The 144179-nt window shown below is 36.1% G+C and overlaps 1 protein-coding gene and 1 non-coding gene across 7 annotated transcripts; both read left to right on the top strand.

The window, feature by feature from the left end:
- Nucleotides 1-32257: 32257 nt before the first annotated feature.
- Nucleotides 32258-139182, top strand: DDX60 (DExD/H-box helicase 60). 6 transcript variants are annotated; one of them, XR_013555104.2, is made up of 39 exons: nt 32258-32416; nt 39743-39852; nt 39985-40054; nt 40962-41151; nt 42217-42558; nt 44565-44681; nt 46971-47132; nt 49390-49551; nt 56761-56902; nt 57863-58018; nt 61194-61299; nt 62246-62361; nt 63852-64012; nt 68182-68434; nt 69994-70160; nt 70705-70863; nt 72637-72786; nt 75299-75418; nt 76565-76660; nt 78245-78360; nt 79084-79214; nt 79301-79410; nt 86215-86319; nt 86883-87011; nt 88351-88475; nt 92764-92922; nt 96047-96194; nt 98366-98518; nt 100674-100778; nt 105917-106117; nt 111598-111702; nt 112000-112141; nt 113750-113871; nt 121354-121501; nt 122821-122963; nt 127363-127514; nt 130441-130583; nt 135151-135213; nt 138447-138493. XR_013555104.2 is itself a non-coding variant. In XM_078445626.2 (39 exons), exons 3-39 carry the CDS (start codon nt 39849-39851, stop codon nt 138544-138546), a joined length of 5130 nt encoding a protein of 1709 aa, XP_078301752.1. In that variant the 5' UTR covers nt 32259-32416; nt 38773-38894; nt 39743-39848; the 3' UTR covers nt 138547-139182. The 6 variants fall into 6 exon arrangements, 4 of the variants coding, with proteins under 4 accessions (XP_078301754.1, XP_078301752.1, XP_078301751.1 ...); XM_078445626.2 differs by lacking the exon at nt 130441-130583 and adding an exon at nt 38773-38894 and having other exon boundaries at nt 32259-32416; nt 138447-139182; XM_078445625.2 differs by lacking the exon at nt 130441-130583 and having other exon boundaries at nt 32259-32416; nt 138447-139182.
- Nucleotides 139183-140233: 1051 nt separating this feature from the next.
- LOC132675816 (U6 spliceosomal RNA) lies at nt 140234-140335 on the top strand. The gene has a single exon (XR_009608870.3). It is a non-coding gene; the product is annotated as a U6 spliceosomal RNA (small nuclear RNA).
- The last annotated feature ends 3844 nt before the right edge of the window (nt 140336-144179 follow it).

The following is a 144179-nucleotide window of genomic DNA, read 5'->3' as shown; positions in this document are numbered from 1 at the left end:
GGGTTTCCTTTTTCTCCATATTCTCTGAAACACTTGTTTCTTTTGTTTTTGATTTTTAGCCATTCTGACAGGCGTGAGATGATATCTTATTGTACCTTTGATTTGTATTTCCCTGATTATGAGTGATGATGAAGTCTTTTCATGTGTCTGTTGGCTACCTGTATGTTTTTGAGTAATCTCTATGCCCAACGTGGGGCTCAGACTCACAATCCCAAGGTCAAGAGTCACATGCTCTACTGGTTGAGCAGCAGGTGCCCCTGTTATGTCTTCTTTGAAGAAATGTCTATTCGTGTAACCTGCCCATTTTTAATTGCGTTGTTTTTTGGGTATTGGGTTTTATAAGTTGTTTATATATTTTGGATACCAACCTTGATCAGATTTATCATTTGCAAATATCTTCTCCCATTCTATAGGTTACCTTTTAGTTTTGTTGATTGTTTCCTTAGCTGTGCAGAAGCTTTGTATTTTGATGTAGCCCCAATAATTTATTTTTGCTTTTATTTCTCTTGCCCTAGGAGACATATCTAGAAAAAGTTGCTATGGCCATTGTCAGAGAGTTACTGCCTGTGCTCCCTTATGGATTTTTATAGTTTCAGGTCTCACGTTTAGGCCTTTAGTGTTTTTCCTTAATTGTAAAGTTCAGAAAGCGTAGTCTTTTTGTGTTGTATATAAGGCTCTTCATGAGTTGGTCCTTGCTTTCCTCTGTGTCATTTCCTGCTACCCTATCTGGTAAGATTCAATCTTTTTTCAACGTTTATTTATTTTTGGGACAGAGAGAGACAGAGCATGAACGGGGGAGGGACAGAGAGAGAGGGAGACACAGAATCGGAAACAGGCTCCAGGCTCTGAGCCATCAGCCCAGAGCCTGACGCGGGGCTCGAACTCACGGACCGTGAGATCGTGACCTGGCTGAAGTCGGACGCTTAACCGACTGCGCCACCCAGGCGCCCCAAGATTCAATCTTTTTTGTTCCCCATGTATGACATACTCTCTCCCACCTGAATCTGTGTATCTGAGGGGTCTTCCTTTCTGTTGGCTCATCCATCTTATACTCAGGATTAGCAGAACTGCATATAAGAATCAGTAGACAAAGAAGGGACTTGGGAAGTCTGAGTCTTCTTGTGCTGGCTGAATGTGAACATTTATTACTTAAAAGTTTATTTATTTATTTAAGTAAGAGCATTGGAAAAGAGTAGGAAAAGGCCAGAAGGTTGAAAATAAAACTAACATATGCAGCTGAATATATTAATTTCTTGAAGAATCGGAAAAAGATTCTGGAGATCCCTGAAAACTGCTTATATGCTGATGTCAGTGTGCTCTATTCTGTGATCGGGACGGAGACTGGCTCATTATGGTATCTTTGAATTATATTATCTCTGTATGTAATTTTGTTTGCTTTGCAATAATTATCTATATTTCATGTGCTAAATTTCTATAGGTGATGTCTTCTTGCTTAGTCGTTTGCCTGTGAGAGTGTCAGTCTCTTCTTTTATTTCACTTTGCTATCCTGGATTACTGTATGGCCTGATTCTAGAATTGAGTCCCATATGGTATATTTTAATGCTCATCATATTTGGGTATGTGTGGTAAAATATATTTTAAGCAATATCTTCAGAATGTCTCAGTCTCAGAGACCTTCTGTATGACATCCACTACATTAAATAGATATTGAAATATCCAGAGATGGTATGGCATTTAAATAATTTTTTTTATTATGCAAGTACGTTATGTTTACAGCAGAAATAGAAATAGCAAGAATAAAAACAATGTCACAGCTCACAGATATTCACTGTCCTCATAGATTTTCTTCCTGTGGAAACATACAAAAAACCCCATACCCATATAGACATTCCATATCTTTATTTATTAATAAAATAGTATCATATTATATAAATCAGTCCGTAATCTGCTTTCCTCACCTGTTCATTTTTCTCAGTAACAATAGAACTACATCATTATTTTAATAACCTTATAGGGTGTATTGAGACGGGTGGTAATTTCTTTAACTAGTCTTCTTATCCTCAGCTGCATAGGTTATTTTCATAATTTTTTTCTTGTTCTTATAAGCAGTGTTACCTTTGATATTTTTGCCACTCACTGGATTTTCTCCCTAGGATAAATTCCTAGAATGAGGATTAAAAGTGTATAGACATTTTTAGAGCTTTGGATATAAGTTGTGAGTGATTCACAGTAAGTTCTCTAATCATCTAGGTTAAGGTCCATGCTCTGCTTTCTTGAAGCAGAGTTCTTCCTGCCTGGGAAGAACTCTTAAGTTTTCAGGAGAGAACTGATCTCTCTCTACAGCAGCAGGTCGGAACTTGCCCTGTCTGTGGCATCTTGTTTACTGCCTTAACAGCACCTTTCTCTCTTTGGTTTATGAGAATCTCTTCTCTGAGACAGTTTGTTCCAAAAACTGGGAAGATTGCTTCTGTAGTCACAAAATGTTCTTACTTACATAGCTTTAATGTAAAAGAACAGCCTTACTTTGTGCAAGGTACAAACACTGCGTTCATGCAAATAGCCTTTGATTCTGTTTGAAATCAAAATGAGTTAAAATAAATTATCAATTTTCCTACAATTTCTTTCTCATAGACTTTGAAGGTGGTGTTTAAACAAGTACAATTTAAAAAAGGCGAAGAACTGACGGCTTTAGCATAAAGGGGTGTTAGATATTGTCACAACTCTAAGTATTTTAAAGAAAAGGTGTCAGTTCAGATACTCTTTGTAAAAGGATTTTTCAGGGTAGATAGTTTTTATTTGTTTGTTTGTTTTTTACATTAAAAAATAAAGTTAGGCATAGTATTGAATGTCAGTGAAAAGTGAAAAATTATGCCAAATGTTTATTTCACCTAACCAAAGTGTCATTTCATTATAACTCATGTTAGGGAAAAATCTGTTATTAGATGACAGGACTGATAAGGGAATTCCAGTCCTTGCCAGAAGGCTCCCATTTTGGGATTTCCTTCCTACCCCCCTGCCTCAGGTGCCAAATTACTACTAATGAGGGAGGCTGAAGTAACAGACTATAAATTGTCCCCTCTGTTGAGGCTCTGGGCTCAGATCTCTGGAGAATCATCTCTGGGCCCACCAGTGTAAAATAAACCTTCTTCCTTCCAAGATCTCTGAGTGCCCCTTGGTTCTTCTGTCAGGTGATTCCAGACCAGTTTGCATAACACTCATTTGACCTCTTTTCTGCCTATTCCACTCATTAGGAGAGTTTAAAATTATTTCTATACTGAAAAAAATATCTATAATGAAATATTATAGCTATGGTAATTAGGCATACTCCTCTTTCTTTTCTTTCTTTCTTTCTTTTTTTTTTAAACACATAGTGCCTAGGACATAGTTTTATTTTGTCCTACAGATTTCCTGAGGATAATTGAGATATACTTTGGGTCAGACCTTTTTCTAATGACATAGTCCCAACTAAGAGGAAGGTATCTCTCTTCCAGGAATGGAAAAAAACTTGTCCTAGACTTCTGGAAAGGGCCAGCGACCTCTGTGGGGAAGTGCTAAGTAAGAGAGGAAAAGGTATGGGGGTCAACTTTCACAGACGAAGATCCCATATGCCTCACTCATATTTTCCTTTATTGCAGAGTCAGGCCAATTACAAATCTCGATTTGCTGTGCACAGGGCTTACAACATTTCACACATGCAAAAACAAAGTGTGCATCACTTAAAGGTGGACAATCACAAGAGACTAATTAAATCAGAGATATACCGCAAGGGTCTAAGTGTCCTATTGTTTTGCTCCACTTTGTATACAATGTATAGATCAGGGAGTGGAGTTCCGGAGGAGTTCTGAGCTCTGGGAGGATTGCAGAAACACCTGGGAGGGTGCTGCCCCAGGGTTTCAGCAGTCAGGGCAGTTACACAGGCCTGCAACCTAACAAGAGACCCACGCCCCACCCAAGTTTAACTGCAATCCACCGGTAATCTGTAATCTCCTGTGACATTTGAGCTAGCCAACCATTGTGTATAATCTCATCATCCTCGTAATAACCCCACCCCTACAGTAACAGTTTCTAGGCAGAGTTAATAGGTGTGGTACCTTTTTTTTCATAGTAAATTTTTTTTTTTTAATTTTTTTTTTTTTCAACGTTTTTTTATTTATTTTTGGGACAGAGAGAGACAGAGCATGAACGGGGGAGGGGCAGAGAGAGAGGGAGACACAGAATCGGAAACAGGCTCCAGGCTCCGAGCCGTCAGCACAGAGCCTGACGCGGGGCTCGAACTCACGGACCGCGAGATCGTGACCTGGCTGAAGTCGGACGCTTAACCGACTGCGCCACCCAGGCGCCCCCATAGTAAATTTTTAAAGAATGTTTATTTGTTTTTGAGAGGGAGAGGCAGAGCGCTAGAGGGGAGGGACAGAAAGAGAGGAAGACACACAATCCTAAACAGCCTCCAGGCTGAGGGCTGTCAGCACAGTGCCCAGGCAGGGATCAAACCCAAGAACCTTGAAATCATGACCTGAGCCAAAGTCTGACACTTAACTGACTGAACCATCCAGGCGCCTCTAGGTGCGGTACCTTTAAATGAACTTGAAAAGAGTAGGATAATCTTGTATGGTTTACAAGCAAATACTAATAGGGAAAAATCTGTTATAAAATGGCCGACAGGACTGGAAGGGGAATTCCAGTCCCTGCACGAAGACTCCCCTTCCGGGTTTTTCTTCCCACTCCACTTGCCAGGAATGCAGAAGTAACAGATTATAAATTTTCCCCTCTGCTTACGTTTTGGACTCAGACCTCTGGGCTGTGATTTTCCCTGAGTCACCCCCCCTGTGAAATCTACCTCCTGCCTTTCAAGATCTTCCAGTGCCGCTTGGTTCTTCCGCCAGGTGATCCAGACCAGGTTCCGTAACAATACTTCTTAACTTCTTGAATAGTGTGTCTCAGAAGAATGCAATATTCTATTTCTAGGTGAGCATAGGCTCCATAAATTCACCAAGGATATTCATAAAATTACTTTCGTAGTTTTCCTTTTGAGTGATTTATAAAAATAGGCACTAGCTTTATCCTTTTCATGCACATGCACACGTGTGTATGTGAAAGGTTGTGTAGAAAGGCAGTCATACTGCCATTCAAGATGTTTATTTTTGTGATCTCAAGAAAACTGAAGAGTATAAGTGTAAATAAAGGTTATTACTTGGCATTTATCAGAAAAAAAATACCATGAACAACTCTGCTTAGTTTTCCTTTTAGTGTGGTGTATGTGCATGTATGCAATATACAATTTATACAATATATAAAAACATAAGTTGGTCATTTAAAAGGGAAAGAACCAGAGAAAAGAGTTTGTATAAAGATTACTGGGGCACCTGGGTGGCTCAGTCAGCTAAGTGTCTGACTTGGGCTCAGGTCATGATCTCACAGTTTGTGAGTTCAAGCCCCGCATCAGGCTCTGGGCTGACAGCTCAGAGCCTGGAGCCTGCTTTGGATTCTGTGTCTCCCTCTCTCTCCTCCCTTCCTCTACTCGCACATTAAAAAAAACAAAAACAAAACAAAAAGATTATTAACTGAGGCCAAGGGCCATACTCATTTTGTTCTTCACACCCACTATTGGAGAACTTGTCACATGGTTGTTGCTCAGTAAAAGTTAAAGTGTGAGTGAATGAACAGATGAATGAATGAATGAATGAATGACCAGACTGTTACAAAAGGGTTATTCTGAAATGGTGATTCCTATGGAAGCAAATGAAAATGAAAATCCAAATGCTTTGGAATGCAACGAAGGCAGTCCTGAGAGGAAAATACATTGCAATCCAGGCCTATCTCAAGAAACAAGAAAAATCCCAAATACAAAATCTAACAGAACACCTAAAGGAAATAGAAGCAGAACAGCAAAGACAGCCTAAACCCAGCAGAAGAAGAGAAATAATAAAGATCAGAGCAGAGATAAACAATATAGAATCTAAAAAAACTGTAGAGCAGGTCAATGAAACCAAGAGTTGGTTTTTTGAAAAATAAACAAAATTGATAAACCTCTAGCCAGGCTTCTCAAAAAGAAAAGGGAGATGACCCAAATAGATAAAATCATGAATGAAAATGGAATTATTACAACCAATCCCTCAGAGATACAAACAATTATCAGGGAATACTATGAAAAATTATATGCCAACAAACTGGACAACCTGGAAGAAATGGACAAATTCCTAAACACCCACACACTTCCAAAACTCAATCAGGAGGAAATAGAAAGCTTGAACAGACCCATAACCAGTAAAGAAATTGAATCAGTTATCAAAAATCTCCCAACAAATAAGAGTCCAGGACCAGATGGCTTCCCAGGGGAGTTCTACAGGATGTCTAAAGCAGAGATAATACCTATCCTTCTCAAGCTATTCCAAGAAATAGAAAGGGAAGGAAAACTTCCAGACTCATTCTATGAAGCCAGTATTACTTTGATTCCTAAACCAGAGACCCAGTAAAAAAAGAGAACTACAGGCCAATATCCCTGATGAATATGGATGCAAAAATTCTCAATAAGATACTAGCAAATCAAATTCAACAGCATATAAAAAGAATTACTCACCATGATCAAGTGGGATTCATTCCTGGGCTGCAGGGCTGGTTCAACATTCGCAAATCAATCAATGTGATACATCACATTAATAAAAGAAAAGATAAGAACCATATGATCCTGTCAATCGATGCAGAAAAAGCACTTGACAAAATTCAGCATCCTTTCTTAATGAAATGGTGATTCCTTTGCTTCACAGAAGTTTTAAATACAGTACTCACAGTTAAATTCTAAATTTTAGTGATGTGAGTCTGTCTTTTTTCTTCCTAATGCACTTTTTGAGGTGACCAAATAATGGGTTGAATTTAGATGGGTCTGTGAATATCATTTAGAAAGTATTTTTACTTTCTCTATCATTAAATGATTAAAATAATTATGGCATGGATTACTATCAGTGCATTTGAGAGGAAGAGAGGGCAATTATATGTACCCTGTATTAAATGGATGAGTGGGTTCCTAGCTGATGTTAGGAAAGTAAGGGAAAAAATTTAACTTTATTATGTTCAGTTACTTGGATCAGTTATTTGTATAAATTAAACCTTCATAAGCAAAGCATGAGGATAGGATAAGGTGATTGTCTAGAGTATGTAAGGAAAAGTATTATTTTAAGGAAGGTTGTATGCTGTTTTTTAATTCATTCATTCATGTATGTATACATAGTTATTGCACATCTACTGTGTGCTAAATACTCTTCCAGGTACTGGGGATGCAGCAGTGAATAAGACAAATTGATGTCACTGTCCTCATGATCCTTAAGGTCTAGAACGGACAGGTGAACATGGTTAGCTTGGAAACTGTGGTCCTGGAAGTCCTTTTCGACATTTATATAGAGATCAGAAAGAGCCTACAAATGCAGATTTGAGAGAAACCATTTTAGGCTAAGCAAACAGAAGTTAGACCCTGCAGTTGGAGTATATTTGTTTATACTCAGGAACTAGAAAGAAGAACCATGTGGCTGATATGTTGACATCAAGAGCCTGTGGGTTAAAGTTAAGCGTTTTTCAGTGCCTGAAGCAGAAAATAGATCCTGTGTCTTTACAAACGTGCTATACTTTGAATTAACTCTTATTCTTTCTGTAGGTAATCACAGCTGCTAGAATACTTGTCTTAGGAATCTACAAGCCACGTTAGTCTATTATTTTTGTTCAATACTCCGTCTACCCAGGTGTTTTATAGATAGGTCATCTCTACTTTCACTGCTGAACGATGAGTGTGAAATAACGAGTCATGTGACACTTTCATCTACAAACAGGCTACAGTTTGTGTTTTTCCCTTTACTTCCTATGTGGGCTAGCAATTTTGACCACAGTTGCCTTATATCTTCTTGCTTCATGCCGTGTGATTTGTCCGCATCACTCCTTTCTCACAATTAGCATTAAATGGCTTAATAATGTTAGTGTAGTTATCATTATGTTCCTGATCCTTCATGGTGCCCCTTTATTTTTCATGGGAATATAGAAAATATTTTGACATTTCTTGCATCTTGTATTTCCTTTCATTCATCTTTTTTCTGTGTGTGGCACTTGGTATCGTCAGTTCCTGGGTCTCGAGAATTCTGCCATCAGGTGAATTTTGACTTCCTTATTGCAAGTTTAGTATTGACTATTTGGGGATCATTTACCTTCTACTTTACGAATTCCAAAATTAAAAAAAAATTTTAATGTTTATTTATTTTTGAGACAGAGAAAGAGCATGAATGAGGGAGGGTCAGAGAGAGGGAGACACAGAATCCGAATCTGTGCTGGCAGCTCAGAGCCCGATGCAGGGCTTGAACCCATGGAGTGTGAGATCATGACCTGAGCTGAAGTCGGACGCCCAACCAACTAAGCCACCCAGGTGCCCCTAAATTCCAAAATTTTATTGCCATTCACCCTGTTGCTGTGAGTTTGTGCTTTTAAAAAAGAAAGCTTATTATAATTTTTTAGTGGAATTTTTGGAGGGAAGGATGTTGCCCGGAGATTCCCAAGTAACTTTTTAAAAATCAAGAATAGGGGCGCCTGGGTGGCTCAGTCGGTTGAGCATCCGACTTCGGCTCAGGTCATGATCTCAGCTCAGGTCGAGCCCCGCGTCAGGCTCTGTGCTGACAGCTCAGAGCCTGGAGCCTGTTTCGGATTCTGTGTCTCCCTCTTTCTCTGACCCTCCCCTGTTCATGCTCTCTCTGTCTCAAAAATAAATAAAATTTAAAAAAAAAATTAAAAAAAATCAAGAATAAAAACTGTATTCTGGGTGATGGGCCTTGAGGAGGGCACCTGTTGGAATGAGCACTGGGTGTTGTATGGAAACCAATTTGACAATAAATTATTAAAAAACAAACAAAAAACCACACCGTATTCTGTACTATCAGGCAAGGGAGGAAAGAGAGATAAGCAGAAGAAAAACAGGAGTGAGAGTGAGAGAGAAAAATGAGAACAGGCCTATAGCAGACATTGAGAGACAAAGACAAAGATGAGGTCTTGCAGCATCTGGTCATTTACTGTATGGCACAGAATGTGAAAACACGTATACAAGTCAGAGGGAAAGAAAAACTTCCACTTCTCCACACACTGCAAAAAAAAAAAAAAAATTTACGAAGTCTTAAAATATAAATTTTAGTATTTTGCTTATTCTTAACCATTTCCTCTTTTCTCATTTAAATATTGATCATGTTAATTCTCTCAGAATTGGGATGTGGAGGTTGTAATTTTATAGATAAAAGGAGTTTATCTCTATTTCATGATCTTTTAGGATATTGCTGTTTTTTTTTTTTTTTTTTTCAACGTTTTTTTTTTTTTTTATTTATTTTTGGGACAGAGAGAGACAGAGCATGAACGGGGGAGGGGCAGAGAGAGAGGGAGACACAGAATCGGAAACAGGCTCCAGGCTCCGAGCCATCAGCCCAGAGCCTGACGCGGGGCTCGAACTCACAGACCGCGAGATCGTGACCTGGCTGAAGTCGGACGCTTAACCGACTGCGCCACCCAGGCGCCCCTGGATATTGCTGTTTAAACTTTAAAAGACATGTAGCCTTTTTCTCAGGCAAGGGAATTGTCCCAGAGCCATCAAGCTCAGTGGTCAAGAAAGAATTCTTGAGAGGTTTTATGATGCAACTTTGTAAGTTTATTTAAGTAGCGCCGGGATGGGATCTGTGGATGGAAAGAGCTGCACTTTTTGCTGTGTGAGGCTCATGGTTAATATGCTTAGTGCTCAAGAAGGGGGGCGGGGCATGCAGCCGGTATAGGATCATAAATGTTTCTTCGAATTTATACTCCTAAAGCTACTTCCACAAGATTTCTCTTGCTTGCCATTTAGTTCAATATTAACTATTAATGAGATATGAGACCCTTTAAGGATGTAGCAACCAGCATGTATTTGATCCTTATTGAAACTATGCAGGCTGTAGTCAGCCTCCTGGATGTACATTTTTCTGTGTCCGTCCCTCATCAGTATGAACCAGATCACCTTTGGGCTGAAAAAACCCCTAGGTTGGAACTTCTCGGTCTTACTGTTTCCGTGCAGCGGATGACGTTTCTCTTTAAGGGACTCCTGATTCTCTTTAACATTCGAGTCCCCTTTTCTTCTCCTTAAAATCTCATTCTTGGAAGAAATTTAGTATCATTCTTTTACTATGGACCTTAAATGTGAATGATTATTCATTATCACATTATTTTGTTATCCTACCCTGATGACTTGGCATTTTCTTTTCAGGGAGGGAAAATATCTTTTCTCCCTTTGGATTTTACTTGTTTCTAGAGAGACGGGTGGCAGACCTTTCTGGGAACTTAAACCTTGAGCTTAAACACATCTGAATAACTGTCTAGTCTTCCCAAATGTGAGGTAGCCTGTGTTTGGAGAAATTCAGTTAAAGCAGAAAACTTTAATAACATTTCTAAGTTTTAAAAAATGTTTATTTATTTTTGAGAGCGAGAGAGCGTGAGCAGGGAAGGTGCAGAGAGAGAGGCGCACAGAGTATCTGAATTGGGCTCCTGATAGCTGAAAGCCTCATGCGGGGCTTGAACTCAGGAGCCATGAGATCACAACCTGGGCTGAATTCGAATGCTCAACCAACTGAGCCCCCCAGGCGCCCCTCTCTATATTTTTTAAAAGGCCATGTCATGTATTGAGAATGAGAAAATGTTAATTCTCTTCCTAACATGTGAGAGCACTTACCATTAATTATACCAAAAATATTTTAAATACTTCAATTTTATCATAATCCCATATCTACAGTCTTAGTTGAACTTAGTTGTCCTAAACTTTCACTGTATTATTTTTATGTATGTGTGTATGTATGTATTTATAAGTTTTTATTTAAATTCCCATATATATATATATATATATATATATATATATATATATATGCTACATCTTCTTTATCCATTCAGCAGTCAATGGATACTTGGGCTATTTCCATAATTTGGCTATTGTAGATAATGCTGCTGTAAACATCGGGATAACTGTGTCCCTTTGAATTAGTATTTTCGTATTCTTTGGGTAAATACCTAGTAGTGCAATTGCTGGGTCATAGGGTAGTTCTATTTTTAACTTTTTGAGGAAACTCCACACTGTTTTCCAGAGTGGTTGCACCAGTTTGCATTCCCACAAACAGTGCAAGAGGATTCCTCTGTCTCCATATCCTTGCCAACGCCAGTTGTTTCTTGTGTTGTTAATTTTAGCCATTCTGACAGGTGTGAAGTAGTAACTCATTGTAGTTTTGATTTTCATTTCCATGGTGATCAGTGATGTTGGACATCTTTTCATGTGTCTTTTGGCCATCTGGATGTCTTCTTTGGAGAAATGTCTTCTGTCCATTTTTTAATTGAATGATTTGATTTTTGTGTGTTCAGTTTTATAAGTACTTTATATATTTTGAATAGTTAACGCTTTATTGGATATGTCATTTGCAAACATCTTCTCCCATTCCATAGGTTGCCTTTTAGTTTTGTTGATTGTTTTCTTTGCTATGCAGAAGCTTTTTAATTTGATGAAGTCCCAATAGTTTATTTTTGCTTTTGTTTCTCTTGCCTCAGGAGACACATGTAGGAAGAGGTTGCTGTGGCTGATGTCTAAGAAGTTACTGCCTGTGAATTCTTATGGGATTTTTATGGTTTCAGGTCTCACATTTAGGTCTTTCATCCATTTTGAGTTTACTTTTATGTATGATGTAGAAAAGTAGCCCAGTTTCATTCTTTGCATGTTGCTGTCCAGTTTTCCCAACACCATTTGTTGAAGACACTGTCTTTTTCCCATTGGATATTCTCTCCTGCTTTGTTAATTGACCATATAGTTGTAGGTTCATTTCTGGGTACTCTACTCTGTTCTGTTAATCTATGTGTCTGGTTTTTGTGCCAGTATCATACTGTTTCGATTACTACAGGTTTGTAATTTAACTTGACATCTGGAATTACGATGCCTTAAGCTTTGCTTTTCTTTTTCAAGGTGGTTTTGGCTATTCAGGGTCTTTTGTGGTTCCATACAACTTTAGTATTGTTTGTTCTAGCTCTATTAAAAATGCTAGTGGTATTTTTATAGGGATTGCATTGAATATGTAGATTGCTTTGGGTAGTATAGGCATTTTAACAATATTTGCTCTTCCAATCCATGAGCACGGAATGTCTTTCCATTTCTTTATGTCATCTTCAATCTCTTTCATCAGTGTTTTATAATTTTCAAAGTATAGGTCATTCACCTCTTTGGTTAGGTTTATTCCTAGATATCTTTTTGGTGCAGTTGTAAATGAGATTGATTTCTTAATTTCTCTTTCTGCTGCTTCATTATTGCTATATAGAAATGCGAGAGATTTCCTCACATTGATTTTGTATCCTGTGACTTTACTGAATTTATTGATCCGTTCCAGCTGTTTTTTTGGTGGTGTTTTGGGCTTTCTTTGTACAGTATAATATCATCTGCAAATAGTGAAAGTTTTACTTCTTCCTTACCAATTTGGGTGCCTTTTATTTCTTTGTATGGTCTGATTGCTGTGGCTAAGACTCCCAGTATTATGTTAAATGGCAGTGGTTAGAGTGGCCATCCCTGTCTTATTCCTGACCATAGAGGAAAAGCTGTCAGTTTTTCCCCATTGAGGATGATATTAGCTGTGGGTTTTTTGTGTGTGCTTTATTATGTAGAGGTATGTTCCCTCTAAACCTACTTTGTTGAGGGTTTTTATCATGAATATTGTACTTTGTCAAATGCTTTTTTTGCATTTATTTAAATGATCATATGGTTCTTATCCTTTCTCTTATTGGTGTGGTATATCACATTGATTGATTTGTGAAGGTTGAACCACCCTTGCAACCCAGGAATATATTCCACTCGACTGTGGTGAATTATTTTTTTAATGTATTGCTGGATTTGGCTTTATAATATTTTATTGAGAATTTTTGCATCCGTGTTTATCAGGGATATTGGCCTTTAATTCTCTTTTTTAGTAGAGTCTTTGTCTAGTTTTGGTATCAGGGTAATGCTGGCCTCATAGAATGAATTTGGAAGTTTTCCTTCCATTTCTACTTTTTGGAATAGCTTGAAATGAATAGGTATTAAGTTCCCTTAAAGTTTGGTAGAATATGCCTGTGAAGCCATCCAGTCTTGGACTTTTGTTTGTTGAGAGTTTCTTGATTATTGATTCAATTTCTTTGTTGTTTCAACTTCTTTGCTGGTTATTGATCTGTTTAAGTTTTCTCTTCCCATTTCAGTTTTGGTAGTTTATATGTTTCTAGGAATTTATCTATTTCTTCCAGATTGTTCAGTTTGTGGCATATAGTTTTTCATAATATTCTCTTTTAAGTATTTGTATTTCTGTAGTATTGGTTGTTATTTCTCCTCTCTCACTTTTGATTTTGTTTGAGTCCTTTCTCTTTTCTTTTTGATAAGTCTGGCTACAGGTTTATCAATTTTGTTAAGTTTTTCAAAGAGCCAGCTGCTGGTTTCATTGACCTGTTCTATTGTTTTCTTAGTTTCTATATAATTTATTTCTGCTCTAATCTTCATTATTTCCTTCCTTCTGCTGGCTGTAGGTTTAGTTTTCTTGTTCTTTTTCTAGCCCCTTTGGGTGTAAGGTTAGGTTGTTTATTTGAGATTTTTCTTGCTTCTTTAAGTAGGCCTGTAATGCTATATAGTTCCCTCTCAGGACTGCTTTTGATGCTTTTCAAAGGTTTTGGACCATTGTGTTTTCATTTTCATTTGTTTCCATGTAGTTTTGATTTCCTTTTTGGTTTCTTGGTTAGTCCATTCATCGTTTAGTAGCATGCTATGTAACCTCTATGTATTTGTGCTCTTTCCAGATTTTTTCATGTGGTTGGTTTCTAGCTTCATAGCGTTGTTATCAGAAAGGATGCATAGTATGACATCAATGTTTCTGAATTTGTTGAGACTTGATTTGTGGTCTAATGTGTGATCTATTCTGGAGAATGTTCCATATGCATTTGAAAAGAATATTCTGCTTTGTTAGGATGGAATGTTCTGAATATATCTGTTAGATCCATCTGGTCCAATGTATCATTCAGAGCCATTGTTTTCCAGTATGGAGGTTCCTCAAAAAATTAAAAATAGAACTACCTTACAACCCAGAAATTGCACTACTTGGTATTTATCCAAAGGATACGGGAGTGCTGATTCGAAGGGGTACATGCACCCCAATGTTGTTTATAGCAGCACTATTGACAAGAGCCAAAATATGGAAAGAACCCAAATGTCCATCGACTGATGAATGGATAAAGAAGATGTGGTATACACACACACACACACACACACACACACACACACACTGGAATATTACTCAGTGATCACAAGGAATAAAATCTTGCCATTTGCAACAGTGTAGATGGACCTCAAGTGTATTATGCTAAGTGAAATAAGTAGTCAGAGAAAGACAAATATATGATTTCACTTATATGTGAAATATAGGATACAAAGCAGATGAACATAAGGGAAGGGAAGGGAAGGGAAGGGAAAACAAGATAAAAACAGAGAGGGAGACAAACATAAGAGACTCTTAAATACAGAGAACAAACTGAGGTTGCTGGTGGAGTATTGGGTTTGGGGGCTAAAGGGATGAAGGGCATTAAAAAGGACACTTGTTGGGAGGAGTACTGGGTGTTATATGTAAGTGATGAATCACTGAATTCTATTCCTGAAATTATTATTATACTATATGTTAACTAACTTGGATTTAAATTAAAAAATATATAAATAAAATTAACAAAAACCACAAAACTATTGCTTTCTTGTTGATTTCCTATTTGGGTGATATGTCCAGTGATGTGAATGGGATGTTAAAGTCCTGTACTTTTATTGTATTATTATCAATGAGTTCCTTTATGTTTATTATCAATTGTTTTATATATTTGGGTGCTCCCATATATGTGAATATTGCTAACCAGATGTGTGACTTAGGGTGGTATATCCAAACTGCTGGGTCCTCCTTTCCCATTTTCAGAATGGAAGTTATAGTCCCTACCCCACAGTATTTGTAAGGATTAAATGAAGTAGGAAAGAAACACATTGAAATTACTTGATAAACATTTCCTTATCCTTTGACTGTACACACTTTACCACTCCGGAGTTGCCTTTGATGCTTCCTTTTCCTTTTGCTCTTGATAGTCATTCTGTTATAAAGACCATCAATTACTTTCCTATAGTGATCTCTCAGATTCCTGACTCAGAATTTCTGTAGGCAGTTCCTATCCTTCATCTCCTAGAATTTTTGCAGCCAGGATCCATCCTTCATTCTTTTCCCTGGGTTATTCTAACAGTCCCCGTGATTCTCATTTGCTCATATCCTGTTCTGTTCTGAAAATGACTGACACCCTAGTTTTTTTTTTTTTATCTAATTTTCCTGCTTAGAAATATTTGGTGACTTATTCTATCCTTGGATCAAATTTCCAAGTATCAGCCAGTATTCGAGCTCTTTATCAACAAGTTCTCCTTCTCTTTCTACCAGTCTAAATTCCTACCTTCTTACTCTCACAACCCTAACCAAGTTAGTCTTTTTACTCTTTACTAGTCTCTGTCTTCTTGCCTTCTTCTGTGTGATTTTTCTTTGCCTGAATTATTTACTGTGTGATGTTCACGACTCTCCTCTTTAGAATTCTGGAGGCAGGCTAATATGGACCTGGGGAACACACATGTGGTAATCAACATGTCAGGGATTGAATCTTGCTATTTCTGAGTTGATGTACTGTGGATAAGTTATTTAGGTTTTCTGTGCTGTTTCCTCTTCTTTAGTTTGGGTGGCAATGCTATCTACCTCAAAGGGTTGTTATAAGGACTGTCTAAAATAACTTGCATAAAGGCCCTAGCACATATTAAGCATTCAATAAATGTCTGTTAATTCTTCTTTAAAGGATGGGTTATTGACATACTTCTTCCAAGAAGCTTTTCATAACATCATAGTGAGTTTACTTGATTTGTGTCTCCAAGAGCTTAGGCACATTGATTTTATTTCATTAATTTTAACTCTACTTGTAGTTTCTACTTCTGTTCATTCTTTCTCTCTCTGTCTCTGTGTTTCTTTCTCTATAGCTCTCTCTTTGTGTGGGTGGGTGGTAAGAGAAATGGCAGGGGACAGAAAATGCACTGTAAATTTCTTGAGTGTGGGAGGGTCCATGTTTTGAATTCTTTTGCATAGCATCTTATAATGCCAGGTACAGATATCTGTATGATATGTTAAATATAACTGCTTGTCCCGCCCACTGAATTTCCTAAGTACCATGTTAGCATAGAGTAATTTCAGGTCTTCATGCACAACTAACTTAAGCCAATCTAGGATAACAAGTATAGTCTTAGCTCTTTTATCTTATTCATAGGAAATTATTTAGACAAGTTTTATTTTGTGATTCTCTTCTGGTTTTAAATGTCTGGATGTATTAGACGATGAGGTCAAGACCTGCTGGAAGATTTATGCCTTTGCTATCCCGTTGCCCAAAATATAAAAACTCATGAAATCCAGTGTTTCTGTGCTGAGGGCATAGTTCCTTCTCAGCATAATCCTGGTTCTTAGATTCATGCTTCTGGCTTCCAAGGGAGATGACCCAGAGGATGCTAAGGCAAAGGATGCCCTCCTTGACATTGTGTGAGTTTGAGTTGTTATTACTAGCCTATGTATTAGTCGGGTCTCCTGTTCTTTTGAAGTCTATAGCTATAACTCTTCGTTTCATCGATCCTTTAATAATTTATGTTTTCTGGCACGTTATAAGTTTATTAAGGACGGGAAAATGGAATAATTATTTTAATAACTCAATTAATTATAATTAGTTATATAATAATAATTAAAATAATAGTTGTTTTGTTTCACCACCAAAGATAGCATTTAGGACAATAAGAGTTACCTGGCATTGTTTTAGTGTGTGAGAAACACTAAAGGGGGGTTTAGTTTAGAAACTAGAAAAGGGGGTTAAAGCTTAGAAACACTAAACTTGATAAGACTTATCAAGGTCTGGAATAGATCCTGGGTTCAACAGTTTACTGACTAACTTTAGGGAAGGCACTTAGTTTCTCTAAACCTCAGAGTTTTCAGCTGTAAAATGAGAATAATCATGGCAACTATAGTATGTAGTAAGAAATAATTTAACTAATATAGGTCAAGGACTTCTTAGTGTTATGTTTGTTTCATAGTAAACACATATGTATCAGCTATCATCATCATTATGGTCTCAATTGTCAAGTTTTTTTATTGTTGTTGTTTGCTTGATTTTTGTTTTAGTCTTCTTTTTTTTATTAAAATGTTTTTTCAATGTTTATTTATTTTTGAGAGACAGAGACAGAGTGTGAGTGGGGGAGGGGCAAAGAGAGAGGGAGACACAGAATCTGAAGCAGGATCCAGGCCCTGAGCTGTCAGCACATAGTCTGAGTTGGGGCTTAAACTCATGAACCATGAGATCATGACCTGAGCTGAAATTGGATGCTTAACGGACTGAGTCACTCAGGCGCCCCGTGTTTTAGCCTTCTTTAAAGAGAAGAATGGGCAAACAATTTGCTGGTTTCTCCATCCTTTTTTTTTTTTTTAAAGTTTTTTATTTATTTAAGTAATACCCAGTGAGGGCTCTAACTCACAACCCTGAGATAAGAGTTGCATGCTCTTCTGAGTGAGGCAGCCTGATGCCCCAATTCTCCATCCTTTCTAAATGTTGTATTTTATGTTTCCTTTTTTAAAGGAGATCAAGTATAAGTTAGAACTGGTAACAGAACTTGGTTTGCGACTTTCTAGATTTGTTTTGTGGCATAGTTGATTTTCATATATCTTAAATGCTGTTACATTGTCAGCATTTGCCCTTAAATTAGTTCTTTAAGTTAAGAAATTTTTACATTTTAAAAATCGCTAAAAGATGTATAATTGAAATTAAAGATTGATCCTACTCTCAAAACATATCACTCTTCTAAATCATAGATAAGGATGAAGACTACAGTATTGCTATTATTAAAATAATATTTTAAAATAAAATAATCCATTTGTTAAGGAATATTTAGACAGCATAGAAAAGTTGAAAGAAGAAAAAAATTACCCATACCTAGTTCCAATACTCAAAGAAAACTTCATTAAACATGAATGGGTGATTGATTTTTAAATAATTGGCCCATTATTGATCTTTTTGATATCATCTCCTACTTTTCTTGTAACTCAAGACCTTCTATAACACTGTCTGGTTTCCTGTTCCTTAATGCCAGACATCCTCCAGTCTTTGATCCTTATTTTTAAATCTTCCTTCTATTAGGAATTTGTTAGAATAGGAGTGCCTGGATGGCTCAGTTGGTTAAGTGTCTGACTTCGGCTCAGGTCATGATCTCGAGCTTCATGAGTTCGAGCCCTACATGGGTTCTGTTCTGACAGCTCAGGGCCTGGAGCCTGCTTTGATTCTGTGTCACCCTCTCTCTGTCCCTCCCCCACTCACACTTGGTCTCTCTCTCAAAAATACATAAGCATTAAAAAAAAATTAAAAAAAAAAAGAATAGAGCCTGCTACATAGAAAGAATTTAGTAAAACTTGTTGAATTAATGGTAAGTTCTTAAGGTGATACTTTCTTTTGTGAAAAATTCATTTATAAACCCATGTTGATTTTTACCTTATTTGAACCTATTTCCTGTCTTTGACATACATCATAATTATCTAAATCTTACAGTTTGTCAAATGTATAGTGTATGGATTTCTTCAGGACTCATGTTTTGTTCACTTAGGATTTGTTCAAACATCTTTTACTATCTACATTTGGATAGTCGGTTGATAGACACTGCTTCTAGTCCAATTCTCAGTGTCTAGCAGGTTTTTCTTTTTTTCTTTTTTTCTTTTTTAAGTTTATTTATTTATGTTGAGAGGGACAGAGAGTGTATAAATGTGGGGGGGGGGGCACAGAGAGAGAGGGAGAATCCCAAGCAGACTCTGAGCTGTGTGCTGACAGCCTGAGGACATGAACTCATGAACCTGTGAAATCATGACCTGAACCTAAATCAAGAGTCAGCCGCTTGACCGACTGAGCCACCTAGGTGCCAGGTTTTTCTTCAGTATAGGTTTGCCATATCGAGAGTGACACTCTTCTACATCCATTTCCTGGGTCACTGAGTTGTTGATGATAAAGATGTCATTAATCACTGCAATATCGTGAATGTATTGCTCTGAAGATTTTTCTGTTTTAGCAACACTATTGTTATAGATCTATTTCTAAGGATGAAATACGCTTCCATGACTCCCTCACCCAATATTCTAGCCTATTGTTTTCTTATAGTTGCAGCCTCTGACTGAGAGTAAGGAGGGGACTTAAAGATGTGGGGAAGGGCATTTTGGCTTCTCCAGAAAAGGGGTGACTGCCTATTTTAAAGTCGATACAGACTTCCTCTCTTTCTCCTTCTTACCTTCCTTTTTTATCTATTGGCCTTATAGGAAGAGGAAATTCTTCCATAATTCTGAAATCTATCAGCCTAAAGACTGAAGCCTATCTTTTGAAGAAATTGGGAAGTTTTTGGTCATTTTTTGAGAATGCATGGATATTTTATTTAAAAAATTGAGATTACCATGGTGACCAGGTGGTTGCCATTTTCACTAGAAACCAAGCAATAGTTCTATTCTGTTGATTATAATCTATCTAGTTCTATCATTTTTGGTGGAATATCTCAGGATTCAGAACAATATAATTACACAGCTTGCCTAATGGCTTAAGGGAGCTAAAATTGTGAATTGGATTGGCTTTCATGCTTTATTTATTTATTTATTTTTAACGTTTATTTATTTTTGAGACAGAGAGAGACAGAGCATGAATGGGGGAGGAGCAGAGAGAGAGGGAGACACAGAATCGGAAGCAGGCTCCAGGCTCTGGGCCATCAGCCCAGAGCCTGACGCGGGGCTCGAACTCACGGACCGCGAGATTGTGACCTGAGCTGAAGTTGGACGCTTAACCGACTGAGCCACCCAGGCGCCCCTCATGCTTTATTTTTAAGCTCACTTTTGGTCACCACTATTCCAGAGAATTACCAGATTTCTTGCCAATATGTGTTATTTCTAGCAATTCTGCTTTATATGACCTATTTTATTTAAGAAGCATATATTATGTAAAAGCACATTCAAAGAAATAATATAAAATCAAGTGAAATTACTTTCACATAAGATATATCCTAAGAACATTATATATTATCTATATTGTTTGTATATATAATATGTATCACTTACCATTATTTACAAGTACTGGATAAATTAAAGTACTCCTCTTTATGAGTGCTGTCAATGCTAAAGCATTCATAGCTGTGCTTTAATCGACCCAGAGCCCTGGAAATTTGGAAACTTTACCTTTTGCTTGAAAGGTATGATTGTCCTTTGGCTTTTTGTTCTCTGTGATTAATACTTTGTGGATTTCTTACCATGCCAAACCACTTGAAGTCTTTATAAGCAGCATGCAGTGATTAATGTTACTTACCATTGACGTAATTATCAAATGAGGTCAAGTGTTAATCAATCACTCATACTGGTATTAAATGATATTTAAATGCCTGGTAAATTGAATTAAACCACACATTTCTTTTTTTCTATTTTTTGCAGGGATATTTAGGTTGAGAAGGTAATCTGCTGAGATTTGAAGCATTTTCATCACATTTACATGGTCACGAAACTTCAAATTTTTTGTGTCAGTTTTCTTATGAGAGTCTTTTGCATAATCTCTGTAAGCCAATCACAAAAGGTGAGCTTCAGATTTTATATATGTAGTCCAAAGACAACAACGTATTAAAAATTTTTTTAATGTTTATTTATTTTTGAGAGAGAGAGGGAGACAGAGTGTGAACAGGGGAGGGGCAGAAAGAGACAGAGCCTGCCTAAGCAGGCTCTAGTCTCTGAGCTGTCAGCACAAAGCCTGATGTGGGGTTCAAACTCAGGAGTTATGAGATCATGACCTCAGCCAAAGTTGGACGCTTAACCTACTGAGCCACCTAGGTGCCCCAACAACCTATTTATAAAATAGCCCAAGCCTCAGAAATGTTTTCTTTCTTCTTTTTCTTCTCCTTATCCTACCCTTTCTTCTCTTTCTTCTCCTTCTGTTCTACAAAGAAATGTTAAATGTTCAGATTTACAGATGCCCTCAAAATTAGATACTGACAGTGAATTTGTTTTTATTACATGTAATAATAACAAACATTAGGGAAATATTTAGGTATCATTTAACTAATTAAGAATATTTGCAGAAGAGGCAACTGAGATAGACACATTGAGGTTGAATAACTTTGCCATGGTCACATGGTCTGGTTAATTAAACCTAGCCACCTCTTGACAAGTATGGTTTAGTGCTCAGGTTTTATGAGGAATGGAGAGTAAGAAAAGATGACCAGAATCTAGATCCAGTGTTGGGAAGTATCAATAGGTAAGGCTGGGAGCTTAGTTTTAGGCTGGATTTTGAAACACTAAGCGGCAGTTCAAGGAACCTGCAATTTTTTGCTGTTGTTTTAATTAGGCATTGAAACTTCATTAGAGATTTTGGAGTAGAGGAGAGCCATGATCATAATGCTTTGGGAAGTTTGATCATTCTCAAGGATGGCCTCAAGTGAGGAGAGTCCAGATCAGGAAACTAGTTGATAGGTGTTTTGTTGGTGGAACTAGGGTGAAGGTAGCAAGAATTAAAAGGAAGCACAGAATATAAAACTGCCTGCCTTTACTAAAAATAAATGCACACATAGCATAGCAGATATGGTCATTTTCTGAGGTGTATATTTACCAGAAAAATTTGTCCTTCACAAAAGGAAATGTATCATAAAAACAAACTTAGGGAAGGAATCCATGGAATCAACATTTTTTCTTATTTACCATAATATCTATCCTTTATTTGCTTAAGCTTGCAACAATTTTCTTAGGATGTGATGGAAAAACTCATGTTAGTGTTGGCAAATTTGTTTGGAAGAAAATATATTCCAGCAAAATTCCAAGATGTGAATTTAGGTTTTCAACAAAAGGTGAGATTTGTGATACTTATAATGATACAATACTGATAGTCATTAAATGTATGCTATTATAAAGGATTCAATACCTGTAGGGTTGAATTAATATAAGATATTCCATTTGTTTTTATAATGTTAAGTTGATTTTTCTATAATCAAAATCTATTTAAATTATTATTATTATTATTTTTTACACTTGCAACAATTCTGAAACTTTACCATTGAAAATTTTGCAATATTAGTTCATAGGTAAAAATGAAAAAAATGATCCTTGTTAAGCTGCTTACTTGAACATTGTTATGCCTGTGGCCCAGTTAATGATGCATGTTGTGAACAAGAGTTGCTAAAAAGAGAGGTGTGTGGTTTCTGAAATGCTCCCTGACCTCTGTGGGTGCAAGATATTTATTTAATTGTAAGAACAACTCTCATTACTGTTGCAAATGTTACTCACTTTTGTTGTTGGTAAAATTCTCCAATTTTGTTTAGATTTGACTTAATTAAAAACATTTTTTTAATGTTTATTTATGTTTTGAGAGAGCGAGAGAGACAGATAGAAAGAGAGAGAGCGAGAGAGAGCTGGGTGGGGGCAGAGAGAGAGGGAGACACAGAATCTGAAGCAGGCTCCAGGCTGTGAGCTGTCAGCACAGAGCCTGACATGGGGCTTGAACTCACAAACAGAGAGATCATAACCTGAGCCAATGCTGAATGCTTAACCGACTGAGCCACCCAGGCACCCCAGATTTAACTTAATTTTTAATTCAAACATCTTTCCCTAACAATCTAACAAACAATATCTAAAATTTTGCATTTCTTGGAACAAATCAGAGCATTCAGTGGCAATAGAGAAGATGTAGACAAACAGTCATTTAAATAAAATGACAACTCGACTGCTGAACCTTTGAGATTGTTTTACATCTAGGACTGGGAGTGCAGGAAGGGGAATTAGACCAAGAGCTTGATGTCCTCTTGAGAGGATATTGAGTTGGTCACCTAAGAAAGAGTACCCTAACTCAAGGTCTGTTGAAAAGAGTAAAAGCAGGAAAATAATTCAGAAAATTATTTATTTGCAATAATAAATTTATTTATAACATTTTCCTTGTTCCCAATTTCTTATTAAAAATAAACTATAAGAAAAACAATAGTCAACAAATCAAGAAAACCTCCATAGAATCTGACAATGTAGAAGCTTGTTTCTATCAGATAACCCTGATGAATAGATTTAAAAAAAGGAGACTAGCACTAATTTATGTTCTCTAACCTCATAGTATACCTCTGGATATACCTCCAGACCACTGAAACTATAATTTTTTCTTAAATAGACCCATTTTTATAGTATTTCAAAAGGAAACTTCATATATACTGAACTGTAAGTGGATAGCCAAGATCTCTGATTTCTGATCTTAAAACTTAAGATAACTATAAAAATAAATATAATTATCATGGCTTTCAGCTGAAGCTGCTTCTTACTAAAAAGAAAAAAAAAAGAGGCGATTAAGTTCTAGAGAGATATTAGAGGCCTACCACTTCCAGACTTTCTGGGATTAGCAGAAAGAAGTAAAGAGATTTGGAAAGGGGGTGGTTTTTATTTTTAAAAACTTCTTTAATATTATTTAGTGCTCCATCTGTGTGTCATGTTAAATTCTCTCACGTGCTTCTAATATTACACGTGCCACAATTTGGGAATAACTTTTGTATCTGTCAATTAACAAAGATTTGAGTAATAACTATGTGAAAACTGTGTAGAAAAATCAGAGTTAGAAGGTGTGATTCCTGCCTTCAAAGAGCTTACCTTCTAGCTTGTAATATATGGCTTGCACATCGGAGAAGATGGCTCACAATGCGAGGTTATACCTGGCAAGTAGCACACACACCCCTAGCACAGTGTTCAACACTGGCACAGAAGCAGGCAAATGGAAAGCACAACAGTCGGTTAAGCATCCAACTTCAGCTCAGGTCATGATCTCACAATTCGTGAGTTCGAGCCCCGCGTCAGGGTCTCTGCTGACAGCTCGGAACCTGGAGCCTGCTTCAGATTCTCCCTCTCTCTCTCCCCCAACCCCTGCTCATGCACTATCTCTCTTTCTCTCAAAAATAAATAAACATTAAAAAAAAAGCACAGCAGTAATATTTGTACAATACTGAGTGAAGACACATTAATGCATTACTTTGGCTCCTCTGCAGAATTAAATTTATTGCCCTTTTCTGTGGTCTTTGTTCATGCACACATACAGAGAATCAGATGAAAAAAAGCCCTGGGAGAATTGTCACATTGTCCATGTAAAGATTTGGCTGGAGGCTTTCTTCATCATATTCACGCAGTACTTTTTGTAAGAATCCACCAAGACGTCCTTATGTGGTTTTAGTGCTGAAATAACTATGTATGTCACGGACATTGTGAAATGTGTTTGTTAAGTGATGAGGTTTTCTTTTTACATTTGGTTGCTAGAAATCTTCGAGTATAATTTGTGGCCTGTTTTATGCTCTTTCCCTTGTTTTTCTTTTCTTTTACCACATTTTAATTTATATTACCTTGTGTTATCTTCATCCTTCTAACGTACCTTAATTCTTGAAATAGTACATGGTATGAATAAATTAAATGAAAGAAAAAACCAAGTGAATAATTAAAACAGTAGTTGTAGCAGAAGAAAACTAAGAGTATTTTTAATGTCACAGTTTTCCATTTATGCTATTTTAGTTACATAAAGAAACTTCCAGCTTTGATTCTGAAAGAATTCTTGCTTAGGTATAAAATTTAGAAGCTAATCTAGCTTATAGTACCAACAACAGCTACTTCTTTACTTACCCCCTTGTGTGACTTAGAGCAAGTTTACCTCTGTGAGGTTTAGTTCTCTTATCTATAAAATGTAGATCTAAATGCCAACCTCATAGGTTGTTCTAATAGATTAACTTGTATGAGGTAACAAACAGGTGCTTCACAAAGGGCAGCAAAGCATAATCAGAACTAAATAATGAATTTATACTGTTATCACTGTACTGACTTGTTACCTGTTCTCTAAATATGCCCCTAAAGTCTTTGAAATAGATACAAGTTTAAGATTAGCTTAGGGCATGCATCTTAGTAAATGGTGATTTTGATTAGATAGAGTCAAAGTAGATTTTTAAGAGGAAAGATACTTGAATTTATAGATGTTGGTTGAAACCAAATGGGATTTTACTTTAATTTCACAAATGAATAAAGTAAATGCTGACTTCAGTGAATGAACATTCATCTACAAAACTGTGATGCAGTCATTTTACCAAGCAGTTTAATTGTCTAAATAAAATCTTTCTGAGAAATATTTTTCCTGTAGGTGATCCTGGATGAACTCCTGAAGCATTTTAAGGCTGCTTTACATGTGCGTAACTGAAAAGTGTTAGGGAACTTTGCCTCCTTTGCCTGCTTCCAAGTTGGCAAACATGAGAAATGAATATCGACTTCCTTTGGCAAGAATCAGTAAGCAAAATTTAATTCCAGTTTGTAATAATGTAAATAAGTAACCTTGCCTAAGAAAGTCTCTGGATTTGGATGCTTCAAAACTGGTAGAAGAGGCTCATTGTAGAATAGCTTTATTACCTTGAGTATTTAAAGGTTTTTTTTTTTTTTTATGTTTCTTTTTGAGAGACAGAGACAGAGCATGAATGAGCGGGAGACACAGAATCGGAAGCAGGCTCCAGGCTCTTAGCTGTCAGCACAGAGCCTGATGTGGGGCTTGAACCCACAAACTGTGAGATCATGACCTGAGCCTAAGTCAGACACTTAACCGACTGAGCCACCCAGGCGCCCCTAAATGTTCCCACTTTTAAAAGTTCATATCCGGGGCGCCTGGGTGGTGCAGTCGGTTAAGCGTCCGACTTCAGCCAGGTCACGATCTCGCGGTCCGTGAGCTCGAGCCCCGCGTCAGGCTCTGGGCTGATGGCTCGGAGCCTGGAGCCTGTTTCCGATTCTGTGTCTCCCTCTCTCTCTGCCCCTCCCCCGTTCATGCTCTGTCTCTCTCTGTCCCAAAAATTAAAAAAAAAAAAAAAAAAAAAAAGTTCATATCCTTTGATTCATCCCATCCTACTCTACTTTGAAGACCTATATGATATCATGTTTATCCAGACATTTTTTATAATAGCAAAAAAATGGGTAACACCCTAAATCTCTAACTGATGAAATGGTTAAATAAACTCATGGATTTTTAAAGTGGTCATAGAAAGTGATGTTTATGTTGTGTTTATAGAAAAAAACTCATTATAGAATACTAATGGAAAGAAAAAGAAGAAAATCACTTGTACTTACAATATGAATGCATTATTAAAAAATGTAGACATCTTTTTAGGGCTGAAGATTTTAATGTTTTAAATTGAGTTGATACAGAGAAACAAAGGCTTGACTGGATGAGGCATTTTGATTTATTTATTTTATTTTATTTTTTTACCTCACCAGAGGGGAAAGGCAAATCTACCAAAGTAATTGGCTATTTAAAAATGGCTCTCAAACTTATTTGATCTAAATAAAAACTGAGAGCCATCTTTTTCTCTTAAAATTTGCATTTTACATGCCCTGTGAAGATATCATCAGGGAGATACCAAGGGAATATCAAACTTGCAAGTGGAGTCATCACTACCAGACGACTAGAGACAGCTGTATAACAATTTCTAAAGCTGTTTACCAAAGAAGTCTAATGTAGAAGGATGTGGCTGTCATTCCCTTGGAAAACAGAAAGGAAGGAGAAATATGGTAAAGGAGGAAATCAGCTGTTGGACCAAAGGAGGAGTTATATATTTAAAAAATTCCAATCGTTGAAGACACAGTTGCTCTATCACACAAAATTCTGAGGTCTGTTCAGTGTCTACTTCTGTTGGATTAACATTTTGCTCAGCACTATTTTGGGAAAGAATTTCTACAGAGCTGGCATGTCCAGCCCCCAGTGTTTCCTCTCACTGACTTATCAACAGGTGTTGAAAAGCCTATGGCAGAAATATCACAGACCCAGTAAACTCAACTTAATTTCGTACCTGTATCTCTGATTTTGTTGGAATGTTTTATTTCTGGAGGATAAAGAAGTAAATAAATTATTGTTGATGTGATTACTCTTCTATATGTATACATATGAATTTATCAATATCATATGTTTATTTATGATTTGTAAATTTAATATTGGGGGTATGATCACATAATTCAAATCTGAACACATTTAGTAGAGAATGCACTCTCTTTGTAATGAAATATGCTACCATTATGATTTTAAGAAAGCATGTAACAATCTGGACTTTAAAAAAATTTGTTACATCTGGAAAAATAATATTGAGATTCTTTACAAAGCCATGTCAGGTAAGCTTCAGAAACAACAATCAGATCATTATCAGAGAAAAAGTAAAAGACAAAACAATGTAGTATTAAATTGCTATACTCTTGACAAGTAATTTTCAGGAGTTTAAGCATAAGACAGAATTATATGTGACCTAATGAATGAAGGAAGGATCATCCTCACTGCTTCTCCATTTAGCAGCCTAATTTAGCATATTCTTAAACCTGAAAAGAATGAATGGCTTCTTACAGTGGATTACCACAGCCTAATGCTGTGGACCTCATAAAGGCCCTCATACCCAATAGTCAATGGTGTTAAAATTACTGGCTCCATCCAAACAGCAGCCACTAAATAATTTGGCATTGTAGAAATTGTTAATATGTTCTCATCAGTGCCTATTTCAACAGCCTCTTAGACATTATACACCTCTACCAGGCTACCCATGGGGTACCTCAGCAGTCTTTCCATTGCACACAGTCTTTGAAGGCAAGGTCTTATCTATGTCCAATTATGGGGAAATTAATTAATTCATTTGAAATGCTCATTCAGGACATGCAAATACCAACAAAGTGGCTTACAAAAAAGGGGATGGGCCATTGCTCCACACGTAGTGCAAGGTCCTGCCACTCAGATGAAATTCTTGAAAATTATGTGGTGAACTGTGCCATCTCAGGCAATGTCATGACCCAGCTATCATCCCTCTTAGCACTCAAAATATTAATACAAGTCCAACAACTTTTAGTTCTTTTGGGGTCTGGAGGCAGCATATTCTGCATTTCCTTATTTTTTTTAGTCTCACTGATACTTTAACTTGCAAGTCAGTCCACCTTAAATGGGGTCCCCTCCAACAAAATGTTATGAAATCTGTCTAAACTGAAATCAAGGGGCACCTTCATTAAGTATCCTCAGAGACTCTCTACTGTAGATGCTGTACTGACCTCCTTTTATGACTCCCAGAGTTTCTGGACCACCTATAATGTCCATAAGTTTCCAATGGACTTCCGATACACAATACTGCCCTTCTTCAATTCTGTGCTATACACTATTAGAGTGACATTTACTGGCCACATGCTGGGATCTCCTGGAAATAGAGACTTTTATAGACCCTGAACATATGACCTTGTGTACTCAATTGCCCATTATACTTTGGGTCATGGATGCCATACTTCACAAACCTGGATTGGCAACCAAGCCCTCCTTGCTATAGCATGGAGTCGCACGTGGGCTCTCTGGCATATCCTACTTGGACAGGTCCTCATTATCTCCTTTTCTTAGTCCCTTGCCAGGAGCCACTGTGTTGGAGGAGGTCACCCCTCTCCCAGACATTTTGGCTACCTGAGGAACAAAACTGAGTGAACAAAATTGGGAATTTGTAGGTTTTATAGATGGAATCACCACCACTCTATGTGATGGAGCTCAGTGGGATGCTGTTGCTTTCCCATCTCTTAACCAAGTTTCCCTGATAAAAGAAGAGACCCAAGGGTCAGCAAAATTGGCCAGACTTTAGACAGTCATCTCAGCATGGATGCCCAGAGCAATAATTTGGCCCCATCAATACATTTTTACGTATTCTTGGGTGGTGACCTAAGAGTCTCTACCTTTGATAGAGAACTTTGGAAATCTTTTGCTTCACAGATACCCCAAATATAAATTAACATAACAGGTATCTCTGCATATATCAGAGCCACAATACAACACCTCTGGAGGACATTCTTTATCCATTCGAGTTCCAGATATTACTGATAGTGACTGAAAATTCATTTCATTTCTTAGAAAACAGTGGTGGGCTCTTAAAAAGTGCATTCAATGGAATTTCCACCTTCCCTATATGCCCTTTGCAATTTAATTGGTTTAATTCAGAGGTCCAATGAACTCTTCAAAGAGCTCTTAAGTAACAAAGTAGCAAATGGATTTCCCATTGGGATCCACTGTGGCAGGGATTTATTAAACTAAATTCAAGCCTTCTGGGGACATGCATTGCCTGCATCAGTGTCACACAGATTCTTAGCTGACTTTGTTGGCCATAAAGAGGGCACCTCTAAAATTTATGTTTTTGGGACACCTGGGTGGCTCAGTTGGTTAGGTGTCCGACTCTTGGTTTCAGCTCAGGTCATGATCCCCCAGTTTGTGAGTTCCAGCCCCGCATTGGGCTCTGTGCTGACAGCGTGGAGTCTGCTTGGGATTCTCTCTCTCCGCCCCTCCCCTGCTCTCTTTCTCTCAAAATAAATAAATAAACTTAAAAAAAAATGAAAATTATGTTTTCAGTGATCGCCTCTCCATTTGGCTCCCTCCCTCCTGGTCAAGTGTCTACTTTGTTTCCTAGGGAAAAAGTCTTCAATCATCACCAAGGCTTAAAACGATGCCAAAGCATTGTATTATAAGTCCTAAATTTCCATGTGCTGCTGTAGGGGAGGAAAAATTCTCCTCTATCCTCTTTGGGTCTCTGGCTGGGCCTATGAATTAAACTGACGTAAGACAGATTAACAGGAGGAAATCATATAAATCTTGTTGAATTTTTATATGTACATGGGAACCTAAACTAGAGAATAAAGACCCGAAGAAGGGACCAGAGCAGGAAGCTTTTTATACCTTTTAGAAAAATGAACAATAAATATGTGAAGAATTGACAAGATAAAGGTATTTGGGCTATGAGTAGTAAATGGCAAAAAAGTAACAAAGTTACTGGGAGTCATATGTGGAGAGAAGGGTTCCTTACTTAGCCAGTTCCTTTCTCAGCCAGAACAACTGCATTTACCTAACAGTTTCACTTCCTTGTCAGCCAGCAAAAGTAATTAAACATGTAATCCTGTCTTCCCAAGGGCGCCAGGGGTCTCCCCACTTCTGATTGTTACAAAGGTTGCCTCCCACAGTCCCACTTTGTTTATTTGCTCCTGAGTTCAAGCCCTATGTGTATATATATATATATATATATATAGCCTTACATGGTGTGCAGGGCTGTGAGTATACATAACTAATAAATTGTGGTTAACCACATCTATCCAGTGTTAGATGTCATGTGTTTGCCCATCCCCATAACTCTAGGGCAAGTGAAAGGAAGCATATCAGAGTTGGAGAGTTCTCAAAGGAAAGGGAATACTACTAGGTAGATTTAATCCAAAAGCAATGAAGAAATGTTGGAAATGGTTTTTAAAAAAATTTTTTTTTTTTTTTACATTTATTTACTTTTTGAGAGACATAGAGCACAAGTTGGGGAGGGGCAGAGAGAGAAGGAGACACAGAATCCGACGCAGGCTCTAGGCTCCGAGCTGTCAGCACAGAGCCTGACGTGGGGCTCAAACTCACAAACTGTGAGATCATGACCCGAGCTGAAGTCGGACGCCCAATGGACTGAGCCACCCAGGCGCCCCTGGAAGTGTTTTTTAACAGGGACTTGATGTGCTTGGTTTTACATGCTAATAAATAACCCTGGTGGCAGGTTAGAAAATGGAGTGGAGGGACACACTGGAGTCTGGAAGGGAATACGCTGTTCCAGTTAGCCAGATGAGGAATGGTGTTGTTTGCTCTAGCCTTTGGAAAATGAGAGAGAGAAGAGATTCTGTAAGTATCAGGAGTTCCAGTTCACTAAGGTTGGAGGGAGGTGAAGGTGCAACAATGATTCCCAGACTTTTCACCTGAACAGTTGTTAGGTGATAATCCATCCATTTTGATAGTCAAGGTGGGAAGAGAATAGATTTGAAGAATATTGTAAGCCAAGAGAAAAGAAGCTCTTTGGAAAAGAGAGATGGGTTAGATATCTGTCAAGCATTTGAGAGAGAGAGAGAGAGAGAGAGAGAGAGAGAGAGAAGTAATGGATCATGGACTAAACAAGCACAAGCATTGTTCAGATTTCTCAATGATTGGATCATCATCGGTGATCTTTGACAGAGCAGGTTCAGAGCACATCTAGCACATCTGGACTAAAAGGGTCAGAGGATTTGGAAGAGGGGGAAGAAGTGTTGGAGACAATGAGTGGACTCATCAGGTTATTCTGCATAATGCCACAACTCAAAATCCTTAATTCTGCAAAGTACCTTTTGCCAGAGAAGTTAACATGTTCACGGGTCGCAGGATTTAGAACACTGACTTCTTGACAGGAGGAAGGAGAGGATTATCATTATTAGAGATGTTAGAGAAAGACAGATATGAATATAATAGAACTTTAGGCCAGTCATGTGTCAAGTTCCAAATTTTTAAATTTCCTTCCTCAGTTTCGTCATCACAAATTTGTAGATAAGTGAATGAATGAATGGGTGCCTGATGGATGTGAGCAATGTCCAGTCTCTCCGTCCCTACCTTTTTCTTTAACAACTTGACTCTTCAATTTATGACAAGAAAATATGTCACGCACTGCTCTGTTTTCTGTGGGACAGTGTCTGCCCATCTGTTCTTTACCTGCCTTGCAGACAAAGCAGCTGTGGCTCTCCATTGTTGCTAATATTACCCAAATTCACTGTCACCTCCACTTGCCTCTTCCTAGAATTCGAGTATATTTGCACATGAATCTAAGCACATTAAGAGACTACAAGGAAAGAGAGGCTAGGGTTAAAACCCAAATTGACAATAGTTTCTGCCACGACGGGCAGACATTTAGTGAAAATAACAAGAAGGCAGAAGTAAAAAGCGAGCCGGCTGCGCTTTCAATTTGATTTTTTAATGGTGTTTCTTGGCTCCACATATAGTTTGCACAGAGCAGTCATCATTATCTTCTCCTACTAGAACTCCACGTTCAGGTGTTCCTTCCCACTGTTTTTGTTTTTGAATCAAAGGGGAGCAGCAAGACCCACGGTGGAACTTCAGATTCCACAGTGTTCTACTTGATCTATTTCTAAACTCTGCCCCTCCTTGATTTTTATCTCCCAGCTGTCCCAGATCTCTCGGCCTCACTCCCCTCTGTTTCCTGTCCGAATTCCGAAGCCCAGGTTACCGTTTCTGCTATGTCTTAAGGTCCCCACTGAAGGTAAGGATGTTCAGACTCACTCTTCTGGAACCCGTCGGACCTACTTCGTGATAAAGGAAAACGAAACTCAAACGTGACCGATGTGAGAAACGAAACCAAAACTTCTTTCCGGGTACAAAAGACTGGCCGAGGCGGCTCCGCAGGTCAGAAGCCCAGGTTCAGGCGCCCCCTCGAGTTGCCACTCAGGGCTCCGCGCTCTGAGCCCCTGTCGGTCGCTTCCTTCCCTGCAGGTGCCCGGCAGCTGCTCCACCGACGCCACAGGTCCGGTGCGGACGCCGGGGTGGAGGTTGGCGGGAGCAGGGGGAGGTGCTCCGGGGAGCGAACCGGGTTGGGGGCGGAGGCGTGCGGAGCGGGCTCCGAGGCGACCGGGGTCACTGCAGGGAGAAACCCGGAGTGGAGATGTCGCTCGCGGTTCCAGCTCTCTGGTCCAGGCGGGAGGTGGCCCGGGAGCGGCTCCGGACGCGCCCCTCTGCGCCCCCAGAAAATGGTGGCGGACGGGTCTCCCGTTGGCGCCGGGAGGCAAGACGTGGGGAGAGGCAGAGGAAAGGGACGCAGGTGGGGAGCGCGGGGTCTGGAATCCGAAGGAGAGGGGCGAGCGTTCAGGCTTTTAAGGGGACCTCTTCAAAGAAAGAATGCTGGGATCTGGGGCCTTAGGGAAACTAAGGGAGGTCAGATCTGAGCATAACCAATATGACCTAGACATCGGTAGCGGCAGGCAGCTAGCATCCCCACCCCACGCACAATCGGGGCGCAACTACAAACTTGCAGAATCAGAATCTGCATTCGAATAACTTACAGGCGATTCCTACCTACCCCTACATTTCAGTGGCTTCATGCAATAATCATTTATTTCTTATATAACAGTTAAAAGAATGTAAAAATGGTCAAGGGGCATGTATTTGTTTTCTATTGCTGCATAACAAATTACCGCAAACTTGGGAGGTTAAGTCAATAAAAATGTAGTATTTTATAAATTTCCGTGAATCAGAAGTCTAGACACAGAGTAACTGAATGCTTTTACTCAGCGTCTCACCAGACTAAAATGAAGGTGCCTACTGGAGCTGCCATCTTGTCCAGGTTCTTTCCAGTTGTTGGAAGAATCCAATTCCTTGCAGGTGTGGGATTGTGAGGTTCCCTGTTTTCTTGTTGGCTCTTGGCTGTGGGTTATTCTCAGCCTTTAGATTCCACCCTCAGCTCCCGGCCAGGTGGTCCTCTCAAAGCATTGTGGCTTATGTCTTCAAAGCTATCAGGAGAATCTGTCTCCTGGAATGTTGGAGTCTTAGGTAATGTGACCTAATCATGGGAGAGACTATCCCATTCAATCTTCCGGTCCTGCCCACACCCAAGGAGAGGATATTATACAGGGCAGTGCACCAGGGTGGCTGGAGTCTTGGAGGGCATCTAGAATTCTGTCCATTGCTGGTCAGCTTTTCTCCAGTGTTTCAGGAAATTGACTCTTTCCATCAAGAGGTTCCATCATTCCCTGGGCCTTATTTTCTGAATTGGGCTGTCTCTAATAATCTATGATTTCTCTTTTTTCCCATCCCTTCTCTCTTTTCTTTTAAAGATTGTTTAAATCAGAACCCAGATAAGGTTTTGGCGCTACTGTGATTGGATAATATGTCTTTAGGCTTGTTGTAGTCTCTTTCATCCTCTTGTAATTTGTTAATAAATTGGAGTCCCTTCCCTTCCCTTCCCTTCCCTTCCCTTCCCTTCCCTTTCCTTTTTTTTTTTTTTTTTTTGGCCTTGTAGAGATTCTAATCTTCCTGGTATCATTTAACAGGTTCTTCTATCTTATAAATGTCTCGTTAATTAATTGTTGCTACTAGAGTTTGGATCAAATTCAGGTCAAAATTTTTGGTGGAGTATTTCTTTTTCTTTTCTTTTTTTTTTTAATGTTTATTTCTGAGAGAGAGAGAGAGAGACAGAGACAGAGAACTAGTGAGGGAGGGGCAGAGAGAGAGGGAGACACAGAATCCAAAGCAGGCTCCAGGCTCTCAGCTGTCAGCACAGAGCCAGATGTGGAGCTCAAACTCGTGAACCAGGAGATCATGACCTGAGCCGAAGTCAGATGCTCAATTGACTGAGGCACCCAGGCTCGTCTTTGCTGGCATATTTCAACAATGATGCACTTCTACATGGAAGTAGCTATTTGCCTGTATTTTTGTTGTTCTAGCACCTAAAAATAACAAGATCTATTAATTCATTAGAAGTTGTAATATAAGTATAAATGAAATTTCCCCATTTATATTTATTTGGCAACACAGTGGTTCAGTACTTATATGAGAAAGGCAATTTAACTTCTTGATTCCAGAAGCCCTTAATTTTTGATATATTATCTTTAGATGCTCTCTCTGGACTTTCTGCGATGAAAAATGAGGAACTTAATATACGCTCTTCTTTTTCCACTATTCATCCCTTTCTGAACTTCCCAATTTGGTTAATTATATTATTTTTATATTATAATGGTTTATCATAGTTTACAATATTTTTGACTTTATTTTTAAAAATGTTTTATTTATTTTGAGAGAGAGAGGGAGAGAGAGAGAGCGGGCAAGGAGCAGAGAGAGAGGGAGAGAGAGAATTCCAAGCAGGCTTCCTGCTGTTAGTGCAGAGACCCACCAGGGCTCTATCCCACAAACTTGACCGGAGCCAAGATCAAGAGTTGGCCGCTTAAGCGACAGTCACCCAGGTGCCTGTTTATGACTTTAATTTTTGTGATTTGTTTCTGGTTGAGTAAAAAATGGGAAGTCAAGTAAACAAGTCACAAAATTATTTATTATGTTATTTATTGTAGAAGCAATCTATATGGTTGACTTGGAAATGTAGTTATCATTAAGACCGATGTTTGAAATCGATACTTTTCCAAATTCAGAGTATCATAGATCCTATTTTTCTTTATAGCTTCCTTTAATTTTCCTGCATCATATGTAGTTATACTGTTTCTTGATTGTCCTTCTGTCTGATATCTACCCACTAATTTTCTGAACTGTCTCTTTAAATAACATTATCATTCAGGCTAGGTGGTTGGTGACTTCTTAAATATCTAGTAATATTGTCTTTCTGCCCTCCTAATGGATTGAATGACTGGGTACGGAATTATAAGTTCAAAATATTTTCTCCTTGGAACTTTGAAAACATTATATTTTCTTTTACCAAAACATCCAATAACGCTCCTCATTTTATTCAGTTCTAACTGTGTGCCAGGTACAATTTTAATCAATTAAAAAAATTTTTTTTTAATGTTTTTATTTATTCTTGAAGGAGAGAGAGAGAGAGAGACAGAGCATGAACAGGGGAGGAGCAGAGAGAGAGGGAGACACAGAATCCGAAGCAGACTCCAAGCTTTATTTTTTTTTTTTAAGTTTTTAATGTTTTACTTATTTATTTATTTAATATGAAATTTATTGTCAAATTGGTTTCCACACAACACCCAGTGCTCATCCCAACAGGTGCCCTCCTTAATGCCCATCACCCACTTTCCCCTCCCTCCCACCCCCATCAACCCTGTTTATTTTTTTAAATATATTTTTTTAATGTTTATTTATTTCTGAGACAGAAAGAGACAGAGCATGAGGGAGGGGAGTGGGGGAGGGGCAGAGAGAGAGGGGGACACAGAATCCGAAGCAGGCTCCAGGCTCTGAGCTGTCAGCACAGAGCCCAACATGGGGCTCAAACTCACAGACCGCGAGATCATGACCTGAGCTGAAACCGGTTGCTCAACCGACTGAGCCACCCGGGCTCCCCAAACCCTCAGTTTATTCTCAGTTTTTAAGAGTCTCCTATGGTTTGCCTCCCTTCCTCTCTTTCTTTTTTCCCCTTCTCCTCCCCCATGGTCTTCTGTTAAGCTTCTCAGGGTCCACATAAGAATGAAAACATACAGTATCTGTCTCCCTGTATGACTTATTTCACTTAGCATAACACTGTCCACTTCCATCCATGTTGCTACAAAAGGCCATATTTCATTCTTTCTCATTGCCAAGTAGTATTCCATTGTGTATATAAACCACAACTTCTTTATCTGTTCATCAGTTGATGGATGTTTAGGCTCTTTCCATAATTTGGCTATTGTTGAAAGTGCTGCTGTAAACATTGGGATACAAGTACCCCTATGCATCATCACTCCTGTATCCCTTGGGTAAATTCCTAGCAGTGCTATTGCTGACTCCAGGCTTTGAGCTGTCAGCACAGAGCCTGTTTGTGGGGCTTGAAGTCACAAGCCATGAGATCACGACCTGAGCTGAAGTCAGACGCTTAACTGGCTGAGCCACCCAGGTGCCCCTCTTTGTTTTTTTCTCATGCCTTCTAAGGAATTTCCTGGATTTCCGATCTGTAACTTGAGATTTCATCATGTCCATTTTATTGCTCTGCATGTGACTTTTTTCCTGAAAGTATAAATTTTTTTGAGGATTTACTTTTGTTTTTTCTGTAGCAGCCTGTTATTATTGTATTAGATAATATTGTGATGATTGAGAATGCTAATTCAAACTTTTTAAAGGACTGTTCTGGCCTTGACTCATGTTTATTCATCCAGCTTCTTCTTAATACCACCCTCCATGTCTAATAATTCAGATTTTTAAATCTACATTTATTCAGTGGTTTTTGTGGTGGGTAGCAGGCTTTATTTTCCCTACCATGACTCTCCCTTAAATGAGAGAGAACTGGGCATAGTGATACAAATTCTATGTACATTTTGTGTAAGGTTGGCATGAGTTCAGGATGAAGTTTAATAGGAAAAGTTTCCTATATGATATATGAGAGGAGGTAGGCAGGCAGACTATGGAACCCCTTAATTATCAAATTGAGAAGGGTTTTATTCTCCCACCATGGCTCTTGTTGAAAAGTTGTAGTGTCCAATAGGCACATATATCTCATTAGTAATTGTTATTTAATTTAAAAATGATGTTATTTCTTTCTGTTTATGAGTATTTTATTTTCAAATGATTATGTTAGGACTTATTAATTTGTTTGGAGCTAACTCCTTAATAAATAAACTGTTAGGTATTTACTTTGTCCTAGGAGTACCATGAGAAAAATTCTTGAGACATTAAGAACATCCGGGAACCTATGAATTACCTTATTTCATTCAATCTGACCCTACCTTTTCTGGATCTATCCCTTCTGAAAGATACTTGGGGTTAATTTTCTCCCATTCACTCAGTTCTCATGGAATCATCTTTTATATTTGAACTTGGTACAATTTGGAGAACTGAAGTAAGACAGTATGGCTAATGTGCAGTTAGTAAGGTTGGGAATTGTATGAATTGGATGGCAGAGAGTTTTGGGGAAATTCTCTAAAATTCTTCCCTGGGCAAAAGCCCCTTATAATGTGAGCTATAGCTACTTTTCCTATTTCATTTCCAATCAATCATTCTGTTTTATGCCATGTGGAACAACCTGTGGAATCAAACTTGTCGTGTGGTTTCACATCTCTGTGCATTAAACCAGTATTGTTTTGCTCTTTGAAATGTGATCCTCTGTATCTCTTACCTTCTCTAAGATGCTTCCATAATTCTTTCTCATATTTTAAATGTGTCCTCAAAACCTCAGAACACAAGAGACTGACTACTCCAGTTGATTGAAGAACTCTTTCAATTCTCTAATGGCTTTCTGTACCATTTCTGCTAGGTCACTAAGCATGTTACACTTTTTGATTTAATTCTCTTTAAACCCTTACCAGATTGTGAGGGGAGAGGACCATGTTTTATGCATATTTGTATATGTGGCAGCAAGTGCAATGCTTGGTGAGGAGTAGATGCTCTTTAGATCTGATAAAAGGGGGAATAACTAGGTAAGCGAGAGACCATGCTTTTGCCTGTCTCCATTAAGTGTTTCTTAAACATTCCATTCCAGCCACAGTAATTTCTTTTTTCTTCAAGTTTACTCATTTTTTGCAGTCATGAACCTCCGTGCATTGTTATTTTAATATTTATTATGTTTATTTATTTTTGAGAGACAGAGAGAGACAGAGCACGAGCTGGGGAGGGGCAGAGAGAGAGGGAGACATAGAATCCAAAGCAGGCTCCAGGCTCTGAGCTGTCAGCACAGAGCCCGACGCAGGGCTCTAACTCGGGAACAGCGAGATCATGACCTGAGCCGAAGCTGGACACTCAACTGACTAAACCACCCAGGCGCCCCTAATATTTAATATCAATGTGTGCCTCATCATTATATGTTCTTTAATGTCATATAATATGAATATCTATCTATCTATCCATCTATCTAATCTATCTATTATCTGTCTATCATCTATATCAAGTTCCACTGCCCTAACACACTATATGGCATATGTGAAGAATGTCTCAATATTTGTTTTTTGTAACAGAATGCTCAAGTGCATTTTCTTCTGCCTCTTTGACAGTTCTTTCTCAATTACCTTTGCAGACTCTTCCTCTTCTCTGTTGGCATTTATTAAATATTAGTGATCTGCAAAACTGTATTTTCAGTCCTTTCTTCTTCTTTCATGATACTGTGTCTGTCTATCCAAGCAAGTTCTTCTACCTCAGTGGCCTTATTTACAATAATATTCAAGTTACTCACATATTCAGGTCTAGCCCAGACCTTGGGTTTGACCTCTAGACCTACATATTTAATTACTCACGTGACATGTCCTACAGTCTTGAACTCAAGTCAAACTCAGAGTGACCACAAATGAACTCATGATCCTTCCCTGAAATGTAGGCTTGTTCCAAGGTTTCCTGCCCAGGGAATGGCCTCGTCCTCCATCCTGTTGCATCAGGTAGAATCTTAAAATCATCCTTGACAACCTTCACTCTTCCCTCTTCTCCATCCGTATCAGATCCATAATACATAATACAAAATTATGTAATACATAATTACAAAATTATGTTAAACTAACCTTTCAAATATTTAATATCCATAGGGGCCCCAAACTACCATCAAACTGTATTACATCAAACTACTCTCATTACCCTTCTGAACTGTGGTTTTCTCTCTGCTTTACTAACAGGAACTTTGATCCCATCTTATCTATTCTCTCTACTGCAGCCAGAGTAATCTTTCAAAATGTAAAGCCGCTCATAACACTACGTGCTTAAAGTCCGTCAGTGGATTTTAGGATGAAAACATGCCCTCAAAGGCTCTGCCTGCTCTTACATTTCTGTAACCCTCTAGTACAGCTAACTCTTCCCTCACTCTCTGCATTCCAACCTTGTTGACTTCTGTTCTGGATCTAGAACCACCCACACTCATTCATCACACAAGACTTTTGTACATGGTATTTTCTGGTATTTTTTGTACACGGTCTTTTCTGCCTGGAATGCTACTCCCCCCATCCCTGTATTTAATTAAATTTTGTTTCATCCTTCAGAAATCAACTCAAGCATTACTTCATTAGGGATGCTTCCTTTATCCTCTTTGTCACAGTTTAAATTTTCCATTGTCCATATGATTATCTGATTAATATTTGTCTTTCCTGATGGATTTTAAGCTCCGTGAGAACTAACAGCATGTTGCCCTTTGTTCATATATCCCCATTGCCTGATGTTTTGCTTAACACACAGTAGTCATTTAATACTATTTCTTGATGGAATAAATGAATTTCTAATTTTTCTTCTTTCTTTGTAGGTCTGTCATTTTCATTAATAACTGCCACTTAGAGGTACCAAAGTAGAGGAAATTTGCTATATTTAATGTTTTCCAGTTGAGGTTCGAGGTCCAGAGAGCGGCAAGAATGGGTAATTTTCAATTTAAAATATTTATAAATTACAAAATAATGATTCTTTAAGCTACATGGATTTAATAGAATTAAAATAACTTTATTGTTATTTCTTCTTTTTCAAATAATAAGTAAATAATTTATTTTTTAGGTTTAGAAGAACACATGATGTTTTTAGAAAAAATGTCACAGTTAATTATGAGTGCATTGCCAAAAGCCAAGTGAGTATTGTAATAAAGATTTCACCATGTGGAGTTTAAGACACAAAACATGAACATAGGGGAAGGGAGAGAAAAATAAGATAAAAAGGGACAGGGAGGCAAATGACAAGAGATTCTTAAATACAGAGAACAAACTGAGGGTTGCTGGTGGGGGGATGGGCTAAATGGAGGGATTAAGGCATTAATGGGCATGAAGGAGGGCACTTTTAGGAGCACCAGGTGTCCTGTGTAAGAGATGAATCACGGGGTTCTACTTCTGAAACCAATACTACACTGTATGTTAACTTGAATTTAAATAAATAAATTAAAAAAGAGGTGTACATTTGGATACCATATTTCCTGTATATCTATTTGACATGAAAGTAATGTGTATCTATCTCAGTATATATATTATGGTATATTATATATACAATTATATATGCACATGCATATATAAATACATATATGATTGTTTAACATAGAACTTTGAGAGCTGTTTGATAGTGAATGGAAACAGTTTTCTCTTGCATTGTTTGTACACAGCTATCAATGAACCTGTTGTTGTATAAAGAAATAGTATTGATTAAACAGGAAGGAAATTTAACACAGGTCTATATTCAGAATAGAGGTGTTAAATTCCTGATTCCAATCCAGATTCTGCCATGTGGTTTTACATAATTTGCTCTGTCTCTTTGAGCCTCTTTTTCTATATCTACAGGATGGGAATGATCCCACCTTCTTCCTATGAGGGATAGTCATACATATGGACATATTTGAAAAGTCTTAGCGTAGAGACGGACATAAAATAATTACTTGGCAAATTCACCTACTGATGATAGTGATAATGGGCGAATAATGACAATGCTACTGTCTTTGGGGGCCTTATTTAATCAATATGTAATTTTTGTTTTAACTGTTTTCATTTTAGACATTCCAGTTTATTCAATGATTTTGTTGAATCTGAATTTTTTCTGATTGATGGCGATTCATTACTTGCTACATGCATATGTGAGAAATCATTAAAGCAGGGGCAGCAGCTCCACTTCTTTTATGTAATTGAATGCTATCTTATGGATCTTATCAGTAAAGGAGGACAATTTGCCATAGTTTTCTTCAAGGTAACATGTGATTTAAGACCTAAACCTAAAATTCCTTACTATTTTATATTTTTTTCTTATTAACACGTTAAATACATCTATAAGAATTCATAGTTTAAAGGGAAGAACAGAAAAAATACCCATAGTCCCTGTATTCAGAAATTACCACGTTTAAGATTATATTTTATTTGCAGCAATTAAACTTTATATAAAGACACACACGCTCATGAAGGAGGATGAGCAGTCTCTACAGAAGCTCAGTTGGATTCAACTTTTCCAACTCGGAGAAGCGCTTCTGTTTTTAGAACTCTGTAGTCAGTTTCTTTGAGCCTGGAAAAATGTCAAACTCATTGATACTACTTCATTTATTCTTTGTTCCATGGTAAATACCTCTGAGGGAAGGTATTTGCTCTTCCTTTTCTGATTATGAATATAATTAATAAAATATTAACAGTATCAAATACAGAGGTATAACCACTACCACCCTTTCCTTATCTTATCCCTGAAGGTAACCAAGGTATTACCCTTAAGGGTTTTGGAATGTGTCTGTTCAGTCATTTTGCAGTCAACACTATTGTTAGATTTTTAAACATTGCTGACTTCTTGCAAGCGATGTTTTGAATACAGAGCCGGTATTCTAACCTAATGTTTCCAGTCCAGTTTACTGCACTAATTTTGATCTGTTGAGAAAAACCTCTGCTGCTTCAGGACAATCACACTAAATTGGGATCGTCCTCTCCAAGTGGTTCACCTCAGCTTCCTGTTCTGGATAATTTATATCCGCCATTTGCTTTTGCATATTTTTTCTCTCCTTTTTCTTTTTGAAGTGAAATTGGAGAGGAAAAGAATTAGACTACGAAGGGAAAGTATGATAAACCCTGAGCATTATGTGCTTGCTTAATGGGGACGCCTGTATTTAAATCCAAACTGTGATTTATGGCATGTATTTGTGAAAGGACAGTCAAGGTCTGACTATAAAGCAGAACAAAACTGTATCGGAACCTTTTCTTCTAATGACTTTAATGATACGTGTAAACCAACTAAATGGTAATTTCAAAAAAAATATACTTTATCCCATTCTTACAGGATGCTGAGTACGCATATTTCAGCTTCCCTGAACTTCTTCCTTTGAGAACTGCTTTCATTCTTCATCTTCAGCATAATACCACCATTGATGTTCAAACAGAATTTTCTGGATGCTTATCACAAGGATGGAAAAGTTTCATAGAAGACAGTTACCCATATTACCTGATGGTTGCAGATGAAGGCCTGAACCATCTGCAAACGCACCTTTTCAACTTTTTAATTATTCAGTCTTGGGCAATCAAGGTCAATGTTGTGCTTTCCTCAGGGCAAACATCCAATATTCTTCGACTTTATGCGTACCTTATGCCAAGCATGTACACGAACCAAACTTTTTTCAAGGAGGTAATTGATATCTAAATATAAATTTCTTTTAGACTTTTACAGAATTTTCCAAGTTACTTGACTTACTTTTATTTCTACCACTTCTATGGAAATTATCATAGCTTTCACAGAGAGGTATAGAAAATTAACAATAATGATAATACAAATGCAATCATATGTTCAGAACTTGTAATAACAACGATTGGTACTTCTCATGAGTCATTTTTTAAATCTTGTCAACAGCCCTTTAGTTAGGTGTAAGTATCATCTGTGTCTTGCAGATGAGGAAATAGATACTTGAGTAAGTAATTTGCTCATTATCAATAGTAAATGAATAATAAAGCATGGTTTGAAAAGGAGCAGTCTGACTTTAGCCCTTATGTGCATAACTACTGTGTGGTATACTGCCTCCAAGTTAATGAAGGTCAGAAATGCGCTCATTTGGAGGTAAAAACTCATGCCTCTGTTGCTAAGACATACTGGTGAAATCCTTGTTAATACGGTAGTTTTAATGAGAAAACAATGGAGAAGGGTGATGAGGATGGGAAATAAACAAAATGCTTATTTCATAATATTAAGGCATTAATAGAATTTTCAGAGTATTTAGATTTTAATCCTTTGCTCGATCTTATTATTTTGCTGCATTGGTATATTTGACAATTACTACATTGAAATTTAGGGAGTTAAAAATACTTACTAATTTTATAAATGAATCTAGTTTCTGGTTAATTTTCACTACTTATAGTGAATCCTCATACGGAGATATTAATTCTGTATTTCATCAAAATAATTTGTGAGTCAATTAACATTTTTTACTCTTTGGGAATACTGTCATACTCCTTTTGGTATTTGGAAACCTCCAGATGGTTGTCATGAAATCTGATAAGATAGTTTGTTTTGCTATAGTTAGAATCCCAGTCATTAAACTATTTCCAACTCTAGTTGCCTGCTGTGGGTAGGATCAGCCCTGGAGTTGATTTTTATATTGGGAAGAGGAACTGTAATCAATTGATCTCATTTCATTCTGTGAAAACAGTTTCTGAATCTGAGCTTGAAGAGTGCTCTACAAACATCCTTCCTAGTCCGTCCTTAAGAAGATTTTTTTAAAGGTCCCTGGCTGGCTTAGCAGTTGGGTGACTGACTTCAGTTCAGGTCATGATCTCAAAACTCATGAGTTTGAGCCCCGCCGAGCTCTGTGCTGATAGCTCAGAGCCTGGAGCCTACTTCGGATTCTGTGTCTCCTTCTCTCTGTCCCTCCCCTGCTCGCACTCTGTCTCTCTCTCTCTCTCAAAAATAAATAAACATTAAAATAATTGAAAAAGAAGATTTTTTTTAAATTTTAGGTTTTATTTCTAGTATAATAATATGTTTCCTAGGTTAGTGAGTACTCATTTTAAAGAGGTTGTTTCACTTATCTATTTGAGGACTATATGAAATGCAAATAAAAATTCAGTGTAATAAGTGATGAATCACTGAATTCTGAAGCCAGTATTACACTGTATATTAACTAACTAAAATATAAATAATAAAAACAGTGTATGATGATAATGGCTGGATGATAGGTACCTGAGGGGAGATTATGCTATTGCTTATTTACATGTATGTTTGAAATTTTTCACAATAAAATATAATGTATTAAATGGGTGCACTTTTTTTTTTTTTGAGATGTTGGAAATGTTCTAAAATTAGATTATGGTGATGGTTACACAACTCTGTATCTTTACCAAAAGCCATTGAATTTTCCCCTTTACATGAATTTTCTGTTATGCTCATTATACTTTTTACAAAGTTTTTTAAAAAATAAAATGCACTAAGTTCCCAGACAAAAATTAATTCAGCAAAGACAACATAGTGCTGCTTGACAGACTTTAAAAGTATTGTTGATGATCTGTAATTACATTAGTGTAATTTTTTTAACTTGGAAATATATTTTCACAATTATATCTTCAATATATGATTTTCTGTAGTTGGAAAGTGATTAGATATTTTATTTATGACAATTTATGTGACTTGCTTTTCTTTTACAGAATAAAAAGAAGATTGAGAATGCTTATAAAATCCTGATTAAACAATTGCAAGAATGTAGAATTTTAGCACTAGAATCTCTTTTTGGAAATTTAAAATGGAAAAATATGATGGACGAGGTACTGAAACTTTTAAAAACTTTGTATTTGAACTAATTTTTTAGTTATAAAAAAAGTTGCAAAAATAGTTCTGAGTTCCCATAGACTTCTCACTCAGCTTTCCCTAATGTTAGCATCTTATGTAACCATGGTGCATTTTTCAAAACCAGGAAATTAACATCAGTATAATACTATTAACTAAGCTGCAGACATTATTTGAGGTTCACTTACTTTTCCATGAATGTCCTTTTTCTGTTCCAAGATTCTGTCTAGGGTTCCACATCCATTTAGTTATTTCTATCTAGTCTCCTCCAGTCTGTAGTAGTTTCTCAGTGTTTCCTTATCTTTCATGACCTTGATGTCTTTCATGACCTTGATGATGATATACATGGTGGTGATGGCTACATGGATGTATATTTATCTTCAAACTCATCAAGCCTGGTCTTTCTGAGCACTGTTTTACACTTTTTGAAACCATAAGATGTACCATTCTTATCTTGTATTTTTTCTATCCCAGCCTTGAAATCAACTACTTCTCTAAGCAGTTCTGGTTGCTTTTATTGGAAAGTAGAATTTAGAAGCCAAGATCTGGGAATTAATGTTTGTTCATTTCCACTGGGATGTCATTACTATAAGGACTTTTCAGCAGAAACAGCTAGGAAATATATGTATATATGCTAAGCCATGCATACACATCTGTCTATTTTTTTAAATCTATCTATGTATCTATGTATCTATCATCTATCTTAAATATCATGCTTTCACACCAATGACTTTTACTCCAGTTCAACTTCACATCCTTCATTTTACCCCTCCCATTTCTTTATTTGTAATTTCTTTCTCCAACTGTGAGAAATTCAGCTCTCTCATTACATACAATATATTTACTTATTTTTCATCAATTCTAATATATACATATAGTTTTAGAATTGCTAACCACATCTTGTGAGAAACATATTCACTAGGTGGATTACGGGATTTATGTGCAGTTCTTTTTAGCCTTAGTCATAGAATATGTTAAAATACTGCTTTCCAAAGTTTTTTAGGTTAGTTCTTTTCTTGCTCACCCCATTCAGTTTGGTTATGTTATTCATTATTAATACAGGTAGGTTTGTTGGTTAATATTTGTATTTCATTTTGGGTCCCTCCCACCCATATTCAGATCTTTAAAGTAAAAAGAAAATTAATGTTTATTTATTTTGGAGAGAGAGAGAGCACAAGCAGGGGAGGGGCAGAGAGAGAGAGGGAGACACAGAATCCGAAGCAGGCTCCAGGCTCTGAGCTGTCAGCACAGAGCCAGACGCGGGGCTTGAACTCACAAACTGTGAGATCATGACCTGAGCCGAAGTTGGACACTCAACCAACTGAGCCACCCAGGTACTCCAACCATATCCAGATTTTTAAAAATTAACCTGTTTATTTTGGAGGGTATGTGAAAGGTATATGAAATATACTTATGATTCTAAGAATCAGAGATATACAAAAGGATATACTCTAAAAAGTGACACTTTACTCTTATCCCTGCTACTCTGATCCCATTTTCTACTGTTCACCACACTCCCAAATACTTCTGTAGGTAATTTGTCTCTTTAGTTTCAGGTTTATCCTTCTGGTGTTCTTTCTTTTCTTTCCTTTTAAAAATTAATTAATTAAATAATTAATTTTTGCACAAAACAGACGTGTGTATTTTCTTATATCCTCTTCTTTCTTAAATAAAGGATCACATAATGTAGATATTCTTTAGTGACTTTCTTTTCAGATTTAGCATGTTCTAGAAATCATTTTAAAGGGATTTTAAAAATCTGTCTCATTATGTTATATAGCTGCATAACACTCCCTTGTGTGGATATACTGTAATTTATTTAACCAATTTCCTACTCTGGAATTTATATTTATTTATATTTAAATATGTTTTATATATTTAAATTTATATTTATACAAATATAAATGCTGTAATGACTAATGATATGTATGTGCAATTTTGTATTATTAGAGGTATACCTTCAGAGTAGATTTTAAAAATGGAATTGATGTGTCAAAAGGTAAGTGTATATGTTGCTTACTTAGGTCTTATCAATTGTCTTTCTAAAAGGATTATATCACTTTTTTTTTGTCTTTCAGTTTTTAATACTTCTCTGTATATTACAGATACGAGCACTCTCATCTTAAAATTTTATTTATTGTTTTTAACAAATATTTATAGTTTTATGTAATCCCTATATCTATCTTTGTATGATTTTTTCTGGTAAGATCACTTGAATAAAAATTTTTTTTAGATGTCATGATGTTTACAGTTTTCTTCTGTGACAGGCATGTGAAACTATTTCTCTGCTTAAGCAACTCTGGCCAGAAGGATCTGACATTCGGCGTGTTCTTTGCGTTACTTCATGCTCGTTGTCTTTGAGAATGTACCATCACTTTTTAGAAAACAGGAACAAGACTATCTTCGATCAGAACACTGACATCCAAGAGGTGTGATTATTATAACTTTCCTGTGAAACGTCATTGCTGTCCACTTTTGAAATTTTATTGAGATCTATCTGCCTTTTCTTCCTTTTGGTATTTTATGTATTTCCCTAGTTTATTCATATAAATTTCCCCCCAAGAGGGAAAAACTGGAATTTCTTTACAGGAAATATCTATTATATTGTTATATGATCTAGTGTTTTACTATACAGATTTTTGTACTTCTTAGTACCCATTTAAGTCACATTTGTCCAATCATCCAGAAGAAGGAGGAATAAGAAAGGAAATTAGCACATGGTGAGAGCTTACATTATCATGTTCTGGGCTCTATGCCTTGTGCCTTTATATACTCACAACTGCATTTTAAGGGAGGTATTGTTATTCCCACTTCACATATGGGAACGCCTGAGGTTCAGATAGTCCAGGAAACATTCCTCAATTAAATAGCAGAGTGAATTGAACCCATGTCTGTTTTGTTCAAATTCCATAATACCAAACTGTCTTTAGAAAGAACATTCTCATTGTAGTGTCTTAGTGCCGTCCTTGCTAGAGAAGTACTAAAGGTCTTAAACTTTTTTAAGATTTTACTTTAATTTATTAAAAACTGTTTTTTTTAATGTTTACTTTTGAGAGAGAGAGAGAGGGAGAGAGAGAGAGGGTGCAAGTGGGGGATAGACAGAGAGGGAGACACAGAATCTGAAGCAGGCTCCACGCTCTGAGCTGTCAGCATAGAGCCCAATGAGGGGCTCAAACTCACTAACTGTGAGATCATGACCTGAGCCGAAGTTGGAGGCTTAATGGACTGAGCCACCCAGGTGCGCCCCCTCCCCCCCCCCACCGAAGGTGTTAAACTTCTTTATGGTTGATAGAGTCCCTTAAGAATCTGCTGGCCAGTATGGATTTGCTCTCCAGTAAATAGTCCTCCTTATATATATGTGTACATATGCACATGTACACACACATGTGTGTACACACATTATTTTATATACAACCTGACTGCGGGGGCATTCTTGCTTGAAAGTTTTTATTAAAGAAAAATGAAACATTTTGTAGCATTTTTGTACACTCTCAGAGAAATGAACAGGACTTATAGCATTTTACTTAACATCCTTTATATTTGGTTTTCCAATATCTACTTGAATATATTTTTAGTAAAATATTTTTTTACATGATTAGGCACGACATTTTAAATTATTCTCACAAAAATGATACCAGACCGAGTGTATCTCTGGAACTTCTCTAACTATTAGACTATTTGGCCTTCTGGGGGCATTCTGAAATAAGTCTTAGTTTTGCTTTACTGACAACCCTGCAAACATTTGAAGATGGCTTGGAGACCCTTGTCCCATTATGTTAAATATGCCCATTTCTTCACACTTTTTCTAATTGGGTAAGTTTTTTAGATGTGTCCTGGTTTATTCACTGTGGTAATGTTCAGTGTAACTTTTAAAGTATGATGCTTTAGTGGCTCCTGAGTGGCTAGTCGGTTAAGCGTCCAGCTTCGGCCCAGGTCATGATCTCACGGTTTGTGGGTTTGAGCCCCGTGTTGGGCTCTGTGCTGATAACTCAGAGTCTGGAGTCTGTTTCAGATTCTGTGTCTCCCTCTCTCTGCCCCTCCCCTGCTCACGCTCTGTCTCTCTCTGTCTCAAAAATAAATAAACATTGAAAAAAAAAATTTAAAGTTGATGCTTTAGGGACACCTAGGTGGCTCAGTCGGTTGAGCATCCAACTTTGGCTGAGGTTGTGATCTCATGGCTTGAGGGTTCGAGTCCCACATCAGGCTCTGTGCTGAGAGTTCAGAGCTTGGAGCCTGCTTCAGATTCTGTCTCCCTCTCTCTCTCTGCCCCTCCTCGCTCGCTCTGTCTCTCTCTCTCAAAAATAAATAAAAAGATGAAAAAAATTTAAAGTATGATGCTTTAGACAGAATAGGGCATTTAAAGTATGGCTCCATCAGTACAAAGCCCTGTGGGATCATGGCTTCTTTAGATGCTGGACCAGCTCACCTAAAGTTAGGCTTACCTAAAAATACTAAAGAATGCTTTATGTAAACTGCTCTTCAGCTGGCAGTTCCCTGTCCCCTTACCTGAATTCTGTATTTTCTATGCATTCAAATTTATGTATGAAGAAAAAAACTCAAAAACGTAGAATTAAGAATGTAATAAAGTGTGATTCCTACAAAGGAAAATGTGGCTGCTGACTGTTGTGGTACTACGTGCAATTCATAGCCTGGTGGTCTCTATTTTGCCTTCTTTATTTTATTCAGGTGGAAAGTAATTGCTTAAACATGATGCAAGAAATGGAAGATTTGTGTAAACTGCATTGTCTCAGTGTGGTTTTTCTACTCCACTTACCTCTTTCTCAAAGGGCCTGTGCTAGATTCATCACTTCCCATTGGGCTCAGAACATTCAGACTTTCTTGAAAATGGTAAATATGCTCTGTATTAGTTTGTTTATTTTTTGTTTCAATTGTCTGATATAAAGAAACCACAGTCGCCTTCAAAACAGATTTAAAAGGGAATAATGTCAGCCCTTTGGGGACTTTAAAGGTTTAATGGCCCAAGTCATTTTCTTGCTAATTTCAACAACTCTGGCAATAACAAACAGCATGCTATATATCCAGTCTAAGGAAAAAACTCTCTATTTTCCTTCTTCCAATTTCTGTCAAGATCAGGTTTTTGTGTTATTAATTATGTGAGATTGGTAACCATTGTATTCTGCTCTTGAGAGGAATTAAAGATATAAATGTAATAGTTATTTTTGTCCATTATAGATATTACTTAGACAATATTTGTAGACTGTAGGAAAATAGCAAAAACAAAAGAAAAACTTACCCAGGTACCCACTATTCAAGTCAATAACTATTAATATTTTGTTTTATTCTCTTAATTTTAAATGAATAAGTCTTTCTGTTATTTTTTGTTATTGTTTGAGACATTGGAATGAATATATATATTCATATTCATATATGACATTTTCTTCTCACATATTTTTCGAAGTTTTCTTTCATACTCTTGGTTAGCATAATTTTTTAGTGGCCACTATTTTTGTAACGGATGTACCATGGTTTACTCACCCATTCTTATATTGTGGAATATTAAGAGGGTTTTAATTGTTATAAATGCTGCTGCTATTCTCCTGGTTTTTGAGTGTAAGCCTTTTTCCTTTGATTTGGGGATGTTGACTTAGACTTCATGCCCAGAAGTGGGATTAGTGGATCAATTTAAATGGAAAATTAAAAAAAATTTTTTTAATGTTTATTTATTTTTGAGAGAGAGACAGACTGCAAGCAAGGGAGGGGCAGAGAGAGAGGAAGACACAGAATCCAAAGCAGCTCCAGGCTCCGAGCTGTCAGCACAGAGCCCAATGTGGGGCTCAAACTCACAAACCATGAGATCATAACCTGAGCCAAAGTTGGACATTCAACCAACTGAGCCACCCAGGCGCCCCTAAATGGAAAATTTTAGAGAATCTTGACACTTTTAGTCAAAATATTCAAGAAAAATATTTTAGAACCGATCAATTAGTAAGCTAGCCCCAAAATATTTATCTAATGCATATGCATTGCGTGAATCACTGGGGATACAGTGAGAAAAATAATATATTTACCCATCTCATCCTACCACTTTAATAGAGCTACATTTTGCAGGAAGACAGATACTGATTTTTTAAAATTAATATTAAGGAGGAATTACAGGATACTTTAGAGTCTGATGATAAAAAGTCTCAGTTCAGTTAGAAAAGGATGGCTTCTTCCGAGAATTGAAGAGATGTGAAGTAATGCAAACATTGAAGGATGAGTAGGGATTGGCAAGTTGGTGAGAGGAAGGACACTGGATTCTAGGAGATGAAACAGCATGTGGGATCATCCTGACAATGGCATGATCAAGGAACTGGAATACAACTTGTAGAACTAGAATAGAAAGAGAAAGTGATAAAGCTGAAGAGATGGGTAAGAGACAAATCACATAGGTCTGTATAGGTCCTGTGAAAAGAATGTGGAGATTTAACTTGATCATAAGCACAATGAGAACCAACTGAATGATTGCAAGGAGATGAATGGCACTTCATTAAAAAAAAATTTCTTCTGGGCGCCTGGGTGGCTCAGTCGGTTAGGCGTCTGACTTCAGCTCAGGGCATGATCTCACAGCCCATGAGTTAGAGCCCTGCGTGGGACGCTGTGCTGAAACCTCAGAGCCTGGAGCCTGCTTCTGATTCTGTGTCTCCCTCTCTCTGCCCTTCCCCTGCTCATGCTCTCTCTCTGTCTCAAAACAGAACAAAACAAAACAAAAAAAACATTAAAAAAAATTTCTTTGGCTTGCAATGCAGAGAGTTCATTGTAGAGGTAAAAATGGATTTGGGGAAACCATTTGGGTGATTGTCACCTCAGTTGATATATGTGCTAATGATATTAGGGACTAAGGAAATGGTAAGTAGGCATGAATAGCAGTAGGCAATTTCAAGAATTATTTAAAGTATAAACTTAAGTTTAGTGTGGGCATGAGGAAAAGGGAGGAGTCAAATGACTCTAGATCTCTGGCTAGAGCATTTGTGGGGACAGTATCATTGTATGAAGTATAATTGCGAAGAAAGATTATGAGTTCAGCTTTGGGAATATTGAGTTTACGATGTCAGTGAAATATCCAAATGGAAATATCTAGTAGACAATTTGAAATACTGGTTTAGAGCTTAGTGGAGTGGAATAAGTTGGTGGTAAAGAATTGGGAATCACTAGCCTATGGATGTTAATTAATGCCATGGCGGTGGATACAATTATTTTAGGAAAGACAAGAGGGCCTAGGACAGAGACCTGAGATACTCCAATATTAAATGGTTAGGGATAGATTGACACTAGGAAAAGACCCTGAGAAGGAGCTGGTTAGATGAATAGAGCAGAAAGCTAAGACAATAGATTGTTGTGAAGGTCAAAGGAACTGGGATTTTCAAAAGGTGGTTGTGGTTAATAGTACCAAATACTATGGAGGTTGAGGACCAAAAATACTACTTTGGGTTTAATGACATAGGACTCACTGTTGATTTTAATTAAGAGACATATTAATGGAGAGCCTAGAAGCAAAAATCTATGGTAGAGTGGGTTCAGTGGTGAGTGGAAAGGAGAAAATAAAGGTGAAAATAAGTTTATATGTAACAGGTTGAGATTAAGGAAAGTGACACAGGATAAAATGGGATAGGAAAGTGTGTCTATTAGGAATGTTTTTAAAATGGCAAAGACAGAGCATGTTTAAATGCTGATCATAAAATTAAGAGAATAGGATGAAAATACAAGGAAAGTAAGGTGAGAGGGGATAGGATCTAGAGTATATTCTTATCCAGAGGGAGCAATATTGCCATTTTTATAGGAGACAATAAAGAAAGAACAGTGCAACATTGGCTGTGATAGAAGTTGTAGGATAACTTTGTTCCTATGTGCTGGTTCAATTTTCTTTGTGAAGTAGGAGACAAAGTCATATGCTGAATGTTGTGGCAAGGAAGCAAGCCCAGAAGTTTAGAACCAGGAAACATTTTGGAAATATTTATTGGGGAACTTAGGGGAGTAAACTATACTGAGAAACAGAGATACCATTCTGTCCTGCCTAGCACTTTTGAATGCTTATTTGAAGTTTTTGACAAAACAATTATAGTGGCATCACTTTGTATTATTGTATGATTTTGTTTTTCTGTAGTCGCAACAACATGGCCATAGGCACAAGGAAAGCAACTAATTGGATGGTATGGAAAAAAAGGGACAAGATAATTTAGGCACAAAAATGCTATTAGTGGATCTATACAGTTTGATGGAAAATAAAAAAGGAAAAGAGACTTTAGTATCTTTGCAAGAAGGTAGTAAAAATGATAGACTAGGAAACAAAGTTTCCTGGAGACAAACCAAATGGACTCTATTGGATGAGGAGAAAGTAGAGGAGCTGTAGAACTGGAGGTCCTGATATGATCAATAAAGAATTGTGAATGATCATTAGACAAAGTTAAAGGCATGGGTCAACAGGTGGGAGTGAGGAAGTATTCATCAGGGAGTGTGGCAGATGCTATTGTTGTTTCCTTATCTATGTCTCCCACTTACCTATTTCTCCGTCTTACTATAAGTGCAACTCTCTGCCTGAAGGTTTTGTTTTCATGATCTGAAATGCTGGGGTATTAATGTTTCTCATGCCTTCCACCAATGACAGATGAGGAGTTGGTGGATGAAGACCCCAGCTTCCTTGTATCCAGGTTGATATAACTCTGAAATGTAGTTAGGGATTCTTTAGGGATTGGGGAAAAATAATAATTGTTGGTCTATGTATAACAAATATTATTGAAAAAGACAATTACCATCTTCTGCCCCCACTACATCTCCCTCATAAAGTGTCCATGAGTTGGGGAGGGGGAGAGAGTTGGGGAATAAATGAATAGAATCACCATAAGCGGGGTGGGAAGGGCATGATAGAATCTTCCTAAAGTTTCAGGGGTCTGTGTATACAAAGAAACTGATTTAGTTCCCAGGAAAGAGACTGGGAGAAAGCTAGCCTCACCTAGGATACCTGTGGCTATGTATGCCAGGGAACTTGTCTGGAAAATGCAGTGTGTTGTCTAGACATGAAAGTGTGGGAAATCTTCCCTATGCCTCCTGAGGGAAGGCATCTGAAAGTTCCTGTAGGCTCTAAATGAGTCATGGTAGTTGATCGAGAGGGAAGGAGAACCTGTGATTCTTCACAGAGTTCTCAGAAGCCAGATGAGGGGATTTAAGTGGGAAATGACATGGAAAAAAACCCTCTAAATTTGGAGACTATATTTCAGTAGACTAGGAACTCCATGGAACCAACTAGAGGCCAATCCATGGCCATTTGACCATTTAATCTCTATAGAAGAGATCTGGGACTATTGCCTGTATAGAATACTAAAGAGTGAGGTATAACTGGAGACAGCCATACTGAGTGGTAGGCACTTTTTTTTTTTTTTACTGAAATGAGGATGACACTTAGGTAACACTCCTGTCAAAGTCTGGCATGGGAGATGCAGTGGAGACTCATGAAGGGAATTGATCTGAGTGTGACTAGGAAGTAATTGAATTGGATTTTACTTTGTAGTGCTTAGATTATATTTATTGAAATAGCATAATAGGGATGTAGGATCAACAATTAAAGTTAAGAAACAAATATTCATGATTGTTTATCTAGGTTTGTATTTATGGGCATTTACAACTGTTCTAACAGAAGTGTTACAAGGTTTTGTGTTGTGGTGAACACAATATTATGTAGTTCTGCTGATGCTTTGGGGAGAAAATATTTTCCTATATCCCAAATCCCATTGGGGAGTTTTTCTCTAGGTAAGTTTTAAATGTTTACGTATTTATTTTGAGAGAGAGAGAGACAGAGAGAGACAGAGAGAGAGAATCCCAAGAAGGTTCCACACTGTCAGCGCACAGCCCCACAGGGAACTCGATCTCAAGGACTGTGATACCATGACCTGAGCCGAAATCAAGTGTTGGATACTTATCTGACTGAGCCACCCAGGTGCCCCTCATTTATAGAGTTTTATAAGCAATTTTTTTTATGGACAATGGTCATTAGGTGAAAAGGATATTACAAAGTCTGTCTAAATTGTGGAATGTTCTAAGATGGCTCTGCAGGACATTGTGGTTGTAGCTGATAGAAACCATCATTCTTTAATTAGGATGGCATGGACTTCTGGGCAAGATAGGAATAGCTACCAGTTATTTTGCACCAGATTTATGTGTGTACTTTACCTAGCCTATTAACATATAATACTACTACTCTTATATCTTCATTTTACAAATGAAAAACTTGGGCTCAGAAAGGTTAAGTGGCCCATTAGCACAACTGAGTGATCAAGTTGGAGCTAACTTCATTTCTCTCCAGCCTCCAAATCTGTGCCCTTCCCACCATCCTCTGCTCTCTTGATGTGGGGAAACACCTGATTATCCCACAGTCAAGCATCCCTCTGTTCCTTTCTCTTCTCCATGCTTCATTTTGGTAGCACCCAGTGACTGGAAGTGTAAATTCAGGTAGCCCCTGAAATGTTCACAAAGAAAGGCATGTTCTGAGGCCTCTGGAGAAAGCAGCTAAGCAAACTGAAGGGAGAGTTTAATGTTTACTCACATCTTGACACTTGGAGACCACATGGAGTCACCTCTTGTAGGAAGTGTATAAAATGAGGAATATTTGCTATACTATTTTCACACGTTACTGTGTACTTAGTAGTATTTTGTGAAAGGATTAGGTGGAGAGAACCTTACATGACAGTGGTTTTCCGAGTATGGTTCCCTTGACCAACAGCATCAGCATCACCTGGGAACTTCTTAGAAATGCAAATTCTTAGGCTCTACCCCAAACCTACTGAATCAATCTCTGGGAATGATGCCTAGTAATCTGTGTTTTATCTGAAAATCTTTCCATGTGAGGCTTATGCTGAAGTTTGAGAACCACTGCTCTATGGCTCTGTGGAGGTCTTTTTAGTATTTTATTATTGTTTAAATTACATTTTAGGCAGGAGGCTCCTACTTTGATATTTATGATTTCTCATGAACCTTGGGCAGTCTCCCTAACTTATTTGGTCAAAACTAGGTTTTCAAAGCAGTATCCTATAGCCACAAGTGGATATTGAGCATTTGAAATGTGGGTAGTCTGAATTGAGGTGTGCTCTAAGTTTAAAAGAAACACCAGATTTCAAAAGAATTTAGTATGAAAAACACATAAACTATTCTGTTGATATTTTTACATGGATTACACATTGAAATGATAACATTTTGGATATGTCATGTTAGATCAATAAAATAATTTTGCCTTTTTTTTTTTAAAATGTGATTTCTAGAAAATTTAGAATGAGATATATGCTGCTTGCCCATGTTACGTTTCTATTGGATACTTCTGGGATCAGTTTCCACATCAACATAGATAAATAAATTGTTCATGTTCGGAAAGTGTTTGGTTTTATCATTAAGGGATTGTGGAGCAGAGAACACTCGGTTTTCCCCCTACTGAACTTTATTCCCCAAACGCTATCATTGGCTGAAAAGATGACTAGGCTTTCACTCGCTGAGGTTGTCTACTCATGTCTACTTAGCTCTGAACTAAGTGTGGCCAGTGAAGACATTCTGCCTGTGTTAGACATGAAGATAACCTCACTGTCATAAACTCCACAAGAGCACACCAAAGTAGATGGAGCGGAGTCTTTGAGTTTGAGGATTCAGCATCTTCCCCTGAACAAATGCCATATTTTAAATCCTCTTTTGACCTGAAAGTAAAACCGGAAAACATTAAAACCTCAGTAAAGAACAGAGGCGCATTTGAAAGCAGAAGTATTTCTGTAGCATTGGAACTATATCTGTGGATTAGTGTGAGAAAAAAAAATTGTATTGAGTCCAACACAGGTTTCTATGATTCAGAATAAGGAACAATGTTGAATTAATTTTTTGGTCAGTTTGGTTTTATTTTATGATCCAGTCTTTTTAGATATAAAGCATTCATCATTATCCAGCTCAAAAGGTCTTACATTAATAAGAATTGGAGGAACCTTGCCAACTTGCCTTTCATTGGATTATTGATGTGTTTGAAGTCGTATAATAGTTTATTGCTAGTATAGCAATTGTCAGTGACTTGGTTTTATTTCTAATTTTCAGAAAAAGTGGTGTGAATATTTCATCCTAAGTAATATAAACATTTTTGAATTTTGGAATCTGAATTTAATTCACCTTTGCGACTTAAGTGATGAGCTTTTGTTGAAGAATATTGCTTTTTACTATGAAAATGAAAATGTTGAAGGTACCGTCTTAATATATTATAATAACTGTACTTTCACCCAGAGATAAACATTATAAAGAACTTAAAATTTCAAAATAATTTTCCTATATGTCCAACATATAACATAACAATTATTTTCCTCCCAATCTTTGTTTATACATGTATATAAGTTTTATTTAGTTGCAATCAGAGTGAATGTTATATTTTTAAACATTTTAACTTAATGTACTCCACAAGTATTCTTAGAAAAAATATGTGTTTGGGTATTTAGCATTTCTGGATCATTTTAGTAGTTGAATTTTTCATTTAAATATATGTATAACATTTAAAAAATATTTACTTTAATTAATATAATCAACCTATTACTATGAGATATTTAGGGAATTTTAATTTTTTCCCAAAGATAAAGCTGATTTATATATTTGGAAAAAAAATAAAAAATTAAGATTTATTTTTCTTTCTTGAATTATTTTCTTAGAATAAATTTTTGCTGTTTCTTAATAGCCAGAGGGGGGGAAAACATGTTTTAAGAGAGCTATAGCCCATTGTACACTATTGAAACTTATTTGACCTCTAGAATTTGGTTCCTACACATAGCAAACATTGGAATGAGTTAACTGCATTTAATTTTAGCAACCCTCTACAAATTTTCTCATCTCTGAAAAATGAGCTTTGTTCAGTTTTGTTGGTTGTAGAAGTTATATGTGGCATCACCTTTTTTAACCTTATAAAATTGATATCCACAGTTATTGTTAGTTAAGACAGTTGTAATCTTAATACTTAGCTATCAAATAGGAAAACAAGATAATTTAAAAATCTATAGTCACATTAGGGACCATATTCATTTAGGTATCGTGTGGAACTCACTGAAAATTTCACTGTTTGAGAAATATTTCAGAACTCTATGAATTTAGTAAAAATGTGTGCTTCTCTATATATAGGAATGACTTTTAATGTTTAGTACTTTTAAATATTATATAGGCCTACATTTGAATTTGGGAGATGTCATTATGAAGGATTATGAACATCTCTGGAATACTGTGTCAAAGTTGGTCAGAAAGTTTTCTGTTGGAAAGCCATTTCCTCTGAGAACAACAAAACTTTCTTTTCTTGAAAAGAGTCCATCACCAATCAAAGGTAATAAATCTATAAATTAATTTGAAATGACAGTTCAAGTCTCTGAAAATGTTTTGAATGCACCACTAACTAAATGCTACACAGGTCTAAATTATTTTCTGGCACTATGCATTTTAATAATAAGTTACCTCTCACTGTATCATTGGGGTTATATATATATATATATATATATATATATGTATATATATATATATATTTTGTATATATATATATTGGGGTTATATATATACACACACACACACACACATATATATATATATATATATATATATATATATGTGTGTGTGTGTGTGTGTATATATATGTTTTGCTCGTAACTAATTGTTGCCAGTTAAAAAAATGCCAGTTATATGTGAGTTTCATTTCTATCAATATGGCGGTATAAATCAGGTGAAAAATCTCTTTCGGGAAACCATTGAAATGCTGGTCAGACACACCAAACATCTTTTTGTATTATCACAGCTAAACTCAAAAAAATAGAAGGGAAATTCCAGGAGTCAAAAATAAAGGGGAGAGGCTGATCTCTGGGTAATTCAAAATGAATTACTCTTATAATTTTTAATTATAAGTCCATCTTCCCAAGAATCTTGGGTTTCAATTACCTTGTAAGTAGGGTCAAGATAACACTAAGCCAGATAATTAAGGTGATCAGAAGAATCTGGTGCATTCTCTGTAGGGGAAAAACATCATGAGGCCTGGTTTTACAGGATACATGTTTTACTCATACTCTGACAATACTGAGTACAAATACAAATTTGTAAAACAACAGAGGAATAAACTGCTAAGAGAAACAATAAGCTATGGAACTAGAATAATTTCGTAATTATCAAAAGTAGAATATACTATATACATACTTAAAATGCTTAAAAAAATAAAATATGAAATTTGAAACATGAGAAATAAAGTAACCAAAGTTGTAGAAATGAAAATATTGTCAATGGATAGGTTAAAAAGCTGATTGGATATTGCTAAAGAGAATGTGTGAACTAGAAATAGATCAAAAGAATTACACTTCAAAATAGAGATGACCATGTTATATACCTTAAGCTTATACAATATTATATGTCAGTTACATCTCAATAAAGCTGGAAAAAACTTAAGAAAAAAAAAGAAATAAGAGATGAAACAGTAAAAAAAGTTATGTCAAAAAAGAAGATATAATGAAGAAGTCAAGCCTTTCATTAATTTGGAGATTCACAAGGAAAGAATGAACCAATGTGGGTTAGACAATATTTGAGGAGATCGTGGCTGGGTATTGCCTGGATGGATGAAAGACAAGAATTGCACATATAAGGATGTATGATGAATCCCAAGTGGGCTAAATTAAACATAAGCACGTATACACTCATAGATAAAAACACACACTGGATACAATATAGTAACACTGTAGAATACAAAAAAATAAATATCTTAACAAGAGTTAAAGAACAAAAATTAGTCTATGATACACTACCCTATAACAATGATAGAAATCAGAATATAGTGAAATTACATATAATTCTTAAAAAATCATTTAAGAATGAAGAAATAATTCACCATTGTAAGAAATACAAAAACTAATTTATCCATCATCATAGCATCACAGAAGATGTTTCCATACGATTGAATTTCAGGAAGAATAAAATGTCCCCCTAAGGAATATGAGAAGGAAAGCTAATGGGAATTTGGGATGTGTTGATATATTTCCAAATATGGGGGAAGAATATATATACTTTTATATCCAGATGAGTTTCACCAAGACTTAAAATTTATTTATTTATTTATTTTTTTTAATTTTTTTTTTTTTTTAACGTTTATTTATTTTTGAGACAGGGAGAGACAGAGCATGAACAGGGGAGGGGCAGAGACAGAGGGAGACACAGAATCTGAAACAGGCTCCAGGCTCTGAGCTGTCAGCACAGAGCCCAATGCGGGGCTCGAACCCATGGACCGTGAGATCATGACCTGAGCCGAAGTCGGATGCTTAACCGACCAAGCCACCCAGGCGCCCCAAGACTTAAAATTTTTAAAAAAATTTTTAAGTGTTTATTATTTTCGAGAGAGAGAGAAACAGAGTGCGTGTGGGGAAGGGGCAGAGAGAGCAGGAGACAAAGAGTCCAAAGAAGGCTCCAGGATCTGAGCTGTCAGCAGAGAGCCCAAAGCAGGGCTCAAACCCATGAACTGTGGGATCATGACCTGAGCTGAAGTCAGACGCTCAACCAACTGAGCTACCCAGGCACCCCTCACCGGACACAGACTATTGAGTGCAAGTAATTTATTGATCCCAGGAAGAGCAAATAAGGAACTGGTTAGGTAAGATCGGGAAGAGAACAAAACCAATGTAGGACAGGCTACTGGTTTCCACTGTGGGTAACTACAGGTAGATTTCACTGAGAATCTTAGAATGGTGTACAAACCACCTCAGAGATGTCTCACCTGAAGAGACTGGGGAATTTACTGTGAAATTCTTGTCATGTTTTTGGCTGAGGGTTATCTCTGGGGCAGTGGAGACTCAGCACTTCTGGCCTTCTTCACATGGCTGTAAGAAGAAAAGTGCTCTGGCAGAGACTTGGAGGAGGAAGATGTCAGGCAAACACAGAACAGTGAACACCAAGGGATTAACATGCACAGCAATAGCAGCTTACCTAGAATTATGAACCAGATAGTAATAAAAAAGCATTTATTAGCCAAATATTATATATAGGATATATGTGTGTTATGTACGGTATCTATCAAGTTTATGTGTATATATAGAAATACATATACACATATATATCTATACATGGATATCAAAGAGCATGTAAGAAAATACTGTAATGATACCAAATTTCATTTCCCCTAACTTCTTTTTTATTTCATTTTCTTAAAAGTATTTATAGGGTAGATATCTGAGTAAGAGTTCCATATTCAAATTCCTTATAATGGGGGAAAATAAAAGGAATAAAGAGGACACAGGTATTTTTCTACTTACTTACCTATGTGCCTAAATGCTGCCTATTTCGTTATACTCTGCTATGTTCCAAAATGTTTTAATGTGGGTAATAGCTGTATGGGAAGGTCTGGAATTGATAAATGTAAATAAAATCAATGAAAAATGGGTTTTAATGTAAAACTTTACAAAATGATGTATAATATTCCTGTATGAAAGTTTCACATTTGACAATATCTTAATTTTTTTTTTTTAACTTGTTTACAGATACTTCCAAGGAAAATATTCCTAACTTGGGTTTTATTCCAATGTCATGTGAATTGGTTGATAAGTTTGTTGGTGACATTTTGAAAGATTTGCCTTTCTTAAAGAGGTATAAGAACAAAAATGTCTCAATAAATGATTGGGTGGACAAATGATTTACAATAAATGTCGCAATTCTATGAAGTGCAACAGATTAAATGGAATATATTAGATGCAATATGTGTTTGTAATACCGAATGAGTTTAATAGCAAATTTATCAGTGTCTTTGATCTTAACTAGGTTAAAATCAACATGGTTTAAAAAAATTTTTTTAATGTTTATTTCTTTTTGAGAGAGAAAGAGAGACAGAGCATGAACAGGGAGGGGGCAGAGAAAGAGGGAGTCAGAGGATCCGAAGCAGAGTCCAGGCTCTGTGCCGTCAGCACAGAGCCCAACGCAGGGCTTGAACTCACGAACCACGAGATCATGACCTGAGCTGAAGTCTGTCACACTGAGCCACCCAGGTGCCCCCAAGTCAACATGGTTTTAATCTTAGAGTAAAATTACTCCCGCTGGGGTTGCCTGGGTGGCCCAGTCGGTCAAGTGTTTGACTCCTGACTTTGGCTCAGATCATGATCTCACAGTTGGTGAGATCAAGCCTTGCAACTGGCTATGTGGGCTGTGCAGAGTCTGCTTGGGATTCTTTATCTCCCTCTCTCTGCCTTCCCCTGCCAATGCATGTGCACATGTGCAGCTCTCTTTTTCTCTCTCAAAATAAATAAATAAACACTTTTAAAAAAGTACTCCAGCTGGATGTTTTTAATTAATGGATCAATAATGAATATTTGTTGATGTTGATGGTACTGTTAGACATGTTGACTAGATTCTGGGTTCTTAGGCACCTAATAAACTGCTTTTTGGATTCTAACACCCACATCATCTTACAGAAAGAGGAAAGGTGGCTGTGATTTTTTAAAAATATTAAAAAATAAAATCTAAAAAAATAAAATCTGTGCTGTGTTCTGTTTGGAAGCATGAAATTTAAAATACGCATATATTTCTTTTTGTATCATAGCGATGATCCTGTTGTAACTTCACTGGTTAAACAAAAGGAATTTGATGAACTTGTGCATTGGCATTCTCACAGACCGCTTAGTGATGATTATGACAGGACAAAGTGTCAATTTGATGGTGAGTACTGTGACTCTGGTGAAATAAATTAAAATCAATTTCAGTCTCTGCTTTTTATTTTGTAATGAAAAATTATCAGGTTAGGAGCCACAGTTATACTTCTTTTTTTTTCTTTAATTTTTTTTGAGAGAGAGCTCATATGCATGTGCACGCAACTGGGAGAAAGACAGAGTGAGAGGCAGAGAGAGAATCTTAAGCAGACTCAGGGTTCGATTTCACAAGTGTGAGATCATGACCTGAGCTGAAATCAAGAGTCAGACACTTAACTGACTGAGCTACACAGGCACCCTATAAGTTATATTTCTTGAATAATGATAGTCTACAAGGTATTTAGATGTATGACAGTAAAGATGGTAATGAAGAAGTCCCACTTCGTTTACTGATAGTCATAGGTACACAGGTATGCAGATGTCCTAGGAAGTGAACCAATCCTGCATTTGTCCCCATAAAAATTAGAAGCTGTTTTAAAGAAATATGGTTTATAGTTAAAATGCCTGTGTATTCCTTGAAGTTCAAAACACCAAGGCCATAGTCTTTCAAGCAATTTCAGCTGCTTTTACATCACCCAGTTGATTACGTGTACCAAGTTCTAGCATTTTATGTACCTTCCTGCTGAGGACGGTTAGAACTGCAAAAAGAGGCCCATGAAATCACTAACAGTAGATCCATAGAGATCGAATTAGGGATCTTGTCTCATTGGTTCCCTTGTCTTCATCTCACTTTTGTCTATCCTGACGCTTAACCTCCACCCTTCTTCAAGTTGACAAAACTTACAGAAGAATTGAGGAGTGTGCATAGTAAGCTCGCTCATATGAAATACTTGTCAGTCTGCGTTTATAAATGGCTACTAAGATCCTGAAAGATGTAGGGGGGTCTTTTAGATTAACCATTAATATCCTTCAAAGTGGTTTAATTTGATACATGTAGATATAGACACAGAAAAATTAGCCAGCTTAATTATTGTCTAAATTGTAGTTTGTTTTGGGTGTGGGAGCAAGTCATACCTTGATTGTTGGGATTCCCTGTGTCATTGGATTTTTCCATAGTGAAAGTATTCTTCAGTTGCTAAGCTGTTGGCTCTGCAGCTATGGTTGGAGTAAGGATTTTCCTATCAAGTGATGCCAGAAGCCAGAATATCTAAGATGGATATATTCTAGATTTTGCCCCTACCTTCTTCTTAAACTCATTCACAGGGCACATAACAGAGGTAATGCCTAGAATCTGTCATTCTTTGTAGCATCCTGATATTTGCTTTGGGGGGTAGACAGTGAAAGAGTGTTTTGTCACTTCTGTCCTTTAAATAAGGTAAGGAATTATTCCATAGACAAGATTTAGCCTGACTTAAGATTTCCTCTTTAACAAAAGTAAATCAGACTAAATTACTATTCCAAACTAAAAAGTACATGTGTGCGTGGGATGGTATGAAGAATTAGTGAGAATGTTATTGAAAAAAAATAATAGTTTTACATTTCAAGTCTTTTCTTTTTCAGAAAAATCTAGAGATCCTCGTTTTCTTAGGTCTGTGCAGAAGTATCATGTTTTTCAACGATTTTATGGGAGCTCATTAGAATCAGTCTCTCCAAAAGTTGTTGTAACTCAAGCTGTCAAGCCAAAGAGTAATTTCAGTGTACCCAAGAACAAAAAGGCACATGTAGGTTCTATTAATTCTATCACATTTAAAACTTTTTTTTTCCTTTTCTTAAGTTGATATTTGCTCAATTCCTTTGGTAGTTTCTTTCCATGCTATGCTTTTTCTTTTTATATATGATCGTTGGATTATTTATTATTTATTTGCTAAGAAAGTCTAACCTCCATATAAAAGGTTATATATGATCCACTGTGCATAATAAAATATATATATGTATTTGGAAAAGAATATAAGATATTAAGTTACTAAAGGCTTGGATTTAGAAATGTTGAAGTAAAATTAAAAATATAGTTCTTTGGGAGTTCTGGTCTATGATGACAATATAGGAATTTCCTGAAGTCACCTCCTCCTATAGACATAATGAATTTACAGAGACATACAGAAGAATTCTCCATGAAGACAATCCAGAAACTAGGGAAAGAACTCCTACACATTGAACAAATGAGAAAAAACCCACAATGAAACAGGTAGAAGAGGCTGAGACACGTTGTCGCCAAAAACTCCACCACTGGTGCAGGGACACAATTGGGAGAGAACTCACAAGTCTTCAGTTTTTCCCTCAGGAGGAAAGGATTGGGACCAAAATTTTGGGTCTAGCACCCCAACATTTTAGTTCCACCTGAGGAATGAGCCTCCCTAAAACATCTAGCTTTGAAATGCCAACAAAGCTTGCATCCACAAGACCCACAAGACTTTAGCCTGGCTATCACCCCAGGGCTCAGCACAGAGGCAGCATACCAAACTGCTCATTCCCTATCTTTCTCCAAATGAGGCTGATTTGCATACTTTAAAAACAGGGAAAGAGGACTATAAGCATTGTTCTAGAGAAAACTATCAAATCACAAAGGAAGAGAAAAAGAGAAGTGAAGAATAAAGTCAGAAAAAAATTAGTGGCAATAGTAAGTCAATACCTACTAACAGTTAATTTAAATATAAATGGCCTAAATTCTCCAATCAAAAGACATAGAATGGCTGAATGCACACTAATACTAATACTAATATTAATATTTCATTTATAATTGCATCAAAATATCTAGACATAAATTTTACCAAGGAAGTAAAACACCTGTGCTCTGAAAACTATAAAACATCAATGAAAGAAATTGAAAGTGACAAAAAAATGGAAAGATACTCCATGCTCTTCTATTAGAAGAATTATTGTTGTCAAAATGTCCATACTACTCAAAACAATATACAGATTTAATGCATTCCCTATCAAACTACCAACAACATTTTTCACAGAACTAGAACAAATAATCCTAAAATTTGTATGGAACCATAAAAGACCGCAAATAGTCAAAGTAATTTTGAAAAAAAGAACAAAACTGGAAGTATCACAATATATACACAAGATATACTACAAAACAGCATGATATTGGCACAAAAACAGACACATAGATCAATAGAACAGAATAGAGAGCCCAGAAAGAAACCCACACATATATGGTTGTTTCAAGAAAAAGGAGGCAAGAATATATAATGGGGTGAAAGACAGTTTAATAAATGGTGCTGGGAAAATTGGACATCTGCCTGCAAAAGAATGAAAGTAGACTCCTAACATATAACATGCACAAAAATCAACTCAAAATAAAGGCTTGAATAAAAGACCTAAAACCATGAAACTCCTAGAAGAAAATGGGGTAAGTGCCTTGGCATTGTTCTTAGCAATGATTTTTTTTTTTTTTTTTGTATTTGACATCAAAAGCAAAGGGAACAAAAGCAAAAATAAATAACTGAGGTTACATCAAACTAAAAGCTTCTGTATGCCAAAGGAAACCATCACTGAAATGAAAAGGCAGTCTGCTCTATGAGAAGATATTTGCAAAATCTATCTCTAATAAGGGGTTAATATCTAAAATATCTAAAGAACATATTAATAGCAAAACAAACAATCTGATTAAAAATGGGCTGAGTACTGAAAAGAATTTTTTTTCAAAGAAGATATATGAGTAGCCAACAGGTACATGAAAAGGTGCTCAACATTACCAATCATCAGGGAAATGCAAGTCAAAACCACAAGGAGATGTCATCTCAGACCTATCGGAATGGCTGTCATGAAAAAGGAGGTAACAAGTGTTGGCAAGGATTTGGAGAAGGGAGAACTCTTGTGTACTGTGTGTGGAAATGGAAATGGTACAGCTACTATGAAAACAATATGGAGGTTACTAAATTAAAAATAGAACTACATAGGAAGTACCAATCCACTTCTGGGTATATATCATAGGAAATGAAAACAGACTATAGAAGAGTTATCTGCACATCCATGTTCATGGCAGCATTATTTACAATAGCCAAGATATGGAAACAGTGTAAACATTCGTCAATGGATGATTAGATAAAGAGGATGTGATATATACATACACAAAAGAAGATTGTTCAGCCATAAGAAGGAATTCTTGCCATTTATGACAACATGGATAAACCTGGCGATGCTGAGTGAAGTAAGCCAGACAGAGAAAGACAGATACTGCATATCATCACTTATATGTGAAATAAAAAAAAAAGTTAAATTAATTAGAAGCAGAGAACAGAAAAATGGTTGCCACAGACTGGCTGGGAACAATAGGTAGAGGTTGGTAAAAGGATACAAACTTTTAGCTGTACGATGAATAATGTCTGAGAAGCTAATGTAAAATATAGTGACTGTAGTTGATAACACTGTAATGCATCAATGAAATTTGCTAAGACAGTAGATTTTAAATGTTCTCACCCCCCTTAAAGTGTAAATATGTGAGATAATTCCCAATGGGGGGAATTCTTCTACAATGTATACATATATTAAATCACCATGATGTACACTTTAAATATTTTACAATTTTATTGTTTCATAATACCTCAGTAAAGCTGAAATTATTTAAGAAGTTCAAGCAGAAATAGGGACTTTTGCTTTAATAGTCAAAAAGCAGCCTCTTCAAGCCCAGATAAGTGGTCATTGTGTTTCTCCTTGTGTTGACAACCTCCTTTTTATTTTCATAGCCAATTTTATTGTTAGTGAGGTCATCCAATTACAACTTTTTCTCTCTCATTTAGGGCTAGCAAGAAGGTTCTGTGTTTTTTGTTTTGTTTTTTTGAGAGATGTTATAAAGTAGAGAGTTTGCAAAAATTCTTATTACATACTATAAGATATGAAGACTGGAAAAAAATCCCATTTTTTTTCTTTTATGTCATTAGTAATTAAATAAATTCTCTCATTGGGACTAAACACCCTCAACATTGTGTAAATGTGCTTTTGTAGCAACTGTTCAGTAAGTCTGCATATTCAAGATATAATAAGCATTGTGTATGGCAAAGGGCCAAAGGTCACTCTTATTGAGAAAGAACCATGCTGAGTAACCCACTTGGTAGATGAAAACATTGGGACACCTCAAATAATATCGATTAGAATTAGGTATTGAGAAGTGTGGCAACTAATATTGACTTTATTATAGGCAAAGTTTAGATATTAGTTTCATGACTAACCTGAGTAGTGGGAGGTTTATCAGAATTTTCTTGTCAATACATTCTCCAATTTGAATTTTTAAAAATATTTATTTATTTTTGAGAGAGAGAAGAGAGAGAGAGAGAACACAAGAGCAGGGAAGGGGCAGAGAGAGGGAGACATATAATCCGAACCAGGCTCCAGGCTCTCAGCTGTCAGCACAGAGCCCGACGCGGGGCTGAAACTCATGAACCCTTAGATCGTCATGATCTGAGCTGAAGTCGGATGCTTAACCGACTGAGCCACCCAGGTGCCCCTACAATTCTCCAATTTGTTTTTTGCAGATCAATAAATTGGGTTGGTGAAAGTATAGTAAAGTGGGTCCATATTGTATTTAATCCATTACAGGGAGAGCAGCAGGAACAAATAAATGCAGGAGACATGAAAAAACAATGGCCTGATGTTTCTGATCTACACCACTTGAAATCTGCAAAATTATTTGTGGAGAGGCTTTTTAGTCTTAAATTTAATTGTCATAAATTTTCAATTAACAGAGGCTTTAAGAAACAGATACTAGGAAAAAAAAAGGAAACAGATACTGAAATTAAAGTTGTTCCTATTCAAGAATGGGATGGTTGTCAAAATAATCAATATAGACTTAAAAATATTCTCCCATATGTGAAATTTAATCTTGGGATATTTCCAACTTCTTTTATGGTATGTTTTTTGTTTTTTTGTTTTCCTTTTTGGTCAGGAGACCAAGGCTGAAATAATTACTAGAGAGAATAAGAAGAGGTTACTTGCTAAGGAAGAACAAAAAGAGGAGAAAAAATGGAATGCTGTGTCATTTTCTATTGAAGAGGAAATGAAAGAGAACTTAATCTCTGGAATAAAGAACCTGGAAGATTTTTTAAAATCATGTAAAAGTAACTCTGTGAAATTTCGAGTTGAAATGGTCGCGTTAACTGCCTGCTTGAAAGCGTGGAAAGAACAGTGTCGCGGTAAAGGTATGTGACTCTATATTTTTTGCTTTGATAACTGGAGAATTAATAAAATAAGGTAATGATAATGGATGTCATTTATTAACTGGAAATTTGTGTTAGAAGCCTTAGATGCATTATGTGATTTTATCCTTACAAAATCCCTCTAAGTCTTATTACTTCTTTTATCAGTGAGCAGTGAATTCTCAGAGAGAGTCTAAGTAGCAAATATACAGCACATTCCTAAACAAATTCAAATCCAATCAGTCAAAGGTAGGCTTAAGAATAACTACTTCCAAAGTTGTGCGCATAGTCAAGGGAACCAACCATGACGGTGAGGCTCCCTGAGAGAATCTGTCCCTCATCTTTGATATCTGAAGTGCAAACATTTTCTTGCTGGGTAAAACTAAGGATTATGTTTGCTGAGCATGTTTGAATTCTTCCAAATGTTGCTATTGCTTGCATGTACTCTACTTTGCAATTTCTGTAGAATGTGGTAGAATAAAAAAGAAGAGACAAGAAGAGGAAGATAAAGGAGAAATAAAACTGGGTAGAGACATATAAATTGATAACAGGTGAATGATCATGTGCCATAATAGCTCCAAACTGACAATTCTTCCTAGTAAACCTACGTGATCTGTCCGGTTTGAGCATCTCCACACTTGAATCCATTTAACACATGGTTACCAGGTTCTTTTTTTTTTTCCCTTCTCCTCTTGTTCTGCTAACTTCAATCTCCTTTAACATAGTCAGCCTTTCATTGTGGATTCTGTCACAGTGAGAAGCATAAGATTTGGCTTATATATTTCTCCCTAAACAACATGTTGTATCAGAATTTGCAGTTGATTGCTACTAAGAAAGATCAGAATTCAGTGGCTTACTCTCCTGAGGGTAAGAATTCTATATTGAATTTGTTTTGTAGTCTCTTACAGTATTCAGTGGGTGTTTGGTAATATTTGTTAGATAGCTAACATATAAGCTTATTGGAGAAAAGGCGAAATTAAAAACAGCCCTAACATGGTAAGTATGGAAAGATTAGAAGTGTGGAGGAATAAAAAAGATATTTATAACTATAAAGAAATGAAGAAGAATTAACAAAGTCTGTATCTGGCAGTTGTAACAGACCGATTGAATTGACAGCCTCCAATGATTACACCAAATAAATGATTACACCAAATAGTTATCTGTGGTCAATAGTAGAATTCAATAAATGTTGCAAAGTTTTTAACCAGATCTTTAAAGTCATCTAAATATTTTTCTTTGACCACGGTAGAGCACACATGAAAATAATAGGTGGAGAAAAGATTTGTTGTTCCCCAGAACTCTTATACAACCTTGAACTTTAACAATCTTCTTTCTATCATGAACTATAAGATTTTTCTTTGTCTCTGTTACTTGCACAGCTATTTCCCGGCTACCCATGGAGATGATGAAGTGGGTATAGCTGCACTTTTATTACATTTTTCCTAGTCCTCTTTATTCCAAAACCTTTGTTAATGTTAAGATAGTGAATTTAACTAGGTCAGATTGATAGCCTGGATGACTAATCTTGGATGATCTTTGTATGTTGTTTATTGTTTGCTAAGGTGAAAGCACAAAAGATTTAAGTATAGCTGTTCAAATGATGAAAAGGATCCACTCCTTGATGGAAAGATACCCAGAACTTTTGCAGGAGGCAGATCAGCAACTCATAGCCAGATGTCTGAAGTACTTAGGATTTGATGAATTGACAAGTTCTTTATATCCAACCCAGGTAATTTTCAGAATAGCTCCATTTTAATAGAATAATTATTGGGTATACATAAAGTATCTTGCAAATTAAGTCACCTCTTCTAGATTTTTTTTTTTATACTGACAGTATTTCCTCCAAGTTCAAAGTCATTTACTAGTGATTCAGCTGCCTGTACTTGAGATAATCTAGAATTAGAAAATTGATACAAATGCTTGTCTGGACAAACAGACTGCCAGGTAATTTCTGCAAAGCCTTAAAACTAATCCTGTGTTTAATTCTAGCAAACAGTTTAAAAACTATATAGTAATTATTTAATTGTCATTAAATATATTAGATTGTAGCTATAAATACCATAATGGATATTTGAAAATCTTGATGTTTATCAATATACTCACAGTTAAGATAATGATTTAGGTGGTAAAGAACTTGTTCAATAAATATTACAAAACTGAAAATGTGGTAAAATACTTTTCTCATAAAAAGTGCTCAGTAATAAATATTTTAATTATTTAAACAATGTTATAGTTTAAAATCACTTTCCAAATGGACTTTTGAATTAATATAGGTTGTAAGAGATGACATAGAGGAGAAGAAAATGGATAAATATTCAGTTGGCATGGGACCAGTTCGGTTTCAACTACAATACATGGGCCATTATTTGATACGAGATGAGAGAAAAGATCCAGATCCCAGAGTTCAGGATTTTATTCCTGACACGTGGCAGGTAATAATTGAATGAAACAAAAATTTTATTTTATTTGTATTTTATTATTAAATGTTATCTCAGAAACTTTTCATTATTGTGGCTTTACATCTTATATTTGGCATGAACTTAATATTGAGTCCTGTCGTTTAAAATTATTTCGTCATTGAAAATGTCATTGGTAAATTCTTTTTCGCTTAAAGTGAAATTTTCTTTTCATTCATTTTTTTGTATATTGACCATTGCCTAGGAGGTACTTTGATGAATTCACATATATATTTTTAAAGTTGTCTGTGTGTCATCCAGTTGTATCATTGCGGAGCAATCTCTGTGTTTTCCCTGTGTCAATAGGATTTCACATGTAAATGTGCCCAATTTTGGTAGTTTAAATAGTACAGCAATTGTTCAGATATTTACATGCTACACATGTCACCATAGTAGTCATTCTTCTATAAATAAATGTAAAATTGATGGATATAAAACTTAGAATTAAATGGTGTGGTTCTGCATAGATTGGACTAAAAAAATTGCTGATAAATTGAACATGTTTACCTATAAAAGTGCAATTTCATAGGTTCAATCAAACAGACTTCCAGTTCAGAATATGACTTTATCTTAAGAAGTTGTGGTTTATATATACAATGGAATACTGCTTGGCAATGAGAAAGAACGAAATACGGTCTTTTGTAGCAACGTGGGTGGAACTGGAGAGTGTTAATGCTAAGTGAAATAAGTCATACAGAGAAAGACAGATACCCTATGTTTTCACCCTTATGTGGATCCTGAGAAACTTAACAGAAGACGGTGGGGGAAGGGAAGGGGAAAAAAAAAATGTTACAGAGAGGGAAGGAGGCAAACCATAAGAGACTCTTAAATACTGAGAACAAACTGAAGGTTGATGGGGGGTGGGGCGGGAGGGGAAAGTGGGTGATGGGCATTGCGGAGGGCACTTGTTGGGATGGGCACTGGGTGTTGTATGGAAACCAATTTGACAATAAATAATCATATTAAAAAAACAGAATATGACTTTATCTTATATTGATGATGGTGGGATATCTTAAAAAACTCCCCCCTCCTTTTCAGTAATGAGAGGACTAGTTCCTTACTTTAGTGCAGGACACAAAGCAGCCAGGTGCTCTCCATTAATCCTCCACACATTTCAATTCTTTTGATGTACACTTTATTTTGAGGTGTGGCCCAGAGTGGACCTAGATGAAGAATGTGCAGACTGGGGTTTGGGATGTTTTTCCATCTTCTGCCCAATCATAGGATTCTTTGATTATTCATCATTTTGATGAATAAAAGCATAAACTGAAAATTTCACATACCCTCCAAAGGAGGGATCTGGTATTCTTCTATATACAAAGTAAAAGATAACTGGTAAAATTATGAATGGTTGATTTTTTTCTCCTCAGCTGCCTTTTCACCATCAGAAAAAATACATACTGGTTACTTCTTAGAACTTCATTTCTCAAAGCCTTTGGAGAAGAGCTGTACTTAGTCAATGAAAAATACTTAGAAAAAAAAATCTTCCCAATGACAAGATACTTTCCTCAGTCTCAGTCTCCATTTTTCACACACAAACCTACCTCTGGATGCTCAAAAGCGTAACAATTCTCTCTCCTGAGAGAATGCCGTGAGTTCTTCAGACTTTCCTGTTACGTTTCTTCATGTGTTTTCAACTCCCAGTTATTCCATTTGAAGTTCAGAAAAATATTGGAAGTGCATTCATATATTTGTTTTGGTAACATGCTCTTCCTGTTATCCACATGAATGGTGTTCTGAACCCTGCAGCGTGAACTCCTCGATGTTGTGGATAATAATGAGTCAGCAGTGATTGTTGCCCCAACGTCCTCGGGCAAAACCTATGCTTCCTACTACTGCATGGAGAAAGTGCTGAAGGAGAGCAATGAAGGGGTGGTCGTGTATGTTGCACCAACAAAGGTAGCGCTCACGTGACTTGAATTTTCTCTTTCATTCCTGAACCTCCTCTTTTAAAATAATGCGTCTAGTCACGTGATGAATCTATTTCACTTTTTGTTATTTATTTATTTTCCAGTTTTCTTAATCTATAATTGGCATATAACATTATTGTGTTATTTAAGGTGTACCAAACATAATTCGGTATGTGTGTATATTGTGAAATGATTGCCACGGTGAGTTTAGTTAACGCCCATAACCTCATATAGCTACAAACTATTTTAGTGATGAGAACTTTTAAGATCTATATATACTCTTAGTAACATTCAGCTATGCAGTACAGTATTGTTAAACATAGTCACCATGCTCTACATTACATATCTACTACTTATTTTAAAACTGGAAATTCGTACCTTTTGTCCACCTTCACTCATTTCATCCATCCCCTCTTACCCCTACCCTCTGGTACCCACCGATTTATTCTCTGTTTCCAGAACTTTCACTTTGTTTTTTGACCCGCATTTTCCCCTGCCAGTTTCAGAGGCCAAAATAACACTTTTCTTAGAGCCATTGTGAGGAAAAAGTCTGGTCTTGGGATTTTGTCATTCAGTATTATATTTGAATTGAGAGAAGCACCCACACTTTGCTGGGCAATGTTGAGTCTCTTAGGAATCTAATACTGCCTTTCCAGAATTTATGAGATTGATCTAATCTGCTGTTGGGCATTTGTGACTGGCCTGTTTCTCAAGCCAGATTGTTTTGCCATTTTTCTTTTATGTCTATTACTGCCTAATGTTGAGCTTAAAAACAGAAAGTATGATCTTTGTCGTTCAGGAGAAAGTTTGATTTATGGCAAGTATGTTTGTATTTCCTCATTCATGACCCTTTGCTTGTAATGTGATTACTCTTAGGAAAGGCAAATTTAGTTGAGATAACTTTAATTCTATAGATTAAAGTGAATTCAAATTCCATTTCAGTTTCTAGGAAAATGTGTAAAGTTTAGTGACTTGTGGTCAGCCTGAGAACGAGATTGATCAGTACGGTTTATTGAAATCAGGCCCTATTATTTTTTATTGTAGCTTTTTGGTTTTTCATGGCTATTAAAACATTAAGTGCTCATTGCAGGAATTAATAATATTTATCAAGAAAAATTAAGCTAACCAGAGATGGAATTTTAGTAAGTCAACACTGTACATATTGCCAAATTACTCTCTTAAAAGTTTAAATCCATTTTTATTTCCACTGGCACGTATGGCAGTGTATAGTCTCTTTTCTTCTCCAACATTTCTATTATCACTTGAAAAGTATCTGCCATAAAAATAAAGTTTCTGCGATACTGACAGGTGAAAACTTCTCTCAGATTTCAATTTGCATTTCTGTGATCACTAGTCCTTTGGGTATCTTTATGTGATTTTTTTTGGACATTGACATTTTGTTTTTGTAATTTTTTTAATGTTTACTTATTCTTGACAGAGAGACAGAGAGAGAGACAGAGTGCGAGCAGGGGAGGGGCAGAGAGAGAGGGAGACAGAGAATCCCAAGCAGGCTCCAGGCTCTGAGCTGTCAGCACAGAGCCCGATGTGGGGCTCGAGCTCACGAACTGTGAGATCATGACCTGAGCAGAAATTGGACGTTCAACCAACTGAGCCACCCAGGCGCCCCTGGACATTGACATTTCTTTATTCATGAACTACTTGTGGATGCATTTGCCCATGTTTTGATTTTTAAGGAAGAAGTGGGCTTTTCTTTTTATTAGGTTGTTAGAGTTTTGTATACTAAGTATATTATTCTTTATATGTTATAATAAATATACTTTTATTTTGGCTTTTTACTATATTGGGTCATATAAATGATAATAATCTGTTCATATCTTTGTGTAGTCAGGCTTATCAATGTTTTCATTTAGTATTTCCGTGTGTGGGCTCAGATATATGAAAATATATGAAAATGTTCACTTTTAGTGTCTTTATGTGTATGTTTTAACCTTTATGTTTTAATCTATGTGGATTTTGGGGGGGGGGCGTGTGCATAAGTGTGAGATAGATGTTCATAGATTTCCACATACTCAGTTCCACTAGCCAGGCTACCTACTTGATCCAAAGTATTCATGTATCTATATTTAAACTTTAGGTATCTGAAGGAAGTCCCCAAATATGAGAACTACAAATCTGACTATCCTTCACTTGATCTTTCTTTTATAGTAGACTCACAGCTTCTTTCTAAGCCTTTGCCAAAGGTATTCAGCTATTTTCTTTCTTATGTGTGAACAACATTTCCTGTTTTTTCTGATTAAGCCATTTTTTTCCCATTTTACTTTAAGTTGAGGTTTATCAATGAGGTTCACATGCTTAGTCAAATATCTCAAAGAGAATATGTGAGTGTATTTAGAGTAGATGGGCATAAGAAAGGGGCTGTTAAGCTTCTGTACTTGTAGTCATACATATTTTTAGACTGTTCCTGTTGTTCTCTGAGGTTTCACCCGTGCTTTATTATGTGATTATTGAATCTCTTCCTTTATCAATCCTTTATCAATCAGGCCCTTGTTAATCAAGTGGCAGCAACTGTTCAGAGTCGTTTTACCAAAAATCTGCCAAATGGTGAAGCTCTATGTGGTGTTTTTACAAGGGATTATCGTCATGATGCCCTAAACTGTCAGGTAGGATATATTAATTAATGCATTTATTATTAAATTACTTAATAGTACTAATATATGTTTCTTATACTAGAGATTCCACATCTGCACAAAGCCTTGTGGAAATATTTTTTTTGAATTTACAAGAGATGAATGACTTTACAGAAAATTTAATATTGTTATATTCCAAAGAGTGAGAACTAGCAGTCGTCTTTCTCTGAGGATGCTTAAATTTTGATTTCATCTTTCAGTTATTGTTTCCTGCATCATCTTGATTTATAAATGGATTCAAAATGATCTGAAGAATCCAATGTTATTAAAAATTCACAAACACTGATTTCTAACAAGAATTACTTTGTCTTGCTAATTAGGAAACTCTTACTGTTCTTGATGAGTAGGATACTCATCATAATTTCAAAAATGTTGTGTTATTGATAGAATACCTGACACTAAGTAAATCATAGATAGTTTTCCTCCTTAACGAATTCATAAATAAACAAGTAAGACTGAACAAAAAGTGAAAAGATGATCGTAGAACACAGCAGAGCAGGCATGAAGATATGCTACCCAGACTGTCTCTCAAGGACAGTTTTGCTGCCCAAATGTGGCGAGGGTGGTCAAGACAAATACTAGCTGTCAGTTCCTCCAGCTCTGCCTCCACAGTCTGTGTCCTGTGGCTGAGTTAGGCTAGAGTATGAACACCGGGACATTTTGGCCTGATGTGGACTATTTCTGACAACCAGTATTCACTCCAGAATTCTGAGCCAGGTTGGCCAGGGTTTCTTCAGGCTTGTTTTGAAGGTTAGCTCCTTCCTCAGCCCAATCCTGCTTCTCCCCATGTTTGAAAATAGAAATTCTTCAAACAAAACTATCTCAGGGTCTGATTTTGAGGAAATAAACCTGTGATGATTAACTCTGTTTGTATTGCTTTGAATGCTTATAGATAAGAATTTTAAACTTCAAACTGATATTTTGCCACTTTGATGCATAAGAATTATAGTTTCATAAGGTTCAACCTAATATATCACAATTTTAAAGAAACATTCTCAAAAGTAATACTATATCCTAGTTATTAGCAGGTACATTTAGGAGTTATAACTCTATATTCTTATAACAAAGTCTGCACATAGTAAGTACTCAAAATGTTTGTTTATGCAATGTTATTTTTAGGTACTTATTACAGTGCCTGCCTGCTTTGAAATTCTGCTGTTATCTCCTCATCGCCAAGCATGGGTGAAAAGGATCAGATATGTTATATTTGATGAGGTAGGTTTGGTATTATTTCTCTAGGTTGATTTCCTAGTGTGCATAGGTGTTATAATGAAGATATTTGGTGCTTCAAGACATCTGTCCCTTTGTGTAGAGTTCAGGTTTGGTGGTGGCGGGGGTGGGGGAGGTGCTGCCTTTTAAATGGTTTCCCCAGTGAATCATATGTCTTTTGGCTCTGTTTTCCTGTTGTGATTCAATAGGGGTTATTAGTATATGCTGCGGAACTCTATGTGGCAAAGATACCTGCTATTGGTGAATACTGTTTCAGGGGAGCACAATTAACCACCATGGCATAAGTTTTCCTGGACAGAGATTTCAAAATCCAAACTTTGATCTCTAAAGCAAAGAATTTTGGTCTCTAATAATAATGACAGTTATGTAAGTTATTTTATCAGTCATGGACCCAACAGGAAACAAATGGCACAGTAAAAACACAACAATTCAAGAAGAGAGTTTTCCAAAAATGTGTGTGAGGGAAACTATAAAGATTAATACAGTAACCTAGGCTGGTAACTTACCCCTGTGCTTTAAGGGGCAAGGCAAAGAAGCAGTTACTTAGACTCAGAAGGAGATTCTGATTGAGCTAGCCACACTGTGAGTGTTTATCTTAGTTGAGGGACATAGGTAGTTCAAGGTAACCATTAAGGAAAGGATCCAGTGGAACAAAGACCTCATGCTCATTCTCCTCCCTTCTTCTGATCCCTTGCCAAGGCTGTCCATTGGCCGAGTCCAGTGAAACCTGAGAATATTGGAGTTCTTTTAAAGCAATCTCTATAGGTCATTTTTTTTTGGCCACAGAGAGCAGGATGGAAAACAATGGAGATTTATAGGGGCAAATAGAAGATATTTACATTTTTATAATAGGAATTAATATCTTGTTTCATGTGTAAAGGAAGATACTGAAGAAATTTAATTAGAGACATGGCCTGATCGAATTTATCTTTTAGACCTATCATTCTGGCTAATGATATGAAGAATGCTGGGGGCATTAAAGGAAGCTAGGATAATAGTCAGGAGGATATTGTGGTAGTGCACTGAGATGTGATGATGACTTGGCTGGCAGTAGACATGCAGAGAAATGCATAGAATTGAAAGAAATTTCCAGAATAAGAGAAAGAGGAATTATTGATGGATTGGTTATGAGGATTAAAGAAAATTTGTGTAGGGGTGCGTGGGTAGCTCAGTTGGTTAAACGTTGAACTCTTGATTTCGGCTCTGGTCATGATCTCACGTTTCGTGGGATGGAGGCCCCTGTTGTACTCTGTGCTGATGGCACTAACAGTGTGGAGCCTGATTGGAATTCTCTCTCTCTGTCTCTCCCTCTCTTTCTCTCCTCCTCCCTACCTCTCTCTCTCTTTCTTTCTCCCTCTCTCTCAAAAGTAAGTAAATAAATATTTTTAAAAACCAAGAAAATACATGTCAAATTTTTCTATTATCTGGATTTGGGGATATTTATAAAAACTTTGTATGGGCAGTTAAAGGTAACAGGAAAGTGTGTATGATGATCCAAGCTCTTACGTCCTGTTTTAATTTGCTATTTTTAAGTAAGCTTTTCAAAGGAGAAATTTTTTGCTTTAATAGGTCCATTGTCTTGGTGGAGAAATTGGAGCAGAAGTCTGGGAGCATCTCCTTGTCATGATCCGATGTCCCTTTTTGGCTCTTTCAGCTACCATAAGTAACCCTGAACATCTTACTGAGTAGGCCTTATGTTCCAATTTATATAAATGCTTTGTATTTAAAATTTTATACTTTCTATATGGGTTCTGACGAGTTTCATAACATTCTGGTGAGTTTATTAACTTATCTCCGTCTATTTAAGGAACAGAACATCAATAGCACCTCCTAGCAGGTGCTGAGAAAGGCCACACTTAATAAAAGAAAATCAAGGAATGTCCCAGGCAGATCTGCAATTGAGTAGAAAATTTCTTTCATATCCCTAAAAAAGTTCACTTTAAGTGATAGATCTGTGTTCTTTGTGGAAAATGTGGAAAATGAGGCACAGAGAGTGTCAGTGATTCAACCAAGAACCACAGATAGCAGTAAGGAGGCTGGGATTCAGTCTCAGGTAGTATACCTCCAGGGCCTATTCCTTTAAGTACAATTTTTAAGGCATATGAAAATTTTAAAAATGTTTATTTATTATTGAGAAACAGAGAAAGATTATGAGCATGGGAGGGGCAGAGAGAAGGGGAGACCCAGAATCCAAAGCAGGCTCCAGGCTCTGAGCTGTCAGCACAGAGCCCGACGCGGGGCTCGAGCTCACAAACTGTGAGATCGTGACCTAAGCCGAAGTCTGACGCTTAACCGACTGAGCCACTCAGGCACCCCAGCATATGAGATTTTCTTTATTTAAAATATTTAATGTCACAAGAAGTACTACTATATTACTGCTTACATGGTACGTAAATTTATCTTTTAAGGTGGCTACAATCAGTAAAACGCTACTGGAAACAAGAAGACAATACAATGGGAAAAAATAGAAATGCTGGCTATTGTGCCAGTTCTCACAAATATCAGTTTCGAATGAAGGAATCATATAAAGTTAGACTTGGTATGTTTGGAATTTTTCTTTTGCTCTAAAATCAGTTCAGTCCTTATGTGTCCATTGATTTGGAAATTCTTGTTCTTCATTGTTAGTGCTCTATGGAGAGAGATACAATGATTTAGAGAAGCATATATGTTCAATAACACATGATGACATCTATTTTGATCATTTTCACCCATGTGCTGCACTAACAACAGATCATGTAAGTAATACTTTAGCCATATCTGTTATGAGTAATATAAATTACTTGTATATATATTATAATTGAAAAGCTGCCTACATGATTCTTACCAGAATTATAGACTACATACTTTATATCAGATATTTTACCTTAGTTTTCTTTTTTACTTTGTTTATTGTATATATTTGACACGTAGCATAAATTTAAGGTGTATAACATGTTATTTTGATGTACTTCTATATTGTAAAATAATTGTTATAACAATATTTAGCACCTCTATCACATTACATAATTATAGTACAATATTATTATCCATATTTATTATATTGTACATTAAATTTCTATGTCTTATTTACTCATTGCAAGTTTGTACCATTAAACAACACTGATCTTACCACCCACCCTACCGTACATCCCCCGATAACCGTCATTTTACCGTGTTTTTTACGAGTTTGACTTTTTCAGATTCCACATGTGATACCACGCAGTTACTTGTCTTTCTCTGACTTATCTCTGTATAACTTATAATGTGATCAAGGTGCATCATGTTGTTTCAAACAGCAGGATATCCTCCTTTCTCAGGGTTGAATAATATTTCTAACCTTAGTTTTTTTAAAAGTAACAAAAATAACTTTGTAGTCTTCAATGAACCCTCAGTGGTGTCTGGATTCACAACGCTTGAAAATGGTAAAAAATTTTAACCTGAAGTTTTTTGGTTAATTTTATTTATTCTTAGAGATTTTCTTTGTTCATTTTCCTTCTTCTCAACATGCATGTCTCTGCATCCACTTCTGTGACACTGACTCTTAGTGTACAACTATATGTGGACAGTTCCTAGTATATGTGAGAATCTGATCACTGAGTTAGGTTAAATAAGGAAAGGATGTTTTGCTCACATACCAATCACAACATGATTTTTTTGGTAGCAAATTAATAAAGTAGAGGTTTGGGGACATCATTTGGGGTATTGGGGTGTCTGTGGAGGAAGATTTCTTAATTTTCCTTTCATAATTCTCTTCCTTTCTCATTCTATTCTTAGGAATGGCCCCATTCAAGCTTAATTGCCTCTCAGAGTGATAATTAGTAGTTTGTCTTCCTTCCAAAATCTGTCTTCCTTCCAAAATCCAAGTTGTCAGTTAAGCCTCCTAAAACATAATTATGATCTTGCCAAGCTTTAATGAGTGTCCTTTGGAAGTTACTGAATGCACAGCTCTTTAGCTTGGCTTCCTATGGCTTCTCTGACCTCACCCCAAAATCTGATGTATCTTACCTGGAGGTAAGATTTATATTTTACCTCATAATTTATATTGTTCCTGGAGTGTTTCACTCTAGATGCTAAATGCCAGTTGTCCAGATCCTGTTCATCTTTTATGACTCTTCTAATGTGAAACATCTTCAGAGTCCTTCTGTGACCTCCTTAGCTGGATGTAATCTTCTACTTCTATAGCATCTTGTCTGTATTTCTTGTATGACAGCAGTCATGATCAGCTTACTGCTAAAGTTACTTCTATACATGTCTCCTTTATCTTACTAGAATAACTCCTTGAAGACAAATTTTGTGTCCTTATGAGTTCCTAACAAACTGTATATAAAAGGTGCTTAATAAATGTATGGTACATAAAGACAGCCAACCTAAATTGAGCATTGAATTTGTGTTCTAATAATTGTCCATATTTTGTGTCTTGGAAACATCACAATAGTTTTAGGATGGATGTCTTGTTAATATTCCCACTTACAAATGAGGAAGGTGAGGCATAGATAATTCAGCTAACTCATTCTTGCACCATGAATAAGTGTTGGGGGCAGGTTGCAATCAAGATAGAGTACAGAGTTTGCCCTGTCATCACAGTATTCTGAGTAATCTGTTGAATAAATCCTTGAATGAGTGAATGCATGAGACTCACTATAGCTTTTGGGCAATATTGCAATGGCTTCTAAAAGCAACTGAATGAATCCTAATCCTGGTAATTTTCTTATAAATTTTATTACAAAAGTTTCTCTTTTGTGTGGCAATGGCCCAATCCAAACTCTAAATAAAACTGAACTATGGACAAAACTCCTGTGACTTAACTCACACCCCAGACTTAGAATATGGATGATAACCCACACATAAATAATAGACTTCTTTTTCTGTCTCTGCCTCTCTCTCCTTTTCTCTTTCTCTCTGTCTCCTTTTTTCTTTCCCTGTCATCACTTGGCATTTTTATAACAGCATAGTATTTAAAAAATTATTTATTTTGTGCAGGATGGTTCAAGGCAGGTTATATTTAAGTAGCAATGAGCACAGTGATTTGGAGTACCTAGCAAGAATGGCATTTTGGTCCAAGTGCCTTTCCTCTATTCTCAGTAGCTATTAATGGAGTAACTGGAAAGCAACAGAACTGCTACAGTGTGCTCTGACCCTGTGTGACTTCTGCAAAGGTCATGCTGTTGTATGAGTCTTCTTGACTTCGGGACTTTTGTAGCAGTCGTGGAGGATGTACTCAAAGGCCCGAGCATTATTAAATGTGTGTTGACAGCTGTGTGTGCAGCATATGTTTTATAGTATGTTTCCTTAAAGGAGCATCAGTGAAAAACAGGTAGATTTTTCCAAACAAGTAAAGAATTCCTGATCTTGTATAGTAAACTTCAGATTAATATGAAAGAACTGAGTGGTGAGAAAAAGCATAATAAATTGCGGCAACATAAAGAGAAGAGCCATCCACCTTGATTGTTGCCCCTACAGCTCTATCATAGAAATCATTTCAGAAGGGAAGGGGTGGAACAGGATGAGTAAACTGGCCTTAATCCAACTGAGGTGAAGGATTGCCCTTCCATCCATGTGAGGCTTATTTCTGGCAAAAAGCAGAGCTTGGCCTTTGCCACCAATTACCATGTCACACAGGAACAGCTGCTCACTCCTGGAGAGCTGTCAGCCCCAGGAAGTCCTTGAAAGAACTGTTGCCTCTTTTTGCTCAGTACAGATCAATGCCTACCATCAACTGTGGCGTTAGGGACAATGTAGTTTGCAAAAATAACATCATGGTATAATACTGTTGTATTTACAAGGGAAGGATGGGACAAATCTGTGACCCTTTAGTTTTCTTCCTTCTGTGTCTAGGCTGGCTCAGGTTTTGCCAGTTCTTTCACTGTGTAGTGGAGAAAAATTGAATTGAATTCCCAGCTTCTAGCCACAGAGTTATTAAACTAGTTTTAAAAAATTAAGACTTATAAGTTGGTCATTGACAGTTGAGGCATCAACCACGTGCCAAGTATTTCACTAGACCTATTACGTAATCTAACTTAATTCTTTTATTTTTTTTTTAACGTTTATTTATTTTTGAGACAGAGAGAGACAGAGCATGAACGGGGGAGGGTCAGAGAGAGGGAGACACAGAATCTGAAACAGGCTCCGGGCTCTGAGCTGTCAGCACAGAGCCCGACGCGGGGCTCGAACTCACGGGCCGTGAGATCATGACCTGAGCCGAAGTCGGCCGCTTAACCCACTGAGCCACCCAGGCGCCCCGAACTTAATTCTTACAACAAATCTATGGCATAGGCAGAATTATTGTCCATTTTGGAAATGAAGAAAGCCACGCTCTGTACAAAGGTTAAATAAGAGACTTAAGAAATCATAAACATTCTAGTGACAGAAATAAGATTTATATCTTAAAAATTGTGACACATTTTGAATTTATTTTACATATATGTATTTTAGTAGGCAAAAAGTTGCCATTTTCAAGTAGTATTTTTTTTAAGTTTATTTATTTTGAGACAGAGAGAGAGAGAGAGAGAGAGAGCAGGAAAGGAGCAGAGAGAAAGGGGGGGAGAGAGAATCCCAAGCAGGCTTTGTGCTGTCAGCATAGAGCCTGACACAGGGCTCGATCCCATAAACCAAACGGTGAGATCATGCCTGAGCTAAAATCAAAAGTCCAATGCTTAAACCAAATGAGCCATTCAGGTGCCCCACCACCTTCAAGTAGTGTTAATAAAAGAACAAAATGCTAACATTCCAAAATAACATATTCAGTTATTATGTTGACATAATGCAGTCATTACTATCTAGCTAGCTTTTAATAGTCCAACTGAGAGATGCTAAATGATAATTCCGTAGAATGATTTGCATCCTACAGTTTTTTCACAAGCTTAATTCAAGACTAATTGATTTTTTTTTTTTTTTTTTTTTTTTTAATTTTTTTTTTCAACGTTTTTTATTTATTTTTGGGACAGAGAGAGACAGAGCATGAACGGGGGAGGGGCAGAGAGAGAGGGAGACACAGAATCGGAAACAGGCTCCAGGCTCCGAGCCATCAGCCCAGAGCCCGACGCGGGGCTCGAACTCACGGACCGCGAGATCGTGACCTGGCTGAAGTCGGACGCTTAACCGACTACGCCACCCAGGCGCCCCTAGACTAATTGATTTTTTAACAAATATATTTGACATGTACCATTGTGAAAGCTTAAGGTGTACAACATGCTGATTGGACACATTTATATGTTGCAATATGATTGCCCTTGTAGCTTTAGCTAACACCCCTGTCAGGTCACATAATTAAGATTTTATTTTGTGGTGGCAGTAATTAAGATCTAGTCTCTTAGCATGTTTCATGTTTATAATACAGTATTGTTATCTATAATGACTACTGTGCATTAGATCTTCAGGACTTACGTATCTACTAGTTTTAAAAGTTTAAAAATCATGCCGATATGTGTATCTTATTTGATTTTACCACTCTATCAGGCAGAAGTACAGATATTTTAATTCCTATATTATGGATGAAGAACTAAACTGGCCTTTTTAAGTAGAATTGAAACTAAATCTTCTAATTCAAACTCTACTGTACTTTCCATTCTACCAGTTGTTGTTGTTGTTGTTGTTGTTGTTGTTTTCCAAATGTGTGTGTTTGGCATGGCTTTATTGCCCAGAATTTCCAAACCTAGCTTTTAAAACTTAACAGCTACTTACTAAAACAAATGCCCTATCGTCACATAAGTTTGGAGAAATCTGTATATGATTGTCCCTTCTTTGAGATTTGACATTTCCAATGGCAAACCTTCTAGAAGCCTATTTAATAGAACACCCGTGAAAAGACACTCCCCTTTCTTTTAAAGAATACCTACTGGCATTTCAGGGATCATGGTTTGACAGGCAATTTTGTTACCAATAGTGGCTGACACCAGCAGAAAATACTACAATGCAAGCTTTTTCAGAAACAGGAATTTTTGATTTATGCTTTAAAATACTTGTGGAAAAATTAATGCCCTGCATTATCCAAAAGGCTTAAAGCAGAACCAAGGGACTGAGCTGGGGAAGAAGCTTTCTTGACTGTCCTGAAGGTGATCTGAAAGTCTTCGTGTTAAAGTTAACCAAGTTCTTATCTTAGAACTTAAGCAAGTAAGACTTGTCCCCTTTAGCCTGGGTTGGTACTCTAAAGCAAAGAATCATGTTACTAATTGAATCAATTTCAACCTGCAGGGTACAGGTTGTGTTTTCTTGTCTAAACAGTCCACCAATTTTTTAGCTTCCCACTATTCTTGATTCGAAATGTGGAAGCATCTATAGAGAATTAGCCCAATTAAAAGGTTTGGGAAACAATAAACCCACTTTTTGAAGTTTTTTTTTTTTTTCCCCAATTTTGCTAAATCAAGCACACTCTTGGTTAGTATTTTGTTTGCATGTAGCACTGACCATCATTTGAACTTTTTGGTTTAGTGCTGTTTTGAAAGTCTTTGCGTTCATGATAGTGACTCTGAGGCTGCTGACTGAAAAAAAGAGGAAGAACTGAACTAAAACAAAAGTATTTATTTGGGTCTTAGAATTGCAAACTGGGAAGCACAGATTTGGGTAGCAACCCAAATTTTGTCCCATTGAAAAGTAAATGCCAGAGGTCTTTATTAGCAAGGCCTGGTGTTGCAGGATTTTTTGCTTCAACTCCCCAGGTTCCTTGTCTTGTGGCTTCGAAGAATGAAGAGGTGGACACAAAATGAGCTGCAGGCAAAAGTTTATTAGAGTGTAAGATCAGAAAGGAGGAGTAGTAGGAAAGCTCTCTACAGAGAGGCGACATTTAAAAGTGAATGCCTGAGAACTATAGGCTAGAGTCCTTGTTTTATAGGGTTCGGGTCGGCCCTCCCTTCCCTTCCCCCTAGTTCCTTCTCAGGTCCTACCCTCATTGGCTTGATAAGTCTAGGTGCTGGCTTGTCCCTTCGTGATTGGCTCATTTCCATTGTATGAGGGGTGGTCTATGGCCATGTCATTCCTTTTGGGTTTTGCATTTTATGGTTTACTACTTATTTTTAGTTAGGTCTTTTGTCAAATTCCTGAGGGAAACCTGAGGGGGAGTGGGTGGTGTTTATTACATTCTTAAGAGGACACTTACCCCGAGGGGGGTTTGCTGTGGTCAGACTCTCCTAGTATTGTTCCAAAATATGTGTCTTTTCCTACGCTGGTACCTCAGGTCCTAATCATTCCCTCTCTGCCTATTTTATCCTATCTTTCCCTATCAGGAAACTTACACAAGTTGTTTTCCAAAATTATGATTGGAAGATGTGATGACATTTTATAATTTATTGGTTTTCTGAGTACATTACGTCAGTTACTAGGAAAATATCTTTTTCAGAGTGTCTAGTTTTTATCAAGAATGCACATGCAACAGTCCTGTTTTCAGTCCTATTCCTTTGCCCAGTTCAATAGTCCGTTGTAGTTACTGTTTCAAAAACAGAATAAAGTTTTAGTTCCAAAATAGGGTCTCTCATGTTCGGAGGTTTTACCCAGGTTCATGAGGCAAAGGACAGAACATAAGATAAAATAAAAGAATATTAAAATTGTTAATTTTATTTTAAATGTAGATTGAAAAGTATGGATTTCCTTCTGACCTTACTCTTTCCCCTCGAGAAACCATCCAGCTTTATGATACCATGTTTCAATTCTGGGAAAGCTGGCCCAGGGCCCAAGTAAGTAATAATTACACAATTAATCTGAATTAATTTTATTATAGTGGATGGTAACATTGCTGTTCATAAAGACAAATTCTCACCCTTTCTGATCATGTGCATCTAATCTTTTAAAATCATACATACACTCTCCAAAATACAACTGCCCCTTCTCAGACATTCTTCTTCCTAATATTGTGTGTGTTACTTTAACAGGGGTGCAATGCCATTGAATTCTTGAAAATATTTCTTCTTTCAATTTCTGGGATGCTACAGTATCTTAGTCTCCTTTTACATCTTGGATTCATATTCCTTCATCTTCTTTCATTGTGCTCCCCTTCTCTCTTTATGCCCTAATTGCTGTCTGTTTTCATCTTCTACTTGGTTTTGCTCTGCATTCTTTCCTTTGAAGAGTTCAACTGTCCTATTAGGTTTATGTACTGGAAACTTTGGGGGGATAAAGAGACATTTAATAGTTTATACTCTCAAGAAGCTTGTAATTCTTTTAGTGAAATGTATAATTGAGAAACATCTTTGGATTTTCTTGCATGATTTTATTTAACTTTGTGGCATTTCTTTTCAAGGAGTTAGATCCAGAGAAATCCATTCATTGTAAGAATAAAATAGTCATTAAAAAGTTGGATGCTAGAAAATACGAAGAGAGCTTAAAGGCAGAATTAACAAGTTGGATTAAAAATGGCCATGCTGAGGAGGTAATTTTCACATGTTTTTTGGCAAAACAATATGTTCCTTGTTTTCTTGAGTTACCTTGGTGTCATTATTACCACTACTATTATTGTTATTATTTTAGTCTTCAATTTTCATTTTAGGAATGAAAAAATTTAGGAATGAAAAAATTCATTTTTGAATTTCATTCAAAATTTCATTTTAGGATTGTAAGTTGGAAGTCTAGTGATTCGGAGATAGAATAGAAAGAGGAAAAGGAAATTGGTCTTTGTTTAATACTTGGTGCTTTCTAAAACATGTACCAGAAGCCAGGAATTCTTGTTTGGTGTTATAATAGATAAGAACAGAGGGGTCATTATCCACAGAGTCAGTGTTCTTGATGACAGCAGAGAGATTGAAATCACAGTAACAGTAAATGAGAAGATTCTTTACTCCTCTATCTTCTGCTGTTTTGGGATTTTTTTTTTTTTTTTAAGTTCATTTATTTTGAGAGAGAGAGAGAGAGAGAGGGAGGAGCAGAGAGACAGGACGAGAATACCAAGCAGGCTCCATGCTGTCAGCACAAAGCCTGATGGGTGGCTTGATCTCACAAACTGTGAGATCATGACCTGAGCCAGAATCAAGAGTTGGATGCTTAACTGACTGAACCACCCAGGCATTCCAGTTGTAATTTTTTTCTTTCATGATTTTTATTTCAACTTGTAGGAACTATTTGTATATTAAAACCTTAAGTTGGGATCATGTAAGTTTTACATATTTATATTAAGTAAGTTGATGATGGTTTTTATATTTTGAAGTTTGTCTTATTGTCACACATTGTGGTTTTTGATTTTTGGGGAGTGACATATATTAGACTTTTCCCATGTGAGTTTTTTACATTATGTTTTGAGTTAGATCATCTCCCATTCAGAAACATAATTAACTTCCATTTCCTTCCATTTATTTTGTCATTTAAAAACATTCAGAATGTATTTGAAAGTGATTTTTATACATGACATGGAGAGAAACTGATTTACCCTACCTTCAGCCACAGTATAACCAGCAGCATTTACTCAACAACCTCTTTCTGACTGATTTGTGTCGACTTAAATAATTGCATGTTAAATTGCATATATGTGTGCGTGTATATATACATATATATTCCTCTTTTTGTCGTTGTTCTTTTAGTGCATTGATTTACGTACTTCTTTGATGGTTTCTTTACAAAATTTTATATTTTTATACTTACTTTGGTATTATATTTTATTTTAAAAAGCTCAGAAACATAGATTAGATGACCATGAAAATATTTTAGCCAAAAGTAGCAATTCCTTTTTTTATTATGCAGCATTTAAAACTAATAAAATTTTTTATTCATTGCTACAGGCCAAAATGGTTCTGAGGAATCTTAGTCCTGATTCAGTATTTAGTTCAGGAAACACAGTAAAAATGTTTCCACTGCTCGTTGAGAAGCTAAGGAAAATGGAAAAGTTACCGGCATTATTTTTTTTGTAAGTCATCTAATTTAATTTTATTTTTTATAATTTGTATCAGGCTTATTCTTTTAAGGTGAGGAAAGTTACAAAACCCACTGTTGTAATAAGCTGTTCATTACTCTTTTTGGTGCTCATTTGTTAACAGAATGCACATTTAGCATCTTTCTAGTTCAGTTCTTGAAAAAATTTTTTTACTTGTGTTATTACAAATTGCCATCTTTAAATAGTTTTCTACTCCTTTTTTTGTTATATTTTTATTGTAAACTATTATATTTTTATTTCAGTCTTATACATCTCCAGTAAATAATGAGGTTCTTTGCAAAATAAATTGAATGTTTATGTACACAAGTATCCCATATAAAATTAAAGTATCCTTACTATATGTTAGCATCTTTATTAATGGGGTATTTTATTGTTTTTAATTTATGGTTATGGGAACTGTAACTTTGAGACACTGCTATCTTGCTAAATTTTATGTGCTGTAGCATGAAATAGCTTAAAATTGAATGTAATCATCCAGTTTTGGTGAAGTATAAATTATATGAAAATATATTTATTAATTGGATATTAACTTGGATCACACAGTTTGGGATCAGAAAAAATGCTTTATTTACTTTAGATAATTTCAGACTATTTTAAGCCATGGAAGCTTTAAAGAAGCCATAGATATAAATAAATAAATAAATAAATAAATAAATAAATAATAAGGCAACATAATCTCGCTTAAGTGGCAAAGTTTAATGAAATTGTTTACACCTAAATAGACATAGTAATTAATCATTACTGGTGATATATATTTAAAATAATAATGATAATTAAATGTATTGTTGTGTTTGGAACTTTTGGAGATTACAGTACAGTGGTTCCTTTGACCTTTGTTATTGGGACAAGGAAAATAAATTTTCAAACTACTAAGAAGTTACACAGTTCACCTACTTTACTTTAGAGTGTGGCTATAGATTTCAGTTAGAAACAAACACAATTCTGTGCATCTGGGATATTTCTGGGAGCCTAACTGTAAAATAGAAATCCAAAAATAACTATATTTATTGTTCATGTACACATACAGGCTTAAAATATTTAAAAAGTAAAATATTTTCACCTAATGTGTGAAGGGAGTCAAGACTTACTTCCACATATAAAATAAATAAATCATGGAGATGTAATGTACAGCATAGCTACTATATTAAGAATATTGTACTGCATATATGAAGGTTGCTAAGAGATTAGTTGTTAAAAGTTCTCATCACAAGTGAACAAATTCTGTAACTATGTATGGTAACAGATATTAACTAGAATTATTGCAATCATTTCATAATATATGCAAATATTGAATCATTTTGTTGCCCATCTGAAACTAATATAATCTTGTATATTAATTGTACCACAATTAAAAAAAACAAAGGGCAGTGTATAATAGAATATATAGTGTTTTATGCACCTGTAAAAGCTTCTTTGGAACCTATACCTAGGAGCACAATCACCATATTTTGTAGTGTGGACAAACTAATGGGGTAAGTTGACTTACCCCTAATGTGGTTTCTTAGCTTATGTCCCATCAGTAGTTCATGAGGTTCTATTGTGACCTATTGTCACAAGCTTGTGGGATCGGTTTTTCTAATTGTTGTCATTCTGATTGTGTAAAATCATGTCTTGCTACTGTTGTAATTTGCATTACTCTGATCGGGATTGACTTTGAGCATTTCTTTCAAGTAAGTAGTCTTTCAAGTTTTTGCTCATGTGCTATTCAAGTAATTTTTCTTTTGGGTTTTGTAGCTTTTTTTTTTTTTACTATTTTCAGGAATTCTAAAAGGCGAAAGATTTATACGATCTGAAGAGAAACCAGAGTATTATTTTCAGGAATTCTAATTAATTAATTGTCAGTTACTAATTTGGCAGTTATCTTCTCTGAGTCTAGCACCTGTCCATTAACTTTGCCTATGCTATTTTTTGTTAAATAATTCTGTTTAATTTTGATTCATTAAAATCCATCAATGTTTAAAAAAAAAGGAACATATTTCACAAAAATATCACGGATTTAATTTTGCTTGAGGAATTGAATCTTGGCATGTCTATGGAATTTTGGGCTCTTTAGAAAATGTACTATGAAAATCCTTGGTCTTATGCAGTTTAATTTACTCATAAGTAACTCCAGATCATCAACAAATCAGGATACTTTAGGGCTCAATCTGTGCATCTGAGAGCTTTTCAAATAATAGTTGTACCTGTCAACGTCTCCAGTCTGGTCTCTAGAAAAAAAAAAGTGTGAAGCATGTTTAATGTTAATGACAGTATCAGTGTGCTTAAAAACATGCATTTCACAGTCAGGCTCAAGTCTGGATCCTACCTCTGTTGTCAATTAGTATGGCACTTTGAAACAGCTACCTGATGACTTTCAAACTTAGTTTCCTCATTTGCAAAATAAGGTGAGAAAAATAGTAATGCATAGGGTTGGGGTGAGAATTAAATACAAATAAATTATGAAAGTCCTAAGTGTAGCACTACACAGTATTATTGGCTGAAGTCCAGTCATGAGCACATTCATTTCAAATAGGTTATCAGAGAGATTTGAGAGGAAAAAATTATTTCCAAGTGATTTAGATTTTTAACCATGAAGTACTGTGATGAAAATGATGTCATTTCATACAGATGTTCACCTAGATCATGTAAGTTGCATTAATATAAAAGAGAAACAACATGATTGCATAATTAAGAACATGGACTTGGAGGCCAGACTCAGCCACATACAAATGTGGAGTCTTGGGCAGATCACTTATGTGTCCATTTTTTCAGTAGTGAAACCGGGATAGTAACAGTGCTTTCCTCATAGGATCATTGTGAATACAAAATGAGTAAATATATATAAGACAGTTAGAGTAGTGTCTGAAAATAGCAGGTCTAAGTGTTTACTAACTTTATTGTTTCATTGTCTACTGTACAAAATTTCCTGCCATGTGGTATAGACTGCCTTTTTTTTAAATCTTTACTTCACCAGTATGTCAATTTATTTACTTTTCAATAGCTAACAAGATTTTCTCTTCATGCTAGCTCTTTAAAGACTTTACAAAAACTCTTTGCCTCACATTTAGAAAGCTTTATTGATTAGAGCCAACTTACGATTTGCTGTAAGAAGCTGTGGTTAGTATAGTAATGATGGCTATTGGCTACTGCCAGCCGCAGCATTTTGCCAATAAAATATTGAGAGGAGATTAAAACTTCCATGGACATTTCAGTCTTCTTATCAAAGGTCCTAACTTCCTGACTCAGGGAAATGCATGTGATGTAAAGATAAGGAATTTTTTTTTTTTTTAATTTTACTTCCCCTAGAAGCATATTACTCTTCACATACCATGTGAATTTGGTCTTTTACCTATTTTCCTAGTTAATATATCAGGTCTGAAAGGGCCAAATCGTTACAACCTGCACTAGGTTACTAGTTTAAGTCCTACAGTAGCAGGAAGTCTGGACCACCAGGTCCCTAGGTATTTACGTTTCAAAAGGTAAAAAGCCCAGAGCCTGGAAACATTTCTGGATTGTAAAGGCCAGCAACACCTGAGGTTTATCTGGTTTCTGGAAAGAAGTAACTACAGTCCAGAAGGTTAGGGTGAGAGCCCGAGATTATCTCCATTACTGCCTAAGAGCAAATTTTTACTGTATGATCTCACTGTATATATAGAATCTAAAAAAGCTGAACCCTTACAAACAGAGTAGATTGGTGGTTGCCACGGACTGGGGGCACACAGCGGGTGAGAGAAATGAAGAGATGTTGGTCAAAGGGTATAAATTAACTTTTATAATATGATTAAGTTCTGGGAATCTAATGTACAACATGGTGACTATAGCTAACAGTACTGTATTGTGTACTTTAGAATAGCTAAACGAGTAGATCTTAAATCTTCTCACCACACTAACACACAAAAAGTAACTATGTGAAGTGATGGATGTGTTACCAAACCTTATTATGGTAATTACTTTGTGATATCCACGTGTATGAAATCATCTTACTGAACACCTTAAACTTATACAATGTCACATGCCAATTTTACTTCAATAAAACTGGGGAAAAAAACAAAGAGAAAAATAAAGGAGTCTCTAAAATTCACAGAAGATTTGTGAAATCTGAACTTACATATATTTACAGAATGCTAAGGGCCTTTGATTCTGTTTAGGAGGTAGACCTAAAGATTAGTGGAATTAAAAACTTGACAAGTATATGTCAGGATGTTAACAGTAGATGGAAATTTATTTGAATCTTGATAATGATATTGTTTTCAAGGCAAGGAGTCTTTTCATTTGTTTGTAGATTTAACTTAGGAGATGTAGAAGAGAGGGCTTTAAGCGTGAGAACTTCCCTGGAGCAAAAGCAAGCGGAAAAAAGGTCTCTCAAAGCTGATAAAGAAGCCCATGATGTGACCAACAAACTTCGAAAAGTTAAAAAATCCATCGAGAAACAAAAGACAATGTAAGTATTTAACTAAACAAATTAGTGGCTAAAAAAAAAAAAACAAATAAGTGGCTAACACTTAAAATACTTCATAAGTCCAGTCGGAAACATACTTTGAACGTGCAACAAAGAAGTTCTAATTATTGCTTGGACTTATTTGCCAATTGTGTAAATTTGGGTGGGAGAATCAGGTGAAGATAAGTGGCCATAATATTTATATATGTATTCCTCAGTTGCATAGATGAGTCTCATTTAGGACTTCAGAGAGGTAGGACCACAGCCTATGAGCATAGGTGGATTATGTACCTGACATAATCATCTCTCAAACTAAGCATATGTGACTACAGCTCTCAGTTCTCAGAACAAAATCAACACATGTTGTCTTGGGTCACAACATGGAGGTGTCACTGATTTACCATCACAGTCACATAAGTGAATATAAGGTGAGTTTTAGAATGCATTGAAATGCCAATTTTATGCTTGGTAGAATTTTTTTAAAAATTTTTTTAAGGTTTATTCATTTTTCAGAGACAGAGAGAGACAGAGCATGAGTGGGGGAGGGGGGCGGGGGGCGGGGCAGAGAGAGAGGGAGACACAAAATCTGAAGCAGGCTCCAGGCTCTGAGCTGTCGGCACAGAGCCTGACATGGGGCTCAAACTCACAGACCATGAGATCATGATCTGAGCTGAAGTTGGTGTTTAACTGACTAAGCCACCCAGGTGCCCTGGTAGAAATTTATTTTTGACTCCTCTTTCTTGTTCTCATGTCTAATCCTGACAACTCTAGGTCCAAGATTCTCTCCCTATTATTCTCTCTGCTTTACTTGCTGCCTGATTTAGATGCTCATTATGTCTTCCTTGAATGACGATAGAGGTCTTCTTTTTAGACTCCAGAGCCTGAGAGGTCACTACTCTCCAGTATAGCTAACAATGGCCCTTGCTAACATTCAAATTGGTTAAATTATTCCATGTTCAATATTCTTTTTTCCTTGCTTAGATGATAAAGTCTAAATTTTTTGACTGTTGTTGGTATGCCAACAGGTTTTAGGTCTTGCCCTAACTTTTTCAGCTTTACTTTCTACCACTCCCCTCCAGCAATATTCAGTATGTATGGTTCTCCTTACATGACCTGTTCTTCTGCATCTGTGTTTTTCCATGATCTGACCCATCTGCCTAATTGCACTCCTTTGTGATTGCCCCCAAAGCTTACACTCATAATTTTGCTATCTCTTCTCTGAATCTGTCCCTAATTCTCCAGTTGAATTTAGTACTCTTTTTTTCTGTGTTCTTGCTACACTTTTAATAATTAGTAGATCAATTATAGTGTATTGGTGTTATTTTCACTTGTCTTTCTTTTTCCTACATTATTAGTATTTCCCTCTTTTTATCTCTAGTGCTCAGCATGTTGCTTGACAGGTAATAGTCATTTCATAAATATTTTTAAATAAGTCTGAGCAATCAAACGCAGATACTTCTTCAAAGCTGACACAGATTTTAGAGCTTCTCTGATTCAGAGTTCTCAAATTCTAGGGCAAGCTATAATTCGCTGCTGAACTTTCTGCCTCTATTCTTTCTGCCTGTTGTATTATTTCCTTGGAAGTAATGGAAGGTGAAGAGCCCAGAGACAGTGTAGGAAGTATAAGCCTTTTTAGTACTGATCTTTAGACAACTTTTCTTCAGGGCACTAGGAGACATCATTTCAAATTGGATTAGTGACCAACATTCACACTATAAAAATACAAAGAATGTTTTAACACTTTGTTCAGCACCATCATTTATACGGAGAGTGAGAGGGGGCCTCTGCCTTGGTCCTTGTGTTTTGGAGAGTACTACTCTGGTCCTCCTCTCTTTGTATCTATTCCAATAATATTAGGTGTCAGTGGATCTTAGGGGACTTGGCCACCTGGAGCTCATTCTCACCCTTTTAAATTCTGCATTGTTATGGAGTTATATTTGTCAAAGTAGGAGAAGAGAATGTATTTTATTTGATAGTTTGTTACCTTGATTTAAAACTTATAAATAGTTAAACCACAATATGTGGGCCTCCACTAGTACTCTGCCTCATGCTCTGCAAACATTAGGGCCAGGCCTTTCCATAGTTATATTCTTGAGTTAAGGGTTATGTTAGCTGGAGGTAAGACCTCTTAGTGATGGGTTACACGTGAGCTCATCTTCTCATATTTGGAGTTGTCTTATATTCACAGTTAAGGGGAAAACTGAAAAAAAAATCAAAGAAAGGGTAAGTGATCTGGGTATCTGTAAAAGGCTGTTACATTGAGAGGTAATGGATAATACAGTCTGATGACATGGCAAAGGTTTATGCGGCCATATCTTAGGCAAGATTCCCTAGTAGCGTACCCTGAAAGGAGGGTACTGGTGTAAGTGATTTATTGAAAGGTTGAGCTCATGAGGGCCCTGTAAGAAAGTGAAGGAAGAATAAAAAGGGAAAGTGAAGAAAATATGCATAGATATGGGTCTTGCTGCAACATTGCCTGAGCCTGATCCAATAGGGAGATCTGAGAGCATCACAAAATTGCCCAACTTGGGTCAAGGTGGCTGATTTTTGTACTTCATGTCAGTCAATTACTGGCTATGGGCAACTTCCTCACTCTGAGGAGAGGTTGTAAGCTCTTGTCCAGGAAGCTCTTGTCAGTTGAGAACAATTCTCCAGGGAACAGTGTAACTGAGAGCCCTTCCTTACCAACCAAACTCAGAGAGCTTGTATCCTCTACTACAAGAAGGAAAGGAGAATGGCCTGAAATTGGCAATGTGGAGCAAGGGGTATGCCCACGTTACCTCCAAGCTTAGAGTAATGAAAGATGAGAAAGAGAAAATGATCACCAATTTAGCAAGAGGAATCAAAGTCCTCTGGGGAGAACTGGATGTGGTAAGAAGGCTACTTGTAGCAAGAAGGTAAGGGAACATTCAGGGAAAATATGGGTGTACAGGGAAATTTTTTTGCTATGGGATCACAAGGCCCAGAAGCTAATGAGGAAGTGCATTAGAGGAGGAAGTTTGAGTCAAAATAGTACAGATGTATATAGGAGTGACTGTCTGGGTGATGAGGGGGTCTGGGAAGTCATGGGCTCACTATGGTAAGCAAATCTGACTATTCATTGCTTAAAATTTATTTTTATGCACAGAGATGAGAAAAGCCAGAAAAATCCCAGAAAAATGGATCAAAGACTAATACATGAAGCTGAACATACTAATCTACTCAGGACTTTAGAGAAGAACCTGGAAATCCCTCAGGAGTGTACCTATGCTAACCAAAAAGCAATAGACACAGAGGTCAGCTCTTAGAATGAAATGCTCCTCCAGGAAATGATTTCGCTCATCAGCTGTTATTTCTCAGTTATAGACAGTAGTGAATGCAATAACTAAATGCAATCTCTACGAGAATAGAAATCTCTGTGTGTGGACTTCCAGTTACACATAACTCTTGAGGGCTTTGCAGAGCATGTCTAAAAAGGATAAGATCAGGATTTAGAGATTATTTCTTGTTTGTTAACAATCTGCCCTTTTATTATTTTTTCTTTCACAAAAAGGGTTTTTGCAGCCTGAATTCTAGACTTCAACCCCACATGCTTCATTTGAATATTTGGGTACATATGGTTCATTGCTCTTTAAATAATGTACACAGAATTTGTCAAAATCAGAAGCTTTGTATATTGTAGTTAAAACATACCACTAAAAAGACATTGTTATATCTAAAAGTGGTATGTCAATTTTTTCATTAAAACTTTTTTTATAAACATTGGGGTACAAGTGCTACTGCTGGGAATTGACCCAAGGGATACAGGAGTACTGATGCATAGGGGCACTTGTACCCCAATGTTTATAGCAGCACTCTCAACAATAGCCAAATTATGGAAGAGCCTAAATGTCCATCCACTGATGAATGGATAAAGAAATTGTGGTTTATATACATAATGGAATACTACATGGCAATGAGAAAGAATGAAATATGGCCTTTTGTAGCAACGTGGATGGAACTGGAGAGTGTGATGCTAAGTGAAATAAGCCATACAGAGAAAGACAGATACCATATAGTTTCACTCTTATGTGGATCCTGAGAAACTTAACAGAAACCCATGGGGGAGGGGAAGGAAGAAAAAAAAAAGAGGTTAGAGTGGGAGAGAGCCAAAGCATAAGAGACTGTTAAAAACTGAGAACAAACTGAGGGTTGATGGGGGGTGGGAGGGAGGGGAGGGTAGGTGATGGGCATTGAAGAGGGCATCTTTTGGGATGAGCACTGGGTGTTGTATGGAAACCAATTTGACAATAAATTTCACATATTAAAAAAATAAAATAAAAATAAAAAAATAATAAATAAAAATATATATTAACAAAAAAACCCTTTTTTAATGCAAATAATTCATGCTTAAGGTAGATGAATTTGAAAATACAAATTAGTATAACAATAAAAGCAATGCCATCAACCAGAGGTAATCACTTATCTTCTGGATGAACCTTTCATTTGTGACTACACACACACACACACACACACACACACACACACACAGGTCTTTTTTTTTCTTTTAAAGTTTATTTATTTTGAGAGAGACAGAGACAGGGTGAGTGGGGAGGAGCAGTGAGAGGGGGAGAGAGAGAATCCCAAGCAGGCTGCGCGCTGTCAGTGCAGAGCCCGACGTGGGGCTTGTACCCATGAAACCGTGAGATCGTGACCTGAGCCAAAACCAAGAGTTGTGGATGCTTAACTGGCTGAGCCACCCAGGCGCCTACACACACAGTTCTATTATATACCTTTTTTTTTTCTTTTTTTTTTTTTTTGTAAACTTCATGGTCTCTCTCTTTTTTTAATAACCATGAATTTACATCATCATTTGAATTCCTTCTCAATATTCCATTGCATGGATGACTATACAACTGAAGTGTCTTTGGCTTTTGGACACTTAGGTTGTTTTTGTTTTTTTGTTTTTTGTTTTTCTTTTTCTCCCTCTCATAAGCAGTATTTATCTTTGTACATATAAACTCTACACAAGTGGATTTCCTTCTTAGGGAATTGACATTTTTAAGGCCATTTGTGATGGATTTGCAGTGAGAAGTAAGCACTCCCCCACCATATGGGGTGAGGAACCTGCCCGGCCATTCTGGAGAAGTTTCTCTTTCTCCCTGGAGAGAGCTTGCAAGGCTCCCTCCGGTCTTGCACTCACACTTCCTCTGGGTGTTTTATCTACTGTGTTGTCAGGACTTTTCACCTGTGTAGTGGGGTGAGAAAGTGAGAGACAGTCTGTTCAAGAGTTGGAATATTTCCTATAGTTACTGCTGCTGCCATAAAATGTTGTTTGTACTCACATAGAGTCCATTTCAAGCACTTGCTTCGTTTCGTCAAACGACTGCATAGTATGACTGTTATTTTCATTTAACTATTTTATTTTCATTTAAATTAAACTTAGATAAGAAATGATCAAAATCCCTAACACTCTTGCTTCTTTCAGACTTTGCAGATGGTGTTTGATCGAGTAAAATTCACAAGAAAAGGTGAAGAACTGAAGGCTTTGGCAAGAAGGGGTATTGGATATCATCACAGCTCTTTAAACTTCAAAGAAAAACAGTTAGTTGAGATTCTTTTTCGGAAAGGATTTATTAGGGTAGGTAAATGTTTTCATTCCAAAAAGTGAAGCTATGTGTGTAGGAAAGTGAGTGTCCATGAAAAATGGACCACTTTTTTCTCATCTAATTATATCTTTTTTTAAATAGCCCATAATGTCACTGCATATTCTTCCATCTCATTTAATTGAGGGAGGGGGTTTGAAGTTTATCATTTAGCTTTTCTCTTTTTCAAGAGATTAAATATTCTCTAAACAGATACTTTTCTAAATATTTCTGTAATGAAGCATACCTATTATGATCTTGGAACAACCCCTTTCTGTTTCATTTATAATATCTAGGGAATTTTGTCAGCTGTTCATATAATTTTGGCTACAGACATTCTTTCCTGGGTTTGGAGGACGCTTATGATAGGATTTTGACCAAATCTTTTCGCAATTTAATAGCTGAAATAAGAGCAAGAATGCATTGCTTCCTCAGTGCCCCATTGCATAACTTGGCAATGAATCATTCCTAAATGAGTCACTCCTAAATGCTCTCTCTCCTATCACTAATAATGGACAAGAGGAAGATTACTTTAAATAGCTTGAAAACCAACCCTTATTATGTTTTACTTAGTATGTTCCATGAGGGTGCATGGGGATAATCTGGATAAATCCACAAGGAGGATTTATATAATTTCTTTGTTTACATCTTGAGTAATATTTAAAAATAGCCTGTGAGTTTTAAAAATTATCCATATTAAAATTTTTGTATGATGGATATTACATTTGTGTGTGTGTGAGAGAGAAAGAGACACAGAGATACAGAGACACAGAGTGAGAGAGAGGGAGGGAGACAGAGCAAGAGGAGGAGGGTTGAGAGGAGAGAGTACTACTGTAAGGAGTATCTTTTAATCTTGAACTAGATGTTGAGAAAAATTAAAGGGTAATTTTTTTAATCTGGATAAAAATAAAACTATGTCATTAACAACTTTGCTTAATTTCTCTCTTAACTAATAATAAGCTATTTATTTGCTTTAAAAGCCAATAACTGGACACAAAATTTTCTCCAGGATTATAAATTCAGGAAAATAGGCACACTTATTTTGATCAGTATGTCTTGTGTCTAAAATACTATATGTTAAGTGGTAGTGTCTTAATTACTATTATTTTAATAAGTGAATAATTGGATCACTGTAGAAAAGACACTATGGAAATAGTGATAGCTTTGTTATAAAGAACACATTTTTAAAAAGGTGTTTTTTTTCTAGTTACAGCATAAATTTAATGTTTTTACTCTGCCCACTTTTTTTAATTGAAGAACTTTAGAAAAATTCTTAATAAATGTGTTTTTCATTGTCACAGATATATTCAGTTACAGAATAAATAGAGAAAATTATTCCAAATACTTAAATATTAAAAATAAACCGTAGCATATATGACAGTCAATGTAAAGAGAAAAAGAAGCCATTTAAAATACTCAACATTATATGAGAAAATGAGCAAAAGTTGATCATTTAAGAAACTTTAAAGTTTATCCTACCCCTTTGTTTGGTCAGTTATCAAGGCAATTCAGAGGGAAAAATGAAACTTTGTTTTAGTATTATGATAAAATATATTCTTTCCAAAGAAATAAACTTCACGAATAAGTTATAGTGGATGAAGTAGGCAATTGCCCAGAAGTGGGTTTATAAAAGTATTATTACTGTGTCATAAGGAAATTCCCTTTTTAGTTATTATTAAGAAATAGTTACTGAACACCTGTCATTTATTCTTCTCAGTGTGGAGATACAATGGTGAATAGGGCTTGGAGTCTGGTATAGGAGAAATAAACAAATACTATTACTATTATACTAGTAGTCATTAATGCTATGAGGAGAAATAATGTAGGATAGTGTGGGTGGTTATTCTGGGTGTGGTAGACCAGAAATTTCTCTTTGACATTTGAGCATAGAACTGAACAAACCAGGTGAATATTTGGGAGAAGAATATTACGTGCAGAGCAGTGACTGGTATGGTCCTGGGCTGAGAATGTACTGGATGTGTTTGTGAAATAACAAGATTACCAACGTGGCTAGTATCTCTAGCCACTTGGTTCACTTGGAAAAATACCATTTTCCAACTGTGGTTCGGCTGAACTTCAAAGACTTTCAGTAACTATATGGCATTCTAGTGAAATGCTATTTTACGACATAATTTTTTTTTCTCTCTCTAGGTGGTGACAGCTACTGGGACACTTGCTTTAGGCATCAACATGCCTTGTAAATCTGTGGTTTTTGCTCAAAACTCAGTCTACCTGGATGCTTTAAATTACAGACAGGTATTTCAATATGCATACACTCACTATTGCATCATGAAAATAGGACCATAAAATAGTAAAAAATGTGAGCTGTTAGTTTACAAACATATTGCAATTTGTGTGCTAGCACACCTTGACATTCATTCATGCCTGACTGTCATTTTTAGCTGTGGTATAGGGGAAAGCATGTGAGCTAGGAATGGTGTGGCCATCACTAACCAGATATGTGACCTTAGGTGAGATATCTGACCCGCCTGATCCTTTTTTCCTATCTCCAAAATAGGGGTAATGATTATTATCCCATAGCATTTGTAAAAATTAAATGAAGTAATTTCTACAAAAGGTACACATCAAAGGTGCCGGATAAACATTTACTCATTCATTTCCTGTGCATATGATTTTGCCTCTGGAGCTAACACTTCTCTCTTTTTTTCTTCCAATACACAATCTTTTACCAAGCCCATTTCATTATTCTCCTACATGTAGTGGTATTCGATTTTTGCCTTGCAATTTCTGCTTTCACCTACATGTAGTGGTATTTGATTTTTGCCTTGCAATTTCTGTTTTCACTATCTCTCATCATATATTCTTGGCCTTGTATTATTATTTTTTAAATGTTTCTTTATTTATTTTGAGAGAGAGAGAGAAAGAGTGGGGAAGGGACAGAGAGAGGGGAGAGAGAATCCCAAGCAGGCTCCCCGCTATAGTGCAGAGCCCGACACAGGGCTCCATAGAGTGATGCAGGGCTCAATATCACAAACCATGAGATCACGAACTGAGCTGAAATCAAGAGTCAGATGCTTAACTGACTGAGCCACCCAGGCACTTGGCTTTGTATTATTAAAACAGTTCTCTAGATTTTCGATTCTCCTTACTCTCCTATGCCCCGCACACAGTATAGTTTGTCTTTATAGGCTTCCATACTCAGGAACATTTGATGATTCTTTCTGCCAGTGGCATCAAATTTCGATATATCAGCCAATATTCAAGTTTTTCCCCTCTAAGCACTTACTTTCTATTCCCTTATAGACTTTGTTCCTACCCAATATAACACCCCTGTTATTTCCCACCACTTTACCAACCTCTACCCCCGTTCTCCTGATTTCTTCTCCTGCTCCTGTGTCTGCATGAGCTCTCCTCTCCCACATCATCTTTGGGAATCACAGAGTTAGGGTTCTGGAGCAAGGGTGTTATAATATTTCAGAAATTGAACTTGGGAATCCAATTACCAGGGTGTGAATTCAGGACCTTTCACTTTCTGGTGTTTAACTATAGACAAGTTTCTTCTACTCCCCATGTCCTTATTTCTACATTGTAAAATGGAGTTAATGATCATTTTGTCTTAACGACTACCTTTAAAAGATAGCTTAAAATCCAGATTTGTGATGCTTTCAGTTTTGGTTTTCTTTTTCAGGATTGCTTTGGCTATTCAGGGTCATTTGTGGTTCCATACAAATTTTAGGATTGTTCTAGCTCTGTGAAAAATGCTGGCAATATTTTGATGGGGATTGGATTAAATGTGTAGACTGCATAAAATGTATAGACATTTTAACAATGTTTTTCCAGTCCATAAGCATGGAATGCTTTTCCATTTCTTTATATCCTCTTCAATGTCTTTTATAAGTGTTGTATAGTTTTCAGAGTATAGATCTTTTACCTCTTTGGTTGGGTTTATTCCTAGGTATCTCATTGTTTTTGGTGTAATTGCAAATGGGATAAATTCCTTGATTTATTTTTCTGTTGCTTTGTTATTGGTGTATAGAAATGCAAAATAATTCTGTATGTTGGTTTTATATCCTGTGACTTTGCTGAATTCATGTATTAGTTCTAGCAATTTTTTGGTGGAGACTTTCAGCTTTCTACATAGAGTATCATGTCATCTGCAAATAGTGAAAGTTTGACTTCTTCCCTACCAATTTGGATGCCTTTTATTTCTTTTTGTTGTCTGGTTGCTGAGGCTAAGATTTCCAGTACTATGTTAAATTGTAATGGTGAGAGTGGACATCCTTGTCTTGTTCCTGACTATAGGAGAAAGGCTCTCAGTTTTTCCCCATTGAGGATATTACGCATGGGTCTTTCATTTATGTCCTTTATGATGTTGATATATGTTACATCTATACCTACTTTGTTAAGTGTATTTATCAAGAATGGATGCTGTAAAAAAGAAAAAAACAGAATGGATGCAGTATTTTGTCAAATGTTTTTTCTACATCTATTGAAAGGATCATAGGGTTGTTCTTATCCTTTCTTTTATTAATGTGTTGTATCATATTGATTGATTTGCAAATATTGAACCACCCCTGCAGCCCAGAAATAAATCCCACTTGACCGTGGTGAATAATTCTTTTTGTGTCCTGTTGGATTTGATTTGCTAGCATCTTGCTGAGAATTTCTGCATCCATTTTCATCAGGGATATTGGCTTATAATTCTCCTTTTCAGTGGGGTCTTTGTCTGGTTTTTGGAATCAAGTTAATACTCGCCTCACAGAATGAGTGTGGAAGTTTTCCTTCCATTTCAATTTTTTGGAACAGTTTGAGAAAATAGGTATTAACTCTGCTTTAAATGTCTGCTGGTAGAATTCCCCGGGGAAGCCATCTGGCCCTAGACTTTTGTTTGGATTTTTTGACTGCTATTTCAATTTCTTTGCTGTTATGGGTCTGTTCTATTTCTTTCTGTTTCAGATTTTGTAGTTTGTATGTTTCTAGGAATTTATCCATTTCTTCTAGATTGCCCAGTTTGTTGGCATATAATTTTTTCATAGTATTCTCTTATCATTGTTTGTATTTCTGTGGTGTTGATTGTGATCTCTCACCTTTCATTTGTGATTTTATTTATTTGGGTCCTTTCCCTCTTCTTTCTGATAAGTCTAGCTAGGGGCTTGTCAGTTTTACTAATTCTTTTGAAGAATTAGCTCTTAGTTTCATTGATCTGTTCTACTAGGTGTTCTTCTTGTTTGTTTCCATATCATTTATTTTTGCTCTAGTCTTTATTATTTCCATTCTTCTGCTAACTTTACGCTTTATTGCTTTATTTGCTGTTCCTTTTCTAGCTCCATTAGATGTAAGTTTAGGTTGTGTGTTTGAGACCTTCTTACTTCTTGTGGTAGACCCATATTGCAGTATACTTCCCTCACAGGAATGCCTTTGCTGTATCCCAAAGGTTTTAGACTGTCATGGTTTTATTTTCATTTGCTTCCATGTACTTTATAATTTCCGCTTTAATTTTCTGGATAACCCATTCATTGTTTAGTTGGATGTTCTTTAATCTCCATGTATTTGTGGTCTTCCCAAATTTTTTCTTGTGGTTGACTTCCAGTTTCAAAGCGTTGTGGTCTGAAAATATGCATGGTATGATCTCAGTTTTTTTGTACTTGTTGAGGCTGATTTGTGACCTAGTATGTGATCTATTCTGGAGAATGTTCCATGTGCACTCGAAAAGAATTTGTATTCTGTTTTAGGATGGAATGTTCTGAATATATCTGTTAAATCCATCTGGTTCAGTGAATCATCCAAAGCCATTGTTTCCTTGTTGATCTTCTGCCTAGGTAATCTGTCTATTGCTATAAGTGGGGTGTTAAAGTTCCCTACTGTTATCATATTATTGTCAGTGTGTTTCTTTATGTTTGTGATTAATTGATTGGTATATTTGGGTACTTTCATGTTGGGAGCACAAAATTTACAATTGTTAGATCTTCTTGGTGTATAGCCCCCTTAATTATGATATAATGCCCTTCTTCATCTCTTGTTACAGTCTGTTTTAAAATTTAGTTTGTCTGATATAAGTATGGCTACTCTAGCTTTATTTTGGCATCCATTAGCCTGATATATGGTTCTCCACACCCTCACTTTCAAGCTGCCAGTGTCTTTAGTCTAAAATGAGTCTCCTGTAGGCAGCATATAGATGGGTCTTCTTTATTTTTATCCATTCTTATACTGTACATCTTTTTATTGGATCATTATTGGTCTTCTTGGGGAAGGGCCTGCTGCTCTAATTCTTAGGCGGATTTGCCTAAATGGAGATGTGCCTGGAGGGTGCGGGGGTGGGGCTTGGTGTAACACCTCCATTCTCTACCCAGTGGCACAGTTTAGCTCACTGAAGTCAACCAATGCTGGTGGGCTATTTGTGAAAATGGCTTTGCCCCATTCTCTAGTCTCTGGAGTGGGAAGTTCACACCCTCCCAGACACATAAATAATCATTCCTCCTGTGTCTCCAGCTTCTGTCAGATCCCTACCTTCACCCTGTCTGTGTCTGAGCTGTCCACCTGTCAGGTGGTATAGCTCTCCTCTGTTTTGTCTCAGCTGTGGCTGTGTTTCAAAATCATACACTTCAGAGACTTCTGGGGCTCAACCTACGCTTATACTGTAAGAGAGGGTCTCGCTGTGCTATGGCCAGGCTCGGCTTACCCCATAAAACAGTTGCATAACCACACAGCAGCAGCAGCTTGAAGTTTATGGTAAATCACAACACACAGCTGATGCCGGGGTTTGCTGCCCTCAGCCAGAGTCTTTGTTCCTATACAGGCCATGGGGCAGCTCAGTAGCGCCCACCAGATCTTTTGCCCATGGAGAGGCTGTATCACCTCTACCAAATGCACTTCGTATAAGGAAATCACTTCTCCCTTCTCCCTGGGCTCCCCCCTGCTTCCTCGCTGCAGCACCAGCAGGTGCCGACCTCCTGAACTTCAGACTCTCTACTCTGCTGTTTATAAAAAAAAACGGTGGTATTGAAACCCTCTCCTTTTTCCCTGTCAGTGGTTTTGGGGAACAATTTTCTTGTGCACTCCTGTGTGTATGTTTTCACTCCTTTTTTCCCCCACTCTTTCTCTCTGGCTACTTTTCAGGGGTAGTGATTTTCTTTTGTGAACCTGATACTCTCTGCTCCCTGTCTCCTTCTCTTTTTCTCCTCTGTGAAAAGGGCTCCCTCCTCTCTGGGGCACGGCGGCTTTTCTCTCCCCCAATTCACTTCTCCACGTTGCGTACCTGCCATGTTCTCTCCCTCAAATTATGGGGATTGATCTCTTAATCCTCAGATTGATTTCCTAGGTGTTCAGATGATTTGATGTTGATCTAGCTGTGTTTAAGAGATGAGACAAGGTCAGGGTCCTCCTCCTACTCTGCCATCTTTCAGGGAGGTTTTACTTTGTAATTTTGTTTCCAGATGTCTGGACGTGCTGGAAGACGAGGTCAAGACCTGATGGGAGATGTATATTTCTTTGATATTCCATTGCCCAAAATAGGAAAACTCATTAAATCCAATGTTCCTGAACTAAGAGGACAGTTTCCTCTCAGCATAACCCTGGTCCTGCGACTCATGCTGCTGGCTTCCAAGGGAGATGACCCAGAAGATGCTAAGGCAAAGGTACCGTGCTTGACATTTTCTGAGGTATTGTCTTCATTACTAGCTGCGCTGTGATTGGGTTTGCTCTTGATTAGAAGTCTGTAGCAGTAACTCTTCTGTTTCATCAGTTTTTTTTTATGTTTTGCAGTGTCTTAAATAGTATAAGGTTGGGAGTGGAATGGGAGAATAATAATTAGTTTTATTTGTCTCCTCTATCAATTATAGAATTCATGGCTGGATGGACATATGGAATTAAAGATTACCTTTTTCATGTGTGATCAGCATTATCCTACAGTACTAAGTGTGCTGCCTATAGATTTTAAAAGATGTGGGTTAGATTCTGGTTTTCAAAAGGAACAGGATTCGTTGTTATCATTTCATAATAAAAGTTAATTTTTTTTTGTAAAAAAAATAGTAACCCTAAGTCATCAAGGAATATTTAGATAATGCAAAAGGTTGAAAGAAGGAAAAGGTTTTATCATCCAAAGACAGTGAGTGATATTATCATTTTGGTATTTTGGCATAGGTATGCATTTGGTTTCAAATACTGATATATTTAATTGGACTTCAGAATATGGTTGTAAACTTTTCCTGAAGTTTATTTGCTCAGGTAAATATTTTAAGTCCAGTGCCACAATGAGAGGTTTAAAATTCATAATTAAACCAATTTGATTTTCATCCTTATGAAGATGCATTGTTAAAGACACCCATTCTTCCCTGTTTTTGTATATGCCCAATGAAATCAGTGTTTGTCAATGTGTTTGTCAATGTGAGGGTTCTTTTAGGACTTCTGTGATGAGTTGGCTCTTGTGTTGTTGATGGTCTTACAAAGCAGACATATATCATTTTAGACCAAAACTTCCCCATTTCTGCATTCTTAATTGTTACTTCTGTGTAGGAAAGAAAAACACATTTTTAGTAACCTTTTAAAAATATTTTTTAGAAAGTTTATTGAATTGGTTTATTTTCTTTGCCTTGGCATATTTGAGAAGATCTATCTAATCTTTATACATAAAAGGCTCAAATGTGGACATAAAATTCTTAGAATATTCTCTTTACTCATCACATCAAACTAAGATAGCTTCTTTTCTTCTGGCATTTACTGTTACAGAGGAGTAGATTTTTTTCGTCTCCCCTAGTGGAGCCATGCTAATTCCTGTTTTCTTGTAGTTAGTTTGATTTTTTCTGTCTATGTAATTATATGAATATTTAAAAAAATCCTTATGTTTCAAATTCTTTTCCTCAAGATTTTCTGTTCTGTGAATCAGTTTTTAAAGTGATGTTTTTGTTATTAAATGTTAAGAGCTTTGAAACTTTATGTTCAGGTTTAAAAAACAGTTTTAATGTTTATCTATTTATTTTGAGAAAGAAGGATAGAGAGCGAACAGGGGATGGGCAGAGAGAGAGAGGGAGACAGAATCCCCAGCAGGCTCTGCATTGTCAGCATGGAGCCTAATGAGGGGCACAAACTCACGAACCCCAAAATCATGACCTGAGCCAAAAACAAGAGTCGGACGCTTAATTGACTGAGCAACCCAGGCTCCCCTTCATGTTCAGATTTTTTAAATTGTGGTAAAATACAAATAACATAAAATGTATCATCTTAACCATTTTTAAGTGTGCAATTCAGTATTGCTAAATGTATTTGCATTGTGCAATGCTCAAGTAGTTTTGGAATGCAAAAGAGGTTTCTTAAATTAGATCTTTGATATTTGCTTCTGTTTTAATTTGTTCAACTTTTTCAGGAAAAGGTTTAATTTTTAAATCAAAAATCCTTTTTTGGTTCTCTAATGCTATGTTTTTCTTCATTATGATAAATCATGTGAAATTTATCTTTCACATTGATAATGCTGCTCTCCAGAGTTTCAGTTCTGCTCTTTAGTAATACACATGTGGATATTAAATCTGCTATGGAATTTTGGTTCTCCTGAAATTCTTCACTATTTCTTATGTCACTCTTTCACATTTTAATAAAATATTATTTTTTTAAATGTCAGTTTATAATTGTCCACTTACTTTATGTTGTTGTGCCTTGTCTTGTAGCGGTCTTGTCTTAGGACATCCGAGGATGCCAAATAATTTTTCAAAAAATTTTGTTGCTGCATGAAGAAAACAATTTTTATAGGTCGACCTTTTTTTCCTTTATGGTACCTTTTTGTTGTTGTTTGGTTTTGTTTAAGAGTAAGAACCAGTGTTTTCCTGATGGTTCTACAGAACCTGGTCCCTGATTTTCTTGTTGACCTCACCCTTCTCTTCCCCCCCACATGAGCCCACTACTGCTCCATAGATACTTCAGGTACATTACAGTCTGAGGACCATGACTTTGCGTGTGCATAGTCTCCCTGCTTTACCTTATTCAAGTTTTTGTTCTAACATTACTCTCAGTGAAGACTACTGTTACCACCCCTTCTAAATTGTAAATGTATCTCCTGTCTGCTCCACTGTGATCCTTATTCATTTATATATAGCATATATCTCTTTTTATATAGCATCAAATCTCTCTCTCTCTTTCTCTCTCTCTCTCTCATGTTTTTATTTGTTTTCTCTATATTTCTCATTGAAATTTTCTCATTTACCCTGTGGCTAAAGACGTTTGTCCTAATTTCTGTGCAGACATTTATTTATTTATTTATTTATTTATTTTTAATTCTTATTTATTTTTGAGAGACAGAGCATGAGCAGGGGAGGGGTAGAGACAGAGGGAGACACAGAATCCGAAGCAGGCTCCAGGCTCTGAGCTGTCAGCACAGAGCCCGATATGGGGCTTGAACCGATGAGCTGTGACATCATGACCTGAGCCAAAGTCAGAGGCTTAACTGCCTGAGCCATCCAGGCACCTCAGCTTGTGCACACGTTTAATAAGTATTGTTAGCATGACAATAATTTTAGAAAGATGATCAATTTTCTTATAAAGAGTTGATCTATTGTGGGTTTTTGTCACTTTTGAATGCAGGTATGTTTGTTTCAATCTTATGGAAAGAGCCTAAATGTCCATCAACTGATGAATGGATAAAGGAAATTGTGGTTATATGTACAATGGAATACTACTTGGCAATGAGAAGGAATGAAATATAGACTTTTGTAGCAACGTGGTTGGAACTGGAGAGTGTTATGCTAAGTGAAATAAGTCATACAGAGAAAGACAGATACCATATGTTTTCACTCTTATGTGGATCCTGAGAAACTTAACAGAAGACCATGGGGGAGGGGAAGGGAAAAAAAAGTTAGGGAGGGAGGCAAACCATAAGAGACTCTTAAAAACTGAGAATAAACTGAGGGTTGATGGGGGGGTGGGAGGGAGGGGAAAGTGGGTGATGGGCATTGAGGAGGGCACCTGTTGGGATGAGCACTGGGTGTTGTATGGAAACCAATTTGACAATAAATTTCAGGAAAAGAAAAAAGAAATAAATCTTATGGATTGCCAAGGAATAAAATACATGATTTTACTCTGGCTTCTCTCTCACCACCTAATTGCTATTCAAATATCTATCTATCTATCTATCTATCTATCTATCTATTTATTTATTTAGAGTGTTGGCAGGGGAGGGCAGAAGAAGAGGGAGAAGAGAATCTTAAGCAGGCTCCATGCCCAGCACGGAGCCCAATGTGGGCCTCGATCTCACCACTGTGAGATCATGACCTGAACCGAAATCAAGAGTGGGCTGCTTAACCGACTCAGCCACCCACGCACCCCCAAATACCCTTTTATTTTTTTTTAATTAATTAATTAATTTATTTTTTCAACGTTTTTTAATTTATTTTTGGGATAGAGAGAGACAGAGCATGAACGGGGGAGGGGCAGAGAGAGAGGGAGACACAGAATCGGAAACAGGCTCCAGGCCATCAGCCCAGAGCCTGACGCGGGGCTCGAACTCACGGACCGCGAGATCGTGACCTGGCTGAAGTCGGACGCTTAACCGACTGCGCCACCCAGGCGCCCCCCAAATACCCTTTTAAATCTGAAGCTAGGTGAATGGCTTTTGGCCCAAATGTCAGTATTTAGTAGATTTTTAACTTATGTAGCTTTTCTGGACTGAAAGTTTATTGATCTATTCCTGCCAGTCTCGCTGCCACATTGATCACGTGGATGTCATTCACCACTACAAACTACATTATGCATTGCTGTCAGAGTCCTTACTGTCCTAATCAGACTTTAGTTATGTGTCTACATCTCTAAGATTACAGTGAACCACCATGAATTGCTCACCCTCTTAGTCGTCTGCTGTTTTCTTGCTAGTGCCATCTAATTCTAAATGTAGAGCAACAGAAGAGGTAGCAGGAAGGGCATTTTTGGCACCCTGAGAAAGAATTGTCCTAGAGTAAAGGTGATGTCCACTATACCTCCCTTCCTTTCTCCCTTCTTTCTCTCCTCTCTACGTTCCCCCCACCCCCTTCTTTTCACAGAATCCACTGGCCTTAAAATGATTGCAGATTCTTCCTAGGTTCTATAAGCTCTCAGGCTTAATGGTGGCCAGGCTTAAATTTTGGTGATGTTGGGAAGTTTTCCTTTTGTTGGAACCTCATAGACATTTTAGTGGGCACATAAAAGATATCTGAACTGCTACCTCAATGCTGTTTTATATTGGAAACCAAGCAATCTTTTTACTACTTCGGTTCTAATCAAGATAGTTCCATTATTTTTGCAACAGTACTGCAGGACGTGCCACAGCATATCTTGTTTTCTCGCAGAACAAACCAAGAGCTGTAAACTCTTAAACTGGATTCACATTTATTGTCAGATTATTTGGCAGTACGTTTCATTTCTGATGATTCTGTTTGATACGTTCTGGTTGTTAAAAGAAGGATGTACCATGCCAGAAGATGGTAAAGCAAACAATATGAAATGTGACTGAGTCTTGGGTAATACCTATCCTGTTGTTTTGTATTCTTTTGTGTGATGGTCAGTCAGGTGCAGCCACAAGAGGAGTCAGAGGTGGAGCTCAGGAAAATAAAGTACTGTAAGTGTTAACGACAGGAACCACGGCACTTTCTGCAGGACTCTGTACAAAAGACAGCAGGCTGGTCAGGAGGCAGAGGATAAGAGCAGCAGGAAGGTTTGGGTGCCTGCTTTTATCAGAGTTTCTATAGGAAAAGCAAGACAGGGCAGGATAAGCAGTTTAGCATTGGCTGGTTTGAATAATTCTAGTGAGCTTTGTGTGGGCAGTACAGGTGGCCTCTTGTGGCCTGGTACCTGGCCCTGGGATGATTTAGGATACAAGAAATTTTGACTCTGTGGATGTGAGTCACTGAAGGAAGTAGTTAGGGGTATATGCTTGGGATTGGTTGGTTTGCCTATGATAGGCATGCTTTTAGGCAAATTGTTATTATGTTTAGAAATTAGCCAGCACTGGGAGGAGCAGTCTCTCATCAGCCAGAGAAGTTTTTTTAAGATGTCAAAACATCCTAATATACAGGAAAAAAAAATTGAATTACAATATACCCATATTATTATTTACAAATGAATTTCATAGAACTAACATGGTGTAAATTATTCTTTCAAGGTGCTGTCAGTGCTAAAGCATTCATTGTTGTCCTTCAAACAACCCAGAGTCACGGAGATGTTAAAACTTTACTTCTTGTTTTCTTTGCAGTTTCTTATGAAACAGGTATGGCTGCCCTTTGTTTTTGTTTTTTTGTTTTTGTTTTTGTTTGTTTTATTTTTTTGAAAAGGAATGGAACTATCTTTAATTTTTATCATGCCAAATTAGTTATAGTCTTTAGAAGGTCCTATCCATTGACTAATATTTCTTACACTTGATATAATTACCAAAACTTGGCGAGGTAATGATTACCAATCTCTCTTACATTGGCATTAAGTACTATTTTAAACTGATAATCAGTTCGTTATTAATTCATGTCTGTGGTGAGTTGACTCAAACTAATAAATTATTTTTGTTCTTTAGGGCTATTTAGATCAAGAAGGTAAACTGATGGGGTTTGCTGGACTTGTATCACATTTGCATTATCATGAGCCTTCTAATCTTGTGTTTGTCAGTTTTCTTGTAAAAGGCCTTTTCCGTAATCTTTGTCAGCCAACTAGGAAAGGTAAGCTTGATGTTTTGGGTATATAATCTAAAAATAGTAACAGAGACTATATGAAGCCAACACTTGAGGAGTATTTTTTTCTACAAATATTTAGATAATTTAGAGATGCCAAACTAGATAAAATGAAGTTTTATATACCTACTAATTGTATGGAAGACAGCCATATTTTGTGACACCTATTTTAAAATGTCAATTTCTTATGAACTTTAGTGATTTCTGGACTCCAGGATTCAGAACTTATTAAATAATGTATGGTTTTTTAATAAATATTTTTTCTAATTAAATGTTACACATGCTCTTCATAGAAAAAGGATATAGGAAAGCATTATGTTAAATAGGAAATTCACCATCAGTGTTTGTGTATATTTTCTTCCAATCATATTTTCTTAGACTGTAACTATATAGTATATTTAAATAACTGATATTACTTTAATTGCATAATCTAGAATCTTGCTTTCCCCAAAATATATTTTTGCCAATATCCTGTAAATTTTTTGTGAATTCCATTTTAATGTCCACCTAATACTCCACTTAACACATTTTTTATTAAAACCTTTTTGGTTTTTATAATTAAACCATGGACCTTTAAACAGTGTCCCTAAAAGAAATATTTTCCTTTTTGTGCTTACATTTGTTATAGTTCCTAATGCCTGGCAAATGCTGTGCCTTTCGGAGCGTTTCTTTATCTTCTATCATGAATTGATAACAACAGTTATCAGGTTTAGTTACTATGCTCTGACCATGCATTGTTCTGTGAAACAAGGATACTCAGGAAATTCTGTCCCCTCAAAAGCTCTGCAACAGGAGAAATAATTTCCTGCAAGCGGAAATACAGTTATGTTTATTGTTATGTGTGTGTGGGTGGGGTGGGGTATGAGGGTGTATGCTATTATAAACATGGAGATAGAAAATTTGATAACTTTATGAGGCACATAATATGGCTATCACTATTTTGTAAATGAGGAAACTCAGACACAGAGAAGTTAAATAAATTGCCATGGTCACACAAATTACTAAGTGTCAGAGCCAAGATTGAAATAGGAAGAGTCTGATTCTGGAGCCCAAGTTATTAAATGCAGCACCTTTTTAATCACTACTGTATAGTGCTCATGTGTTGTGAAGAATAGAACGTAAGTCAAGTTGATGGTATCTTAGTATGAGTGGCGAGAAGGTAAGACAGGGAGGTAAAGCTGGGAGGTGATTTGTGGGCTGTACTTTGGAAAGCCTTAAATGCTAGACTAAGGAGATTGGATTTTGTTTATGAGGCATTAGATACAATCAGAGATTTTTGAATAGGTGAGAAACATGATCATAAAATGCTTCAGGAAAACTGATCATAGCCCGAATTTGGGGAGTAGAATCCAGGTAAGGAGATGAGGCAATTTGTGGTTGGAATGGCTAGGGTATGAATTAGAGTGGGAGTAGCAAGAGTGAAAAAGAAGGCACAGATGTAAACTGTCAGCAGACGGAGTCATTCCTTGGTTGCTATATTTGTCACAGATTTTCAGTTTTCATGAAATGAAATGCAATAGAACATACAATTTAAATGTTAAAAATGGGATTGATACCGGTTTTTACATTTGTAACAAGACACTTTGTTTTATATAGGCTCAAAACATTTTTCTCAAGATGTTATGGAAAAGCTAGTGTTAGTATTGGCAAATCTGTTTGGAAGAAGACTGCTTCCAGCGAAGTTCCAAGATACTACTCTCAAGTTTTATCAATCAAAGGTAAAATGTATGCTTCTGATAACATTAAATAATTAGTATAATTAAATAGACCCTATCATAAGTGATTCAGCAGCAGTAGGATTTTTATCAACATAGGTTTCATTTGTTTTGTGGAATAATAATTTTTCTTTCTGTAATGACTATTAAATTTAACCTCAAATTCATAAGCTTCTCCCTGTAAACCTATCAAAAGATCAATTGCCTTAAGAAAAATAAGATGAAGAATTTTGTTCATGTTTTCCATTTGCTTGTATGATAGTGTCAAATTACAGCATTCAGCAGCTAAAGAGACCATGTAGATAATTATACATTGAAGGAACTTTAATGAACTTAAAGAAAAGTCCCTATCATTGAATCTGTAGTTCTCATAGGGTCTTTTTATGTTGAGATAGGGCTATGTTAGGAAATATATGTTGTGAACTCTAATGTCCTCATTGAAAAAAATATTAGAATAGTCATTGAAGAAATCATTCCTTGACTCATACAGAATAGAAACAAAAAACTGCCGATTTTATTTGCAAAATATTCTTTGATCATGATTTGCTATTTTTAAATCAACATCAAATACTATTACCAATTTACTCTATAAGAATCTGAGAAAGTGGGATAGTCTGGTTATACTACATAATCTTAGTAAAAGGTGACAAGGAACAAAAAGAGATGAGTTAATCTATATTGTCTAATTCTACAAATACAAATCTTAGGCCTCACACAATGTTGTCTTGATCAGTGAACACATCTTTAGTTATTGGTCTATCATCTTCACATTTTTTTCATCACATGTATACGCTTGAAGTATTGCTCGTTTTGTTTAAATGATTTATATTAAACTTGGGAAAGTCAATATCTGAATTCTCACAAAGACATCATAAAAATCCACAATAAAAGAAGGTTTTGCATGAAGACCTCCTCTCTCTCTCACTGTCACTCTCTCTCTCTTTTCTTAAAGTTTATTGGAAATTTGTGCACTTCCAGGTAGGGTATAGTAAATGGTCATCATTTGTATTGCAACAGAGAACTGTGGAAACAATGATTGGCTAAAATTATACAACGGCAAGAACTTATTCAAGGTGTGATAGGGATCTCTAACCATGGTTTTTCTCCCAAAGAATTTGTTGATTCTGGACACGGTTTGAAAATGTTCTTAGCATATACAGAGCCTCTTCTGTGAGATTAAAAAAATTATGAAAGCTTTTAGTGATCACATGGGGCTAAAGTGACAAAAACTTGAGAGACATCGTATTTCTATGAGTTTACTGAGGATGTTTATACTGAGTCCCAGATCTGCATGAAATGTTGGGTTACTACACAAAATTTTTTTGTAGTCTTGTGGAATTTATTAAAGAAAACCCACGCAGGGGCGCCTGGGTGGCTCAGTCGGTTAAGCGTCCGACTTCAGCTCAGGTCACGATCTTGCGGTCCGCGAGTTCGAGCCCCGCGTCGGGCTCTGTGCTGACACCTCAGAGCCTGGAGCTTGCTTCCGATTCTGTGTCTCCCTCTCTCTCTGCCCCTCCCCCGTTCATGCTGTGTCTCTCTCTGTCTCAAAAATAAATAAACGTTAAAAAAAAAAAAAAAAGAAAGAAAGAAAACCCACGCAAAGCAAGGTTCTGCATTTATTCATAGGCTTGTATCCCCCTCAAAACATTTTGAAGGCTTTTAGAGCTGAAGGATATAAAGGGTTAGGAAGTTCTGTAGGAAAGAGGTAAATCTTTGGCAGTCTTAGGACTGAGAAAACTAGGCCCACCAGTCTCATACTCAAAGTTCCAAGAGGGTCATGACTCAGGAACAGAGATAAATTGGATATAGACTGAAATTTAATAAAACTGGAAAACAATATTAGCAATACCAACAATATCACTTTAATCTCTACTTGGATCAAAGTGATCACATCTTCACTCATTTAACCAAATACAAAAGGGGGAGAACTCACTCTGGTGGAAGATGACATCAGCCTACCAGGTCCTTTAATAAACAATTTCTGGTGAAAAAAAAGCTACAAAACTAAAAAAGTGAATAAGCAAGAAGATATGGCCAGATGGCAGCAAGAAAAGCAGCAATAGTAGTACACACAGAGATGATTCAGATACTGGAGTTAAGAGACAAAGAATATAAGTATGGTTAATATGTTAAAGAAAATAGGAGAAGTGATAGGCAAAATTCAGAAAGATGGAGACTTTCACCATATAATTAGAATTTTATCTGATAATTTTTTAATATTTGTTTATTTATGTGGAGAGTGCATGAGCTGGGGAGGGGCAGAGAGAGAGAGGAAGAGAGAGAATCCCAAGCAGGCTTCACGCTCTGTGTAGAGTCTGATGCCGAACTCGATCTCACAACTGTGAGATAAGGACCCGAGCTGAAGTCAAGAGCTGGATGCTTAATCAACTGAGCCACCCAGGCACCCTTTCTCAGATAATTAAATGGAGACTTAAGAATTGAAAAATATATCTGATCAGAATATATATATCAGAAGAAAGAATCAATGAGCTGACAGCTCAATAGAAAGTATCCAAATGGTAACAAAGAGAAAAAATTAAAATAAAGGCAGATAGCATAAGAGAATTATGGATCACATTCAAAATGTTTAATGTTATGTAATGGGAGTCCCCTAAGAAGAGGAGGGAGAAAAGTGGCAGAAGAGTATTCAAAACTAATAACTTGGGAGTTTTCCAAAGCTGATAAAAGATAGCACTCCATAGTTTCAAAAGCTTATAAGTCAAATTCAAGAAGGGTAAATATAAAGAAATATTAAACAAAAACTACTCAAAGTCAAAAAAAGAGAAAAAATCATAAACTGGCTAGAGCTGAAATAGACATTTCCTTGAAAAAAAGCAATAAGATTGAAGGCCGACTTTTTAACCAAAATAATGGAAGCTAGAAGAAGATGGGCAAAAATTTCATCCTACTCTGTTTTCATACAGAAATATGTACATATATTTTGCATGTATTTTAAATATAGTTTAAAATAGGGTAAATATATTGTGATTGAATTAATAACATATCAGGAAGATATGCATGTATCTACCTTATTTTTTTAGCTTTATTGTTATTGAAGTATAATTGACATACAAAGAATTGCACACGATTAATGTATACATCTTAATGTGTTTGGACATATGCATATACCCATGATATCATCACTATAACCAAAGTACTAAATATATTCATCACATCCCCAAACTTCCTAGTGTGTGGGGTGTTTTTTGTTTGTTTGTTTTTTTGGTAGGAACACTTAACATGATGTTTATCCTCTTGTATTTTAAAGTGCACAATATTGTATTGTTAACTATAGGTAGTTTGTTGTACAGCAGATCTCTAGAATTTACTTATCTTGTATAACAGAAATGTCATATCCAATGAAAAACAATTCCCCATTTCTTTAGGCCCTTGCAATCACCGTTCTGTTCTCTGCTTCTGTGAGTTTGACTATTTAAGATATAAATGGAATATAAAAATTTATAAGGTATAATTTCCAAATACGTGAAATCATGAAGTATTTGTCCTCCTACAACTGGCTTATTTTACTTGGCATAATATCCTCTAGGTTCATCCATGTTATTGCAAATAGAAAATTTTCCTTCTTTTTTTTTTTAATGTTTTTTATTTATTTTGAGAGAGAGAGCAGGGGAGGGGCAGAGAGAGGGAGCCCAAGTAGGCTTTGTGCTCTCAGCACAGAGCCTGACATGGGGCTCAATTTCACAAACCATAAGATCATGACCTGAGTCGAAACCAAGAGTTGGATGTTTAACTGACTGAGCCGCCCAGGTGCCCCAGATTTCCTCCCTTTTTAAGATGGAATAATATTCTACTGTAGGTATATTCCATATTATCTTATCCACTCATTGGTTGATGGACATTGGGTTGTTTCCATATCTTGCCTATTGTGAATAATGTTGCAGTGAACATGGGGGTACATACATCTCTTCAAGATCTTTATTTCAATTATTTTGGATATATACTTCAAAATGGGATTACTGGATCATATGGTTCTATTTTTAATTTTTGAAGAAACCTTCAAATTTTTTCCATAGTGGCTGTACCACTTTACATTGCAACCAAGAGTGTATAGGAATTCTAACTTTTCTATATTCCCCTCAACACTTATCTTTTGATTTTTTGATAATACCCATCATTAAAAGTTGAGTGACTTAATATATATGGTGGCCATTTGCATGTTTTCTTTGGGGAAGTGTCTATTCATGTCCTTTACCCCCCCTTTTTTTTTGCTCTTAAGTTATAGAATATTCTTATATATTTTAGATATTATCCCCTTATCGGATAGATGGCTTAGAAATATTTTCTCTCATTCTGGAAATTCCTTTTTGCTTTATTATTATTATTATTATTATTTGCTGTACAGAAGCTTTCTAGTTTGATATAGTCCTACTTGTTTATTTTCATTTTTGTTGCCTATGCTTCTTGTGTCATAAAAAACAAAACAAACAAACAAAAAATTCCAAGACCCATGTCCTTATATTTTCTTCTATGAATTTTATAGTTTCAGGTCTTCTTTAAGCCTTTAATCCATTTGAGTTTATTTTTATGTACAGTGTATGGTAAGGGTCAGTTTCATTCTTTTATATGTGTATATCAAATTTTGCCTGAAGAAACTATCCTTTCCCCACTGTGTGTTCTTGGCACCCTTGTCAAAGAGCTGCTGACCATATACATGGATTTATTTCTGGACTCTATTCTGTTCCATTAGTCTATATGTCTTTCATTATGCTGGTACCATACTGTTTTGATACTGTGGCTTTGATATATATTCTGAAATTAGATATGGTGATGCCTCTGGCTTTGTTTTATTTTCCCCTCAAGGTCATTTTGACTATTCAGGGTGTTTTGTGATTCTGTATGAATTTTGGGATTATTTTTCTATTTCTGTAAAAAATGCCATGGGATTTTGGTAAGAATTATAATGAATCTGTAGGTCACTTTGGATAGTTTTGTCATCTTAATAGTAATTATTCTTTCAATTTATGAACATGGCATGCCTTTCCATTATTTGTGTCCCCTATAATTTCTTTCAGTGTTTTATAGCTTTTAGTGTAGAGACCTTTCATCTCCTTGGTTAAGCTTATTCCTAAATATTTTATTCCTTTGATGCTATTGTAAATGAGATTGCCCTAATTTTCTTTTCAAATACTTAATGTACAGAAACACAAATTTTTTTATGTTGATTTTGTATCCTGCAACTTTGCTAATATTGCTTATCAGTTCTAATAGTTTTTGTGTATGTGCTAAAAGAAATATATGCCTTAGGCAAACAAAAAATCTAAACTTGGGAAACTTGAAAATATAACAGGGCATGAAGTGCACTAGAAAGGATAATGTGTGGGTAGATAATATCTACTGTACCTAAAAATAATTGTAATATGTTATAATAAATTTATAATATATATACATAACTAAAATGCATGACATTTATAATGCAGGTGTTGGGAAGAGTAAATATATTTGAATATTTTAAGGTTCTTGCAGTATTAAGAGTCATGTAAATTAAAGATGTATTTTGTAATCTCTGGGCGTAAAGATTAGCAAAATAATGCACAAATAAATGATGATAGAAGAAAAACTGATAAAAAAAGACAAGAACAGAGAAAATAATATATAATATATAGTCAAGATAGAAACCAAATACTAAAATAGTATATATAAACTCAACTGTGTAAGTAACTACATTGAATATATATGTGCTAAATGCATCACGTAAAATACTAACATTTTTAGATTGTATTAAGGAAAAAAAACCCCACAATTATATGCTGTTTATACAAATCACATCTTAGCTATATAGTCCAAGAAAGTTTGAAAGTAAATTCCAGGTCAGAAAATGCCAGATCAATACCAGAAGAATCAGAAACACCTTAAGTGTCTGAAAATTAACAGATTCATTTCCAAATACATGTAGGACATCAGAAGAAATAGCAAAAGAGTTAACATGGTTCTGAGACTGAAACCATGGGTATAATACAGAGACCTGATGTAGTTGTAAGCCTTTTAACACTATTTGATTTAAAAAAAAATTGTACTTGTAATGTTTACTATGATAAAATACATTTTGGGCATAAATTAAATTCCTTAAAAAAGAAAATTAAAAAATTAAAATAAGAAAAATATATATAGGACAAAAATAAAATGGAAATTATAAAATATTTTAATTAAATAGTGAAAGAAGCATACACATACAAGATGCAATTCATTCAGTGATTGTAGGGAAATTTATAGCCTTATAATCATATTGTAGGAAAGAATAGAAGCTGAAAAAAAATCAATGATTTAATTTTCAACTTAAGAAGCTGGGAAACCAAACAAATGAAATAGAAAATCTAACTTAAGGTAAATTTTACAAATATCAGGAAGGAAAATGGGACATTACTACAGATCTTACTTTGGACATCAAAAAGAACAAAAGGGGGATATTATGAATGATTTATGCCAAGACATTTGGCTATTTGTACAAAAAGGGAAAATTCCTAGAAAATGCAACTTTCCCAAACTAACCAAGGAAGATATAAAAAGTCCTCATTGTCTGGTACCAAAGAAATGTGATCAATTGTTTTTAAAAATCTCCATGAAAACAAAACAAATGAACAAACAAAAACAGGCCCAGGTGATTTCATTGGAGAAGTCTTTCAAACATTCAATGAATACCACCAATTTTTCACAAACCCTTCTAGAGGATACACACTTTTATGGGGGAGAAAAATCTAAAATTCATACCAAAACCCTACAAGGACATTATAACAAGGAAAACTATAGATGCATCTCTTTTATGAATGTAGGTGCAAGAATAATTAACAAAATATTGACAAAATGAATCCGGTGAGGTTTTGAAAACCTTCCCAACCAAGTGAGAGTTATTCCAGGCATGCAAGTGTACTTTTTGTTGTTGTTTGCTCTCGAAACATGTTACTAGATTCTTTGAAATATTCAGAAGTCTAATGTAAAAGAAGTGTCAAAGGGGGGAAAGAGAGAGAGACAAACCAAGAAACAGACTCCAAACTATACAGAACACACTGATGGTTACCAGAGGGCAGGTGTGTGGAGGGATGGGTGCAACAGATGATGGGGACTAGGGACTGCACTTGTGATGAACACCCGGTGTTTTACAAAAGAGTTGAATTACTAAATTGCCCACCTGAGACTAATATAACACTTTACGTTAGCTCACTAGAATTTAAATAAAAACTTAAAAAATTTTTAAAAAGAGAGTGTCGATTAAGTAGTGTGAAAGCAAATTTTTGAGAGTGAGGGTATTGGTTTTTATAAATGCATGTAGAAACAAAAAATGAATTTTACCTTAATTTCACAGATGAAGGGTTGAAGCAGTTACATTGTTGAATAAATAGGTAACTACAGAATTATATTGCGGTGTTCTTTGCCATTCTTCCAAAGTTTCAGTTTTTGAGAAAGATATATAGATCTTTCTGAAAAATAGTTGGCCTTTAGGTGTTCTTAATGATCTTCTTGCTGACTTAGGTGTTCCTTGAGGATCTTCCTGAGGATTTTAATGATGCTTTACATGAGTATAACATGAACGTTACAAAAGACTTCGCCTCCTTCCTACTAAGTGTTTCTAAATTGGCTGATATGAAACAGGAATATCAACTCCCATTGTCAAAAATAAGTAAGTATATCCTAGCCCCATTGTGGATTAGAAAGAAAAAGTAATTTTTCTAAGAATATTTTTCCCAGAGGAAGGGTAGAGCCTGGGAAATATCAGTCTGCCTTAAAATAAGGGGATTCTTTCTACTTTCCAAAGAAAGAAGTTCTTGATTATTACAAGTCAGAAGGGTAATGGAGAATAAAATTAAATAGAGTCATTTGTAAACCCATCTTGATTAAAGGTTGCTTTTGGGGCAAGCCTGGCGCATGCATTAAGGACATCTGTAAGATGAAGAGAAACAAGAGACTATTCTGTCACTTGTTTTCTTGAGAGGAAATATGTGTAGTGTTCATGAACATAGACTCTTGGCAGATTGCCTGGGTCCAAACTCTGGCTCTGCTGCTATTAGCAGTGAGACCTTGGGCAAATGAGTTCATATTCATGCCTCCATTTTCTCAAAAAATATATAAAAAAGAAAATAACATTATCTACCTAGTCTGGGTGATCTTTAAGTAATTCAGTTAATATATGTGAATAGCTTAAAACAGTGCTAAGCACATAGTATACACATTAATCTTTGCTGTTATTTTTCATAAGCTATTGGATAGAAATCTTCTAGGGGAAAGTAAACAGGAAAAACTGACTGGGATAAAGGAAAAGAGTTGAGCCATCAGTAGTAATTTCCTAGTTTCACTATACCGTAACTCCTCAACTGGGAAAAAGTCAAGGAAGCAGGGCCCATAGCTTCCTGGGCCCTATTAAAGTGGGAGCAGCATGAACAAAAGCAGACAACAGTGAAGCATTGTAAGTATCCCAGAGGAGACAAAATAGGAGTGCATGAATATTCTGCCTTCATTGCAAATTAGAGTGAACACTGAATGCATAATCTGGTGCTTTTTAAGAGTAAGAATGGAAAGAATATTTCTTCTCACATACCATTTTCAAACCTACTAATCGTGGTCTCTTGGAACACCCAGTCTTGGAAGGATTCTGAGGCCATGTCTGAGTTCAGTAGGAAAAAGCACCAAGGTAATAACAGTAATTCTATGTTAAAAGATTATGCAATTTAAATGTAGTCTTTTATTACTTGGTGGTCAAGGAACTGAAGTATGCAAAATGTTATATTGATAATTATATTGATAGCTAACATTTATTGAATGAATTCTGTGCTGTTCACTTTATGTCAGATGTACCACTCACTTTATGTGATGTATCTCAGTCTGATGTCAGTCCTGGAAAGTTGAAGGACTCCATATGCAGCATGGTCTAGTATAGGTGCATAAAGCTTAACAGTTTGTCTGATTTTTAAAAATTAATCTATCCCAACCTGTTATGGCAAGATTTCACAGGAAAAGAATGTGAGGATTCCCAACTTGTGTCTCACTTGATGAACTGCAAAGAAGGAAGAGTAGCTATTTCTCCATTTGCTTGCCTCTCTGGAAACTCTGATGGTGATTTGTTTCAGCCAAATACTCCAAACCATGTAAGTGGAAATGGGGTTTATAAATAAAAGATCCTTAAGAAAGAGTTGGATTGGAGCACCTGGGTGGCTCGGTCGGTTAAGCATCTGACTTCAGCTCAGGTCATGATCTTCCAGTGCGTGAGTTTGAGCCCCGCATCGGGCTCTGTGCTGATAGCTCAGGGCCTGGAGCCTGCTTTGGATTCTGTGTCTCCTTCTGTCTGTGCCCCTCCCCTGCACTTTCTCTCTCTCTCTGTCTCAAAAATAAACAAACATTTAAAAGTGTTTTTAAAAAGGAGAAAGAATTGGACTTATATTCTAGGCTATTTAGAAAGGATTCAAATTTCTCAGATTGAAAAAAAATTTCAGGTGTATGATCAGAATTATCCAGGAAATGTCACTCTTGAGGCCAGTATGATTTCAGCTTTTCATTGTTGGCCTGAGGGACCCTGCTCCATTATGCAGAATTCCCAGTAATACCACTTCCCTTCTCTCTTTGTAGATTGATGCAAGTTTGCCATGAAAAGAGCATATAAAACTATCTTCAAGCTTTCCCAGTATTGTTATAGATGCTGTCAATGCCATATATATTCAGGATCACTAGTGTCCAAAATGCAGTGCAAAGAACTAGACATCTTGGGAATATGCTGGACAACCCACTGAATGTTGGAATAAACTCGTAGAAATTTAATTTATATTTTAACACAAGGTTTGAGAAGAAAAAAACTTTTGTTACATTTGATATTATGGTTTAACGCTAGTGTCAAAACTCCATCCTAGCCCAAAATCAGATAGTCCCCTATTATGTAAAATAGTCCAGTATCACTTAAAAGAATTTTGAAAACCTAAATAGACCCTTGTGCATTTTAAGTCGACACATGCAATTTAATCATAAATTCAAATAATTTCTGATGATATAAATTCCAGCTTTAGATAAACATTGCTAAATTAAAATAAAGCCATCATGTCATTTTAATACATAAAAAAGAATATGAATACTGAAGCATTTGAATAACCATAATTATACAGCTAAAAGCAGTCAAGAATAAAATTTTTAACAATCTCAAATATGGCATAGTTCTTTTCTCTTGTATTTAGATTGTACCTTCCCCTACATAATTTTACCTTAATGTAATATATTTTTAAACATGAAGTCACCCTACCTGACACATTTCTTAGCTTAAATAGTATGCAATTTCAGTTTAATGGTTATTTCCTGTTTATTACAGAAACTTAAATATAATACAAATTTTGAGAAGCATTGCTAAGAATAAATTAATATTGTATTAGAAATGTATATATGAATGGGATGGACGAAGCTATTTCTTTTAAAATTAGTCCATACAACTGAGGATGAATATTTACTTATTTTTAGAATGAGACGGAGTTCCAGAATTAAATCTTAATTTGAATTCTGAGAAACCTTATTCAAATAGATAAGTAGCTCAGAACGGAGCAACTTTTGTTATAACAGTGGTATACAATTCTTCTAATTCCTTCCGAGTTTGTGCCAAATCACCTAGCAATCTATTATCACAAATATATTTTGAATGTGCTCTTAATGAATAGCTTAATTAGATCCACTTTAATTTTGTTGAATTCAAATAGTTGGAAACAACCTAATTTAAAAGAAAAAAAGTATTTTTAACTTAGTCTGTAAAGTCATCCATTTTCTTGATAAGAAAGCCGTATTGCTCTTTGTTGGTAGTCTGTACATTTTCAAACCCCAAGGAAATGTACCATAGTAAGTTTGAGGAGACTTTCTGTTTTATAAGATGAGAGAAAAACATTAATGAAAGAAGAGATGGGAAAGGATTTTTTTTTTTTTTTACCGAAAAGGTATATAGTTCAAAAATGAATTAGAAACTACTGCTCTTGGTATTATGTGAAGCTCTTTGAGGCTAGTGCTATAGGGCTTTACCCTCATGTGAGTGGTGTCTTACAGATTGTGGAGGAATGTGAAATTCTGGCATGGAAATAATAGAGGATTGAACTTTAGCTTATAAGATTTTATGAAGCTTGTTTCCCCTGTATTTTATTTCTAGAATCATAAACAATTAATTACTTCCGTAAGAAGTTTATAGCTAATAACATTGAAAACCAGACATTTTAACAAGACATAATTTTCCCTTTTCTCTATTTTATGATTAATTTAACTTACGATCAGTATGTACCATTAACTTCTGTTTCCTTGCCATATGCAAAATTTTCCTTGGGGTTTTGGAGGGCATGAATACAGTTATAATAGGGTATAATGTCTGTGTCTTATTGCCACACAGTCACCGTCAATTAGAAGAGATCTTTAAGGTACAGAGCATGAACTAATTCAGACTCATTGTTGTTCCTGGTGGTGTACTAGAGAGAGGAGGCCAGTTTTATTTCTTCTATTTTGTAGCATCTTGAACTGATGGATATTTTGAGAGTATTCCATGATGGCAACATGCCCTTTGCCTTACCCAACTCACTTTATGCAAATTTACTTTCCTAGTGTAAGTTATAACCTCTCAAAGCATATTTAGCTTTTATTGTTTGTTGATTTTAGTTTAATACTAAATATTTATGCTCAATGTCTTTAAATAGCATAGAGATAAGGTATAAAGCATAAAACTAAAATGAACACCCATGGACTCCGGATCTATGTGCTCCTCTTCCATTTTATTCCCTTCCTTCTCCCCTTTCCCCCGGTGGCAGTTATCCAAAATTTTGTGTTTTTAATGCTCCTTTTAAAAATATAATATTGTAAAGTCACTCTTTGTATTTGCTGCTTTTGATTTTATGAAAAGTTTCCATAGTTTCCAGAATGTTGTTTTTTGCTGTTTTGTTTTCTTTTTTGCACTCAACGCTGTTGCCCGTAAGTTTCATTCATATTGTCATGTGAAACTCAATTTTATTTTTATTACTTCATAATATTTCAGAGTGTGAATATAAAAAACCCATTGATCTATTTTCCTATTAAAAACTGTTTGTGTTTTTTTCTAGTCTTTACTGTTACAAACAGGGCTGCTGCAAATTTCTGGTATACATGTGCAGCATTTTCCCTTGAATGTAAATCTTCTGGATTTTTGCAGTCAAAACTGTCTTCTGGATCATAATGGAATAAGAATATCCAAGAACTCTTTTTTTAAAATTATTTATTTATTTTGGGAGAGAGATAGAGAACAAGTTGGGGGAAGGCTGAGAGAGAGGGTAAGAGAGAATCCCAAACAGGCTCTGAACCATCACCACAGAGCCTGATGGCAGGCTCAAACTCATGAACCATGAGATCATGACCTGGGCTAAAATCAAGAATCTGATGCTTAACTGACTGAGCCACCCAGGTGCACCAAGAATGTTCCAAAACTCTTAATAATAAAAGAGCTTCCCAAGCTACTACCATATTATTTTAGAAAGTAGTTTTACTGATTAATATATTAGATTTCCTGTTGACCCTATACAGTTTTCAAAAAATGAGCAGACATCAAAAGCTATTAGCGTGTTTACTTCCTTCTCCTCTGTCTCCTCTTCCTCCTCCTCCTCACCCTCCTCTTCCTCCCCTTCCTCCTTCTCCTCCCCTTCTTCATCCTCTTCCTCTTTCTCTTACTTCTCCTCCTCGTCCTCCTCCTCCCCTTCTTCTCCTCCTCCTCCTCCTCCTTCTTCTTCTTCCTCTTCTTTTTCTTCCTTTTCCTCCTCCTTTCCCTCCACCTCCTCCTCTTCCTTCTCTTCCTTCCCTTTCTTCTGTTTCTTCTCCTTCTCCTTTCTTCTTCCTCCTCCTCCCTCTCCTCCTCCTCCTTCTTTATTTTTACTTCTTCATCTCCTTCCTCCCCTCCTGTTCCTCCTCCTCCTCCTCATTGTCGTCTTCTTTCTTTCTTTCTTTCTTTCTTTCTTTCTTTCTTCTTCCTCTTCGTCCTCCTCCTCCTCTTCCTCCTCCTCCCCCTCCCCCTCCTCCTTCTTTTCCTTCTCTTTCTCCTCCTTCTCCTTCTCCTTTTCCTTCTCCTCCTTCTTCTCTTATCCCCCTACATCTTTCTCCCTTTCCTTTTTATTCTGGTAATTGTGTTCTAACAATTGTTAGAGTTCAATTGAACTCTTCTCTTAAACAAGGCACCAGTTCTCTGATACTCTCTTTACAAAGTATCTCCTGTACAAATTAGGATAATGAAAAAAATTTTAATTAGCTTTTATTTCCTAGTGAGTCTTGTTATTATTCTACTGGTTAGAAGGTTGAAATTGCCAAGAGTATGCTGTGAGGTTAACAGTGTTCATAGGTACTATTATCTGGGTGTACTTAGGACAGCAACAAACCAGTGTGTATGAAAGACACCCTCTTCCTTCACCATGAAGAGTATGCTTCAAAAATGTTGATTAAGGAAAAGAACTACAAAGCACAATATAAGAAAGCATTAACTTCCTTTATACATAAATAACAGTAAAAGTTGTATTTCTTTAGGTCATTCTGCGCACAATTGGTATCAATCACACTCAGGCTCCTGTGCTGTGGTCAAAGATATTTGATAACCAAGGAAGAAGAATGCCACTTAATGCTTATGCACTTGATTTCTATAAACATGGTTCCTTGACAGGACTAGTCCAGGACAACAGGTATGTTTTGTCTATCCTCACCTATCCCCCCACTCTCTCTTGTTCTTTAATCATTTCTACTTCTACCTTTATTTCTGTCTCCATGTCTGCATTCATGTCTGTGTCTACATTTTTCTCTTTCATTTCTACCTCTACCTTTGGTTCTATTTACGTATCCATCTTTGTGTTGCTGTCTAACAGATGAACCTAATGAATTTTAGGCAAAGCCTTTTACAATTTTAAGTACAGGTTAATCATGCTAAATATACTGGAATTTTTTTCCTGTAGATTATTGGCAAGAGGGAATAACAAACTCTGTGTTATTTTTGTGGTTTACCAACATACTTTTGGGACTTAGGCTGACTCACTTGACCTAAGGATGTACACTACAGATATAAATGTTTGTGCATACTCACAGATGTGTTTTTATTTATTACTATCCTATTTTATTCATCATGAGATATTTTAAAACTGAAAAATAATAACAAACAGTGCCATGCTCACCATTATCTGAGAGAAGTATATAAAAAGTATGTAACTCACACATCTGAGGACTGAGCATATGACAGTTGTGTTAGCTCTTTGGCAGGGAATACATTTTCAAAAACAGTAAGGAGGGGTAAACCATCTTGGATTTACCTGGGAGAAGAAAAATTGGCCAAGACATTGAGCAGGTGGATGTGGGAGGAGCATTCTGTCATACCAGTCAGTAATTCAATAGGCATTTTATATAAAATTCTGAACAGTATTTATTGAATTAAAGTATTTAAAACTCCAGACACTTGAGAAATGTTGATCAACTTTTTTTATATTTCATAGATCACTCATGCAGATGTATTTTATTATATTTTTAAAGTTTTTATTTTGATCACTTGGTGCTTATCACAACAGGTGCACTCCTTAATCCCATCACTTATTTCACCCATCCCTGCACCTCCACCCCCTCTGATAACATCTGCTTGTTCTCTATAGTTAAGAGTCTGCTTCTTGATTTGCCTCTCTCTTTTTCCCTATGCTTATTTGTTTTGTTATTAAATTACTCAGATGAGTAACATCATGTGGTATTTGTCTTTCTCTGGATGACTTATTTCACTTAGTATTCTACTCTTGAGCTCCACCCATGTCATCACAAATGGCATTTTTAATTCTTTTTTATGGCTGAATAATGTTCCATTATATATATATAAACCACTTCTTTATCCATTCATCAGTTGATGGACACCTGGGCTGCTTCCATATCTTGGCTATTGTAAATAATACTGCTGTAAACATAGGAGTGCATGTATCCCTTTGAATTAGTGTTTTTGTATGCTTTGGATAAATACCCAGTAAAGCAATTGCTGCATTGCAGGGTAGTTCTACTTTTAACGTTTTGAGGAGCTTCCATACAGTTTTCCACAGTGGCTGCATCAGTTCGTACTCCCACCAACAGTGTAAGAAGCTTCCCCTTTTTTCACATCCTTGACAACACTTGTTTTTTGTGCTTTTGATTGTAGCCATTCTGACAGGTGTGAGGTTATATCCCATTGTAGTTTTGATTTGCATTTCCCTGATGGCAAGGGATGATGAGCATCCCCTTGTTTGTCTTTTGGCCATCTGTATGTCCTCCTTGGAGAAATGTCCATTATGTCTTCTGCCATTTTTAATTGGATATGTGTGTGTGTGTGTGTGTATGTGTTGATTTTTGTAAGTTCTTCATATATTTTGGATACAATCCATTATGGGATATGTCATCTGCAAATATCTTCTCCCATTTTATAGGTTGCCTTTTAGTTTTGTTGATTCCTTCACTGTGCAAAAACTACTCTTTTTTTTTTGAAGTAGGCTTCATGTCCAGTGTGGGGCTTCATCTCATGACCCTGAGATCAAAAGTCTCACACTCTACTGACTGAGCCATCCAGACACCCTGAAGCTACTTATTTTTGATGTAGTCCTAATGATTTATGTTTGTTTTTGTTTCCCTTGCCTCAGGGGACCTATCTAGAAAAAAGTTGCTATGGCCAATGTCAAAGAAGTTACTGCTTGTGTTCTCTTCTAGGATTTTTATGGTTTCAGGTCTCACATTTAGGTCTTTAATCCATCTTGAATTTACTTTTGTATATGGTGTAAGAAAGTTTTCCAGTTTCGTTCTTCTGCATATTGCTGTCTAGTTTTCCCAACATCATTTGTTATCCATTTGTTGAGGAGACCATTGTTTTTCCATTGGATATTCTTTCCTGCTTTGTTGAAGACTAATTGATCATATAATTGTGGATTTATTGAAGGGATTTCTATTCTGTTCTATTGATCTACTTTTGTACCAGTACCATACTGTGTTGATTACCACAGCTTTGTAATATAACCTGAAGTCTGGAATTATGATGCCTCTAGTTTTGCTTTTCTTTTTCAAGTTTGCTTTGGCTATTCAGGGTCTCTCATGGTTCCATACTAATTTTAGGATTGTTTGTTCTAACTCCGTTAAAATGCTGGTGGTATTTTGATAGGGATTGCTTTAAATGTTTAGCTTACTTTGGGTAGTAAAGACATTTTAACACTATGTGTTTTTCCAATCCACAAGTATGGAATGTCTTTCCACTTCTTTGTGTCATCTTCAATTTCTTTCATTAACATTTTATAGTTTTCAGAATACAGGACTTTTATCTCTTTGGTTACATTTATTTCTAGGTATCTTATTGTTTTCTGGTGCAATTCTAAATGGGGTTGATTTATTAATTTCTCTTTCTGCTGCTTCCTTCCTGTGTATAGAAATGCAACAGATTTCTGTACGGTGATTTTTGTATCTTGTGACTTTACTGAATTCATTTATCAGCTCTAGCTGTTTTTTAGTGGAATCTTTCTGGTTTTCTATATATAGTGTCATACGATCTACAAATAGTGAAAGTTTTACTCCTTCCATACCAATTTGTATGCCTTTTGTTTATTTTCGTTGTCTGATTGCTGTGGATAGGACTTCCAGGACTATATTGAATAAAAGCGGTGAAAGTGGACATTCTGTCTTGTTCCTGACCATAGAGGACAAGCTCTCAGTTTTTCCCCTTTGATGATGATGTTAGCTGTGGGTTTTTCCTAAATAGACTTTATTATGTTGAGGTACGTTCCCTCTAAACCTACTTTGTTCAGGGTTTTTATTATGAATGGATGTTGTACTTTGTCAAATGCTTTTTTTGTGTGTCTATTGAAATGATCATATGGTTCTTATTCTTTCTCTTATTGATGTGATGTCATATGGTTGATTTATAAATATTGAACCACACTTGCAACTCAGGAATAAATCCCACTTTATTGTGGTTAATGGTTTTTTATTTTTTTTATTATTTTTTTCATGGTGAAACATTTTTTAATGTATTGCTTTTTTTATATATTTTTACATTTATTTATTTATTTATTTTAATCTTAAAATTTTATTTTATTTATTTTTAATATGAAATTTATTTTAAATGTATTGTTGGATTTAGTTTGCTGGTAGTTTGTTGAAGGTTTTTTTGATCCATATTCATTAGAGATATTGGCCTTTTTTTTTTGGTGTCTCTACTTGTTTTTGGTATGACAGTAATACTGGCCTCATAGAGTGAATTTAGGAATTTCCTTACTCTTGTATTTTTTTGGAATAGTTTGAGATGAATAGGTTTTAACTCTTCTTTAAATTTTTGGTACAGTTTGCCTGTGAAGACATCTGGTATTGGACTTTGGTTTCTTGGGAGTTTTTTGATCACTGATTTAATTTTGTTACTGGTAGTCAGTCTGCTCATATTTTCTGTTTCTTCCTGTTTTGGTTTTGGTAGGTTTCATGTTTCTAGGAATTTATTCATTTCCTCTAGGTTGTCTAATTTGCTGGCATATAGTTTTTCATAATATACTGTTATAATTATTTGTATTTTTGTTAGTGTTGGTTTTTATTTCTCCCCGCTCATTTGTGATTTTATTAGTTGTGTCCTTTCTCCTTTTTTGATAATTCTGGAGAGTGATTTATCAATTTTATTCATTTTTTTCAAAGACCCAGCTTCTGATTTCATCGACCTATTTTTTTTTTTTTTTTTAGTTTCTATATCATTTATTTATGCTCTAATCTTTATTATATCCTTCCTTCTGCTGGCTTTAGGTTTTGCTTATTGTTCTTTTTTTTAACTCCTTTGAATGTAAGATTAGTTTTTTGTTTTTTGGTTTTTTTATTTGAGATTTTTCTTTCTTCTTGAGTAGGCCTGTTTTTCTATAAACTTCCCTCTTAGGACTGCTTTTGCTGCATCCCAAAGGTTTTAGACCTATGTATTTTCATTTTCATTTGTTTCCATGTATTTTTTATTTCTTCTTTGATTTCCTATTTGACACATTCAGTGTGTAGTGGTATGTTACTTAACCTCCATCTCTTTGCGGTCATTGCAAATTTTTTCTTCTGGTTTATGTCTAGTTTCATAACATTGTGGTCAGAAAAGATGTATGGTACAATTTAATCTTTTTTGAATTAGTTGAGGCTTGTTTTATGGCCTAATACATGATCTATTCTCCAGAATGTTCCATGTGTACTTGAAAGGAATGTGTATTCTGATGTTTTAGGATAGAATGTTCTAGATATATCTGTTAAGTTCAGCTGATCCAGTGTGTAATTCAAAGCCATTATTTCCTTGACAATTTTCTGTTTAGTTGATCTGTCCATTGATGTAAGTGGGGGTGTTAATGCCCCCTACTCTTATTGTGTTGTTATCAATTAATTCCTTTATGTTCATTATTAACTGTTTTATGTATTTGGGTGCTTTACTTCTTGTTACAGTCTTTGTTTTAAAGTTGAGTTTGTTCATTATAAGTATTGATACTCTGGCTTTCTTTTGATATTCATTTGTGTATGATAAATGTCCATCCTCTCACTTTCAATCTGCAGGTGTCTTCAGGACTAAAAATGCTCTTATAAGCAGTGTATAGATGAGTCTTTTTCTAAAAAAAAATCCATTCTGTCACCCTGTGTCATTGATTCAAGTATTTAGTCCATTTACATTCAGTGTAATTATTGATAGATATGTATTTATTGATATTTTATTACTTGTTTTGTGGTTCTTTCTGAAAATTTTCTCTGGTTCTTTCTTGTCATTTTCTTTTTCATGATTTGATGGATTTCTTTAGTGATATATTTGGCTTTCTTTCTCTTTATTCTTTGCATATTAATTAGTGGTTTTGATTTTTGGTTACCATTAGGTTATATCTTCTGAATATAGCCATCTATCTTAAGTAGATGGTCAGTTAATTTGAACCCATTCTTTACTCCTCTCTCCCCATGCTTTAGGTACATGGTGTCTTATTTTCATACTTTAATTTTGTGAGTTCTTTGGCTGGTATTTTACAAAAAAAGATTCATTTATACTGATTTTGTGTTTCCCACCTTCATACTGTCAATTTTGGTGTTTCATTTTTCCTTAGCATCCTCTTTAATATTTCTTGGAGGGCTGGTTTAGTGGTCATGAACTGCTTTAGTTTTTGTCTAGGAAACTCTTTATATCTTCTTCTATTTTGAATGATAGACTTGCTGGATAGAGTATCCTTGACTACAGATTTTTCCTATTCAGCATTTTGAATATATCATGCCACTCCCTTCTTGCTTGGAAAGTTTCTGCTGAAAAAGACCCTGATAGCCTAATGGGATTTCCCTTGTGTGTAACTGTTTTATTTTGTTTTGCTGCCTTTAAATTGTTTTCCTTATCACTATATTTTGCCATTTTAGTTGTGTCTTGGTGTTTATCTGCTTTTGTTGATTTTGTTGGGAGTTCTTTGTGCCTCTTGGATCTGGATATCTATTTCATTCACCTGATTAGGGAGGTTTTCAGCTATTATTTCTTTAAATAAATCATTTGTCTCCTTTTCTTTCTCCTGGGACTTCTATAATATGAATGTTTTTATGTTTGATAGAGTCACTAAGTTCCCCAAGTCTGTTCTTGTTTTGCATAATCCTTTTTTTTTTCTTTTGTTCAGCTTGATTACTTTCTAATGCTGTGTTTTCTAGGTCATTAATTTGTTCCTCTGCTTCTTCCATCCTGCTGTTCATTCCATCATGCATGTTTGTGTTTTTGTTTATTGAGCCCTTTATCTCTGATATATTATAACTTATCTCTGTGTTAAGGTTCTCACTCATGTCTTCCATTCTTAAGTCCAATGGGTATCTTTAGGATCATTTCTTTAAATTCTCTATCAGACATGTTACTTTTATCAGTTTCAAGGCCATGGCTTTGTCCTGTTTTTTCATTTGGGACAAATTCCTCTGTCTTCTCATTTTGTCTAAGTCTCTGTGCCTGCTCTATGTTAGGAAACTCAGCTACTTCCCCTGTTTTTTACGGTAATGGCCTTATGTAGAAGAGCTCCTATGTTGGTAGACATGGTATAGGCACAGGTTTGGGCTGGTCTTCTTTGGGAGGGTACCTGCAGCACTGGGAGTGAGGCAAGAATGACTGGGAAGGGTGGTTCCAACAGAATGTGTGTGGGGATGAGGCTTGGTGTGAGCAAGTTAGGTAGCGAGTGTCAGCTGTTAGCATGGTGCTGGTTCCTGCAGGTGGCCCTTTGCCTATGCTGAGGGATGGGGGAGGAATTATGCTGGCCAGTTTCTTTGTTCCCAGAGGGGTCTCTTGTGAACACTGCCTCTCTGAAACATACTCTGAGAAGAGCAAATAACCTCCCCACTGTGTGCCGCAGCCACTCTTCAGGTAACTGTTTTCATGCTGTGCATCTGTGGGCTGTTTGCCCTGTCTTCTCTCCAAGAGCAGCCCCGATGCCTTTGGGCTCTATCTGTGCCACCGCTACTGACCTTTAAAACTTCAGGCTTTATTTAGGCCCTGCTGGTTGTAAGAACTCATGAAATTTAGACCGTCTCATTTTCCAAGCCAGTTGGTATGGGGAAACATCTCCTTGTACAATCCCCTATGTGCTAGTCTGTCTCTTGCCCTTCTCCATGCCTGTGGCTCCCTCCCCATTGCAGCAGCCACAGTATGTTTCTCTCCCAAACCGTGTCTCTGTGCTTCTTACCTTTTTTGATGTGGCCTCTTGTCTACCTTTAGTTGTGGAATTTGTTTTGTCAGTCTTCAGGTTGATTCTGGTGTATTTAGGATGTTTTGATAGTTATCTAGTTGTATTCATGGGATGAAGCAGGCTTCGGGTCTTCCTACTCTGCTGCCTTCTTCCCCCTCGGATGTATTTCTGATCGTTTTTAAAAATATTTTTAAATATTTAAATATTTTTAAAAATATGACTCATTGTCGTGAATAAAAGTAGTTGTGACATTAGTAAATAGTCTGATTCTTCCCTTTTGATTCTCCAGCCCCCATTCACTCTTCTGAGCTTAACTTTCCTACTTTGGTTTTCTCCTGAAATGGTCAGTCTCCTATGCGTATTTTACTTGTGATATTTGAATTCATAATTATCACTCCTGTTGATTGAATTATCCTTAAGGATTGTGGCATGTCTTGACAGATAATAAACATGTCTTGACAGATGACAGATTTGAATTCATAATTATCACTCCTGTTGATTGAATTATCCTTAAGGATTGTGGCATGTCTTGACAGATAATAAACATGTCTTGACAGATGAAAGTAATCTCTTATTGACAAATCCAAAATTTCAGTATCAAATAAGTTCTTTAATGTTTTTATACTATTAATTTTCAAAATGATATTTTGTTTAGGATGAATGAAGGAACTGCTTATGAGTTGTTGAAAGATTTTGCACTCACCATTCGATCTATCAGGTATGTTATATACTTTAAGTATTGATTTCATATTTTCCAAAATTTTAATGGTAATTAAATTGAGTTTGTTGACCTCATACTTTTTTTAAGTTTATTTAATTTGAGAGAGAGAGTGCTTGAGCATGAGTAGGGGAGGAGCAGAGAGAGAAGGAGAGAGAGAATCCCAAGCAGGCTTTGCATTGTCAGTGCAGAGCCCATGCAGGGCTCAGACTCATGAACCACGAGATCGCGATCTGAGCTGAAATCAAGAGTCAGATCCTTAACTGACTGAGCCACCCAGGCACCCCTGTTGACCTTATACTTAGAAGTGACACTGAGCTTCTTAGATGTCACGCCTTTCAACTCCCCAAACAATTTGCAGAGCTTCTTTTCAACACCCTGTTGCACTGATTCTATAATAGAATTAATTCCAAAGCCCATTTGATGTAAGATTTAATTCAGACCAGAACCCTAGCCTCAGGCACTGCATAATAGGAGGATATTCCAAAACCTCAGGAATTCCTAGATGCTAGTATTCTGTTTCCATAACCAGTGTTTGTCAGATACATGATACTTCACAGGGCCCCTTAGGGCTCCATTGGTCCCTGGTTATATATCAATTTACATATTCTGGATTCTCTTGCTTTATACAGTGTTTTGCCCAGGCTTCATCTGACACTAATCTCTCATATTGGCTTCCTGTTTTCATCTTTAACAGAGCTCTGTGGGGACCCAAACAATTCCAAACTTTATATGGATACCCCCATCCTAAGGCTCTATTAGAAGATCCATCCTTAAGCCCATCATGTATTTCCTGGTTAAATATACATCTTCCTAAAGCCTCTGTTCTGCATGTACCTTAATACTTTATTGGTTTTCCCTTTTCTATCACTTGCTTTAAAAATTATATTTCTTCACATATATGAATACATGTAATTTGCCATGAATCTCTTCATCTTCATGAGGTTGTTGCTAATTAGGTCATTGTTTTTTTATTTTTTTGATACAAGATTAGTTAGACCTGTTTGGATGTTTTATACAGAGAATGAAACTATGAGGATGCTAGAGCAGAGGGAACTGCTCTAGTTTCTTGAGTATCTCTATGTAGTGTATTTCTTGAGTAGCTCATAGTTATTCAAGAGCATCTCAAGAAACTCCAGAGATTTTGGAGCTGTCTCAAAATCTGATCCTAGAAATATCATTCATTTTTTTCTTTAAAAATTATTGAAACATTACTGATTTGAGGAATATGTTTAAGCATTTCAGATACAGATAATCATTAAATCTATCCCTTCTTTAAACATAATCTTACAGTGTAGTGTGAGGAAACTTACTTGTAGATATTAAAAAGGTAATAAGTGCTAGGGTGACAGATAAGGGGGCAACTAACTTGACCTTGGATTCAGAGAAAGATTTTCAAATGAAGTAATTTTTTTCACTAAGTCTTAAGGTATATTAAGGGGGTGGAGGAAATAGTGTTTTCAAAGTACAGAAATGAGAAAGGGCCTGATATGTCAGGTATTGGCTTCGATCTCACTATAGTGGCATGGGGAATATGGGAGTTGTGATAGGGATGGGGTAAGATGCTGAGTTGCTTAAAGGAGCTTTAAAGACAATTTGGATACATTGAGAAGGGTCTTAATTCTCATATTATGGAGTTTGGGCTTAATATTTTGAATAATGTGTAGACAGTGCATAGACCTGAGTATGATATGGGTCTATGGTTTATATGTGTGACAGAGATGTGTATGGCTTATATATGTGGCAGAAACTCAAAGGCTATAACAGCCATGCAGGTGAGAGTGGGTGTGGGTCTGAATTAAGGAAATAGAACTAATGATGATTAGAGAAATATTTATGAGATAGTATTCAAAGAAACTGTCAATAAAGGCCATGTAGTTGGTAAAGATAACAAGATTTCTATTTTAGTTAATGATACATAAGAAACATAGAAGTGAGGATGAGGTTGGAGGAGGACTAAGAACCAAAAATAGTGAGTTAGAATTTATATATGTCACATAATATCTGTGGGAAATCATTCAAGAGGAAATGGTCGGTGTCATAATTATAGGTCTGTAACTAGGAGGAAATTCAGTGTTACAGATACAGATCTGGTCATTGTTTGTAGTAGGTTAATGAAGACACTAGGAAAAATTCTGGAACTCTAGTGAAACCAAGGTAATAGGAATTGTAATAGGTTGATAAAATGTCAGATCCTGATTGTGTTCAGTACTTTATCACTGCAGCTGCACGGTTCATTTGTGGATTTCCTCTCTCCTTTCTTTTCACCTGCATATTCATTTCTTACTGCTGCTATAACAAATTACCACAAATTTAGTGGTTTAAACCAACACAAATTTATTATCTTACAGTTCTGGAAGCCTGAAATCCAAAATGGGTCTAACTGGGTTAAAATCAAGATATTGGCAAAGCTCATTTCTTTCTGGAGGCTTTAGGACAATCTGCTCTATTGTCTTTTCCAGGCTCCAGAGGCTGCTGGCATTATTTTTATCATGGTCCCCTTCCCTCTTCAAAGCCAGCAATGGTGGGGAAAGTCTTACACTGAGATGAGCTCTCTCCTGCCTCCCTCTCCTGCTTACAAGAACCTTTGAGACTATAATGGGCTAACCCAGAAAATCCAGAATAATTTTTCCATCTCAAAGTCACCTGATCAGCAACTTCAATTCCATCTGCAACCTTAATTCTCCATTGCCATGTAAACTAACATGGCCCTAGATTTCTGAGGATTAGAACATAAATATCTCTGGAAGACCATTATTCTGTTTATTACACCCTGTTTTTTTTTAAATTTTCTTACATATCTAGGTAAAGGAAGTAATATTTTGCCCTTCTTAGCAGTAGTTACTTGTGGGTTTCAGTATATATTGGACAAGGTAGCCAAAAAAAAAAAAATCACAAAATAGCCTCTAAAGAGGTGTATGGAGAAAGGAAGGGAATTTGTGTTGTTGCTTTTGAAGGGAAGAGGGATAGGTTTACATGAAATTTGTTGGCCTTTAAAATCCTCTTGGTAATTGACATGAAGAGGAACTGTACGGGAACTGTTTTGTTATCTTTATTTTGTTATTTTTTCCATTCAAGTTTTTTTTTTTAAGATAAACATGTTTCTTATCATCATTCTTCATATTTTTCTAACATTTCATCATGTAATGGGATTTTCTTAATTCTTCCCACATGGAGAAAGTCCTTCTTATAGTACTGACTCTCACTAAAATGCTGTGTATTTCCATTTACAGTGTTTCCTTGCGTGAACTATGTGAAAATGAAGATGACAATGTGGTCTTAGCATTTGAACAATTGAGTGAAACCTTTTTTGAAAAACTTAACCAAGTTTAAAAACAAAGACTATCCAGATCACTTAAAATATTTCCGTGGGCATTTTTCAAGTCATATTTTGTGATCCTCATATTTTTGGTCATAAATACATATATAATGAAGTGGAAGTAACAATTTGGAGTCAGAATTATAATCAAACCCGGCGTGTCTTTCATGAGTACCCTTGGAAAAGTTATTTAATGTCTTTGAATCTTGGCTTCTTTATATAGTTGAATAATAATGCCTATGTTTCAGCTAGTTTGTGGATTGATTGAGAAAATGTGTAGATTTTGTTTGTGACTGAAGAACAATTTTTACTCTGTGAGGCCTAAACAAATATTACGTTCTCAACATTTTTTGCCTCAATGTCATAATTTATAGAAGTCTATTAAGGCTAGAATAAGCTACTACAGTACGCTGAAGTTGAAATATATTTTCTTTAATTAACTTAAATGTGATTATATGACTTATATATGTGGTTTTTAAAATGGTGGCTTGTAGTAAACTTGAACTATTTTTTTTAAAAATATAAATGAGAGTTCTGGCATGAATCCTGTGATGTTTTAAAACAACACTTAACTTGTGATTTGGCTTGATTTTAATTGTATATAAATGACTTAAAAACCACAAAGAAATAAAATGGGTGTAGTCAACTTACCATTTGTCTCTTTGTGTTAAGTCTATGCATCTTTCAGACTATTTGCACACACATATACATTTTGTATATAATAAATAGTTCACATATAATCACTTTCACTCCCTAGCCTTAAGCCTCAGATCACAGTTTTAGAAACTATTTTAGACCCTAAACTTCAGTATTTTATCCTCAGAGCAAAAGGTCTGTTCTCTCCTTCTATCCAGATGTCTTCCTGAAGATGATCTTTTGTATGAAATTATTTATATTACATTGGTTTATATTACATTGGTTTAGAAAAACACCTGTGCTTCATTTTGTCTGGAGATAAAAGAATACTCTGTTACCTGGACATGTCCCATTATTGGATGTGCCATGTTAGGGGTCTCTAGTTTCCTTGGTTTAGACCCATTCACATTATTTAAAACTTGCAATGTAACAATCTCTGGACACCAAAATACATAGAAACCAAAGCCATTTCTAGTGACCACTCCATGGTCAGTAGACCACTACTGATCTCTCCTAGAAACATTGATACACAATATTAATAAATTGTCACGTTTGTTTCCACCTCTCACTTGTGGTTTCATAAGTCTGATGAATACATGAAGATTTTTTTTCCATGACTGAACCAAACTGGCTCCCTAAGTTTTAGGGATAGAATAAGATTATTTCCTATAAACTGGCATTCTAGTAAAAGAGGAAGTTATACCTAACCTCTTTAAGGTAGGTCTAATGGTCAGCTTCCTTTGCTTCCTTTTTGACTTTTAGCAATAACTTTAAAAAGTAACGTGGAGCAACTTTTGAAGAGAGAATTTATATAGGAACTCTGAAAACATTTTATGTTCCATTTCTTGAGATAATGTGAAATTTTTCTCTCTGAGAAATATGTATAGACACCCTGCTAAGATTTACTGGAGAATCATTATTACCACCGTAATTTATTCCCATTTTTTCCCATGAGAGGAAAACATCATATTGGCATTAGGTCTATAAAGGGTCTTCTGGAAGAGACACTTGTAAAAATTTTTATGTTGAGAAAATTAAAGATGCAAATGCTGGAAATAATATACCATGCTCACTTCAGCAGCACGTACACTGAAACAGGAAGGATACAGAGAAGATTAGCACATGCTCCAGGATGACATGCAAATTTGTGAACTATTCCATATTAAAAATATATGTATATACCTGTGCATATATGGTTAATTCATTTATGACAAAGGAGCCAAGAATAGACAATGGTGAAGGGAATATCTCTACAATAAATGTTGCTGGGAAAAATGGACAGCCACATGCAAAAGAATGAAACTGGACCAATATCTTACACCTTACACAAAAATTAATTCAAAATGTAGTAAAGACACAAAAATAAGATGAATCCATAAAAATCCTTGAAGAAAACTAGGCAAGTTCCTTGACAACATTGATATTGACAATGATATTTTGGATTTGACACCAAAAGCAAAGGCAACAAAAGCAAAATAAACAGGTGGGACTATATAAAGTTAAAAAGCTTCTGCATAGCAATGTAGACCATCAACAAAATAAAAAGGCAACATGCCAATGAAGAAAAAATATTTGCAAAGGATAAATCAGATAAGGGGTTAATATCCAAAATGTATAAGGAATTCATGCAACTCAACACCCAAAACCCTCCAAATAATCCAATTAAAATGGGCAGATGACCTGAATAGACATTTATCCAAAGAACACATACAGGTGGTCAACAGACACATGAGAAGATGCTAAACATCACTTATCAGCAGGGAAATGCAAATCAAAACTACAAGAGGTATCACCTCATGTCTGGGAAGATGGTTATTCAAGTGTTGGCAGATGTGGAGAATAAGAAACCCTTGTGCACTATTTTGGGAATGGTGCAGCCACTGTGGAAAATACTATGGGAGTCCCTCACAAAATAAAAAATAGAACTACCATATGACCCAGGAATCTCATTTCTGAACATTTATCTGAAGGAAATGAAAATGCTAACTGAAAAAGATATATGAAAAAGATAAAAGATGTTCACTGAAGCATTATTTACGATAACCAAGACATGGATGGAATCTAAGTGTCCATTGATGGATGAATGGATAAGTAAAAATGTGAGATATATATATGAATATTATTCAGCTGTAAAAATGAATGAGATTTTGTCATTGGCCACAACACTGATGGAACTTCAGGTCAGTCATTATGCTAAGTCAAATAAGTCGGAGAAAGACAAAGACCATATGATCTCACTTATACGTTGAATCTATAAAATAAAACAAAAATTGAACTCATAGCAGTGAAGAGATTGGTTGTTACCAGAAGTGGGAGGTGGGGTGGGTAAAATGGGTAAAGGGGGTAAAAAGTTACAAACTTTCACTTGTAGAATAAGTAAGTTATAGGATAGGGGTGCCTGGGTGGCTCAGTTGGTTAGGCATCTGACTTCAGCTCAGGTCATGATCTTGCAGTTTGTGAGTTTGATCCTCGCGTCAGGCTCTGTGCTGACAGCTTGGAGCCTGGAGCTTGCTTCAGACTCTGTGTCTGCCTCCCTCTCTCTGGTCCTCCCCTGCTCACGCTCTGTCTCTCCAAAAATAAATAAACATTAAAAAAAATAAATCATAGGATATAATGTAAAGCAAGGCGATTATAGTTAATAATGCTGTATTGTATATTTGAAAGTTGCCAAGAGAGTAAATCTTAAAAGTTCTCATCACAAGAAAGAAATTTGTAATTATGTATGGTGATAGATGTTAACTAGATTTATTGTGATCATTTCACAAATATACAAATATACACAAAATATACAAATACCAAAACATTTAGGTATACTAATATATTGTGTCAATTATATCTCAATAAAAAAAGAAATAATACAGAGAGATCCTATGAAGCCTTTACCTAGTTTCCCAAATGGTAACATTTTGCATAATTATAGTACAATATCAAAATTAGGAAACTGATATAAATATAACCCATTACTCAGATTCCATCAGTTTTGCATGCACTCATTCCTGTGTATTTAGTTCTAAGCAGTTTTATTGCATGTGTAGTTTTGTGTGACCATCATTATAGCGAGATACAGAACACTTCTGTTACCAAAAGGAATCTTCCTGCTCTTTTATAATCAAAACCACTCCCCTGTCAACTCCCTCCTGCTTCTCCCTGAGTCCCATCTAATTCCACACTCCTGCCCCCAACTGTAACCTCCACCAACCTCCAGCTGTTCTCTAATTCCGTAATTTTTGTCATTTCAAGACCTGTAGAAGTGGAATCTTACCATACGTAACCTTTTGAGATTGGCTTTTTTCATTCAGCATAATTACCTTGAGATTAATCCAGGTTGTTACATGTGTCGATAGTGTGTTCCTTTTTATTGCTGAATAGTGTTCCATAGTATGGTTGGTTGTACAAGTTTGTTTAACCATTTAACCCACTGAAGGACATTTGGGTTGTTTCCAGCTTTTGGCTATTAGAAGTAAAGCTGCTATTAATATTTATGTTTCCTCTGTTTCTTGTTCTGTTTCTCTCTCTCTCTCTTTTTTTTTTTTTTTTTTTGCCTTCCTGTGAATTACCTAAAAATCTTTGGATTCCATATTGATTTACTTATAGTGGTTTTGAGTATATCACTTTGCACAGTTTTCTTAGTGGTTGCAATATACATGGATGACTTATCACAGTCTACTGGTATCAAGTTTTACTATGCTACTTAGATCCCTTTAGTCTTCCTCCTTTTTGAATATAGCTATCTTAGATGTTTGTCTACATACATCGAGCACCACATCAGAATGTTAAAATTTCTGTTTTAATCATTAAATATGATGTAAGAATCTCATGAGAAGAATTATTATACTTAACTCTATTTTTACCCATTCTGATTTTATTTTTTTCCTTTTTGAAGGTGCAGGCTTTCTTTTATAATCCTTTCCTTTCTGTTTAAAGGACTTTCTTTACCATTCTTTTCTTTTTCTAATTTTTTTTAATGTTTATTTTTGAGAGAGAACATGCATGAGCATGCAGAGGGGCAGAGAGAGAGGGAGACACAGAACTCAAAGCAGGCTTCAAGCTCTGTGCGGAGAGCACAGAGCCTGATGTGGGATTTGAACTCATGAACTGTGAGATCATGACCTGAGCCAAAGTCAGACACTTAACCAACTGAGCCACCCAGGTGCCTCTTCCTTTACCCATTCTTGAAGGATAGATTTGCTAGTGAAAATTATCTTAATTTTGCTTCAGTGGACAGTTTTTATTTTCTCCTCATTTCTAAAAAATATCTTCACTAGAGGTAGAATTTATGATTGGCAGGTTTTTAAAATTGTCAGTTCTTGAAAAGTGTGCCACTTCTGGCCTTCATGGTTTCAGATGAGAAACCCAGTGTAATTTGAATCGGTATTCTGCTATTGGTTATGTGTTGTTTCTTTCTGTTTGCTTTCAAGATTTTTTCCTTTGTCTTTAGTTTTTAGGAATTTAATTATGGTGTTTTCTTTGCATGTTTTTTAAAATTTAGGGTCCACTTATGTTTTTCACTCTGTAGGTATACCCTTTCTCTAAATTTGGGAAGTTTTCAGCCATTATTTCTTTGAGTGTATTCTCAGCCCTACCCAGGTTTCCTCTCCTTTGAGACTCCAATTATATGAATGTTAACTTTTTTGCATTGCTTCACAGGTCCCTAAAACTCTGTTCATTTTTTTTTTTTTCAGACTACTTTCTTTTTGTTTTTCAGATTCATAAATTCTATTTATCTGTTGTAAAGTTCACTGATTCCATCATATGTCATCTCTGCTCTACCATTAAACTCATCCAGCAATTTTTAAAAATTTCTTTTATTGAATTTTTCCATTCTATAATTCCTATTTCATTTTTTGTAACTTCTATGTCTCTGTTGGGATTTTCCATTTTTTATTTGTTTCAAGAGGATGTGCATTTGCTTGTTGGAAAATTTTAATGACAGATGCTTTAAAATCCTTGTCACTTAATTTCAACATCAGCTTTACTTTGGTATTGGCATCAGTGTTTTTTTTCTCATTCA

Source organism: Panthera onca, chromosome B1 (genome assembly GCF_046562875.1).
Source record: "Panthera onca isolate mPanOnc1 chromosome B1, mPanOnc1 haplotype 2, whole genome shotgun sequence".
In the NCBI taxonomy this organism is placed as follows: domain Eukaryota; kingdom Metazoa; phylum Chordata; class Mammalia; order Carnivora; family Felidae; genus Panthera; species Panthera onca.
The sequence above is the reverse complement of the archived record's forward strand: the minus strand, read 5'-3'. Positions and strand labels throughout refer to the sequence as shown.

Bases quoted from the DNA above. Each gene is read 5' to 3' on its own strand.
- DDX60 (XM_078445625.2), top strand. The intron at 111,703-111,999 runs GTATGGCTGCCC...TTTGTTCTTTAG, and splicing joins TGCAGTTTCTTATGAAACAG to GGCTATTTAGATCAAGAAGG. The intron at 112,142-113,749 runs GTAAGCTTGATG...TGTTTTATATAG, and splicing joins TTGTCAGCCAACTAGGAAAG to GCTCAAAACATTTTTCTCAA.